General features: G+C 40.2%; 2 protein-coding genes across 9 annotated transcripts; one reads left to right on the forward strand and one right to left on the reverse strand.

Annotated features, from left to right (window-relative positions):
• The first annotated feature begins 11,711 nt into the window (after positions 1 to 11,711).
• DPT (dermatopontin) lies at positions 11,712 to 43,406 on the forward strand. Its single transcript, NM_001444437.1, is given in 4 exon segments — positions 11,712 to 12,116; positions 28,529 to 28,654; positions 38,200 to 38,307; positions 42,258 to 43,406. Coding segments are annotated over 4 exon segments (606 nt in total). The 5' UTR covers positions 11,712 to 11,811; the 3' UTR covers positions 42,325 to 43,406.
• Positions 15,370 to 110,262, reverse strand: LOC106510102 (uncharacterized). 8 transcript variants are annotated; one of them, XR_002343354.2, is made up of 9 exons: positions 110,076 to 110,262; positions 87,239 to 87,359; positions 86,096 to 86,160; positions 82,475 to 82,577; positions 69,407 to 69,609; positions 38,491 to 38,722; positions 27,363 to 27,516; positions 16,792 to 18,241; positions 15,370 to 15,679 (listed from the first exon to the last, which is right to left on the reverse strand). XR_002343354.2 is itself a non-coding variant. In XM_085021232.1 (7 exons), exons 4-7 carry the CDS (start codon positions 82,515 to 82,517, stop codon positions 15,669 to 15,671), a joined length of 489 nt encoding a protein of 162 aa, XP_084877358.1. In that variant the 5' UTR covers positions 82,518 to 82,577; positions 86,096 to 86,160; positions 87,239 to 87,359; positions 110,076 to 110,262; the 3' UTR covers positions 15,370 to 15,668. The 8 variants fall into 8 exon arrangements, 2 of the variants coding, with proteins under 2 accessions (XP_084877358.1, XP_084877359.1); XR_014843110.1 differs by lacking the exon at positions 16,792 to 18,241; XR_014843113.1 differs by lacking the exons at positions 15,370 to 15,679; positions 16,792 to 18,241; positions 27,363 to 27,516 and adding exons at positions 28,062 to 28,791; positions 106,256 to 106,409.
• Positions 110,263 to 111,150: the final 888 nt, after the last annotated feature.

Here is a 111,150-nt window from a genome sequence, read left to right on the forward strand (position 1 = left end):
CAATTATATTGAAATGAGTTGATACAACTGCATTATCACAAAAATGGATACTTTGATGTAGAAGCCATATAATTAGGTTATAGGCATATCTATACACACACACACATATGGAGAGAGAGTAGGTTTTACGTGACACTATGGTATTATTATATACATACACCTGAAAAGGCCAGAACTTCTTTGCATTTTTGTACAATTGGAGGCTTTTCTTTTAGTTAATGCCATTGGTTACTTTGGTTTACAAAGTGTGACACTTTGTGCAGATTTGCCTCTTCTCTCCATGTCAGTTTGGACATTTCTGCATGGTATGCTGTTTACTGTTGATCATTTTCTCTGTAATGTCACTAACCAGAGGCCACATTAGCTGAAATCCTGCTTCAGTGATTCCTGGAAGCATTTTGAGGGAGAAAACTATGAATTGAAAAAGGAGGACTGGAGAGTGCCTTTACTTCATTGATGTTGGCCTAATTCAACACATCTGTGCAAAAAAAAAAAAAAAGTTGGTGTTCCTGCTGTTGCTCAGCAGAAGCGAACCTGGCTAGTATCCATGAGGATGTTAGTTCGAGCCCTGGCCTTGCTCAGTGGGTTAAAGATCCATGGTAGCCGTGGGCTGTGATGTAGGTCACCGATGCTCCTCAGATCCTGTGTTGCTATGGCTGCGGCATAGATTGGCATCTGTAGCTTCGATTTGATCCCTAGCCTGGGAACTTCACCTGCAGCCCTTCCTAAAAAAAAAAAGAAAAGAAAAAAAATGTTAATTCAACTTCTACAATCAATGCACCAGTCAGTCCCTGGGATACTCTCTGAGGATCCAGTGGTGAACACAAAGGCATGTCCCCTGTTTTTAGATGGCAAATTTTCCAGCTCACCAGACAGCAGCTTCTTGGATATACCAGGGTCATGTCAAGCAATACAGTAAGTCAGAAAAACCAAAACCATACTTTCTAAGCTGCTTCTTCATCTAAAGTTGATGCCTTATTAAGACAGAGAAATAAATAGGTTTTTATAAAGTCAAAGGCTTAAAAAGGTCTCCATGGATCATTTGGTCCAATATCTTAATTTTAGTTAATACACCTCTGATAAACATTTATTGAATGTCAAGGATGTACCAGGCATAGTGCTATGCCCTGAAAAAATAACAGAGACAAAAATATGGCATAGAACTTGCCATGACAGAATGTATAGTCTAATGGGGGATGTCAGATGTTATCAAATAATTTCACAATAAATACAAAATCGTGATTGTAATAAAAGCTATGAAGAAGGTATATGCAGCATCATGAGACTGTGAGATCGGAATTTGTCTGAGTCAAGGAGGTCAAGAAGTTTTTCCCAGGAATCAGACTTAAGCTGAGATCTAAAAGAAAAGTTTTGCAGGGGCAAGGAGGAGGGACCAAGCAAGTTCACTGAGGGTTCTCATTCCAGGTCCTTCTCCAGACACAACAGGCTCTGAACAGGGAACCAGAAATCTCCTTCTTTTTTTTTTTTTCCCAAGTTCTCTAGGTGATTCTGTTGCAATCCTGAGAGATCCCTCATTTTGAGAGCACTAACTTTGTGTTCTACCATATTTTAAAAGAGATTATCTGCACAGGCTGGGTGACCTTGAGAAAGTTTCTCTGTCGGCATCAATCTCCTTTAGAAGACTGGGATCAGGTGTCCTTTAAAGAGTACAAAGATGGAGTTCCCTTCGAGGCTCGGTGATTAACGAATCTGTCTAGGAACCATGAGGTTGCAGGTTTGATCCCTGGCCTTGCTCAGTGGGTTAAGGATCCGGCATTGCCATGAGCTGTGGTGTAGATCACAGACAAGGCTCAGATCTGGCATTGCTGTGGCTCTGGCATAGGCCAGTGGCTGCAGCTCCTATTCGACCCCTAGCTTGGGAATCTCCATATACTGCGAGTGCAGCCCTGGAAAAGACAAAAATAAGTAAATAAATAAATAAATAAAGAGTACAAAGATGACATTCAATATCATGAGTATAAAAGTGTGTGCCACAGTTAGACATACCAATGTTAGTAGGCAGATAGAAGCCTGACTCACACACATCAGGACACATCAAAGGGATCTCTCATCTATTTCCTAGACAAGATTTGCCTTTGACTTCCTGAAGGGAACTGGTTGCAAAGATGGGGTGGGCATTTGGATGGAGTAGTATGAGAGTTTAGGATAGAAGCTTGGTGAGTAAAAGTGGGGCTGACTTCACACTGAAGAAGGAACCATACTGATGCTTCCCAACATCACACAAGTGAGGAGAACATTTTTCTCCCTCTGGGTAGCTAACAGCCACAAGCAGCTGGAGACAGATGTCCAGTGCTAGGGACAGTCACTGTGTTCCAGAATTGTCCTATTGCTGAATCCAGCCAGTCATCATTTATATCAGTCAGGTCCCAGCTACACTAGAAACAGCTGAAATGCTGCTCCCAAGCCTGAAGTGGCAGGGTGAAGGGTGGTGCTACTGGAACCAGCGTTAGAAGAGGGGACTGCCAACAGAAGCCAAAGTTTCATGGAGAGAAACCCAGCCACTGCCTACAAGAGGTTGGAAGGCAGGGAAATTAATATTTTGACCCTTTTCTCTCATCCTTTAATATTCCTCTGGTGCCTCCTATTGGCAAAGCCCAAGGGACTCAAGGGCAGGAAGGCACATTAATGCAGGGCATAAAACTTCACATGGCACCATGCAGGAAAGAGAAATGATCCAGAAGGTAAAATGGAGATTATCCACTGCAACACCTTGCAAAACCATAACTCACTTTTTTTTATTACCAAGCTCTCTTCAAGCACTTTCCACACATTGTCTTATTTAATTTCATGTGGATTAATACACACATGCATGTGTGTATGAGTGCATGAATGTGTGCACATGTGTGCATGCACACACAGACACAGACACACGAGCACACACACACACACACACACACACACACACACACACACACACAAACCCTGCACTGCTTTGGCAATACAGCAGAAATGCTGCAGCCTCTATCAGTACTTCTGCTTAGGTAAAGCACTCCCACTGCTGAAGAGAGTGGAATTATTTCAGTAGATGTTAATATCACAGCATTTTTAAAAAACTAAGACAGAAAATAGAAGTCAGTGTGCATCGTGCTCAGCTCCAGGCTTTTAACAGGGAGGGGGAAGCCTGGGCTGCAGCTTTGTTGCAGTTCTCAGTTCTACTCTGTCACTGTCTGCGTGGGCAGTGTGTGAGCAGGAGGCCGAAGTGAGCTCCATGAAAACAGGATTATAGTGTAAAACCCTCACCACAACCCCCATGCTGTGTTACCAAGGACACACCTGGACCTGAACCAGCAGGAGGAGAAGTGCCTGGTTCTACCTCACTTGGGGAAGAATATGAAATCAGACATGTTCTCAGGGGATGAATGTGCACCTTAACCTATGGTTTTAGACTTTATTAAGCATGAAAGTCATGGGGTGACAGTGGTGGGGAACTCATTAAAAGTGTAAGGTTCCAGGGCCCTATCTTCAGGGATTGCACTTCAGTGGGGCTGATGGAGCCCTAGGAATCTGCCTTATCACACTTTTCCATGATTGTGGTGCAGGTGATCTGCAGACCTCATTTTGAGAAATAACTGATTGGGAGTGAGCATGTGTTTTTTTAGAGTTGGAAGAGAAAATGACAATGGGCTTCCTAGGTGACCAAGTCCTGCATCTGAAGCCCACTGAGGTTAAGTGATTATACAATGCCAAAAGAAGTACAAATGTGAAGCTACAGGAATAGGAGCAAGCTTGTGAATCTTAAAGTAGTCAGGCATGATCAGAGGAAGCAGCAGACAGACAGTACTGAAGTAGAAACTGGCAGAGACAGTGGAAAGCAGTATCCCTAGAGAGGAAAGTCACTTTCGGGAAGGTTTCACCTCCTGCTAAAACTCTGCCCCTGCCCCCTGCAGAATGGCAAGAGGGAAGGGGTGGTAAATATGCATGAACTACATCTTCTAAAACACTCTGGGATCAGTCACCTTGCTTGCCTACCAGACACATTTGCCAAGGCTCAAGATGCTGCCAAATCCTCCAGCCCCCTGAGAGTCTGGCAGGCCCCCGGGGCTGATGGTCAGAGCAGTATGAGGTGTTTCAGGATCCTTAATTTGGAACTGGGAGACATCGGTTTATATCCAGACCCTGTTACCCAATATATCTGAAACTTTAGACTTTACTTCTCAAAGCCTCCATTTCCAAATTGATAAATGGAAATAATAGAGCCAGTGTTATCACCTCCATCAATGTAAAGATGAACCAAATCATGTTAAAGTCCTGCAAATGGAAGAGACTAAATATTTACTGAGTGCCTACTCCCTGCTAGATTGTGTGTTTTATATATATCTCTAAGTATTTAAAAGGCCAATTTAATATTAGGAAATGTGGCTTGGAATGACATCACTTAAGTGTTTTCTAATTGAATTTTTTTCTTGTTCCCTCATCTGTATCCATATTTTCCCAATGGGACATTCCTGGTTTCTGATTAAATTGTTTTCTTTTTCCCTTATCTGGATCCACATCTTCCCAGTGGGACTTTCTTTCAGTATGTTCTCTAGAAGATCATAAGCTCCTGACTACATGTATTCTGATTTCTGTTGTTTCACAAAGCACATAATGTATATACTAAAGTAGAAGGTCCAGCAGCCTACACATCTCTGTGCTTCATTTCTCCTCACAGAGCCCGAAGAGTAATTAGGCTCTTAGACCTGCAAGCTTCCTTCCATGAGTGTCTCAGAGCTAACCTGGCTTCGCTTCCCTTTCACAGTCTTGGATCCAGTGCATGTGAAAACCTCCTTCTCCACCATGAATTTTCCTCTTTCTGCTTGCTGCTTCTGCATATCCTAATTTCTCCTCCCTCACTCTTCACCTGTCTTCCTGACATCTCTACCCACAAACTCCCTCCCAGGGACCTCTGCTATCCACATTCATCACATGGATTAATGAAGCCCTTGAGAATGGTGAGATGACATCCTCCCAGTTTTGCTCATTCCCAAGCTAATTCTGCGAGTTATATATCTGCACGAATATGCCTGCAGAGCCCTGGGCTGCTCATCACACTGATTTGCCTAATGTCTGCTCCAGTGTCTAGTGTATCTCTGAGGTGATAGTGACAACCTATCTTTGTGTCAAGCATTACAATTTGCAAAGGCTTTGCAAGACCATGATCTGGTATGATTCTCCCAAAAATCTCATGGTAGTTATTCTCTATTGCTTTACAGATAATAAAGCAGGTGCGGTTCTCAACCAGAGATGACTTTGCCCCCCAGAAAATGTGTGGCACTGTCTGGAGGCATTTTTGGCTGTCACACCGTGGGAAGGGGAGATCTACTGGCACCTAGTGGATAGATGCCAGGGATGAGGCTCAACATCCTATGATGTACGGGACAGTCTCCATCCACAACAAAGAAGTATCTGGCTCAAAGTATCAGGACTGCCAAGATCAAGAAACTCTTGTCTAATGTTGTTTCATTTACTTGTAGAACCAACATTCTAACCCAGCTATCTTGATTCCATGAGCCTCTGCTCTTTTTCAGGATTGTGTGCCACTGCTCTGAGGTCCTCCTCCACCTAGGATAAAATAATCTCCTCATTAAGGAAAACAAATTGATGAATTCGATGAAATCCCCATTGTGCCTTGTGCTGGCTATGGAAATTAGGGCAAGTTACTAATTCTTTCTGAATCTCGTTTTCCTCAACCATAAAATGGTCATCCTAGAGCTGTTGGAAGAATACCTGGTCTGCACATGTAAAGCACACAGAGTATCTAGCACACAATAGGGACACTTTATTCTACCTCTCCCTATCCTCTCTATTCTTTCTCCTTGACCTTGCTGCTTACTCTTTCTCTTCAGCCTCAAATATTTAACCTCACTGGTAGTTCTCAGGGCTAACTTCAAACGGCACAAATGTTTCCATCTTAGGAAAGCAAAGTATCATGCAAGGAATGGCAAGCTTGAGGAAGAAGAGGGCATGTTGGACCTATTCAAGGCCTTCCTTAGCTAAACTGTGGAAGTGGTAAATGATCTTTTAGGAGGGAAAACACGAATGGTTTAGCAGACACTTGCTGTCTTTCCTAAGAGTATATAGACAAAGACCCCATACTTCGGCCACATAGAGTTGCAAACAAATCCTAATTATACACAGAAGTTGAAAGAGGGAAAGTGTGTGGAAATTGAATCCTCCAGTAATTTCCAGTCAATATTTTAGATTAAGCACCTGTTCATCTGGAGCTACCACCTTCTTCCAGACACTAGGGTGAGCCATGAACTCTGCCGTTTCAATAGCTTGTCCATGGAGCCAACAGGTCATACCCATTTCTCTAGGATTTGGTCTGCTCTAGAGTGACGCTGTAAGTATGTCCTTTTTATTTTATTTTATTTTTTTATTGTTATTTTTATTTTTTTATTACTAAAATGAATTTATCACATCTGTAGTTGTATAATGATCGTAACAATCTGATTTCACAGGATTTCCATCCCACAGCCCGAGTATATATTTTTAATTGGCAATGTACAACAGGATCTGCCTGAATCCTAAAAGTCTAAGTCATTCCAAGGAATGCATTGATTCAAACGCCATGCTGGGGGCTCCCCATGGAGATCAGGCCAAACAGCATATTAAGAATTTCTCAAGAAGGGATTATATCTCTGAGGAAGCTTCCAGGTAGGAGTGAATTCAGGATTCAAAAAAAATCTTATCATAGTGGCTGTGGCTTTCCATACTTTTCAGAAGAACTCAGGTGTAATAACAAGCATTGGTGAGGATGTAAAAAATTGAAACACTCAAATACTGCTGGTAGAAGTGTAAAATGGTAAAGATGCTTTGAAAACAGCCTAGAATTTCCTCAAAAACTTAAAAGTAAAGTAACCATACAGCCCAGTGAGTCCACTCTTAGATACACATTCAAGGGAAATGAAAACATGTGGCCCCATGAAAACTTGGATGTGAATGTTCATAACAACATTGTTCAGAGTCAAAAGGTGGAAATAATTCAAAGGTCTATCAACTTATGATGGATAAATATCATGCGGTAGACCCGTACGGTGGACTATTGTTTGGGAATAGAAAGAGATGCAGTACCAACACATGCTGTAACATGGAATAACCATGAAAATAGTAGACTAAGTAAAAGACCACTCTTAAAAGACCACATATTGAATGACTCCATTTATGTGAAATATCCAGATTAGACAAACCCACAGAAACAGAAAGTAAATTAGTGGTTACCTAGGGCTAAAGGACTGAGGAAAAAAATGGAGTGCGATTGCTAATGGGTACAGAATTTCCTGTTGTATGTTGTTCTAACATTGATTGTGGTGATAGTGGTACAACTCTGTGACCATACTAATAGCCAGCCATTGAATTATATACCTGAAATGGTGAATTGTATGACGTGTGAATTACATCTCAATATAGCTAGAAGAAGGAAGAGAAGAAGAAAGAGGAGAAGAAAAAAAAGTTATCCAGGCTTTGGAAAGCTCATTGGCAGAGTCTCTCCAAAGCATCTCAAGTCCATTACTACTAGGAAGTGAGAGAGCACAGTGGTTACGCTGTGGGCTCTGGAATAAATATGAATGAATTGGGTCAGATAGGCTTTAGTATCGATATATTACTCCTTTCCAAGTGAATCCGGAATTTGGGTAGAGTTTTCCAAGTTATCTTGTATGTAATAGTTCCAAGACATGCATTGTATCACCTGGAGGGTTTGTGAAAGTGAATATCGTTTGGCCCCACCCCAGAGGGTCCAATTCAGTAGGTGTGGAGTAGGGCCGGAGAATTTGTGTTTCTACAAGTTCCCAGGGGATGATGATGCTTCAGGTTGTAGAACTACACCTGGAAAACTACTGATCTAAAACTTAGTTCTTGAAGTTCCCCAGGACCTACTGAGCACACTTTGCCAAGAACAGCAGAAATTCTTAGTGCAAATTAGTGTGTGTGTGTGTGTGCGCACGTGTGCATGTGTGTGTGTTAATATGAATAACCTTATAAACATTTACTTTGGTAATTGTTTCTAAATGTCGATGTATAATTAGTGGACTGCACTTTTGATAAAAATAAGGAAAGGAATCACGGAATAAGAATCAGAAGACCCGGAGCTCATGCCCCTCCAGCTCTAGGAATCTGAACCAAAAGACTTCCTGAGCGCAGTTTCCTCATCTGTAGGAAACCAATCCTATAATTCCTCACAAATATATAAGGCTGTGAGAAAGATAATATAACCTAGTTGAAAATGCATAGTAAACTGTACAGAGGGTAAACTTAGGCATTCTTTTTTGGGGGGGCTGCACCTGCAGCATATGGAAGTTCCCGAGCTAGGGGTCAAATCAGAGCTGCGGCTGCCAGCCTATGCCACAGCCATGGTGGCAACACTAGATCCTTAACCCCCTAAGCAAGGCCAGAGATCAAACCTGCAACCTCATGGACACTATGTCAAGTTCTTAACCCATTAAGCCACAGTGGGAACTCTAACTTAAATATTCTTAATTTTTTTTTTTTTTTTTTTTGTCTTTTTGCTATTTCTTGGGCCGCTCCGCGGCATATGGAGATTCCCAGGCTAGGGGTCCAATCAGAGCTGTAGCCACCGGCCTACACCAGGGCCACAGCAACACAGGATCCGAGCCGTGTCTGCAACTACACCACAGCTCACAGCAACGCCAGATCGTTAACCCACTGAGCAAGGCCAGGAACCGAACCCGCAACCTCATGGTTCCTAGTCGGATTCGCCAACCACTGCGCCACAACGGGAACTCCTTAAATATTCTTAATGTCTGCTCAGGGGAACCATTCTCTGTGAGGCCTCTAGCAATTGGCTCCAAGTTCTCAGCAGTTTATGGAATCTCAGACATTTCATGAGTTAGGATGTTTTCGACTGTAAGTAATAGGAATCTATACCTAATCTAACCTAATCTATAAAGATGTTTACTCATGTACGTTACAGGGAGTCTGTAATCTATGGTAGCTGTAATCTGTAAAATAAGAGAGGTCTGCAGAGAACAGGGAACAGGCAGGGCCTGGAAATTGTTGGGAAATGAATGCATGATAAAGATGAGTGCTTACGATGACTTGTTTCTTGGAGCTCTTTAAGGTTTAAGATTACTGGTAAATCCTACCCAGAATGCAGGATATAACTCATGAGCATTAGGATGACACATTTTAAAACCTCTAGGAGTTCCCCAGTAGCCTAGCAGTTAAGGATTCAGTGTTGTAATTGCTGTGGCTAGCGTTCAAACCCTGGCCCTGGTAACTTCTGCATGCCAAGGGTGCAGCCAAAAAAATACCCAAAACTCTCTATAGCAGTGGTTATCAATCTTGACCGTACATGCAAATCATACAGGAAAGTTTTCAAGGCTACTATTTTCTGGACTCAGCTCAAAAGCTTCTTATGGGTCTGGGGTGAGGCTCAGACACTGGCATTTTTCAAAAGTTTCCCCAGGTAATTTTTAAGTGCTGACAGGACTAAACTCATTACATATTTGAAAGCCAAGCACTGTGTCTAGGTATAGTTCCAGCATATCATAAATCCAAGTGGTCACCCTGAACTTGGAGCACTCCAGTTGCCAACACTAGGGAGTTACTTGTGGATAGAAGTGATAGGAGAAGGTGGTACTAAAACAAAACTGGGATTCATATGCCTATTCAGTCCCGAGTTTCTTCCCCTCCCTTTGATAACTACATCACCAGAGCTAATTACATGCCCAGTGCGTGCACACACACCACACACACACACCACACCACTTATTTGCTTTCCTCCTATGTGTAACTTTCTCCTTCAAGGTTACCTTAATCTAACCTGAATGCCATCTGTTAAATGTGCTATACATTGGGCAAGGAGTAGGACTTAGAGTGTGATTCACCCCTCTTCCCTGGTCCCATATTCCTTTAAGAAAGTGGATCTTAAACTTTGATATGAATAAGAATCACCTTGAAGAATTTTTAATGCAGATACCTGGGTACCAGGTTATGATTTTAGTAGGACTGGAGTAAAGTTCAGGAATCTGCATTTTAATCATCCTCACAAGTGCTTAAGAGATAATTGGTCTTCAACCATCAATTTTAAGAAACTTTCTTAAGGACGGCCCTGGTGAAAAATGGTAAATACTATCCACTAAGGAGATGCCCAGAGGGCTCAAGAGATTTAAACAGTTAAATCTCCAAAGAAGACAGATGGAGGGCCAATAAACACATGAAAAGATGCTGAAAATCATTAGTCATTAGGGGAATGCAAATCAAAACCTCACTGAAATACCGCTGGGAATCTATTAACCTATTAAAATGGCTACAATAAAAGTAACAGCAATTTTCTGGGAGGGATCCACAATGGTTCGGCATTTTAGATATCAGGTAATTTCTTACAAGATTAAAAATACACTTACCTTAAGATCTGGCACCCTCACTCCTAAGTATTTGACCAAATGAAATAAAAATTTGTTTGTACAAAAACTTGTTCATGGATATTTATAGCAGTTTTATTCATAATTCCTAAAAACTGGAGAAAAATCAAATGTCTTTCAAAGGTATAAGCTGCCTGTAGGACAGCCATACCATAGAAGACCACTCAAAAGTGAAAAGGAATAAACTACTGACACACAGTGATATGCATGGATCTCGGAAGCATTATTCCTAGTGAAAGTAGACAAAAAACTGCATATTGTGTGATTCCACCTACTTGACATCCTGAAAAAAGGCATAGTGATAGTGACAGAAAGGAGATTGAAGGTTATCAGGGGCGGGGTCTTGGGGAGGATTTGACTACCAAAACATAACGGGGTTGGAGGCTTTCTGGAACTGTTCTATGTCTTGATAATGGTGCTGGCTAAATAACTGTATGCTGAACATTGGAAAAGATGCATTTATTATATGTAAATTATATGTCATTCCAAAGAAAACTTAACCTGGAGGGGGAAAAAAACCAAAGGATAAAAAGTGGCTTTATTCAGTTCTCTTGCAGCACAGGGGTTAAGGGTCCAGCGTTGTCACTGCAGTGGCATGGGGCCCTTCTGTGGCACAGATTGGATCCCTGGCCAGGGAACTTCCACATGCCTCAGGCATGGCCAAAAAAAGAAAAGAAAAAAAAAAAAAGGCAGCTTTATTCAGATTAAACTCATTACATATTTGAGAGCCAAGCACAGTTTCTAGGTATAGCTAGGTCTAATTTCAGCAGCTCAGAAGGATGCTTAAGTGTAGAGATAATGCCCAACTTGTCTCCCCATGGACTCTCACATAGTACTTCCATATGTGACTGAATACTCAGAGTAGCCTACAAATGTGGCTTTAACTGGTAGTTAAAAGATGTGAGGCTAAGAACTTAAAAGAAATCAGGCATCCAGCCTTGCAGTACTTTAAATGATTCTGTCCCTTCATCCTATTATTTTGGTGTTTTGAAATCACTTTAATCACGTTCTGCATGTGTGTGGTCCTTCAAAGCTGGTTTGGAGAATAAATGCAGGGGGTTGATAGCAGCAATAGAGTGGAGCATAAAGAGGTAAGGTACTGAGAGATGAGGAATAAATACACTGCTTTTTTTTCAGGTGAATAGTTCTAAGGAGTGTGAAGCCATTTGCTTTTAAAATCTATCTGCTGAGTTGTTCCTTCTCTAGAGAGTTTCTCCCATTTACAGCTTTCCTAGAATTCCACCTTAAAACAAACTGAATGTACTTATGGCCAGGATCTCTGCGCCGAAAACTTTTGCTTAAACGATGACACACTGCAGTTGGAGCCTGCTCACCCACATCTGGAAGCCACATGTCAGCAGCAGCTGTATAAAACAGGCAGCCCAGCAGACATAGGGTCATATTTTTTGCCAGAATTCCAGGCAGCATGGACCTCACTCTTCTGTGGGTGCTTCTGCCACTGGTCACCGTGGCCTGGGGACAGTACGGTGACTACGGGTACCCATACCAGCAGTACCACGACTATAGCGACGACGGGTGGGTGAATCTGAACCGGCAGGGCTTCAGCTACCAGTGTCCCCATGGGCAGGTGGTGGTGGCTGTGAGGAGCATCTTCAACAAGAAGGAAGGATCTGACAGACAGTGGAACTACGCCTGCATGCCCACGCCGCAGAGCCTCGGGGAGCCTTCGGAGTGCTGGTGGGAGGAGATCAACAGGGCTGGAATGGAATGGTAAGAGCCAGAGGGCGGCAGACGGCTGGGAACATGACAGCCCTCCTCCTGGGGGCTGCTTGACCCTCAGGGAAGAGCGCGCACTAAGGATTGGGCAAGTCCTACCAGGAACCTTCCCCTTGCGTGCTCTGGGTGAGGCAGGACTGCGATTGAGCTGATGGCCCTACAAGACAAAAACCCAGGATGGGGAGTGTCCATGGCAGACAGACTCCCCTGTGGTTCTGTCCCTTCTAGAAGCAGCCCCACTCTCAATTCGGTCCACGGACTACTGTGGGTCTGGGAAATGTTCTCCCAGTCTGCCAAAAGATAAGTGTAGAAATGGAAAGTATTTAAGAAACTTTGAAGCAACTTAACATTGCTGTGATGTCCAAATGGCATTTAAGTTTGGTAGTCATTTATTTTGACTCTTTAACAAAAGTATCAGTACCCAACTGTTTGGGGATAGTAAACAATGAGACCCTTACCACAGACAGTTTGAGAAGTCCTGATTTAGAGCAAGTAAATTGGGGCAGAGGGGTCAAAGAAATGTAGGCAAAGAGAAATGAAATTAAATGTTTCTCTGCTGCCTGATTAAATGTGCTCTCTCAGTTTTAAGTACCATGGTCCTTCTCTCTGTCTGAATTTGTAATGGGCTTTATTTCTAGGAAATAGTTTATTTACTAAAGTCTTTGGGGAGAGAAGTACTAATCTTACCTGACTAGGTTCTGCTGTGGTTAATGACATAGGAATGGCCTGAGTCTGTGTCTTTGCTGTGGGGTATCACTGGCTCACCCTTGATCTTGATCAGAACTCATCCCAGGAGGTATGGACTTTGAGGCCAGTTAGTCACTGCAGCCTAGATGGAGGCAGGACTGCTGGGTGAGTTGGCAGAGAGGGTGGAGGCAAATACTGGGGGAGCCTGGCTGGGGGAGGAGAAAGCTGGGCTTGCAGGCTGCCACTGTGGTAATTGTTGAGAGAAGACTGAGGAGTCCCATCAGTGGTACAGTGGTACAGTGGGGGTCAGAGCACAAAATTCTGTGGGTCACAGAGCAATGATGGAAATCAAGACAAAAAGACTGATGGGTGGGAGAGCCAGGCAACAGAGTAATAAAAACAGCTGCCATTGATTGAGTGCTTACCCTGAGCAAGCACTGTGCTGAATGCTTTATATGGATTATCTCATTTAATGATCAAAACAAATCTGTAAGTCATTTTATAGGTAGACAGGCTACAGTCTAGAGACCAGGGCTTTCCTCTTCTGGAAAGTAGTAGAGCCAGGATTTGGATTCAGCGAGCCTCAATACCAAAGCATTTCAGTTCTTAGTCATGGTAACAGGCTACTTGAGAGTTTGCTGCCTCTGCGCAGTGGGGGCTTGGTCAGCATAGCCAGGGCCACACTTCTGGACTCAGGGAAGTTCTTCATACTGGGGAGGGCAGGAATCTGCAAGATCAGAACAGGAGCTAGGTCTGGAGGGATGGAACCAGCTTGATTACCACCAAGATTGAGGAGGGGTGCAGCCAGCCTGTACAAGGAATGCAGAGAGGGTCATGGGCAGCTATAGGCAGGGGCCCCTTTGTTGCGCTTTACTCATCCATGCCCACTGCCCCTAAAGAGCAGATTTAATTATCCCAAACCCCTTCTGACGGATGGCTGACTCACAGCCCAGCCTCCCGTCAATGACTGACAGTTTCCAGTGGCTCCCCATAGTCAGGCCCACTGCCTGGCACAGAGCATGGGAATGACCTAATTACAATGGTCTGTCTAGTCCTCCCATTTAGGGCACGATTATATGGGTGGGGCCCCTTTCTGATGCCCCCTTTTGAGCCACAGCAAAATAGTACCCAGATGATTTCTTAGACCCAAGGGAAGAGCCCTGGGCTCTGAGTCAGGAAGCCTGAATTTAGATCCTAGTTCTAAAAGACAACTTGCCGGGTGACCTTGGACCATGGGTTCAGCTCTCTAGTCTCCTGCCACATTCGGGAAAATGAATGGTCAGACTGCATGATCCTGGAAGGCTCCAGGGCTCCAATACTCTATGCTTTGTTTGGCCCTGAAAATACAGCTGGATTTTTCTTGTATTCTGTTGATGCTTGTGTTTATCTCTGCTAGGCAGAGAAGGCAAATTATGTTTCATTGAAAACTTGCCAACGTGTGACTGGTTTGTCATTAACTCTCAAACTATTTGAAGGGAAGCAAGAGAGGGAGTGGAAATTATATGATTTTATCTGGCCATTGGGAGTCAAACAAGAAGCTGACAGGCAAGATCTCTCTCTTTTCCACCTCTTCTTCCTCCACATTTTTGAGTATGAAGAGTCAAATGATTTTTTTACTTTCACCTTTCCACCCTCTGTTGCCTCCTTCTCCTGCTCCATTAATCACAGAGTAAAAAATGTACAAACGTGAAAAACAGTAGGACTCAGCTGCCCCAGGACTGAAACCAATTACCCCAGAGGTTTTTTTTTTTTTTTTTAGATGATTATTGCTTTGAGTTTAGACTCCAGTCTCAGTGAAAAATCTGGAAGGAGAGAAATTGCTCATAAACTAGGGAGCAATTAAACCTCCCCTTTGGCTTCAGGCATTTAGTCTGTTACAGGAGAAGAGTAGATAATTTTGTGCAGTTTGACTGCCTTGTGTAAGTACATTAGTTTGCAAGTTTATTTTATTTATTTATTTATCTGTTTTGGGGGGCACACCCAAGGCAGATGGAGGTTCCCAGGCTAGGGGTCAAATCGGAGCTGTAGCTGCTGGCCAACACCACGGCCACAGTAACACCAGATTCGAGCTGCATCTGTGACCTACACCACAGCTCATGGCAATGCCGGATCCTTAACCCACTGAGCAAGGCCAGGGATCAAACCTTCGTCCTCATGGATGCTAGTACGATTTGTTTCCGCTGAGCCTCCTTGGGAATTCCTGCAGGTTTCTTTTAAAAGGGGGGAGGAGTCTTGAACACAGATTGACAATAGCGCATAGGATCTGCTAAAGACACTTGCTAATTGAAGCGCAGTCTTTTTTCTTTCTTTCCTTTTTTTATTTCCCAATACATTTTTTTTTTCTACTGTACAGCATGGTGACCCAATTACACATACATATATACATTCTTTTTTCTTACATTATCATGCTCCATTATAAGTGACTAGACATAGTTCTGAGTACTGCACAGCAGGATCTCATTGCTAATCCATTCCAAAAGCAATAGTCTGCAACTGTTAACCCCAAACTCCCAATCCATCCCATTCCCTCCCCACCCCACCCCACCCCCAAGCAACCACAAGTCTCTTCTCCAAGTCCATGATTTTCTTTTCTGTGGAAAGCTTCATTTGTGCCATATATTAGATTCCAGATGCTTTCATCATGGCTGATTGACTTGTAACACTACTGTTTTGTAAAGTTTCTCTGCTGAAAATCACTTCTTCAGATGCCAGATTCTAAACTGTGCATGCTGCTCCCTGCATACAACTGCCTGGAGGCTTAACTTGGGTCCTGTGAGTGGTATTTTGCCATCTCAGAGTGTGCATGCTTCAACTGTTCTTGGAGAATCTTCTCAAACTCGGGTTGGCACAGGCTGTAGGTCATGTGGGTCCTGTGTGGAACAAAATGAAGCTGGGATTTTTCTAGTGAGTTTGAGATGGAGTGTGGTGGAAGGAGCTCTGGTCTTAGAATCAGGAAACTTTTATTCACAGCTCCTGTTTCTCTCATCTCTGAACTCTATGGTCTTAGGCATTCAGTTTTTCATTCTGGTGACAACAAAAAATGTATGAACCCACTTCACAAGCTGTTAGGGGATGTTACTCTGATGCTTATAGGAGGAAGTGTAGAAGAACTCTAAAAAAAATCTATATCTAAAACAAAGTCCTGGCATGTCATGGGCAGTCAGTAAAGATTTTTGTGAATCTGAAATTTGATGAAGCTGATTTGAGGCAAGCCAGCTTTGCATGGAGTCTGAATTCAGAGGAAGAGTGTTCAGTCTACTGGCACCTGTATTTTTTTCTTTTTTTTTTTTTTTTCCTGAGCTTCAAAGAATCCCGAAAAAACATTTTAAAATGACAGCTTGTATTAAAGCTAACTATTTGAATTTACAAATTCACCAAAGATAAGCCATGTGATAAGAGAGGAGGAAACCAGCATTCCAAAATCATGAGCTACTCTGAAAGCATATCCACTCTTAGTGCAAATTTTGGCAGTTTTATTTTTGGTTAAAGAATGAGTCTGAGTAAGAGCATATAACTCAACCTGCTAGGCTGAAGGAGCCATAGATTAAGGTACCATGTAACCAATATAAAAAGGAGTTGCAGGAGTTCCCGTCATGGCGCAGTGGTTAACGAATCCGAGTAGGAACTGTGAGGTTTCGGGTTCAATCCCTGGCCTTGCTCAGTGGGTTAAGGATCCGGCGTTGCTGAGAGCTGTGGTGTAGGTTGCAGACACGGCTCAAATCCCATGTTGCTGTGGCTCTGGTGTAGGCCAGTAGCTACAGCTCTGATTACACCCCTAGCCTGGGAACCTCCATAGGCTGTGGGCACGGCCCTAGAAAGGACAATAAATAAATAAATAAATAAATAATAAAATAAAATAAAAAGGAGTTGCCATAGCATAAAATACGCAGCACAATAATCACCATTGTTATCTTTTAATTGGGTACCAGCAGTGAATATAAATATAAATATAAATATAAATATAAATATAAATATAAATTACCCAAAGAAATTTCCTGCAGATCATCACAGAGAGTCAGGATGTGACCCATCAGTGTTAAGCAGTCATGAGAAACTTTATCAGTAGCAGCAGGGAGAAGAGTAACAGAGTTAAGGTTATGCAAAGTAAAAGAATTATGTGAAAAGACATTAACAACAGGACTTCTTAGGAAGTAAGGTAGCTGGCTGTTGAGATTAAGGAGGGCTTCTACAGCATGAGGTACAAAAATAGTTAAAGGGGATCCCACAATGATTTTCTCAGTAGACCTAACAAAAAAAGTAGTGTCTGTAATAGTTGTAACCTAAGAGTTATATTCTCGAGCTACAGGGTTAGGTTACTAGGTATAATACCCTATGGGTTGATGGTGGTCTCTGTGTTTTTGAGTGAGTGCCCCAGTGGCATTTCCTTCTTTTTCATACACATAAAGGAAAAAGGGAATCTGATAATTAGGACGTAAAATGCAGGTAGGTTCGTCAAACTCTCCTTTAAGGTCTCCAAGGCTATATCATTCAGTTTCTGCCAAAAAATTGGGTAAGGATTGTTGTTCTTTAACAATGCATACAAAGGTCTGGCTATAAAAGAAAAATTTGGAATCCAATTTTGGCAATAACTAACTAGCCCAAGAAAACCTTGCAGTTGGCATTTAGTTTGGGGTTTGGGGAACTTAGGAAACCATGAAGACTATTTGCATCTAGATGTAGCCCTAGTTTCAATATCAAGGGCCCTAAATGTTGAACTGGGTTTGGGAAAACTGTATTTTTTCCTTAAATAATGTTATGTCCCTTTAACATCAAAAGCTTTAGGAAGTGGATACTGTATTCCAGTGAAGAGTCTGGAGAAGGAGAGCAAAGAAGCAAATCATCTACATATTGCAATGAAGTAGAACTCCTAGGGAACTTTATATCATCCAGATGGGCCTTCAGGATTTGTGATAAATGAAAACTCTCAGTAAAACCCTGATGCATTACTGTACAGGTGAATTCTTTCTTCCCAGGAAAAGAAAAGGGTATTAGCTAGCTTCATCACCTGAACACTAAAGAATATACTTCATAAATCAATTACGGTAAAAAAAAAATTCTTCCAGTGGGAATGGATGTTAGTAACATGAGATCAAGGGATAACAATACTCTTTTTTGCTCAGATGTCCTGGACAAAACTCCATTCTCAGCTCTTAGATTTTCTCACCAGTAAAATAGAAGCATTACAGGAACTAGTTAGTATACAAGACAATGAGGTCTTGAGCCTTGTAATCTTCTAATATGGCCTTTGTGCCTTGAAGTTCTTCTTATATTGATTGATTCTAGAAAGATATTTTAAGGGATCTATCTGAGTTTTAATGGGTGGTAGGCTGTGGATTTTGCCATTATCAGTTGGCGATTTTTCCCATAAGGAGGGGGTGGTAGTTGATTCCATATGGGCAGATGATCAGTGTTTCCAGAATCAACTCTAGTACCTTTAAAAACAAAGAAAAAAAAAAAAGGCAAAGTTATTTAATTCATCTGGTTGGCTGCTTTGATGACTATTGCCAAATTCTAGAATTACTTTCCGTTTTTGGGAGTAAGAAGTTCCTGCATGATGCTTCTCTAAGTCTTGACCTCATAAATGGATGGGCTGAGAAACTGAGGAGAAGGTGGTAAGTTTCAAAGTGTCAACGGGCCTAAGCCAAAGAAAATAAATTCAGACAGTAACCTCTTGAAGTTTAGTAAAGATCCCCACTAACTGAAGTGTTCTAGAACTTCATGTCAGGGGCTTTCTCTGGAACACAGAGAACTGGCTCTGGTGTCAGTTAAAGCTGGAAGTGATTCATCCCAAATCTCGAGAAACTTTCTTCATGTCAGTCAAGAGGGAGGATTGGAAAGCACTCCTGCAGTTCCTTGGAGCCTGGTCATTGAAAAGTGGGAGGATGTTGGAAAGGCTAGTTAGAGGGTGCCTAAAGCACTTAAATTTGTAGCAACTTCTTTTCCAATATTCTGGCTTTTTGCAATAATAGCAGAAACTTGGGGAGGGGGAGTTGGTTTCATTCATGGGCCTTAATCTGCTAGAGTTGAAGATTAAGAATTTTGGTGGTCTTCCTTTTCAGTGACTCATCTAGAGTATGAGAGAGCTGGTTTATCAGATTATCTAATTTGGGGTGGACATGGTTTTCATTCCATCCTGGTCCTTTTTACTAGAAGGGAGAGGTCCTTGCCCAGCCCATTAATAAAGTTAAAAGCTACCTGAGTGGAATCAACATCTAAAAAAAGACCAGAATTTTCTTTATTAATAACCTGAAGTCAGTTTTGTAATAATCATGAACAGGTTCATAAGATTTCTGTATGTGCAAGCCTAAATTTTGTTCTAATCAACTAGCTTTGGAAAAGCCCTAAGAATTGTTCAATGAAGTCTCCTGGTGATTGTCCAAGCCTGAGCATATGATAAGTTAATGAGCTGTAAATTCTAGAGACCTTTCAGGATTTTCCCCATTAGTGGTTTTCATCCAGTTCTGGGCATGGACTTCACCAACAAGCCTATGAACTAGCTGATGCAAGTTGAAGAAATCAGGTTGATGAATTTGAATGATGATATTAAATTTTGAGGCAAATCTGTGAGGATCTCCAGTTACTTTGGAAACTCTTTGACTGTAGCTCTCAGCTCAGCTTTATTCCAGGAAGTATGAGAAATTAAAAGGTTAGGCTCTGGACCCTCAGATCTCTTAATTTTAAAAGTGACAATTTCTGATAGGTTTGGAAGAAAAGAGAGTGGGGAGAGTTTCAGAGAAAAGGGGAGGTTTGGCAAGAGATTTGGTATGGGGAAACTGGGTATACAGAGGAGATGTAGGCGGCAAAGAAGGAAGGAGGAGGATGGCACTGGATTTGGGGCCTGAGCAGGAGGAGCTGAAGGTGAGAGATAAGATAGTGCCAGAGGTGGAGCCTGAGTCAGAGAAGCCAAGAAAGAAGAGCCTGAGCCTTCCAGAACTATTTATCTTTTTTTAAATGTTTACCTCAGTTAATCTTAAAGTCCTATTGTACAGAGCTGCAATTTTAAGCTCCTGATAATGCTTGAAAACCTCAAAATACCAATCAAAATAGGCATTCCACTTAGTTTAGGAAATTTTAAAGCCATAGTTGTCCAATTTGGGTTTTTGTTTTTGGCTCTGTTTTTTTGTTTGTTTTTTTTGTTTTTGTTTTTGTTTTTTGTCTTTTTGCCATTTCTTGGGCTGCTCCTGCAGCATATGGAGGTTCCTAGGCTAGGGGTCTAATTGGAGCTGTAGCCGATGGCCTACGCCAGAGCCACAGCAACGTGGGATCCGAGCCGAGTCTACAACCTACACCACAGCTCATGGCAACATCGCATCCTTAACCCACTGAGCAAGGCCAGGGATCGAACCCCCAACCTCATGGTTCCTAGTCGGATTCGTTAACCACTGAGCCATGACGGGAACTTCTCCAATTTGGGTTCTAAGAAAAGTGAGTTTAGGGATTTTTAAAAGTTCTTCATAATGGCCATTGTACTCATTTAATTAGAAATGCTCATGAAAAATGACCTTGGTTTTCAAACATAAAATGAACCAAGATCCCTGTAGGAAAGTGGTGCCTTCAAAATATTTATTTATTTATTTATTTATTTATTTATTTATTTATTTATTTTATCTTTTATTTACATATTTTTTCTACTGCACAGCATGGAGACCCAGTTACACTTACTTGTATACATTCTTTTTCCTCACATTACATGTTCCATCATAAGTGACTAGACAGAGTTCCCAGTGCTACACGGCAGGATCCCATTGCTAATCCATCCCGAAGGCAACATTCTGCATCTATTTACCCCAAGCTCCCAGTCCCTCCCATTCCCTCCCCTTCCCCCTTGGCAACCACAAGTCTATTCTCCAAGTCCATGATTTTCTTTTCTGTGGAAAGGTTCTTTTGTGCCTTATATTATATTCCAGATATAAGTGACATCACATGGTATTTGTCTTTCTCTTTCTGACTTATTTCACTCAGTATGAGAGTCTATTTAGTTACCCGGGATCCCATTTCTCAGAGCTTTTTCTCTAGAGTAAAAGAATAATTTTCAAACAACTTAAACTGCTCAAATAGCTTAAGCAACATGCAGGCTTAATAACAGCCAGTTCTAAGGGAACAGTCTATTACAAAAGAGCCAAGCAGAAACCTGCTCAGCACAGTTGCAATAGAATAGCCTCTGTCCCCAAAGGAATGGGCTGATGGCCAGTCCTTTCCAGCTGGATCAGACTGATTTCAAAAACTGGGCTGAAGTAAGGAGTACTCACATACAGAACAAAGGCTTAACCCAAAATAGATGAAACTTTAAAAGAGATCTCTTAGAAACTTTAAAACATGGATAGCTTCAAAACACGGAGAGGCTTAAGCTCAAATCCAGGATACAGACTTACCCTCAAACCCCAAGAGTCAGTTAGAAAAGCAACAAGCAACAGCGTAGGTACCACACCTATTTGCTCACAAGCTTCAGAGTAATGGGGATGGGGGTGGGGGTTCTTTACTGTGTTCTCATCTGGAACAACAAAATGTTGACCTAAAACAAATAGACTGTCAGCTATGTCTCCGGAAAAATAAATAAATAAATAAATAAAAAGGGTTCATTTGGGATGAGCAAGAATGGCAATTTGGAGTCTGCAACCATGGTGAGCCATGTGCAAGTTCCCCACAGGATGGAGAGGAGAACTCTTTTACAGGGGGAAAGGAAGGTGGGAAAGGGCTGTAGTAAACAAGGAGCCCATGGCTTTTCATTGGCCGTGTTATAATACTCTCATTGGCTGAGCTCTTGCCAGGCAAGAGGAAATCTCTCATTTTCCTGTTGTGATCCACTATCATCCCAGGATCTGAGAGCTCCCCCTTCTGGTCTCCTGACTCTATTTTATTGAGGTTTCTGTTGATTAATTTTTTTACAGTGGGAACTCAGTTTTCCATAATCTGATTCTAATTTGAGACCAAGATTCTGTATAACACAAAAAAAGCTGTCTGATTCATTATTCTGACCATTCAGTACACACCGTGATCGCCTCCTCCGAGAAGTTTTCCCAGACCACCTCCTCTAAAACATCTCCCACCCTCTAGTCTCCAGACGCTTTGTCTTTTCTGTGGTGCACTTGTCATCACCTGACTTGTATTTGTATATTGTTTGTCTCCTTCAAAATATAAGCTTGACGAATGTGGGAACTGTCTCATTCACCACTGCATAGAGTATTTCCCAGCACTAGAATAATGCTAGTACATAGTGGCTCCATTAAATATGTAGTGGGAGACCACATAAGACCAATTAGTGCATGGAGCAGCCGAAACCCCAGCCATTGTCCCAGTGCCCTCAAAAAAGAAGCCTGAAGAGCTTCCTGTAAGAGAAACCATTTTGCTTACATTTATGATTCTCAGTATTCCAATGTCTATAATTTGGGGTTCCACTTGATTGTCTACATCTCATTTTGGCCTGTTGCATTTACCACCATAAGGGATGCCTTTTTTCGACTCCCTGAAGTCTCCAAACTATGCACAGAGAATGCTAACATGCTTGTTATCTCAGGATAAATTCTTTATTAGATTTCCATTATCCCAAAAAATGTAATGTCCCTATAAGCTTTTAAAGATAAAATAGAAAAACTCTTGGAGTTCCTTTGTGGTACAGCAGGTTAAGGATCTGGCATTGTTACTGCAGCAGCCTGGGTCGTTCATTGCTGTAGCACAGGTTCGATCTCTGGCCTGGGAACTTGCATATATCACGGATAAAAAGAAAAAAAAGAAAGAAAATAGCAAAACTCTTAATTGCAAAAGCCATACAATTTAAATGCTCCATGATACCCTGGTTTGGATTGTGTAATATAAAAAGGGCATTAATGGAAAAACTGATAAAAACTAAAGTCTGAAATTTGAAATATTAATTTCTTAATGTTCATAAAGCTACCAGAGTTGTGAAAGATAACTTTAGTGGAAGCCTGGTGAAGGGCCTACATCAATCCTGTTTATTATCTTTACAACTCTTCTGTATCTCAAAAATCATTTCAAAATTAAAAGATTAAAAAGTAAGGATGTGGGCTGATAAGAGTACACATTGGGAGTTTAAAAGGCAAACAGAGCATAACAGAATCAAAGAATCTCAGCACTGTGAGTGATCTCATGTATAATCTAGATCAACCTCCCTACATCAGAGATTAGGAATTAAAGCCCAGAGAGTAAAGTAATTGAAAAAGCAATGAAAGAGGAACATAAAGTTTAAGCACTATTATCCTCATACTAATTGATATAGTGTTTTATAATTTATAAAGTATTCCTCATTCATACATTCATTTGCTTATTCATTCAAAATGCTTATTATCACAGACTTTGCCAGACTCCATAAATATGAAGATGAATAGCATACAGTCTATACCCTTGAGTTACTCATGGTCTAATCTTGTCTGATTTTCACAATGGTACTGCAAGGCAGCATTACCATTTTTCCCACTTGATGCATGAAGGAGAGTGTCTCAGAAGCACTAGGAGACTTACCCTCTCATAGTTAGTGCAGAGGTGGAGCCTATGCCACAACACTGATGCCACAGTGTTATGGGTGAATGTTAGACATCGATGGTATTTTCAGTCTTAAATAAAGCCATAATGACTTCAGGGCCATCACATCCCATGTAAGAGTGACTTCTAAGGGCAAGAAGGTGACTGTGGGAGAATAGACTTATGGCAGATCTAGGACTCACGCTAATTTTCCATCTAGGTCAGTCTCCTGAGTACCAGGAATCAATTGTCTGAGGGAATTGGGCTTTGCAAAAATGGCTCTTGGCTGTGCTTTATAACGATGGCAAAGATTCACTCCTCTTAGTAGGGGATTTCTTTTTGCCTGGGTACTTGTCAGATATAATCTTCCCAATAAATAAGAGATTTTCACAGAGTTAGGATACCTTTGTGTGTGTGTGTTTCTTTAAGGTGTCTTGAAGTAATAGAAAGATTATGAACTTTGGAATCAAACAGAACAATTCTCAAAATTCAGCCCCATTACCATCTTTAGGCTAGTCATTTTCAATAAATAAAATTTATAAGCCTGTTTCTACTTCTACAAAGGCAACCCCCTAGAATTGCTGTGAGAATTAAATGAGATAACATATATGTGTTGGAGTTCCCATCATGGTGCAGTGGTTGACAAATCCGACTAGGAACCATGAGGTTATGGGTTCAATCCTTGCCCTTGTTCAGTGGATTAACGATCCGGCATTGCTGTGATCTGTGGTGTAGGTCACGGATGTGGCTCAGATCCCGCGTTGCTGTGGCTCTGGCGTAGGCTGGCGGCTACAGCTCCGATTGGACCCCTAGCCTGGGAATCTCCATATGCTGCAGAAGCGGCCCAAGAAATGGCAAAAAGACAAATGTGTGTGTGTGTGTGTGTGTGTGTGTGTGTTTGTGTGTGTGTTATCGGCTCTCTGTCTTTTGGAGAATTACATAATTTCTTTAAATCTGAGTTTCCTTGCACATCAAACTCTTTCCTGGGGACTATTCAGGAGTAACAATCAGGTTCTGGAGAGTGAAGCAGAGCCTCAGGAATGTCTTTTCACCATCAGACTTTTTTAAAGATTGAATTTGAATCACTTTAGTAATGGAGGCCCTATCCAACTTCCTCAGCCCCTCCCATTAACAGGCTGCCCTCACCCCACTTGTCACCTGCCTGGCTCCTGTATTTGCAATCCTCCAGTTTGTGGCCAAATGTTTAGGTGAGTCTTATTAAATAAAGAGCTTTTTTTTAAAAAAAGGTGATTGAAAGGGAGGGGAGTGGAGGAGAGAAATGCCCCAAACTATGTCCATTTTTCACCTTCATCCTTGGGCAGGCTTTGTTTCTGGAGGAGAAGGAAGTGGGGAGATGGATTGCTCATCTGAGTTCCTGGAGGGAGTTTCAGGGCCCTTCCCGGATTTGGGTGATGGGCTCTTAAAAGGCCCTTCTGCCTCTGATAATGTAAGATGTCCTGATCATTCACTCATTCATTCATTCATTGTTCTATTAAATATTTCCTGGACCAAGTGTCAGGTCCTCTGGGGAATTCAAATTGAAGATTAAGTGGTCTTTTTTTTCCAAGGACTTTAACATCTACTGGGGGGCAATAAGTCATACTCAATATCTATTCTGCAAAGTGGGTATATCAGCAACTAAGACATCCAAACTCCATAATCTTTGTTTTAAGGAAGCAGCAGCTCAAGGAATACATTTGAATCTACCAGCTTTCCATTGAAGGAGACTGGGAAGCTAAGGGCAGATTTTGTAGAGTATACTCACAAGTGCTGTGTGGACTGAATGCAAGTACAATGACAATAATAAGTAATTTACTAAGCATTAAAAGACGCCATCACCCAAGCTACAAAATGGTACAGCAAAATTGTATATATATTGCCTTATTTGGTCCTCACTTTAACTTCAATTGGTGCATATTGTTATTATGCCCATTTTACAGATTAGGAAACTGAGACCATTAGAGGGTAGGAAACCTGTCAAGGTGACACAGTCAGGAGTTGTTGGAACACCAGCAACATATTATGTTCTTAACCACTGTGCAGTATTGCTCCCACATGAGCAAGAAAATGTACCCTTACAAAGATCCAATTCTAGAAGAAATATTTTCATTGTGTTGGCCATACATACTACCAAACTCCAGTGCCAGCTCACTCTAGCAAAATGTGAAGGAAATGAGACAGAATCTACAGGAGGTGTGTTCTGATTGGTTATCCAACTTTTAGCATGTGTGTGTGTGTGTGTGTTGCTAGGCCCTGGTCCTGTAGTGTTCAATAATCTCCACAGGGCAACGTTATCTAAGGTGGTATATAAGAAAGTGACACACATACTTCCCATACAGGACTATAGGGTCAGCTGCCAGCCAGCACAGAATTCGTGGGACTTGGATGGCCTACAGAACTGGTATCCCATGAAACATTTATTTTTGTTACAGGAACTTACCACCATGGGAATGCTATCCCTGTGGTAGCCTGAGAGATCAAGACAAACCAAGGCAATGGAGCAACAGCTCCCAGGAAACCACAGCCCAGCTAAGTTCCTAAAGGGCTATTTCAGAGGAAGGCAAAATTTTAGTTATGGTGAGAAAGAAGATCACAGAGAACACAAGTTTGCTGCACCATCTCTGTTTGGACACATATGAGCTTTGTTTACAACTCTTAGAGCTTTCTTTTGAGGTTGCCTCTTACTCACACTGCTAGAATTAGGATAGGCTAGACCATACTGGAAATCAGCTCCCAAAACTACCCTTCAGATCACAGTTATCCATTCCAACCATGTGGCTTCCTGAAATGTGCCAGGTGTTTTCCACAGTGGTAATACTCCTGATGAAAGGTGAGCAATGGTACAGCAAAGAAGGCTGGATCATTAAAGGGCATACTTCTCAATTTACATCTTAATTTGCATTATTGATCTCCCATAGCTGAGTTCTCTAAGGTCTGTAAGAATTCTTACAAGTCCTGGGAACCGGGAATTCATGCTAATTTGCATGATGACCAAGTAGCAAGCCCCACTCTCAATTCTTCTCTCAATGCAGAAGCACAATGACTGATACAGAATAGTGAGAGAGTACAAGTTTGTTGAATGGATGAGTGAATAAACATATATTTGAATATATATATAAGCATAAATGAATGAATGAATGATAAATGAATGAAAAGTATATATGCTTTCTGACCAAACACAAAATACTTTAATATCTGGTTTTGTCAGATCCAGAAGATCATTTATAGTAGTTAAAAACAAAATGTAATCCGGTCATTGATGGTTTTATCGTTTATGTCTTGGCAAGTTCCCTCTCGCCTATCAGCACAAGATAATTATTCTTACTTTATCTATTATATTTCCTGGAAACTTATCTTTACTCGGAAAGCAGGGTTGTATTCCAGCAGCTGTCAGGTCATGCCACAGGGAGAACTGCCTGCTCTGCTCACTCATAAGAGGGAACATGATCAGTGGCCAGGTGGGTAAAAAAACACAAAGAAATGGAGGTAGCTTAAGACCTATTTTGAATTTTTTTTTCTTTATATGTCATATGAACTTTTTTACTTTTTTGCATATCCATATATCCATTTTTTCCCACATAAGTTATTACAGTAGATTTCCCTACGCTATCCAGAAGGTGTTTGTTAATTATCTATTTTATATACAGTAGTGTGTATATGTTATATTCATATCCTCCTAATTTATTCCTCTCCAACACAGTCTCCCTTATGATAATCATAAGTTTGATTTTGAAATCTGTGAGCTTGTTTCTGTTTTTTTGTTTTTGTCTTTTTAGGGCCAAACCCAAGTCATATGGAAGTTCCCAGACTTGGGGTCCAATCAGAACTGTAGCCACAGGCCTATGCCACAGCCACAGCAACTCAGGATCTTAGCCTTGTCTGCAACCTACACCACAGCTCACAGCTATGCCAGATCCTTAACCCACTGAGGAGGGTCAGGGATCGAACCTGCATCATCCTGGACACTAGTCAGGTTTGTTACCAATGAGCCACAATGGGAACTCCAGTTTGTTTCTGTTTTGTAAATAAGTTATTTTGTACAATTTTAATAGATTCCACATGTAAGTGATATCATACCATATTTGTCTTTGGAAGGGCCTATGAAAGCTCTCACATCACATAAGTTGGGAATCCACTGTGGCCAGGTGGAGCACATCCTTTTTATCACCGCAAAAAGTAGCAAGCCTTGAGGCACTGGTGGAATGTGAGGCAAGAGTGGGAGAATATAGCACTGGAGATGGAACAAAAGAAGAAATGGTTATCACTGTTCTAAACCAACACTTGCTTAGGTAGGTGCTGTGAAGACGAAAGGGACAGATTCCTAGACGAGCCTCAGCCCAGATGGAATGAGAGAGTGAAAATTCATGTGACCACGGAGAGGTTCTGTGGATTAGAAGAATAAGAACTGAGCAGCTAAGACAGGAAATGGACCCTTAGACGGTGTTTGAGTTCAGGTGGCCGGTCACCACTCTGTAAGGAGGGCCTCCATTTGCCAGGACCCACGGTGGGCATTGTATAGAATTTTGACCACAACACTCCCTGACCATGTAGAGCTTGCAATCTGTGAGTGATAGAAAAATTCCTGGATAGGTAGTGAAATGTGAGCAATGGTGGAGAAAAGAAGGCTGGATCGTGCAAAGGGCATAGGTCTCAATTTACATCTTGTGGTTGTGGTCCCAGCTACCTTGCTGATTCACCCTTTATAAATCACTGTGCCCATCTGGGCTTTGCCTACTGTTTAGGGGTAGAATGAAGAGTATCCTTGTGCTCAATCTCCAGGGTTCTATTCTTAAGCAGAAGAAAAGTTGGAATTTCATCAATCCATTGCGTTTCTCTTTGTCTTCTTTTTATTTTAATTCAAGTAAAATAAATTGTATGATCTCTTATTTTAAATGGCATAAATAATACAATCTTGCTTTTGGTAAGATACAGATGCCTCTATATCCATCTATTTATGCATCCTTCCATCTAACAATATATTCATAAAGGTCTAACAAGAGCAGAGTTCCTCGATTCTCCTTCAGTTGAGAGATTCTGAATCATTTGAATTTTAATGGTAAGTATATGTCATTGATACTAATAAAGTATTATTTGCATAAAAATGGAAAAAAAAATGTTAGGAATCTAGGTCAATTAAAGAGTGGCCCGACTCAGTAACTGTGGGAGCTGTGATCTCAATCTCAGGAAGGGGATCTGTTCGTATGTCATTGTGGTTAGTTAATTTTGAGTTCTCTTCTCTTCAGGTACCAGACATGCTCCAACAATGGACTGGTGGCAGGGTTCCAGAGCCGCTACTTCGAATCAGTGCTGGACCGTGAGTGGCAGTTTTACTGCTGTCGCTACAGCAAAAGATGCCCATATTCCTGCTGGTGAGCTTAATAGCCAAACTCAACCTCTCACTACCACCGAGGCTGGAGAGCAACTTAGGGGAGGGTGCTCTGATCCATGTTTCAGGTTTCAGATAAACCTGGGTTGTCACAAAGAAGTTTTAAATACAGCAGCTAGCCTATAAAAGAGAAGAAATGAAGGAATGAAGGAACGAAGGAATGAAATGAAAGGCTAGAATTATATTCACACTGAGAATGACCTTACAAGCTATCAACCCAATGCTCCTACATCTCTCTTTTGGCAGAAAAGGAATGAAATACAATAGAGCAAGGTGGCAACTGGCCCCAAACCACCTAGCTATTTCATGGGGACTCATCTCCAAGCTGAGGTTTACCAACACCTGTTCAGTGCTCTTTCCCCTCTATCACACTAACTTCTCATCACATCCAAGGCTGCTGGACCTATTCAAGAACCTGTGTTTTGCTACAAGACTTCTTCGGAAGAAGCCACCCCTCTTTCATGTCAGAGTGGCAAATGCAGCATATCATTATAGACTGAAAAAAGAGGTTGGTGCTCTCTAAATCACAATTGTAATTTCAGTCTATAAAATTTTGTACCTTTCCTGCTCCCTGAGCTGATGCCAAATATCCTTTGACCTAGTCTTTGAGTTGACTAGGAGAATGTGTATGTATTTATTTACCCTTATAACTTACACTGGGTTGACAACACAATTGGTCCCAAGTTCTTCAGCATGGAAACAACCAGGCACTTCTTCTTTGGACAAAGGGATCCAAAAGTGTCAACATTTGAAGTTTGGATAGCTCAAGTGATATATCTCTCTATAGTGTGATGCTGGGGAGGGCAGCCTTTGTGAGTTATGCTTATTCTCTATAACCAGACAGCATTACTCTGCAGATGCCCAAGTAGGGCACAATGTCTCTAGGGATAGACAGCTCTAAAAGCTATCTAATGTTTTTCTGTCTGAGGCAATGATAAATGGTAAATTCAAGCTCAAAGTGAGCCAATATTAGTAGCTATTTGATAGGTCAGGGACCTCATCCAATCCTCCAAAATATCTCCATAAAGCCATTCCATCCCACCACAGCAGGTGAACAGGCACAGTTAGGGTATAGGATATAACTGAGACAGGTCATGAATGAAAGACCTAAAGGTCTCACATTCTGGGGTAGAGTGGAAGGAGCCCACCAACTGCTAAGATGCTAAGAATTCAATGAACATGGAGCTATGTGTGTAGGAACAAGTCTTGAGGTCCAAGACTGACCAATGGAGATGAGCAACTTTTCTTAAGTTGCCCAAGACATTTAAATCTCAGGTATCAAAATTCACCCTTGGCTTTGATCTGCAAAGGTCTGCCCACCCTCCCTCACCATCACACCCTTACCCTTCCTCACCTTCCATCACCCAGACGTGTCACCAATGGATGGTTGAACCAAAGGGTAGGGGGAAAGACACAGCAAGTCAACTTTGAAGTGGTCCCTCTAAGGAAAGCTTCACTTGGCTGCACCTCTTTCTTGTTTTGTGATGATAGAGCTGAGAGCTACCTCAGTTGTCAAGAAAATAGTACATTTTCAAAGGAATACTTGGAGCAGCAGCAGAATAGATTGTCTTGTGCACCATGGTAAGCAGTGCATGACTCACTCTCCCACTGGTGTGTCTAGACATTTTAGTGGCATCTTTAACTTTCCTTAGTCATGACGTTATATGTTTTTCTAAATTGACTGAAGCCTCTTGGGCAGGAATTAGGTCTTATTTCTTCAGCATCTCAGTATATTGTCTGGCACAAAGTAGGCCCTTAATAAATTTCCTGAATGAACAACAAAATGTTGCAGGCCCCTAGGAACAGTAACAGTGGTAAAACCTTATATTGATATGATGACGTTTTACAGTGGAAAAAGACTTCATTTACATGTATTGTTTTATTTGATCATTTTAACTACCCTTCGGAGTGAGAACTGTTTTCCCACACCCTCTTCCCATGGTGAAAATTCCTGATAAACTTCTTATTTGAAACCTTCCCTTTCATCACTTTAACAAGCTTGAATCCCTTCCCAGGGAAGTGGACACGTTTTTCTCTTCCCACTTTGAAGGCTATTATGCAGCACAGAGCCTGCCACTGAACTAGCAAAGTGAGCATCTATCCTCTCTGTGCTTGCAAGCTTTTAGGGATTCAAGAACAGCACCATTCCACACAGGAATAAAACAAATCAGCCAACTGGCTCCTGCATGAGTGAGGGATTTATTTGTTTGGTAGGAACCAAGGTGCTGCTCCCATTTCAATCTCTGCAGTTTCTCATGAGATATGATTGCATCACTGAACTCTGGCAAGAAAAGGAATTCTTGATAGATGCAGACATTCCGTCACTAACCGGTCCCCCTGGAATTGGATACATTTGTAAATTTTACACATATTTATTTATATATGAGAATACGAGTTCTTAGTCCCATTCGTCTGCAAACCACAAACACATGTCACTGGGGAAGCCACAACCTTTCAGAGACTGTTTGAAATAATTCCCCAGTCCCCAAACAGCTCCAGCAGCTGCATGTTGTACCCCAAGTTGTCCCCTGTCAGCATGCTGAGGCTGTCCAGGCACAGAATGTGGGTTCCAGGAACCAATAGTTTTGAATTGAGCATATGTTTCCTTTCCTAAATGGTTCTCCTCCAGATTCATGGTTTTTTAGCAGTTTCCCTAGATAACATGTTTTGGCCAAAAACAACAACAACAACAACAAAACAGTGCCCTTCCTCAGAATCAACATAGATGAACTTGGAGTTTTCCTTCAGTCTTGAGATTCTATGTCTCAGATATTAGATTCTTTTCTCCATTGCCTATCCCCTCACTCCCTTCTGCTCAAGTCATAAGCCAGAGAATGGTTTTTCTTAATAGCTAGATAGCTCCAGCTAACAATAGCAACAAAATCAGTTCATCAGAATCATCTTCCAGTCTTTCTACCCCAAAGCATCCCATCAAAGATAATCTTTAACTCCTACTCTCCTTTTTCAGATTTCAGTACAAGATGAGTAGTGTTTGCATGACCATTCCCCATGAAATCGTGGCAAAGAATGATGTCAGGCACCTCCACTATGGCATCTGTCAGTCACCCCCATCTCTGCTCGGCAGCAGCATGTTTCCTAGAGGCCTGGTGAAAAGGGCAGCTTCTATGCTGGTTCTTCTGAGCAGGTTGGAGCTGTGATTATAGAGATGGAGACACCTACACCTTGGGAAAATAGGACTGGATGTTACATTTAAAAGCAGCTTGCATGGGGTTTAGATGCTTCTGTGCCCTAGAACAACCATTGTCTGGCATTGCATGATGCACCCCTCTGAGCCTGAGCAAAATCAATCATATTCCCATCAATTGGGGTAGCTATCATAACTATTGTGCCATATTTATCATTTAGAAATATATTTGCTGCCTGCATGTCAGTGTTTCTTCCCTCACTGTGTTCAAACTCCAAGAGTAGAAATTTCAGAGGTATGCCTGGTTGTCCAGTAAGTACTGGGTAACCCAAGGCTATGCTCTACTTGCTACTCAGAAAAAAGTAAACCTCCTAATTCCAAATTTGTGGCTTTGTTCTCTTTAGTCTGCCTCCCTTTACTGTATTCTAGAAGTAATCATTCATTCCTCCATTCATTAATTCACTTAATCAGACTGAATATAAATGGATATAAAATAAGTACAATTCATAGACTTTGATTCAGTTCCTAATGATGATGATAAACTTTTATTTATTGTTATTTTATTTAACCTACCATGTTAGCTCATTTACTTCTTATGCACGGACATTATGACACTATTACACAGATGAGGGAATTGAGGTGCAGACGTTGTAACTTGTTCAAAGTTCTGAATTCAATTCCAACAGGTCAATCTGCCTCTAAATCCCCTGTTCTCTGCACAATAGTGAGCTCCCTTGATTTCAGTGAGGAAGTAAGACCTGGACAGATGAAGTATTAGGTAACAACACAGTAAGCATCCACTAGGGAAGACAGAGAGGAAAGTGATTGTTTTCACTAGAGGGGAGATGTTGCAGGTGGAGTTGTACCCACCAAATGCAGGGAAAGGGCAACCATGATGTAATGTGGCCAATGAAAGCCAACATGAGTCAAAACAAGTGTGCTTGCTGACCAGCCCTGGGCTTGGCCAGGGAGCTAGAGACTCGGTTCCAAGAGATCAATTTGGAAAATTATAAGAGGGACTTTCTTTCCTTTTCTAATTTAAGCCAATTTAATATCTAATTTAAGATATCTCTGAAACTGTGTTCCCATGTTGTGATACCTATTTGAACTGTTTGATGCAGAGACTGTCAAAATACCAAAAGAAGACATGAACAAACTACATTCTTTCTCATACCCCCAGGGTTCAGTGTCTCTGCAGAGAGAGGCACTTTGGTGACTGCAGAGTCATTTAGTCCCACTTGACCACTTTTCACAGCTCTTTGCAGGAGAAGTCAGGGTGGCCTTTGAGGATGCCTTCCTTTAAGCATAATTGCAATTTCTCATCTTTGCAAAAATAATTCAAACAGGTTCTATCAGAGATGCCAAGCTATTGGCAAATTAGTATAACCTAAAATATTCTCATGCCCTGTAACCTACCTGGAAAAGCATTTATTATGCAAGAGGATTGACTATGAACAGATTCCGTTTGTTTAAGACACTTCTCAATGATTTGTCTGTCAGAAAGGGGCATCCTCTTTTTAGCTGGATGTAGAACACATCAAGTCTACAAATGTTGAATTCCTCCTCCAAGCCCACTGCTGAATTATATCACAAAGGTATATATGCCTGCTTTTGTACCAGTGTCCCCTTAAGGCGCTCACCATGAAGCAAGATGCTATAAGGTATTCTGTTTTTTAATCAGATACTAAATATATGATGTTGACTAGTTAATAGAACATTAAAATATGATATTTTAAATAAAGTGCTAAAAAAATTGGGAAGTAGAGAAAATAGGAGCAAAACAAAATCAGAGATTGGGCTGACCAGAAGAAGCTACTCTAAAATGTTATTTGAGCATGGGCTGAGCTCTAAAGAATGGATTGGAAAACATTATTTATTCTCATTTTGAAAAAGCTGAAATATGGCTTCCTCAGGTATCTTTTCTGGTTTGTTAACTTGTAAGTTCTGGGTTTTCTTCCAAATTTTAAGATATCTGTGGTGTGTGCTTCTCTGATATGCCACAAATTGGGATAAGGCTGAGGATGCAACACTAACTGACTGGGGTCATTTGTGGATGTGCACACAAGTTGGAAACATCCTTCTAGGATGACCCCAAATAAACCAGGTGTCCTACTGGCCAGCAGGTCAGACACATACGTAACCAATAGGTGCTGATGCTATGAACTCTGATTTGTGTTCAAGTCTCAGTAGTCAGTAATATAGGTGGCATTTGATAAAATTTTATCCTGGGTCACTTTCTGTTGAGGAATAGATTCAAAACCCTTTCCTTTAACTATTAAAAATTGAATACTTTCTTAAGCAAACCCCTGACAATAAGTAAAACTGTCCTCTTTATCTAACCAAATTCTATCTCTTCTTCAGTTTTTAAGATGAATGTGATAACATATATCTGGGCTAAGCTCTGTGATGTGTCCTATTCTCACAACGAAGGAGGATGCTATCCATCACTTCAGCTCAGTCTGTTGTAATGTACTGGCCAGCAATGATTTATTGGTTCTAGTTGGATCCATGGATAATTTTGGAGCCTTACTAATCTTAGATGAGAAAATCCTATATCAGTCTTAAAAATCCCTCCAGTTCCATGAGTTCTCTTCAGTTCATAACAAAGACTGAAGGGAATAATTTCTTTCTATCTCCTTCCATCTCATCTAATACAAAAAGTTGTACAAGTGGTTCTGTGTTGTCAAATTCTTGCTTTAGCTTTGGAACATCTTTCTGTCTCTCTTGTATTATCTGTAGATGGCAGAAAAAGTGGTATGAAGCAAGAAATGGTGCCCTGGTAGTCATTCATCCAAAAGTGATAAAATGAACACACACACATACGCATGTAGTTCTTTGCAAGGGGGTATATAAGACTCCTAATAGAAGAGCATCAGTAATAGACTCATTTCAGTAAATTGAATAAAGGCATTTTTCTGACTGGCCCTCCCTTCATCTTGCCAAACTAAAGCCTTGTTTGATTGTTGTAATTGGTCTAGGAATGTTTGGCAAGACTCAGTATGAAGTATGCTTTGCCAGAAAGCCGTCTGAAGTGACCTGGTAATTCACAAAGAATCTGGAACTACACAGAACTCTTCCCCACCCTCAGGAAGTTCAGTGCCATAGCTTATGAAACCCTAATCTTCTGCTTCCTTGTAGTCGCTTTTAATTTCCTGGCAAGTCCCTATGCCTTTGTCCCAGTGTCTAGTTCTAAAAGTTTAAATTCATTTTTTTTTCCTCTGAGAAGCTATTACCAGGACTTTCGTTTATTAGAATTTTTTTTCACTTCTCTTATCTTCTTTTTTAGGGCCGTACCTTCGGCATATGGAAGTTTCCAGGCTAGGAGTCAAATCAGAGCTACAATTGCCGGCCTACACCACAGCCACAGCAACGCTCCATCCAAGCTGCATCTATAACCTACATCACAGTTCATGGCAACACCAAATCCCTGACCCACTGAGTGAGGTTAAGGATCAAACCCTCATCCTCATGGATACTAGTCAGTTTCATTTCCACTGTGCCACAATGGGAACTCCCGTATTAGAATATTTTGTGCCTGCATGATGTCATCAAGAACTAAATAAAGACATATCTATCTGGTTCTAAAACTCAGAATCCTGGATGATATTGAAACAGCAGTTCCCTCTAAGAGTGGTGTTTGGAAGGTTCACTGATTGGGGCTTTTTTCTAACTGTATTTTTAGTTTCATAAAGTAGGGGTAATTTCTATCAGTATCCAAACTCCTTCCTTACCTCCTTTAACTTAGGGTCCTATGAGATAGTCTAGACTTCATCCTATGATTTTTATAACAAAAATGAAACAACAATAAACTCCCCAAATCAAGTAAAACAAAAACCTGTCTGGGACCAAGATGGAAATATACAAATAAGCATGTGCAACACGTTCTCCAGGGCATTCCAGAAATTCACTGAATAGCACTCCCCAGAGAGGCTTTCCAGACAAACTGTCCAGTTGAACAGGAGGCCTTGGGTCTGGTCACTACCAAAAATGAAACAGTTGAAAACACTAAAGGAAGCATTGATGATTTTGTCCCCCCTTTGAAGTTTAAAACTTCATGATTTTATAAAAGTGCAAACCTCTCTTTCCCACTTTATTCCAAATGTACGTAACTATCCAATCAACCTGAGGATAGGTCAATAAGAACTTAAAAAAAATAAAAATCTAGCCTAATTATTCTGAAATAGTTTTGGCAACCAAATTTAGCCTAATGCATTATGGCCTTTTGTAGATTCTGCCTCATGTTTAATATTTGGCAATTAACTTTTGTACATTGTATCTAAAGAGTGCTTTAAAATTTCTGGAAAATATTTTGTCCTCCCTGATTCAAGAAGAACACCTCGCACTCCATCTCTTGTAATCCTAATTGGCATTATCCATATTCTCAACAAATCCCCCTTTCTTTGGGTAAACTTGAATCTAGCATTTGTTAGAATCCTCAGGGATCATAAATCAATGGAACTCAAATGAGACCCTATTAGGTCCATTTATGAGTCATTTAATATTATTAGAAAGATAAAGTCCTTGTTCTACATCTCTTTAGAAGCACAAAATAGACTTGGTATTAGCAGAGCCTTATTTCCTTTCATGAACATTAAGGAGAAACACATGGATCTCACTCTGGGTTGGGTTTGTCATCCAGATAGAGCATAATTATGTCTTGAAAAGAGAAAAATCAGAGAACGAGGACAACTGCATAATGTGGGGGAAAGAATGGTTATGAATGAGGAGAGAAGTTTTAGGGCTCTGACTAATGCAGGTTATCTTGACCTAACCATTGATCTTGATGCATCTAAGCATTGAGACCCTTCTAGGAGACCTTCTGGTTTATAAATCAGTCTTTCAGGATATCATGATAATACCTGTAGTATTAAGTCTACATAGGGTGAGATCTTTCTATCAATGTATAATGACCTGGTGACCTCAAAGCAGCTTAAATTATTGACACTCACTATTTGTTTCCCAAGCAAACTTGGAGGTGCAGAAAAAGACTTGTGGGATCCCATATCATACTGAAAGGACTATTTTGATCCTTAAGATCCCCAATGGTGAAGCCTTAAGACAATCAAGAAATTCTAGATTTATTTAAGGGTGGAACACAACAAACCTACTCAGAGGGAGGCCCAGAATTCACTTAATCTTGGAGGAGAGAGAAGGATAGGAGTAGGAGGAAAAATAAACAGAATTTCTCCTGGGAGTTCCCTGGTGGTCTAGGTGTTAGGATCTGGCATTTTTTCACTGCTGTGGCTGAGATTCAGTCATTGCTCTGGGAACTGAGAGCCCACATCAAGCTGCTGCACACTGCAGCAAATATATATATATATTCTAATGACTCAACTTCTTCCATGTTCTTGAGTATTATTTGTACTAGTCCCAATGACAAGCTTATATGGTAGATTTCATTCTTCTATAGATCATGAAACTGAGGTTAAGTGACTCTCCAAGGCCCTTTATTTGTTTGGCAAATACCTAATATGTACCAGGAGCTGTTTTAAGTGCCAAAGAAACAAAGGCAGACAAGGTAAAGACTACATTTGTACAGCTTAAATTCTACTTTAATATTTTTCAAATACTTTTTTATCATGATTCACAGCAAAAAAAAAAATATTAAACTATCACACAATACACACACCATGTAACCACATACACATGTATGTATTTGAAAGTTTCCACACACATACATAAGAACTTATTATTAGTGTATACAATGAAGTCTCATTTTTTTTTATTTCTTCCTCCTATTTATTTATTTATTTATTTAATTTTTTGTCTTTTTAGGCTTGTACCCATGGCATACGGAGGTTCCCAGGCTAGGGATCGAATTGGAGCTGCAGCTGCCGGCCTACTCCACAGCCACAGCAATGTGGGGTCCGAGCCACATCTGCAATCTACACCACAGCTCACAGCAACATCAGATCCTTAACCCACTGAGCAAGGCCAGGGATTAAACCTGCATCCTCATGGGTACTAGTTGGGTTTGTTAACTGCTGGGTCATGATGGAAACTCCTCTTCTTCCTTTTTAAATTTCACCTAGTAATAACCAATTCAACTGATTTCATAATCTACTAATAAGTCACAATCCACAATTTAAAAACTTGATTCAAGTGGACTTGAATGGAAAAGACTAATGTTGATATTAATCAATATCTCCTCAAGGCCTGAGGAGTCATCTCCATTTTTTTAGGGTATGGTGTAATGGGAGGAAGTGGGAGGAAGCTGCCCATCTTTTCACAGCCTTCAGGGACTTAGTGGAGGCCATTCAACTCTGGTTTGGGTCTCCCATGTTGTCCCAACTCCATCTCTCCTTTAGAGCATGTCTCCTCTTTGCTCCCAGCAATGATAGCTTTATTTTTTTCTTCTAACCTTTTTTTTTCTTCCTACATAGGATGACGACAGAATATCCAGGCCACTATGGTGAGGAAATGGACATGATTTCCTACAATTATGATTACTATATGCGAGGAGCAACAACCACTTTCTCTGCAGTAGAAAGGTGAGCCTTTCCCCATGGGTTAGAGAGGTCAGAGAGTAGCTCCATGCAAGGATCATGTCTGCAGGAATTTTGATCTGAGGTTTTCCCTACTTTAGTTTCCCCGTTGGTGTAGGATTAACTGGGAAATCTACATAGGACAATGGAAAGCCCTGGAAATTGAACTCATTTCATGGAGCAGCTTACCCTTGGAGATAAGGATGAGTTCCAGCTTGCTCAGAGCAGGAAATCCACAACTTGGTATTCCATGACATTCTAAGCTCTTCTTTTTACTCAAAGGGCATTTTTTCTTACCAAACATCAGGAAGAGAGGGCAAACATGATTGAAAGAGTGAGGACTCACTGGCCAAATAAACCCTCTCCACTGCCGTTTCTCTCCATGGTTGGGTTGTGGGAAGGGAAAGAGAAGCAAAGGGCACTGGAAAGGAGAAACAAAACTTAGCAGGCATATCTAGAAATTAACATGGGGAATTTAAATAACAGAAAAGAAAAACAATGGTAATTGTTTTTATCCTTTTCTCTTCCAATTGCTCCCAATTGCATCACAAACACATCAGAACAAAACAATAAGGAAATAAAAACTGTTCTCCCTACTAATAAAGAAAGAGATGTGAATACATCCAGATGTTAAAAGGTTGATTTGACCTACTTTTAATCAGGTTATCATCACTTTACACAGAAAACAAAGTCCTAAAAATGTTAGCAATAAATGTTTGCAAACAGAACAAAACTTAACTCGTTAAATTTAACTTATTAAATAATGGACTGGTAAATTTGAGTATGCCATCTTTTGGGTATATTTATGTTTTTACGTGCAATTATATTTCCCCAAACTGAATTTAACTTATTTAATATGACCAATAATTTAAAAAAACAAAAATAAGACAAAAAATGAACATGAAGTAGCTCTAAAAAGACACAATACATGTTGCAGTATCCGTGAATAAAACCCCTTACATTTACTATAGAAGAACCCTTCGGTTCTCATACATTAATTATTTATATACTTTTTCTTCTTTTTCTTTTCTTTCTTTTAGGGCCGCACCCATGGCATGTGGAGGTTCCCAGGCTAGGGGTGGTGCCTCCGGCCTACACCACGGCCACAGCAGGATCAAAGCCGTGTCTGCAACCTACACCACAGCTCATGGCAATGCCGATGCTTAACCCACTGAGCAAGGATTCATTTCTGCTGAGCCATAACAGGAACTCCAATTATTTATATTTTAGATACATTTTTTAACTAACTTGGTTATTATTTTCTAGAAGTGGCAAATTAAAAAAATAACAGGGAAGATACAACTTAAAATGATATTCACTTCACCAGTGAGAAGGAATAGCTGAATGACATGACACACACAAAAATATATTTAAGAATAGAACTGGGAGTTATGTCTAGTCACTTATGATGAAGCATGATCATGTGAGAAAAAAGAATGTGTACATGTATGTGTAGCTGGGTCACCAGGCTGTACAGTAGAAAAAAAAATGTATTGGGGAAATAACAATTAAAAAATAAAATAAAATAAAATCTGACCAAAAAAAAAAAAAAACCTAAAAACTCAAAAGACCATGGAAGACCAGTGACATTAAGCAGCAGTGCATAGCCCCAAAGGGCAGCATCAGATAATAGTACAGCAGGATATTCAATTTTCTTAGTGCTGTCTCCAAGTCAACAAGAAAATTAGTTCTGCATTTCCTGTTTAAGAAGGTAATTAATACCAAATATATATATTCGGACAGTTAAAACATCCAATTGCTATTGGCATGAAAGTTTTCAGTTGCATGGTTTAACCTAGAATCTTGGAAAACTGAGATATTATAACTTGCCTTTGTTTAAAATGAAATTACCCATGCAATTTTGCTCCTGTCACTGATAATCAGTGGCTTAAAGAACCGCAACTTGGATTTCTTCCACTTTGTTGAAAGACGCTGCGGCCACTGCTTTAGAGAAATATTGTCAGTGCAATACTCACTGGGCAGGAGCTTTTCTTCCACATGCAAATCATAGTGGTTTCTTCCTGGAATGGATTTGCCCGCTTTGGGCACTATTGACATCTGGGGCCAGACAATTCTTTGTTGCAGGAGCCTTTCCTATACATTCTAGGTGTGCAGCAGCATCCTAGCCCCTACCCATGAGATGGCAGAAGCAACTTCCCTTCACCCACAGTTGTGCCCGCAGCAACAACAAAAGCCTGAGGAATAAAATTTCCCCTGATTGAGAACCTCTGTTCTGGAGGGAAATCAGCAACTAAGCCTCATTCGAGTATCTTGGTTTTTACCACCAAGTCTAAATTTTGCTTTGCATTAGTGAACAACCTCTTATAAGAGTAGTGTGAATGCCTGGCTTAAGAGCTCATCTATTTGTGTCTGTTGGCACAGAGATAAATAAGACTTGTCTACAGTTATGAAATTCATTTGTTAAACATACACGCCACCAGTTTTCTGACCTCCTTCTGAAACAAGTCATGTCCTCTGTTGACAATGGCAGGAATAAATACTAACAAATATTCAGGTATCCAGGCTCTCGAAGGTTTGTACTGGAGCTCCTATGCCCAGTCACTCTAAACAAGCAACCTTGAGCAGCAGACTCTAAATTTAAAGTTGTCTTATACTGCTGGAGCAGCATGTTCCATAGCTGCTGACAAGAGTTATCTCCTAGGACAGAGAGTGGTCAGTTTCCCTTCCAGATCCAAGGCTGGATAGAGATCTTGTCAGTGTTAGTGTTTAAGAGAAACTGAACCGTGAAGGGGACTCACAGATTGAAAAGGAAGAAGGCTTTTGTAAGGTTAAATAACCTCACTATGCTTTGGAATGATTTGCAAAATCGTATATAGAATGACTCTTAATTTTGCCCTTTATCAAACCTTTGCTAAGAATGGGACAGCCGTGTGCTCGATGGGATTATAGACATCCAGTTATGGAAGTGTTGTGGTCTAAGAGAAAGAGCAAGATTTGAGTTCAACAACTTGGAACTTGAAATTGTCAGCTAATTAGGTTAATAAAGGTCATTTCTCTGAGCCAGCTTCTTCACCGAAGCAATGACTTATCATGAGCGTTAAATGAGAAACTAGATAAAGCACCTAGTGCAATGCTGCATATGTTGGAGGACTCTGCAAAAGTACTTACGGTTATCATTACCATCACCAATATCACTGTTAAAAGATGTTAGACCAGAGAGCACTGTGCAGATTAGGCTTTTGATAAGTTTTTGTTAAATGGGTGAACAAAGAATTTAGGCTAGCTCTTAGCAAAGAACATTCCTTGAAATGTATTCACACCACGTTTTTCAAACTCGAGCAGTTCTATGTCCTCTCATACCCCTGCCTGATCATTTAAACAAATATGCAACTTAATTTCTGTTATCTAAGAATGGCAGGCATTTTCTCTTTCACTTCACAGGTTTTAGATGTTTTCTCTCTCTTCATTTCCCTGTAATAGTGCTTTCTGAAAGGAAACACATAGGGTACAGCATGGAGCCTAACACATGATAAGTATTTAGGAAAAGAAGGAATGAGCAGATGGATGGCCTATGTAAATGAAGATTTTTTAGGATGAAAATGGAGACCATATTAAATAAATACTTTTATTCCAAGCTGTAAACCTCTATGTCCAAGATGTACCTTTGGGGCAGAGCAGTGGTGAGCTGATCACTGGTGATGAACAGGACCTCCACACACAGGCAACCTACTTAGACCCCTCCAAGGTGCAACCTGGGCTGGAGAAGGAAGTGTCCAGGACTCCTGACCTCGCAGACAATAACCTGTAGGTTTTCTAGAGGCTTCGTAGAGGTGTCTTCTGAGAGGAAAGTGAGATTATGTATCCCTTCAGTTTTTAAATTTTCCAAAGGTTGCTTTGGAGAATTGCATTTTCCACAGCAATGGGAAAAGCTGCTTCCTTTTCTTCCTAAGATGTCTTGTCTCACTGACATTACTTTTCTGACTCTCTCCCCACAGGGATCGCCAGTGGAAATTCATAATGTGCCGGATGACTGACTACGACTGTGAATTTGCAAATGTTTAGATTTGCAACCTACCAATCTGGGTGAAGGGAAGAGGGCCAGGAGACCAGAGGATGTCCATATAAGTGAACATCAGTTGGGACTCCTAAGTGATTTCTGCTGCTCTCTTTTCTTCTCCCCGAGCTGGTGGGTAGTTGCAATGCCAGCTTTCTGGGCCTTTCTGACTGGTATCACACTTATAATAAAATCTACAATTTCTCACTTTCAACATGTTCCATAGCAACCATTTTATATGAGTGACAATGGCTCTCTTGCACACCATATAGTCTGTGTGCCTGCTCATAGCCTGAAAAAACCCTGGTTCTTGGAACACCTGTCACAGCCTTTCTGCTGCTTTTACTACCAAATGAGCTGCCTGATGCTTAGCAATGTCTGTGAAGAAGTTCAGTGGAGTGAAGTGAAGGGGCAGCAGTTGAGAAGGTGGCAGTTAAGGTTCTCTCAGCTACATCTGTTTGAGTGACATCTGGGGTCCCCCCAGAGAGCAGACCTTCTGCCTCAAGGGGACATGCTTCCATTCTGTCTTTCCACATAAGCCACATTTGCCTGTAAGTTTAAGTGCAGAGCTCTGCACTCCACGAGGGAGAAGACAGGGAGGTTGAGAGATGGAAAGTTTTGGGGATTGAAAGACTGAGGATCAGAAGAATTTCCAAATTGGAAGATTATTAGCATACCTAGTAATGAAAATGAGCACAGGAACCAGAAAAGCCTCCTGTCTCAAGTAAGACAAAAACAAGAAGGAGAGAGGTCAGAGAATGGGACTCAAATTAGGAACTTGGAAGGGAAAGGGAGAAGGGTCAGGTTGCATTGGGAAATCGAAAAAGTGCTTTGATTCACTGGCACCTGGGAACACTGGCACATGCCCTGTTGATGTGAGAGCTGCTGGCAGACTTACTTGGATTGGCCTCAATGTTCTGTATGGGAAATCTGCCGTGGGGGCATCTACTTCTCTTCTCTGTGTAGTTGAAGGGCATCTTTCTCAGAGGTGGCACTGTCTCTCCTCTTCCTGTGATGTCTCTCTCTCTAGCCCCTTGTACTCACTTCATCATAAAAGGAATAAAAATATTAACATTCACTATGCTGCAAATGTTAAGGGTCAGTTTTTGCTTGTTATTCCTCCTCTTTCTAATTGTTTGTCCATCAATTCAGAAAATATAGCTCAGCCTTGTGATTTGTGCCAAGCACCATGCAGAGCACCAGGAATGTAATACCGATAAAGACAGAGTATGGCTGAGAAACCCAATAAGTAAAACGAAGTGCTAAGGGCTTTCATTAAAATTGGACAAAGAGCAGAACCACATTTCCTCAGTTTTTAAATCTAGGCTGATTTGTCCTCAGCAACCTACAAACCTCCTAGCACTGATCTGTCACATGATTTTTAACCAAAGGGAGCCCCTATTTCTTTTATACACACTGTTTGCCTTTTCCTTTCAGATCTAGGCTGCCCTTCCCTTCTCTTCTCTCCTAGGAGACCCAGAAGAGCAGGCACCCAGGCAAAACCACAGGGGTCACCACCTTGTTATGCACCCCATGAAGGTGGCCAAGAAAACGAATCTCAGGTAGTGGTGTTGCATTTCCCGTAGTGAGGTCCCAATATTAAGAAGAGGACAGTAGAGGACTCCTTTGCCCTAATGCTGAGGCCCTTTTTTGTACAGTGGTTTTGCTTTATTTCCTCCCTTTGATTGTTTCTACCTCTCTGGCAATTTTAACTTACAATGAGCTTCACAGGATTATTTTTCACAAAGGGCACCATTAATATTTTAGCAACTGCAACACTGGGTCAGGATGGCGGCCAGGAAATGGCCTTAGTTGAGTGTTTGGAGCACAGCTGGAAAGGAGGCAAGCAACGTGGACTGACTGACTTGGCACCATGATGAAAACAAAATGGTGGGGAGGGGAGGGGGGCACCAGGGAGTGGGTGCTGGGAGTGGAGGGATGCAGCTGGGAGGAGCAGTCCAGGAGACGCCAGAGAGCACAAATCAAGACAGAAACTGATAATGCGGTCCAATAAGTGTTTGTGCCAAGCGGAATAAATGAAGAGATAAAAGAGAAGAACTCTTTTTGCATCTAGGCCAAGGACAGTAACAGTAAAGACATGATCAATGTGGTTCAGATCTGAATAATTTATACTTTCCACCATATGTCAATCAGTAAGAACTACCAGACTGGGGCTAAATCCCAGATCTTCTGACTGCAAGTTCTCACTCTCCATGCTCTCATTACTCCAATATTTCTACTAACTTGCTCACAGCCTTCATTAAAACCTCTCCACTCTGTGAAGACATTTATCTGGGGAATTATCGTGGTTCCTTGCAATTCTAGAACTTCATGAATGTGATCATCTGACCCAAATTGTTTACAAAGGGCTTTGCTAAGGCATTTTCTTCCAGAGAAGAAGCTCGGGATGAGAACTGAGAACCTGGGTCCTACTCCTGGCTCTGATAGAGTGTGGTTGTGTAAAAAAAACAAATATCTAAGCCCAAACATTTTTTCATCTTCTTGGTACGAACAGGAACCCCTTTTCCAATAATTTCACAAGATGATGGTCACGTAAAATGGGAAAAAAAGAGACAGATTCTTGCCTCACAGAGCCCACAGTCTAGGAGTGAAAGATGAGAAAATAGACAATGAAGACAAGAAAGTTGCCTGAGGAAGCTAGATCTATGGTTGGCCCTGAAGGACCAGAAGAACTTGTGAAATGAGTAGAAAAGAGTGTGGTCTCAGATTCCAAAAATTTATGGGCACAACTCCTGGTTCTGTCAATTTTCAGCTGCATGAACTTGGCTCAGTCCTCTACCTTCCCTGAGACTCTATTTCCTCACCAATAAAAATAAAAATAGTACCCACATCATGGGGTTGTTGTAAGGATTAAATGAGATCTCATAGTGTCTTGTACATAATAAGTTTCCAATAAATGTTGTCAGAGGAATGGAATATTATTAGTATATATTAGAAATAACATTTCTCAGGTAAGCTGGATATTGGTGTAGATAAAGAATAAGAAAATTTATAAAAGAGGAGGGACTTGAGTTCTGCACTCATTCATTTTGTTATTCATTTATTCTTGATTTGATCGTTGAATCAATAAATTATTAAGTGCTTATTATATACAAATCCCTGCACTAGGCACAGTTCTTGCATTCCAGAGAATTATAAACTAAGAGAGTCAGGCAAGCAAACAAGCCTTTACAGTCCAGTTCGATAATTCAAGAATTGGTAGCATTTCAATAGAGAGTGGTGAAGGGTTAGGGTCGCAAAGAGGAATGTGGCATCTCAGGCAAGGGAAAAATATAGTGCTGAAAAGATGCATAGGCTTAGCAAAGCTTCCCCAGGAAACACTGATGTCATCAAGGTGTCCAGGAGGCCAATCATGTAGTCATAATGCCTTAAGGATGGATGGGTAGCTGACATCAGCACCATAAGGCATTCTTCTATTTGTGCACCCTAATTACAATTCATGTATCTATCTACAACTCAGATTTCAGCTGAGACCTCCTAGAAACTTAGGAAAAAGGAATTTATCAACTCCTCTCTCCACTCCCCCAGGTTCCCTCCCCTCTGTCTGGGAAGTTTTCTCTCTATCCTGGATCTTTATTCACATACATTATCTTTATAATCAACTGCTTTGACCCAGATATGGAGCGCCACATACTTTTAGTCCCTTCAGAGGACTGTATTCTCACAAAAGCATTAATGAATGTACAAACTCAAATTTTTAAAAAAATTTATTTAGACATTTCCTTCTTCCCTGTTTTTTTTTTTTTTTCCCCTGTTGTTCACCATGTAGTTATGGGTTTTCCGTCTCTGTAGGTGGTCCTCCATCTAGCTTCCAACCTACTTGGTTCTCTTCTTACCCTTCCAGATTCTTCTTCTCCTATTCATAAAGAAGAAGGTTGCTCAGTGCAGCCGATATCCAAATAGGCATGCACATCAAGGTGGCCCACACAAGCAAAGGCCATAGAATCAATAGCATCCACTCTCCTTACACACTTTCAAATTAATTTTAATCAAACCACTTCTATTCTGGTCTCTCAAACCATTCTGTTAAAAAGTAGTACCCGAGCCTGTTTACCATTCTGATATCCAGAGTCGTTGAGGTAAGTGAAACCCTTGGCAAAATGGGTTTATTATGTTACCCATTAACTTGTTGCATTTATTTTGTCAATTTATTCCTTTGTAAAGCAAAGATAAGAAAACACGCCTACCTCAAAAGTCATTTTTAACAACAATAGTAATAGTAATATATTCATATATATCTCAGATTTTCATGGGATTTAAAACTTTTCACAGAATGGGATAACCATTATCTCCTAAAAACTAAAAACCAACCAAAACTACCTATGTATTTTAAAACCTATTTATTAGACCCACTGTGCCTTGCTAAGCACAGAAAATGTACCATTAGTGAACTCTTTCTCCTCCTCTTCCCAGTGCTCCCAGAAGGGGCCCAGTGAATAGAAATATCTTTTAAAAAGGTGAATGATGACATTCCCTGAATTTTCTGAATTGTAGCATTACCGTTTATTTCTTTGTTCTTTTTTATACTTTTCCATCTTTCCCAACATTAAAAACAATTACCAGAGTTCCTGTTGTGGCTCAGTGGTAACAAATCTGAACAGTATCCATGAGGATGTGGGTTCGATGCAAGGCCTCACTCAGTGGGTTAAGGATCCGATGTTGCTGTGAGCTGGAGTGTAAGTCTCAGTTGTGGCTTGGATCTGGTGTTGCTGCGGCTGTGGCATAGGCCAGACACGATAGCTCCAGTTTTACCCTCTAGCCTGAAATTTCCATATGCTGCAGGTGTGGTCCTTAAGAAAACAAAACAAAAAAAAATTTAATTCAAAAAATAAAAACAATTTCCATAGTTGTGTTTATAATGTTTTTATAATCTTATGGAACAAAAATGGTCACAAAGTGCTGCCAAGCAATTCAGCAGTATCCCGTGTTCCAGCTGAAAGGTGAGCATATGGTGACTTCATAGAAAGAAAGAGATTATAAAACCAGACTCTTTCATCTAACTGGCTGCCTAGTGGGTTATAATTTAATATGTGGAATTACCTGCTCTTTCCAACATCTCTCATCATCCCCAGAGACAATGGAACAGATGTTCATTCTGTCATATGGCTAATGTGAAACTAATGTTTAAAAGTCCTCCACTCACTAGAAGTCCTACTTGTCCTTCAGGGCCAAGCATAGACTCAGCATCCCAGAAAACTTCCTATTGCTTCTTAAGATTGGTTGTGGTTCCTTCCCTTTCTCCTTCAGAACTCTGTGTCTTGTTTTCACTCCCCTGAGGGCAGTTTCTAGTGCCTGGCAAGATGTTTTACGCATAGTTGGCATCCAAGACATTCGTTTTAAAATTAATCTGGATTTCTAATTTTTTCAGTTTTTATTGGGAAGACCTATCAAAGCTCTAAGCAATCAATAATTGAAAATATGTGTAAAGGCACTTTGAAAATTGCATGGTTTTATGAAGGGATGTGGTATTATGATGATGCTGTGGTTTTGAGGGGGGTTGATGCCATCTTTTGCTCTCTTTCTCCAGCATCATTAGACAATCATTGATTCCAACCTTTTAAGAGTTGGAAAACACACCGGTTAATCACAATCACCACTTACATGTTTAGAAAGTGGGTCACAGTACTAAGGACCAGATTGTGAATTCTGGTGTTTTATGACTTTTGAGCTATACAGGGCTAGGTACTTGCTGGACATGAAATAGAGCCTTGTTAACTAACCCCTGAAGAGACTGGGGGACTGAGGAGCAAAGGGGCTCAGGTTGATAAATTGGTGTAACTCTGTGTTAATTTGGATAATTTTTTGAGTCTTACAACAGCATATGAATGCCAAGGGTGTGGGAGGGCAGTGATTTTTGTTGGATGCATTCCCTACACAACAAATATTTGATGAATAAATAAAAGTAGAGCCCTGAAACAAATGCTAAACAAGATTATAATTTCATGGATATAGACTTTATGACCCTTGTTACTTGTTACTCTCACTAAAAGTCTACTTCTGGAATTAGCTGGTGATTAGCTGGATTGAAGCAGTGAAGCCAGTTTCTCGTTCCTGTTTATATGGTTGTCTGGCAGGCATTGATAAACCATGCTGGTGTCCCACATCTTCCCTCTCTGTGACTGGTGAATTTCAGTTGACCTGGGTATCTCCCTGGGCCTCTTTTGTTGGCAGACTCAAAGGTGAGCTCATTAACCATTATCCCTTGGAAAGATGTTCTTGGAAATCAAACAAAGTCTGAGTTACACCTGCCTGTCCCCTATGGAGACAGTAAAATCTCATGCAGATTTGTTCTGCCCATCAGCTTTCAGGAGAAAGAAACTTAAAAATCTCTCACAGTGTAAAACAGTACAGCTCAAACTGAAGGACTTCACAGAAATTCAAAGAGAAGGCAAGCTTAGTTCTCTACATGCATAGGTAAGCCTTAATAAAACTCACCCCACTCTGCAGAGGGAGAGAAAAAACTGAAAATATGTGGATGAGTGGATTATTGGGGCCAAGCATCAGATTTAGCCCTTCCCAGAATGGCACCATCGCTTGTTCTAAACCCACAATCTCTCACTTCTGTGCTTTTGTACATTTAAAGTTGACTGTTCTTCAACAAGATATAATCAATCACCTGCTTTGTTCCTGTAACAAACTGAAAGAAGCCCCGAAGCATAAAATATACTCCTTTCCTCAGGGAGAATTTTGTTCTAGATAGGGGGAAAAAAGACATAAAAATCTAGAAAGATTAATAACTGAAAGAAAGCTGCTTACCATCAAGTGCCCAGTGAGTGACAATCAAGGACATAGTGAGTGATAGGCACAGGAAGTCTTACACGATTGTAGCATTAGGAGGATCACCGTGGGCCAATGAAATAGAAGACGTTAGGACGAGGAAAGGGACAGTAAGGGTTATGGCAGGAGTGGAGACAGCCTAGGAAAACCTATAGAAATGAGGGCTTCTCAAAGAGATGAGGAAAACCTTGGGGCCCTTGAGTCCAGTTCTTACATTCGTCCACTAAAAAGTATGCACAACATAAAAGCTGAGAGTTATGTTTTATTTGGTGGTCAAAACTGAGGATTTAAGCCTGGGAGGCAGCATCTCAAGTAACCCTGACAAAACTGCTCTGAGGAGGTGAAGGGGGAGTTGGATAAATAGGAGTTTTGCAACAAAGGGCAGGTAGTAGGAACAAAAGATTATTGTTAATAAAGGAAAATCAGATATCTCAAGTTAAAGAATTTGGGGCTTCTCTCTATATGGGAAAATGCAAGAGTCTTGGCTCACTGAAAACATTCCTTTGATATGCGCCTCAGCCATCTGCAGCCAGGACCTTGCGTTTTCACATCACAAATTTCCTCAGGGCTCATGCTTGGGAGCAGCTGCAGGCTAATGGCTGCTAGGTGGCAGGTATTCTTTGTTTCCTGAGTTCTTTCTGGGCTCACCAACTCAACCTATGAGGTAGCTACAATCACTGATGACTATGACATCCTTTGTTTAGTGATATGGCGCCAATATTTTATTTCTCAACAGGATGGCTTGCTGCTATTTCATAGGTGGGCTCAAAGTTTTCTGAAATAGAAGGTAATTTGCCCAAGGTCACACAGCTGGTGGATATGGACTTTGAACTCTAGTCTGGCTATTTGCAAAGCCCAGTTTCTCTCTGCTACATTAACCCAGAGTCAAGGGTTTTCTTTTAGAAACCAACTATAATGGAAAAAATGAAAATCATTAAAAAGAACATTAAAAAAAATGGTTTCCTTTTAGAGTAAGGAGAGAAGAAATTTTTAGACTGCTTTTTATTGTTCCATAGCTAAGTGTTATACAATATACAGAGAAGATCTACAGATTTATTCCAATATTTTACATATTACCATTGGAGAGAGAGAGATTTTGGGTTTTTTTTTGGGGGGGGGGGTGTTCATTTGTTTTGCTGCACTTACAGCCTATGGAATTTCCTCAGCCAGGAATCAACCTGTGCCTAAGCAGCAATCCAAGCCATTGTAGGTATCCTTAACCTGCTGTACCACAAGTGAACTCCTAAGGAGATTTATGTTGCTGGAGGTTTAAAACCAGATAAGTGGTCTGAAAATCGTAACATTAATACTCTGCTTTTTCATATGATTGTAGACTTTATCCATTGTAACAAAACAAGGAACAGATTCAATATCTCCTATAGGAGTTAACGTTGCCAAAACTCAGCTTCTGTCCACTGGTGCCAAACAGAAATGCTGAGACAGAGTTTTGGGTGAAATAGAAAGGAGTAGTTTTTATTGTTTGTCAGTAAAGGAGGGCACAGTGGGCTGATGCCCTAAAGACTGTGCCCTCCTTTTGGAGAGAATAGGACGTGGTCTTATAGTTTGGGAATATAAAATAGGGCCACAGATAAGTCTCAGGGTAGATGCAAACTTGCATTCTTCTTTAAAGCTGGGCTGGTTCTGGTGGTGTTTAGTATCGTCTTTCTGGAATGAAGAATACTTCATCAAGTAGTTAACAATTTCCATTTGTTGGGGGGTTTCGTTCTGTGAAGAACTCAAACATATTGCTAAATATATACTCCTTGAGGAGGAATCAGGAGCCTACCACAAGGCTGCACTATTTTTTCTTGACTGTTCCTCCCTTCCCTGGTTAGCAACCATTTGAACCTACCCTTTGAAACGTAGCGAAGCTCAGGGAGGCTGAATGAAGCCTATTTCCTATAAATAAGAAATGGGGGACACAGAAAGTGTTGTTTTGTCCCCAGGATCCCCATAGGGTCCTGCTCAGTTTCATTTACGATAACTCTTTGTTGCTTGTCTTCTAAAAGGATTCTTACGTAATAAATCCTCAATTCCATAAACTCAGTCTAACCTAAGTAAGCAGAATTACTCTGACAACTGAGATAATAATTATCTTTGCTTGGTCCCCCAGCCTCCACAACTGTTTAAGCACCCCACAGAGTCACAGCCTCATTTCTCTTTGCTGTGTGTGCCCTGGGAAGATTTCTATCTAGAGAATCATCACACTTAATAAGCACCACTGTTCTCTTCAGTTGATTAAGCCCCAGGATACCCAGTCTGTGAGCAGAAATGTGTTGGGCTGGTATCAAAGCTCTAGCGCACCTCATCTCATGAGGCTCTTTTCCAATGTTATCTTGAAGGATGAAGGTTACCTACATCGTTAATCAAATGTATCACTGGAGTTTGGTAGTTACAGTCAATTCAATAGATACATAAATTATTTTTTCTTAGCTTTGATTCACAGTGAAGGAATCTGAACATCTCATCCAAGGAAGTAGAATAATGTGTCCCAGCTCCAATCAAACATTGTAAAAGATCACACTTGTTAAAAGAAAAGTAGGAAAATAAAATTTATAGTAGTGGCAATTTTGAGGTCCTTCCACATGAAACCAATCATCATTAAAGAAGCTACTATTAACCTTATGTGCAGCTTCAGTCCATGCACTCCACAGTAAATTCAAAGTCCATCTCCATGTTATGAGGTAATCAGTTCTTTGATTTACCTGTGGCTCTAAATATAGGTATCAAATCATGATGATAGCAATTGTATTTGTATGTACTCTGAGCCAAGAACCCTACTTAGCCCTTCAGTGCACCTCATTTGATACTTATAGCAGACTTACAAGGTGGCTACCATTATTCTTATTTTACCAATAAGAAAAACTACTCAGAAATTGAGTTACTTTTTCAAGGCCCCACACCCTACCAGCAGAGCTAACTCAGACCTGGCTGAGTCCAGTGTATCCAATGTAGACTGTGTAGACAATGCTCTGGAAGACTAATCTCATCCTTTCCCTGCCTGAGACCTCAGCCAGCAGGAGCACCAAATCAAATCAACATCTGAAATCATGAAGTCAGTCAGTCATGCCCTGGTATCACATGGTCCATTACTGTATTCCCAACACCTGGCTGAGTACCTAGTACTAACACAGTGATCTTTCATTCTAATGTTCTCGTCTTCCATGTGCCCTATAGTGCATGCTTCTTAAATTCTGCTTCTTAACAACATATCCCATCTTCCATGGGATCGTCCTCTGGTCCATGATTCCCTATCCTCACCTACCTTGATTTCTCCATGCTGGTTAGGAGGCCTTCATGGAGGATCTCACAATGCTGTGTGTAGAACACCATCACTACCTTTGCCACAACACTTTATGGTAACTATTTAAAATGATGTTCCCACCCCCAGAAAGCAAATTCCTTGAGGACAGGGACTGTGTCATATTTATCTCTAAATCCCTAGTAGTTACTACAGTTTCTGACCCATAGCAGGTGCTCATCAATAAATACTGAATTAATAGTATCTGTCAAAAGACACAGTAGTTACTTGGCAGGAAAAGTGCTGCAAAGGAAAGCCAACTTTTGGACAAAGATTAGACTTTCCAGGAGACTTTAAATTTAATATATCTCAGAATGTTAGGGAACTTATATTTCTCACCAAAGGTTTTCAGCTAAAGACAATGCTCTTTAGTACAAACTGAAATTTGATTATACCATCAAAGGTAGGTAGAAAATAAAAATGCAGATAATCTTCATAAAATGCAATGAATTTTATAAAGCAAGAAGTTTTTAATATGTGTTTTCAAATCTAACAATACCTAATCATTATCATCATTACATTTATTGGTTAGTTTACACAGCAGCTAAATGCATTCCAAAACATGCTCTGTCTCACTGTTTGCTACTGCATAATGCTTCTCATCATCAGGAGAGGTTTCAGTTGATTGGCCAACAAGTGTTTATTAAAAACATCTTGTGGGGACAGCACCACATTGTTTGCAATGGGAAAAATAATGAAATAATAGCACTCAAGTATCTCATAATTTATTTAGGTAGAAAAGAGACACCCAAGAGCAATAAGAGGTAAAATATAAATACAAAACTCAGAAGCTAACCACTGCAGATCTGAAGAGATGAGACAATCCCTGTAGGCTTAATGGAGGAAGCAGAGATGATTTGGATAGTTGGAAATAAAAATAAAAGGCTCCTACAGGATTTGTGGGTCAACATAAGATTCATTTGTTTGTCTCTTCAATTCATTTACCAAGTATGCATTGGAGCTAAGGGTCCAGTGCAAATTCATTTCCATCTCCAAGGGCTAGTTCTGTCCCAGTCTTGTGTGTTCTGTTACCAATAAATACAAACATAACGAATAACCTGGACAGCAACATGCAAATCAATTAAATTAGAATATTCTCTCACAACATATACAAAAATAAATTCAAAATGATTTAAGGACCTAAATAAAAGAAATGATACCGTAAAACTCCTAGAAGAAAGCATAGGCAAAATATTCTCTAACATAAACCATACTAATATTTACTTAGGTCAGTATACCAAGGCAAAAGAAATAAAAGCAAAAATTAACAAATGAGACCGAATAAAATTTAAAAACTTTTGCACAGCAAAGGAAACTATCAACAAAGCAAAAAGACAACCTATGGAATGGGAGAAAATATTTGCAAATTATGCAACCAATTAAGGATTAATATCCAAAATATACAAACAGGTCATACAAATCAATATTGAAAAAAATAAACAATCCAATCAAGAAATGGACAGAAGACCTAAATACACATTTTCCCAAAGAAGACATATAGATGGCCAACATGCATGTGAAAAGATGCTCAATGTCACTAATCAGAGAAATGCAAATCAAAACCACCATGAAGCATCACCTCATACCTGTCAGGATGCCTATCATCAAAAAGTCTACAAATAAATGCTAGGAAGGGTGTGGAGAAAAGGGAACCCTCCTATACTGTTGATGGGCATGTAAATTTGTATAGCCACTATGGAAAATGGAGATTACTTAAAAAACTAAAAGTAGAGCTACCATATGACTTAGCAATTCCATTCCTGGGTGTATATCAGAAAAAAATTTAGATTCTTATTAGAAAAGCACAAGCACCCTAATATGCATAGCAGTACTGTTTACAATAGCCAAGACATGGAAACAACCTAAGCACCCATTGACAGACTTAAGATGTGGTTTATGTGTGTATATTTATCTATATGGTTTGTGTGTGCATATATATACACACACACACAAACACACACACATATATACATATATATGTATGTATGTATATACACAGACATATGGATTCCATTATATATATATATATAATGGAATATTCATGGATGGACTTAGGAATATTTTACTCAGTGAAATAAGTCAGAGAAAGACAATTACTAAATGATATTCTTTATATGTGGAATATAAAAAAAATAATACTAATGTAAAAAGAATAGCAAATAACCATATACCTCTTTTGCAGACGTGAATGGTAGGTATTGTTGCCCCTAATTTACTAATGAGGAAGTAGACACTCAGGTATTGTGACTTGACCAGGTTTACATAGTTATATGAGACAAGGCTCAGACTTGAACTGAAGTCTTCTAACCCCAAAGCCCAAACTCTTTCCAGTAATGTGAAAGAGGCAAATGTCAAATTTTGCCAAAATTTATCATTCATTCTTCCAAATTCCTTCCAACATGAAATTTTATAAGTGAGATTGATAAAAGCAGGTTTAGCTGTAAGTATTGGAAAAAGAAATCTACACTATGTCATTGAATCTAAAAAGTACATAATCATTCCTACACTCTATCTATGGGAACCAATTCTGCCATTATTCAGACATTTTGACTGAATTGTTCCATCAGGCAACAAATCAGGGCAGTGAAGAAATAAACAACATATCTAACTTATTTAACTGGGTGATTGAAGCGTAACAGATGAAACATTTAAGAGTGAAACAACCATAGTCTTGGCCAACTTTAATGTTACCTTATTTCTTCAGTGTTATGATATATAATATGCCAGATTCCTATTTGTAAACAGTATCATGCTCTCATTAAAACTGCATTTTGGCTATCAGAGGTTCTAAAAAAATTCAAGTTGGCTATTCAAAAATATTCATATTAGTCTCATCTCTTCTGGTTTCTTTCATACCTCTACACTCATATAATATCCTATTATTCATTTGTTTAGTTTTAACAAATTGCTGAATGTATTATTATTGCTTTGATTTGAGCATTACATGATTACTAAATGATCATAGATACTGGTCAGATTTATTACCACTGAGCTACAATGGGAACTCCATCCATATTTTTTTTAATTGTGAATATTTTTTGAGTCTGTAACATGTGTAAGATACGAAGGTCTTTACACATATTAGCTAATATATATTATCTTATTTATTTATTTAGGCTGCACCCAAGGTATGTGGAGGTCTCTGGGCCAGAGATCGAACCCACACCACAGCAACAACCCGAGGCACTTCAGTGGCAACCCCAGATCCTTAACACACTTCACCGCAGGATACTCCTCTAAATTATTATAACCACCCAGTGAGCTAACTTTTATATCCCCATTTTCCTGATGATTGAACAGTGAATTAACTTGCTCACATTAGTGGCGGAATAAGAATTCTAAAAGACATCTTTTTGATTATCTTAGCAAACATTTATTTTTCTCTTTTATTTTCATGACTTACTTATTCATTTAGATGTTGAAAAGTCGCAAAAACATTTATGAGAGAGCCAGCTAAAAATCTATTAGCTATTCCATAATTTTGTTTTCTCTGTGAATTGGGATGTAACATCCATTTTTCTATTTTAGTGACAGAAAACTGCAGCACTAAACATTTTAGTCATGGAACATGGAATGTTCTCTGTAGGAGACTGGTTTGAAAACCAGAGCTAAGCAAATTAAAATTCTGAGGAAAGCAGAAGCAGGGATCCTTGCCTGGCACCAAGAACACTCCTGGCAGAAAATTAATTGATTTTCTTTAGCATTTTTGCAATGCCAAGGGCTGGGATTCTAGGCAGCACCAAGAAAATCTCTGTTGGGCTTTGTGAGATCCAGTCCCATTAATGACAGCTGGGTAAAATATGGTTTTAACAACCCTAAGTTTTTTTTTCAACATTGCCCTGAGTTCTACTTGGCAACTCTGGATATTTCCACCTCTGTTTCCGCCACCAAACTGAAAATCTCTCGATATGAAAGGAAAACCTTCCACCCAGCCATAGCAGCTCTTCATCTCCCTGAAAGTTTCATGCAGGCTGCATTAGCCTGAGGAGCCCTATAAAATGGGGATGAGGGAGAACACAACATTTGAGTCTTGCTAGACAACATCTTCTCTTTCCATTTGACCCAGACTCCATTTGTCATCCCTGGAGGTATTTTTGTGTTTCAGAAACATGCACATAAGTCATGGTGCAATTCAGTGTGGTTAAAATATTATTCAGGAAATAAATGCTTTTTTTGTTGTTTTAGATTGCTTTGTTTTATTTTAGTAGAAGTATTCAAAGTTCTGCAGAAACTTTATAGAGTTCCCTGGACGCCTAGCAGGTTAAGGGTTCAGCATTGTCACTGCAGGGGCTTGGGCCACTGCTGTGGTACAGGTTTAATCCTTCACCTGGGAACTTCCACATGTCATGGACATAGCAAAAAAAAAAAAAAAAGACAACAAAACAAAACAAAATGAAAGTTTGCAGAAACTCCCTAATTTTGCTAATACGCACCTTTATAAAAGGACCTTTATAAATGAACAACATAGAAAAAGGGGGAAATTTGGACAGCAGGTCATTAAAGGAAAGTCTTCTTCCCCCAGGACAAGATCAGAGGAGTCAGTAAAATTTTTAAATCCTCAGAAGCTCTCATTTAGGCTTTTCGTTTTTTGTTTTGTTTCATTTTTTGGCAATGTAAGTAAGGTCTCCGAGTCATAGGCACCCTTAGGAAAATGGACCTACTGGGCAAAATTTAAACCCTCACTCAACTTGGATGGAAAGATTCTCAGAGGTCCAAATGCCTCCTTAGACTGTGTACCTGCAGTAAGGGTACAAGCTGGGCAGTGAAGAAGGATATGTAATCACCACAAATAAAAATAAGCAGAAACAGAGGAGGAAAAACATGAACAGAGACAGTAAAAGGAATATAACAGCATCTAGGCAAACCATGCCCCAAATTCAAATAGCCAATCAGATGTCACATAACACACTCCATCCTGACTCTGGCCTCTGAGTGGAGGGAGAGGTTTTGGAACTCATCAATAATAAGATAAGAGGAAGTTCATTTCCCGAGTAGGCAGCCTCTTGGGAAATAAATAATTCCTTAAAAGGTGCAGGGAAGTGATGAACAAAGATGATTCTTGGAGCTCTAACCAGAACTTCATACATTTAATGACACTTCTGAGGGAGAGAGCCTGTTTTCCTTGTTAGCCTCGACTGGAGCATTTTACAGATGGCTCTGGCTCAGAAGGACAAGCCCTTCCTTTGCATGTATCCAACTATATGGAAGAGGGCAAGGATCAGATTATTCATGGCTCATACTCACCTCTGCCTAGTTTCCAATTACCAACAGGAATAAACCTCTTTGTCTAAATTGTCCAGACAGCTACCTCAATTGCTCCTTTCTGTTATGAAGCTCACTGTCACACATTTACTTGGCCTCTAAGCAAATGGTCAACTTAATGTGCTGAGAGGGAGAGGGAGAAATAGAGTGGGAGAGAAAGGTATTCCTTGGGATACCATAGCAAAGCCTTGGTGAGCAGAGATGGTTATGCCAAATCAGAAGAGAGGTCTCATAATGTGTATTTATCTACCCAGAAATGACTTTTTTGGAGTATAGGGACTTCATTCTAATGCAGGATGACAAACCACCCCACTCTGCCCAGGATGACCCCAGTTTTAGTGCTGAGTTATCCCTTGTCTGGGGGAACTCTTCCCTGGTATGCAGAAAGTCCCAGTGGTGATGGGGATGAAAGGCTAGGTAAAAAGTACAAAACCACACAGAGGACCAAAAAGTAGGTGCTGAAAGCAATACTATTTTGGGTGCCAATGAATGCAACACAGATTATCTGCCTTCTATAATGGTCGTTGCTTTTTCCCATGACTTCTGTTTTAGTCTATGCCACTATAACAAAAAAAAAAAAAAAACATACTCTGGGCAGCTTATAAACAACAGAAATTAATTTCACATGGTTCTTGAGGCTAGACGTCTAAGACCAAGGCATGAGAAGATTCAGTTTCTGGTAAGAGCCCACTTCTTGGTTCATAGATGGCACCTCAGGGCTTCATTCTTACATAGCAGAAAGGGCAAGGGAGCTCTACTGGCCATCTTGTATAAGGGCACTAGTCTCTTCCGTGAGGGCTCCACCCTAATGTCCTAATCACCTGTCAATGGCCCCACCCTCTAGTACCATCGTCTTCAGGGTTAGGTTTCTGTATATGAACTTGGGATGGACACAAACATTCAGACCATGGCAACTGCTGATTTCAGCAACAATTACATATTGGCATTTCACAATAATGAAATGTAGCATTACCCCTAGTGATAGGATTTAAGTGTTCAACTTAATATCATGGTAATCATGAACATTAACAATCTATTTTAAACTTTTTTTAACTAAAAAAATTATTTTTAGGACTATGCCCATGGCATGTGGAAGTTCCCAGGCCAGGAATTGAACCTGCACCAAAGCAGTGATCCAAGCCACTGCAGTGACATTGCCAGATCTTTAATCCACTGTGCCACAAGAGAGTTACAATAGTCCATTTTTTATTTTGTCTGTGGACCAATAATTGAGCTTCGTAGTAATACAGAGGTAGTGAATTTTTTTTTCACTATATTTCCTAAGAGTTCAGATAATGAAAATGAGAATGATTACAATATCTACAGCGGCATGACTCAGACATTATCAAAAGACAAAGCTAACTGTGCTGTTTTAGTGATGGATAGAAGGACAGTTACAACTGGATGGTTGAGGGGAGGTAAGTAATCAAAACAGTAAGTAACCAAAACAGAGCATAGTGCACAATCTTCAGAAAAGAATTTGGAGTTAGCATTTATGGTGAAAGCACTAAGTTAAAGACAGAATCTCATAAGTCCAAGGTGAAACAGAAAAAATATTTATTTCAATTAAAGAATTCTTTATTTTTTATTTTTTTAATGGCCACACCTGCAGCACATGGAAGTTCCCAGGCTAGAGGTCAAATCGGAGCTGCAGTTGCTGGCCTCCACCACAGCCACAGCAACACCAGATCTGAGCCACATCTGCAACATACACAACAGCTCATGGTAACACTGGATCCTTAACCCACAGAGTAAGGCCAGGGATGGAACATTCATCCTCAAAGAGACATCATCGGGTCCTTAACCCACTGGGCCACAACAGGAACTCTGAGTTTTTTGGGGGTTTTTTGGCTGTTGCTGCTTTTTAGTGCCACACTGGCAGCATATGGACATTCCTAGGCTACGGGTCTAATTGGAGCTACAGCCACCAGCCTACACCACAGCCGCAGCAACGCAGGACCCAAGCCATGTGTGCATCCTACTCCACAGCTCACGGCAACACCGAATCCTTAACCACCTGAAAGAGGTTAGGGATTGAACCTGCAACCTCATGCTTCATAGTCACATTCTTTTCCCCTGTGCCGCAAAGGGAACTCCATGAGTTTTTTATTTTTATGTTTGTTTTGTCTTCTAAAAAGACACCAATTCTTGTCGAAAATCAGCATAAGAAAATCACAGCAATGAACATACGTTATCCTATATTTGCCTTTATTTCTCTAAGGAACTAAGTAAAGCCACATTTTCTGATTTATAAATTAGAAGCAAAATGCTTATTGTTGCTTAAAATAGAAAATTTTAGTAATAAATACTAGTATAGAATTGATTCTGTCAAATCTTACCAATAGCCGTGCTTTCTACAGTTTATTAGGGATGAGTTGAATCGAGGCAACAAAAAATGTTCCCTCTACCTCTTCAGTAATTCAGCTTGAAAATGGATTTTCCAATCATTTCTTGAATTTTGGTTGAGGGGTAAGCTCATATTTTGTCCTTTGGTTCCTTGAAATGGCACTTAAGATGAAATGTTGTGATCCTTTGTATTATTGTCGAAAACACTACAGCTAAAGCATTCTTTAAATTTTAATGTACCACATAGAGCAAGCACTTCCATATTTCTCTAATTATGGTTGAAAGTACTACAAAATAATAATTATTATTAATAATTAATAATAATAAAGCATTGTCTTCAAATATTTCCTGTGTTGCTTTGGGAAGAAGTCTTAAAGAATTTCTTGGCATTTTGTATGTACTTTTATTAAGGTCATTTTTGTCTAAGACCTTTCCTATAAATTCTTTGATTTTCATTTGGTTATCAATTTAAAATATATGGGCTACATATGTATTCCTTATATATAACATTTTTTATTAATGTATAGTTGATTTACAATGTTTCTTCAATTTCTGTTGTACAGAAAAGTAACCCCCTCACACAGAGTTTCCTGTGCTGTAGAGTAGGACCCCATTGCCCATCCATTCCAAATGTAATAGTGTGCATCCACCAGCCCCAAACCCCCTGTCCATCCCACTCCCTCCCTCTCCCTTCCCCCCTCTGGCAACCACAAGTCTGCTCGCCATGTCCATGATCTGTTTCTGCTTTGTAGATAGGATCATCAGTGCCATATTTTAGATTGCACATATAAGTGATATCATATGGTATTTGTCTTTCTCTTTCTGACTTACTTCACTTAGTATGAGAATCTCTAGTTCCATCCATGTTGTTGCAAATGGCATTATTTTGTCCTTTTTATGGCTGAATAGTATTCCATTATATATATGTAACACATCTTCTTCTTAATCCATTCATCTGTGTGCATACATACATTTTGTTTTCACATTCACAGCATTTAGAAAATTTATTCAAGCTAAGTTCACGAGAAAATAATTTACAAAACTGTAGTATCAATGGCTTTCCTTCTTTGTAGAAAAGCCTCCTGGAAAGTCTAATTCTTAAGACATTTCTTGGTGATCATAAAATGAGACCAAGGAAAACCAAAATAATCAAATATTGAGTGAACATCAGGCTTTGCCAATGAATGCTTCCATTTCTACAGTAAGGATTTACCTGTCAGAATAACTAGATACTTGTTACTGTCTATCTAGACCACTCTTTTTCAGAAAGAGTGTGAATGGAACATTGCCAATATCTAAATCTATGACTTTATTTCTATGTTACTAAGGCAGATGACCTTCATGTACAATATAATTGAAATTTTGTTCAAACATGTTAACTTTTGAAACCTGGTTACAGTCGATAGTCCTGATGGCCTGTGAGCCAATCACTTCCTTTAAGATTTGATAACAGTCATTGTAATGAGACCTTCTGTGAATCTAGACATCATAACCTCCACTTGACTGTGACCAATATTTTTCAAGCAAAGGAGTATATGTCACTTCTACACTGAAACATTGCAAAATTCTCCTTAGTTCTCTGTATCTGCCAAGATAACCAACAACAGCCAATTCTCCAGACAGGGTTTAGTCTGGGTCCCAAGGGCAAGAAAACATGGAACATAGGCCTCTAGATATTTTGTGAAGGACACATGTTATGAATAAGAAATAAACCTTAATGTTTTTTAACCATGGAGATCTTGGGGTTGTTTTTCACTATAATAAAATCTTGCCTATTCTAAGTAGTAAATGCATTATATAGTTTATCTGCGGTGTTAGGTTATTTCTGGTGGCAATTTCACTTCCCTTTTGCAAAGTTTTTGGCAAACACTCACTGTTGCTTATCTCCACATACCACCTATGAAGCCATAAACAAATAAATTCTATATATGAAGTATTTATGAACCTGATGGATACTTAGCCATTCAACCCTAGCTCTGTATGCATACCTTGAACTGCCTCAAAAGACCCATTACTTCAAACATTTTTATCCAATTATGATTGCCAAATAATTTGAAATTTTCAAATAGAATTTTCTCCTATCAAAATAACTAAGAAGCGACTGTGACTATGGCCAAATAGTATTTTATGTTTGTCTGGTTTGGGGTTAAAGAGATCTAGAAGGATGTTAGGTTAGTTCTTCCTATCTTTTAAATAACACAGTCCACCTTCTCCTCTTCCAACCACTAGACTTGACCATCAACCCTGATGGTTTTCACAAATGCTAGGAAAGTTTTCCCAAATGCTGATCAAATCAAGATTCTCCATGAAAGATAGCTCTGTGTACATGAAAATAACAAATAACTACATCTCCTTTGTCCTTCCCTTCCCCTGATGGCAGCTTCAGCATCGCCATCTTTCTCTCTTCTGTCTTTTTGTGGAAAAAAGGGAATAAGAAAGATACCTTGAAGGAAATTTTCCAAATTACCATCTATTGAGTTATTATCAGTCTGCTACAATTGAATCTAGCTTTTCTCTGACCCTTTTTTAAAAAGCAAACTTCAGCTCTGTAAGATACAGAAGGAAAATATGCAGGACTTTTGGATAAAGGACTTAAGACCAGTTGAGTACTACATAAATGCTATTTCTTATTTTTAGGGACTGACAATTCACAAGTTAAAAATGTAATGAAGTTATACATAATTTTCAATGTGATTATATTCAAAGTCATAATTATACAAGGAAAATTAACTTATCCTTGTAGCTTCTTACTTTCTTTGATAAGTTCCTTTGAGGCGACTTGCTTAGATGCTCCAGAAATTAAGGCTATCAATAACAATCACTGCAGAAGAAAGGAACACTGGGCTGAAAGTCTTGGGAATGTTGCCACCAAGTCACCCAATCCTTCACCTCTGTGTCTCTGGTCATCATCCAGCAAGTGTTGGCAGCATGCAGAAGGCTCATCCCCTTTCCCATTATTATGTTGTGACCATTAAGGGATGGGTCAATAATTATTTTAACCAATCCCCAGCGATTTATATACTAAGCTCTACGCTTTCATAATTATAATACAAATTTAAGGTCAGAATGGATCAAAGATGCAGGAGAATATTTAGTGAGTAATGAATTAAAAATAATTTGGAGTAGTCCCCTAGCCAGTGAGAAATGTGTTCCACAGAAATTTGTTTAAGTAATTGTTAGAGGTGTTGTGTCTTATATGCAATAGTTAATAGCTATGATGGTTACCATCTATTGAGTTATTATAAACTAGGGGATGGGTCCTCACTGAAATCCTATGAGACAAGTAACTTTAGTGCCTTCATTTTATAAGTGAAGACCTTGAGGTTGAGTAGAACTAAAGAATTTCCGCAAGAGCTCATATTATATGAAGCCAATTCTGACGGTTTCTAAATTTCATGATTATAACCTAATTTACATTGCATCTATCAGTTAATCATTAAAGACTTTGAAGGCTTTTTTTTTAAGATGATTTTAACAGCATAGAAATAGGAAAAAAAAAGTTTAAAAAAGTCAGAGGAAATCTTAATGTCAAAAAGGGAGAGGAAAGAAAACAAATGCACCCTATTAATGTCTGGGTAAGAAATTAACTGGAAAATAAAATTTGCACAAAATCTTGAGATTTTTAACAAAAGGAGTTTGACAATGGGTAAAAGGAGATCTAGCTAAAACATATATAATTGATTTTTGTAATTCATATGCTTTTATATTTCCTATTGACCTCAATTTCCTTACTTGATATTATTCTTTTTCCTCACCATAAACTCAATGTTTGGCATACACTCAAGTGAGATAGATAGTAAAAGTTCATTAGCTGACAAATGATTCAGAGTGTCATTTGGTTCTCTACTATTCTTTAGTTGCTTGATTTTATTTTAACCATCCTTCCACTTGCTTCAAGTGACCCTATATTGAAGCTTTACTCTGACTAAATATTACCCTCACATTTTTAATGACATTTATTATATTTTAATCTCATAAATGCCAAAACTGCTATGTTAAAGATATGTTTTTAAATTCATATTTAATCCCTACTTACTAATGACAATGAATAAGCTAGGAACATTTATAGAGAAAAGGAGACACCAAAACTTTCATCCATGCCCTTGGGCAATCTTAGATCATCTAAGATCCCAGGGTCCTTCAAGAACTTGACTCTATTCCTCCAAAGCAATTGTTATCCCTCAAACTCTAAAAGGTTAAACAAGGCAGACTCTAAAGGGTTGTTGCATATATCTCTAAATATATACGTACACATATATATATACACACACACACGTATATATATTTTTACATATCAAAACAAAATAGGCAATAGTAATAGCTCTGATCACAGAAATCATTGAGAAACAAATAATAAAATTCAAGGCATATTCATTTTGGCAATAGGTAGATATTGTCATCTCAGTTTCAGAAAAGGAGACATGGTAGGCATAATTCTACCCTATGATGCAAAATGCATGTCCTATGAAGAGTGAGCCAGCATTACCTTTATTAATGAGGTATGCAATGGTTTTTCATGGTGTTAGCATCTACTTTTTGGAAAGAAAGATTGGATAAATGCAGACTCCCAAGAAAGAAGTTAACCAACACTTCTGGAATCACTGTTAAGTGTGAGTCACTCAGTTCACTTCTAAGTAATAGTCTTGATGTTGCAGACTGCTTAATACCAGAGAGAAGAATGGAAAATTACTCCTTGGCTGGGACATAAAATATTAAGAGACACCAAAATTCAATATGGTAACTGATGCCTTTTGAGACACTTAATGCCCTAAGAAATTTTTTTAAAAACTGCCTCTCCAACTCTCTTTCCACTGATGGATCAAGTGTATAAAAATCTTTTTAAAACTATGTTAGTTCAGCTAGAAAATATATGACCTTGTCCTAATGAATTGTTTGTTCTGTTATCATAGTCTTATTTTCTCATCAGGGGAAGGGAAGGAAGAATTTATTAAAAGTTATTTAAGGAGTTCCCGTCATGGCACAGTGGTTAACGAATCTGACTGGGAACCATGAGGTTGGGGGTTCAATCCATGGCCTTGCTCAGTGGGTTAAGGATCCAGCATTGCCGTGAGCTATGGTGTAGGTCACAGACACGGTTCAGATCTGGCATTGCTGTGGCTCTGGTGTAGGCCAGCAGCTGTAGCTCCGATTAGATCCCTAGCCTGGGAACCTCCATATGCTGTGGGTGAGGCCCTAAAAAGAAAAGAAAAAAAAAAAAAAAAGCAGAAGGCCATCACAGAGGAAGACTTCAGAATTGGACAGATCAGTGACTGAGGATTCTCACATCTTCTCACTTCAAATCAAACTGTTGGAGTTCTCTTGTGGTGCAACAGTTTAGGGATCCAGTGTTGCCACTGCAGCAGTTTAGATTGCTGCTCTGGCATGGTTCAGTCCCTGGATGGGGAACTTCCACATGCCGTGGACATGGCCAAAAAAAGAAAACTATTTATTTCAGATTTCCTGTCTCATCCAGTGTTGCATATAGAGAATGGAGATGGTAATGTGAAGTGGAGTGAATGGTGGCCCCCCCTCAAAAGCATATGTACACATTCTAGCCACCAGAAGCTGTGAACATGACCTTAGTTGAAAAAAAGTGGGGGTGTCTTTGCAGATATAATTAATGGTCACTACCAGCTTAGACTGAAAGGAACAGAGACAGGAAAAAAATGAAAGAGGGCTATTGGCCCTCTAAATTCTATAGTCAGGAAATAGACAGATGGAGCTACTCAGCTGCAGACATGTGCTACTCTTCAAGAAAAGAAGGATGACTCCAAGGGCAGAGCAGGTGACACAGAGGCCAGCGGAGCCATCATGGGACCTAAGGGTGTAGCCTAGAGCCAAAAAGTATTGCTCTCAGACTTGTAAACCTACTGAAATTGCTCTGCTGGGCTTAGAATTTTCTTGGGACCACCTTGAAATTTGGAATTGATATCAATCTTACATCTTGCAATCAGAAGGGAACTCCAAGTAGCACAGTTCAAGTGGTTAGAGTTCTAATATTATTATCATTTTTTTTATTTTCCCACTGTACAGCAAGGGGATCAGGTTATCCTTACATGTATACATTACATTTACATTTTTCCCCCACCCTTTGTTCTGTTGCAACATGAGTATCTAGACAAAGTTCTCAATGCTATTCAGCAGGATCTCCTTATAAATCTATTCTAAGTTGTGTCTGATAAGTCCAAGCTCCTGATCCCTCCCACTCCCTCCCCCTCCCATCAAGCAGCCACAAGTCTATTCTCCAAGTCCATGATTTTCTTTTCTGAGATGTTCATTTGTGCTGGATACTAGATTCCAGTTATAAGTGATATCATATGGTATTTGCCTTTGTCTTTCTGGCTCATTTCACTCAGTATGAGATTCTCTAGTTCCATCCATGTTGCTGCAAATGGCATTATGTCATTCTTTTTTATGGCTGAGTAGTATTCCATTGTGTATATATACCACTTCTTCCGAATCCAATCTATCTGTCGATGGACATTTGGGTTGTTTCCATGTCCTGGCTATTGTGAATAGTGCTGCAATGAACATGTGGGTGCGTTTGTCTCTTTTAAGTAGAGTTTTGTCTGGATATATGCCCAAGAGTGGGATTGCGGGATCATATGGAAGTTCTATGTATAGCTTTCTAAGGTATCTCCAAACTGTTCTCCATAGTGGCTGTACCAATTTACATTCCCACCAGCAGTGCAGGAGGGTTCCCTTTTCTCCACAGCCTCTCCAGCACAGTCAGAATGGCCATCATTAATAAACCCACAAAGTTCTAATATTATTATTCCATTGATGAGGCATTTGAAGACTGTGCTAGGCTGAAAAATGGGTCCCCCAAAGATTCTATATCCTAATTCCCAGAAGTTACGAATGTCACCCACATGGCAGCAAAAAAAAAAAAGAGTTAAGGATTTTGAGATGGGGATACTATCGTGGATTTTCCAGATAGGCCCCAAAGGCAGTCACATATATCCTTACCAGAGAGGCAGAGATTTTACACGTGGACATACAGTGAAGAAAGTGATGTGAGACAGTAGAGATAGATTTGAAGATACTGGTCTTGAATATTTGAGTGACATGGTCATACACCAAGGAAAGCTAGCAGCTACCAGCAGTAGGTAGAGGCAAGGAAAGATTCTCCCTAGTACTTCTGAAGGTACCATGCCCCGCCAACATCTTTGTTTCAGCAAAGCAATACTGATTTCATATTTCTGTCCTCAAGAATTGTGAGATAATAAATTTATGTTGTTCTAAGCTACTGTATTTGTAGCCATCTGTTATAGCCTCCCCGGGAAACTAATACGAAGCCCAAGAAGACTTAACAGCTTGGCAAAGGACTTATAACTAAAGAATTGACAGAAAATTAAAATGCCTACATGTTTGCAGTATTCTTTCCACTACAACATTTAGACTGAAGGGATTTTTATTAGAACTTCAAGGGCTAGATACGGAAATGAGGGTGAGCAGGAATAAGAGGTGAGCACACTCAAAATTATGATTCCAATCTTTCCCAGCTCTCTGGCATAAACATTTCAGGACACGAATTTTGCAAGAGGAGAGCAGGGTTTCTAGGGCACCAAACTGGCACTCACTTCTCCAGCCAAGAACATGAGTCAGCCCATGGTCATGAGCATCACTGGCCAAGTCTGCCCAATGAGCCAGCTGTTTGGGTCTTCTCTTTTCCTCTGCTCCACGTTTGCAGGTGGATCAGTAGAAGAAAGATTCTGGAATTTGACAAGCAACATCTATAGAGATTAATGACCCTTTTAGGCTGGGACCTCATTAATTGACTTGAATGATGAATGTGGCTAAGAGTTGCAGTTTGCTGCTCTAGAGCTCATTGAGCACACCCACATCAAGTAATTGTCACCAAGTCACTGACTCCCCAGCCAGCAGAAAGTGTGTTGCCCTTGCTCTTTCCAATTCACCAGGATAGTAAGATATATTTCATTAAAAAGTTTGGAATCTAAGAAGAGCCTCTGACTGGAATTCTGAACTTCGCATGTCTAGGGGAGTCTGAGGAGATGGGAAATCATCAGCCTGACCCAGGGGTCACATGGTACAGATCAGTAAGTAAACTGCCAGAATATCTGTGCCCCAAATCGCCTTGCATACTTATACATAAGACTCAGGTACATCAAGTGACTCTTTGAAGGTGAAAAGCCCTTCTCTAGCAGTCAGAGGAATTTATTTAAGTCCCAGATCTTCTAAATTTGGTTTGGCAGTCCATGTGACACGCTAGAACCTCAATTTTCTTAGCTGTAAAATGGTAAAATGAAGGCCTACAAAGTTCTTCTTGGGAAACTCTTGTGCACTGTTGGTGAGAATGTAAATTGGTTTGGCCTCTATAAAAGAAACAATATGAGTATTTCCCCAACCACCCTAAAATTAGCTACAGATTCAGCAAGTCCACTTCTGGGTGTATACCCAAAAGAAATGAAAACAGGATATCAAAAATGTATCTATACTCCTATCCCTGTTTACTACAGCATTATACACAACAGCCAAGATAATGGAAACAACCTAAGTGTCTGTCAGTAGATGAATGGATAAAGATATGCTATAGGCACACACACACACACACACACACACACAATTTTCACATGATATGCAGGGACCTCGAGGGCATTATGCTAAGTGAACTAAAAGAGAGAAAGATAAATATCACAGGGTATTATATATATATGTGAAATTTAAAAAAAATTCAACCTACAGAAAGGTAGAGTAGGAAAGTGGTTGCAAGGGGTTGGGGAAGGGGTAGAGAGGAAGGTAGGGTGAGATTGGTAAAGAGCACAGAATTAGCTATAAGATGAATGAGGTCGAGGATCTAAAGCAAAACATGGTGACTATAATAATAACATTGTGTTGCATAATTGAAATGTGTTAAGGGTATAGAACTTAAATTCATTCCCACCAATAAAAGGAAAGAAAGAGAAAGAAGGAAGGAAGGGAGGGAGGAAGGAAAGGGAAGAAGAAAGAAGATACATATGTAAGGTGATGGATGCATTAATTACTTACATAAGGTGAATCCTTTAACAATGTATACATATATCAGACCACCATGATGTACCCTTTAAATATCTTATAATTTTATTTGCCCATTATATCTCAATAAAGATGAATTTAAAAAATAAAAGAAATGCAAAGTTTTTTTAAAAAAGTTCTTCCTGGTGTTCTCCTGTGCACAGAGGATTAAGGATCCAGAGTTGTCACTTCTGTGACTTTGATCACTGCTATGGCCAAGGTTTTATCTCTAGCCCGAGAACTTCTACATGCCACAAGTGTGTCAAAAACAAACAAACAAACAAACAAACAAAAAAACCCACCTGGACAGATGCAAACACCTATTCCCCTTCCTACATTCTTCAGTACTACATCCTACATCCGCTTACCACATCCCAATGGGCATTAGGTAGACAGGTTCTGCAGACTCTCAAATATGTGACTGGATACATTGACACAGTGTTCTCTTCTTTGCAGGTGTTTGAAAATAGCATTCTGAATCTCATAAATGCATATTTATCTCTTACTTTCCAGCAGAACTTGACTGCAGTGTGAATCATCAGTCTATTGATTTTAGAAGTGTCTGTCTGCTCTGATGGAAGAGAGAAGAGACATCGGCATTAAGTGAAAGATTGAAGGTTTATACAGATAAAAAGAATTACCATCAAGAAGGTCTTCTTTTCCTAAAATTATAAAATTCTAAATTTTCTACTCCTCCCCCATAGTTAATATAAGGAAATTCTCAGGAAAATTAGCTTGGTATAATAAAAACAAATAATCTGAGTTCCCATGGAGGCTCAGTAGTAATGAACCCAACTGGTATTCATGAGGAGGTGAGTTCAATCTCTGGCCTTTCTTTGGGGGTTAAGGATCCTGTGTTGCTGTGGCTGTGGCATAATCTGGCAGCTGCAGCTCCAATTTGACCCCTAGCCTGGAAATTTCCATATGCCAAGGGTGCAGTCCTAAAAAGACTAAATAAATAAATAGAAATATGAATAAACAAGAAAGCATACAGCCCCATACAATTAATAGGCAAATGAAAACTTGTGTTCAAATTCCAAATTTTCACTTTACTGAGTCGACAAATGAACCTTACTTTGTGGAAGGGAAACATTATAGCTATTAATGGGAAATGGAGGATATTCTCAATTTGAACCCCAGTTCTTCCATGTACTAAGTATGACAATGGGCAAATGAATTTTGTCAGACTCAAGTATTTATTTATGATATGGGAGTAATAATGATTTTCTCACAGTGTTATCGGGCTTCAAAGGAGAAAAGCATTGTACTAGACATTCTGTAGAGGCAAGAGCTGATTTTGCCAAAGATAGAGGACAGCTTGGGTAATGAATACAAATGAAAAGGTATTTAAATAACTATTTTAAGTAGTTTGGCCAAAGGGGGAAGAGGAAAGAAGAGGTAGAGGAGATACAGGGATGTGTGGATATAGACTATGGCTGATACTATTTTTTTTTTTTTTTTTGGTCTGATGGTTTGAGGGTTACTGTGTTGTCATTGATGGAAGAAGGTCCCAGGTATCAGAATGGATTCAATCCAGTAAATTTAGTAGGAAAAGGGACACCACTTCCACCGATGTGGATGGACAAGAGGGAAGCAGAAGAAGATGGAGAGAAAGAAATTGGGATGCTGGGGGAAGACTGTAGGAAGGGGAAGGAGCCCTGGCATAAAGCTACAATACACCAAAGCAGGTGAGGATGGAGGTTCTCTGTGGGAAACGATGGCTGGATGCATAAGGAGAGTAAAAGATGACCAAAAAGTTCTTAGGAGAACAACTCATAACAACAAAAAGACAAGTTTGTTCATTTATCTTAAGGGTTCACCCAGGACACACCCAGGTAAGACTGAAGACTCAGTAGAGACTGAAAACTGAATTTGCAAGACACATATCTGTAATGTGAAACTTTTCTCCAGCAGAGAAAGAAAAATAGTCTTAGCACCCAAATTTAGGAATACAGAATATGGGTCATCTGAGTGCTTCAGGAATAGAGCTTTGCTGAATGATTGGAGTAAAATGACAGTTATGCTGCTAATAATATTGCAATGTGCTTCTACTCTGCCAGGGGAAATTTTGGTTTGGATGGGGTTCAGAACATACAAGTTTAGGAATTCATAATATGAGAATAATAGTGTCAATAACAGGACAGTTTTTGTTCATCATTATTACTGTCCTGATGCACAAAATGATTAAAACTTTCCATATGGGGTTTGTCTTAAAGAGCTGTTCACACAGGTTTAAAAATGGGATTTTTAATTTTCCTATCTCAAAACTTTTCTACCCTGGCCTAAATCACAGCCACAGCAACTCAGGATCCAAGCCATGTGTGCAACCTACACCAGAGCTCCCGGCAACTTAACCCACTGAGCGAGGCCAGGGATCGAACCCACATCCTCATGAATGTTAGTCAGGTTTGTTTCTGTTGAGCCATGATGGGAACTCCCCTTCAGTCTTTTTCCATCTCTGTGAATTGTGTCACCATTTACTAATTTGCTCCAGTCAACCCATATTCATCCTCTCCTTCACTCTCACTCCCACCTCCACATCCAAATCAACAGCCAGTGCTGTTACCCCCACATCTGAAATATTTTCTGAATTCAACTACTTCATGCAGTATCCTAGTCCAAGGGTTGCAAACTTTTTATCTAAGGGCCAGATTTTTTCCCTGGGTTAGCCTAAGTCTAAGCCTTTATAATTTTATATCCTTATTTATGCACTCCCCTTTGGACTATTTTTTTTAATAATTTTTTTTATTTTCCCACTGTACAGGAAGGGGGTCAGGTTATCCTTACATGTATACATTACAATTACATTTTTTCCCCCACCCTTTCTTCTGTTGCAACATGAGTATCTAGACAAAGTTCTCAATGCTATTCAGCAGGATCTCCTTGTAAATCTATTTTAAGTTGTGTGGACTATTTTTGTAGTAGCTACCATGACCCTTTTGAAACAAAAATCAAATTATTTTACTTAAAATTCTACAATGACTCCTCATTATAATTAGACCAAAGCAAACCTCTGGCCTCCAAAGCACTCCACGATCTGGCCCCTGCTTTCCACTCCTGTTCTCCATTTTCCTAAGCATGCTCTGCTTACACTGTCCATTTTTCTATTCTTTGAACTCTCCAAGTTTTCCTTAACACAAACACTAGTCCCTGAAGCTCCTTCTGCTTGAAATGGCCGTCTCTGGGCTGATTCCTCTTTCTCATTTATACCAACTATCTCCTCCTCAGAAAAGCCTTTTCCAATCCACCTGGCAGAAATACTCCTTTGCACCACACCACCACTACCCTATGACCCATTCTCTGGGTTAGTTTCTTCATAGTACAACAATCTGAAATCATTTCATTTATGTTTTATTTGCATCATCGACATGTCTTTCATGGCTGTAAACTTCATGAAGGAAAGGATTTTTGTCTCATTTCTTGGCGTGTCTATAATCCCTATAACAGACCTGGCAGATAGCAGGCAATCAAAAAATATTTATTGAATGAACAGAAGAATGAACAAATGCATGAATGATCAATATTACATGGTTTGGAGATGAAATTCAATGCCAAAATCCTCCTCTCCTTGTCTTCCCATCATCCCTCTCTTCCCTCATTGTCAACAGATATTTGATAACTTTTTAAGGTTTGTGGAGCTACACTGAACACTGTGATGTTTTAACCAGGAAAAGAATCCATGCTAATAACTTACCTGTCTTATTAATGCTTATCTTCCCAGTGTCATCATTATCATATCTTAACTCAGGTGGTGATGCTAATTTGGACAAGGTCAAACACTGGGGACAATGGAATAAAACACTGGGGTTTTATTGGTTCTATGGACCTTTGAAGGTTATTCACAATCAACAGAGACTATGGTAACAAAACAGCAGGATCTAGAACCAGAAGACCTGAGGTTAAGCCCTTCTCACTATTCACTGGATATGGGGCCATAGACAAAGGGCTGAAGCTCTCACACTCCATTTCATTATTTATAAACTGGAGTAAATTTGAGATGACTCCATGGATGTTCTGTAAAGATTAATTCAACTCTACATGTAATAGGGCTCTGGAATGCTGTCAAATCTTTGTCATTGTTAAAAATGTTGTCTCTTGGGAGTTCCCATCATGGTGCAGAGGAAACGAATCCAACTAGGAACCATGAAGTTGTGGGTTTGATCCCTGGCCTCACTTAGTGGGTTAAGGAACGCCGGGAGCTGTGGTGTAGGTCACAGACTCGGCTTGGGTCTGGCATTGCTGTGGCTGTGGTGTGGACCGGCAGCTGTAGCTCTGATTAGACCCCTAGCCTGGGAATTTCCATATGCCATGGGTGCAGCCCTGAAAAGACAAAAGACAAAAAAAAAGAAAAAAAAAAATGTTGTCTCTGCCTAAATGGTCTGTGCTGTGCAGATGCCATATAAGATCTGACCTATTTTGTCTTCTGAACAGAATGAGACCTTTATGGATTTTAATGTGCTACTGATTTAGGACCCATTTGAGTTTTAACAGAAGCCTTCAATTTACAGGAAGCCTAACAAAAGAGTCAATGCTAATATGAAAATTTTAAGTGAAAGAGGGCAGGAGAAGAGGCTTTTGTACAGAGCACAGTCTCTGGAGTTAGGCCTGCTTCTAAATCCTGTTCCTGACATTTATTAGTTTAATGACCTTGGAGAAGTTCTTTAACTCTGAGTTTTGGGTAACTAACCTGTACATGGAAGATAATAAGTCTTATTCTAGGGATGTGTTAAAAAGACAAAAAGAAAATACGTGTAAAAATGCCTGGCTCCATGCCCAGTTCATAAGAGAAACAGAGACATTGTAGTCTCTTTGCCATAATTCATAGTGGGCAGCATAGCAACTGACTCTTCTCTTCTAGAGGAAAAGAGCCCAAAAGAGAGGGCACTTCAAAGAGCATTTGAGTTCAAGTGGGACAAGAGAGGATTGGGAGGGAAAGACCAGAGCCATGGGTTGATGCCTAGAATGGGAAAATTCCACTTCTAATTAGGGGGATCCCAAGTAAGGATCTGGAATCTAATGTTAGAAAGGAAATGGACCTGTTTTCAACCTTTCTCTCCAAGGTTGTGGTTTTTATAAGTGACTTTCCCACCTTAACCAGAATAATTTGGGAGATCTCCAGTCCAACCTCCAAATTTAACATGTGCTGACTTACTCCTATCTCTGGAGCCAGAGAGAGGGCCTTCAAAATCCAGGCCCCATTTAGGCATTAACTTTACTTAAATACGTGGGACAGGAAAAGTGCTGAGTGAGGTGTATACATTGCATGGGAAGTTAAAGGTCGTACCAGATCTGGTATTCCAAATTTGTTCAGAGCATTGCTTTTGTTCAGCTAGAGGCTGCTAATGAGTGGTGAAATTCATTTCCAGTTGAGAGAAAGCTTTCTTTTTGTTTCTCTGTGCTTTTTCTTCCAAAAGGAGGCTAATTGTTCTTTCTGATTAATTTCTAACTGTATATGCTTAGTAGAATTAAAAACAGGCAGGCATGTCATATAAGGAGATATTAAATGAGCTATATCCTAAAATAACATTCTTTTTTTTTTTTTTTTCTTTTTTCTAAAGGCAGAGTATAGTTGCCTAAGCAAGTCTCACCTGAGACCATAATAGGGTAAAGGGAAAGCAATAAAATCTTCACTGGCCTTCAAGAGGTTCTATAACGTATTGTCATTCCCAGTGATGTGTCAGTGGGGCCCCTTTCATGACACTGAAAGTGGAATTTCCTGCTTAGTCTTACTACCAGTAAACCTGGTGAAACAGCAAAGCTTCTCATTAAGAACCAAGGACGAAGGCTTGCTAGTCTTAGGTTAGAGATGAGGAATGTCTGATTTGAGCTAGGTGAACAATGTACTCAGGGAGTCATGTCACAAATTGTTCCAAGCCATGAGTAAAATTGCCTCTGGAAGGACTTTTGGGTGTTTAAAGGCAGCACCCTCATGTGAGGTGCTTATAAGAAATATCTCTCCAGGAGTTCCCGTCATGGCGCAGTGGTTAACGAATCCGACTAGGAACCATGAGGTTGCGGGTTCAGTCCCTGCCCTTGCTCAGTGGGTTGACGATCTGGCGTTGCAGTGAGCTGTGGTGTAGCTCGCAGATGCGGCTCGGATCCCGCGTTGCTGTGGCTCTGGCGTAGGCTGGTGGCTACAGCTCTGATTCGACCCCTAGCCTTGGAACCTCCATATGCCGAGGGAGCAGCCCAAGAAATAGCTAAAAAGACAAAAAAAAAAGAAAAAGAAAGAAATATCTCTCCAGGAGTTCCCATCATGGCTCAGCAGTAACAAACCCAAATATTACCCGTGAAGACTTGGGTTCAATCCCTGGCCTTACTCAGTGGGTTAGGGATCCAGTGTTGCCATGAGCTGTGGTGTAGGTTGCAGATGCAGCTCAGGTCTGGCATTGCTGTGGCTGTGGTGTAGGCTGGCAGCTACAGCTCCAATTCTACCCTTAGGCTGGGAGCTTCCATAAGCTGTGGTTGTGGCCCTAAAAAAAAAGACTGGAAAAAAAAAAAAATACCTCCACCAGGTGATTTCCTTTCTTTATACCTCTATAGAGCTAAGAAGAATGTTGAATGAATCATCCCCATGGCTGCCTCACATCTTCGGGAAGAGGGACCAGAGTGTTTGGTTTTGAAGTATCTGCTGTTCTCATTACTTTGATGAGATACTGAGATAAGAACTACTAGGAGGAATGGTCTTTCCTTCATCATAAACAAGCCCTGTTTTCATGCTAAAATAAGACCCTAAAAATCTCATGGTATGAACCTCCTTTTTGGTGGTATTTATGAGTCAGGTAAAACTCCTGTCCTACACAGACCTTTGGGCTCTCGGTTGGCAGCCTCAGAGTCATGACCTGGCCATTTCCTCTGATAGGATTGAGTTGGCTGAAGTGGTCTACTGTTTATCTTCAAGGCATTGACCTATTAGCCATGCATACAGAAGTCTAAATCTTATTTTCTCTTAAATCTTTAAACTACTGCTCCAGATATGATTCAAAGGTGGAAGTAAACAGGCATGGAGGAACAATGAATTTATTTATTCTATTCATATGATAATGATTCATACTCATGATAGCAGAATTCAAACAATGCAAAAATCAGTCTCCCTCATGCTCCAATCCCCCAGTTGTTTATTATTTTTTTCCTCTGAGAAAACCTAAAATATTACCAGTTTCTTTTTTGTGTTCTTTCTTCAAGAGAGAGCTTAGGCATATAAAAGTATCCTTTAAAATTGCAAGTGGCAATAGATATATTCATACACTCATATATATTTTGCTTTTTACCATTTACTAATCTATATTGGAGATCATTTTATATCAGTAGATCTACTTTATTCTTTGTAACGGATGGTCTATTGTACAGGTACATCTGTTTTGAGATGTACCTTAATTTATTTAACTAGTCCAATATTGATGAACATTTAAGTTGTTTATAGTATTTTGCCATTTGTGTATTGGAGCAAGTATAATTTTGAGCAAAGATGAATGTGGTCAGGATCGCAGACCTTAAATCACCAGTCAATTGCCTATCTTCGCAGTCTGTGCCAAAGAGGGCATCAGAAGCACAAGGGATTAGGTATTCTTACTCCCTACCACACACACATAACAAAATAATAATGATGATGATGATAACAACAACAATAATAATAAAGGGGTGAAAGGAAACTTTGGGAGGTGATAGATCAAATGCCTTGATGGTGATAGTTTCATGCTGGTATAGTTATTTGCAAACTCATCTTTCAATATGTCCAGCTTTTTTACATTGTCGATCATATCTCAACAAAATGTTTTTTTAGAAAAATGAAGCACAAAAGATTCTCTGACCAAATGCATGGCTGTATTACTATGTAGTAAATCGCTTGCAAAGATAACTGCACTACTTCCACCCATCCCTACATGCTTGCTCCTTTGCAGTGCACTTTGCCATTCCTTGCATCAGGAGGGACAGTCCATTTGTCTAGACCTTCTATCTGACCTCACCTTATGATTGTTTTCTACAATAGATTGTAGCAAAAAAAAGTCCCAGTCTACTGATAGTGAATGCCTGGAGCACTCGCTTGACCATATTTACACCTAGCAAGGTCACTACCACTGGGGCCAGTGTTGATGGCAGAATTGGCCCTTTTGGTCCTTTTTATGACTACAGGACTCACCTCAACAAAACCATCAGGAGACTTTGAAGAACTAGACATTTCTCTCAGGTTCTGGAGGGTACAGAGCCTGCGGAGACCACACAGCAAGGTCTTGGTAGAGAGAGATGCATGAGTGTTAGACCTGGGACTCTGCCTTTATTAGGGTCCAAGCTGTAAGTTGGAGTTTCATGAGTTTACTCTTTATTGGTGAATTTAAAGCAAATGAATGGGAATTAGAGTGTGCGCAGGGAGAAGGCTTCCATATCTACTTTCCTCAGGTCTTTCTAAAAAGGAAAACTATCTGGGGGGTGGAAGAGGAGTAACCTAGTTTCTTATCCAGTTGTTTTGCTAGCAACTACACCACACAGTTGGCAATCTCTTTTTGAGATGGATGTCTACTATTTACCTTTAAATGGATGCCTCACCACTCAAAAGGCTTAATGTCAGGCAATTACATTACAATCAAAAGCGTAATGTCATGCAGTTAGACTGTAGAAGCCTTGCATCTTCTCCTGCAGCCCTCTTTAAATGTTGCCTGACACCAAGCAAAGAACCTCAGTGAGGCCTGAAGGTGAGAGGAAGTCATGCTGATGGTGGAACCCAGTTGTGAACAAGGCCACCTTAGACCATCAAGACCAGTCATGCAGCTAGATGACTGTAGCTGTACCAGCTGATTCTAGCCCACATTGCAGACCCATAAAAATCATAACAAGAAAGTGGTTGCTACTTAATTATTTGTTTTTGGCTGCAGGATTGTTTATTTTTTTAATTTAATTTTTGCTTTATATTGGAATACAGTTGATTTACGATGTGTTAATTTCAAGTGTATAACAAAGTGATTCAGTTATATACATATATGTATATCTATTCTTTTTCAGATTCTTTTCCCATATAGGTTATTACTGAACATTGAGTAGAATTCCCTGTATTATAAGTAGGTCCTTGTTGATTATTTTATATATAGTAGTGTATATGTTAATCTCAAACTTTTAAGTTATCCCTCCCCCCACCTCCATTAACTTGAAAAAATTGCACAATGTGAGAGTCGTGAGTTGTTTTATTTGAGGCAAATAAGGACTATAAGCCTGTAAGATAAAATTTCAGATAGCTCTGTGATACTCCTCCAGAGGAGGTGAATGGTATGCTAGGATATATAGGAGTTTTGCAACAAAGGGCAGGTAGTAGGAAAAAAAAGATTACTGTTAATAAAAGAAAACCAGATACTCAAGTTAAGGAATTTAGCACTTTTCTATGTTTAGGAACATGCAAATATCTGGGATCACTGAACTCATTCCCTGATATGCACGTCAGCTGTCTGGAGCCATATCCTGCGTTTCCATATCTAGAGGGCTCACCTTTGGGAGTGGCTGCAGGCTGATGGCTGCTAGGCAGCGGGTGTTCTTTATTTCCTTCCTGAGTTCCTCAGGGCTCACAGGCTTACCCTTGAAGGTAGTTGCAATCCCTAATGACTATGATATTATTTATTTACCCATATGGCAGGCAATATTTTAATTTCTCAGTCCTATAAGTGGTTGCTATTTAAGTCTTCGAGTTTGTTAAGTAGCAATACATAACTGATTTCACTTGCTAGGGATCTGGCCAAACCTCTCTCTCAGAACATTCTACAGGATGGACCTAGGAATTCACATTTTAGCAGGTTCTCCAGAAGGTTCTTTTTCCTTTTTTTTGACCTCACATGCAGCATGCAGAAGTCCCCTGACCAGGGCTTGAACCCACGCCACAGAAGTGACCCATGCCACCACAGCAGTGACAACCCTGGATCTGCAATCTGTTGAGCCACCAGGAACACTCAGGTGGTCCCTTTTTTTTTAACATAATAGTTGAGGCATAACTTAAATGCTACATTTATGTGTTATATAAAGTTGTGAAGCAAAATAATAAACAACCATAAATCCATTACTACCTTAAGAACTACAAAATTATCAACATCATAATATCTATCTATACTCTCCTTCCATGACTCATTCCACTATGTCCACAAGAGAGAGGTAATAACATCCCGAATTGGGAGTTCATCATTCTTTTGCATATACATATATGATATATATACATATAGTGTAGACTAAATATGCATATATGTGTATATGTGTGTGTGTGTGTATATACATTTACACACTGTATATTTGGTTTTGCTTATTTTTAAACTTTATTTAAAAATTGTATCATACTACATAGTAAAGCAGAAAAGTAGAATGTTAAGGGCATAGTTTCATTTTAAGTCACCTATGTACAAATTCTAGATCTGCCACTCAGTATCTGTGGGACCTCAGGCAATTTACTTAACCCCTGTAGGATGTAGTTTCCACTTCTACAAAATAGGGATGATAATAATAATATCTACGTTTTAGGGTCTTGGTAGAGACATATCTAAAATAGCATATCTAACATATTTTAACATATCTAAAATAATTAGAATAACGCCTACACAGAGTAAGTGCTCTGCATTATGACTTTTATTTTGAATTTACTTATTACACTCAGTGTTATATGTATACGATTCATGCATGCTGTGTGTACCACTGGGATTCATTCATGTTTTACTGATATATACACTCCAATACAGAACTATACCATAATTTATTTGGCCATTCTTTAGTTGATGAGTATTGTCATTGTGCCCAATTCTTTTCTTTCACAATAATACTACTATGAACATTCTTTTACACATCTCCAAGGAGATATATGCAGGATTTTCTCTGGGGTGTATGTCTTGGAATAGAGTTGCTGGATTGTAAATGATGAGAATGTTCAGCTTTACAAGATGAGGCCAAGTCCACAGTGGTGATACTAGGAGACAGTCCTATGTTCTTATTCTTTCAGATCTTCACCAGGATTTGATTTTCTCAGACTTCTGAATTTTAATGTATTTATTTTTGAACTTTAGAGAAAATTTTTTGCTCAAGGTTTTGGTGAAAGTATGATGTGCCTTTAAAAAAAAAAGTTTAATAATCTTGACTTTGTTGACTTACCACTTGAAGAAACCTAAAGGTCTTTCTTCAAGACTTCTTAGAAGCCCTACAGCCCCTAGCTCTCCTTAACACCTCTTTCCCATTGCAGTTCTCCTTTGCCTCCCTACTGCTGCCCTTTTTAGCCACTCTTTCCTTTTACCTCTGTCTTTGTTGATCTTGCTTACTCTCTGCCACCCCTTAAGGTTGCCTTGGTTTTGAATCCTGACACTTCCACTTATTGCAACTGTGGACACATTTCTTGATTTTCCTGTGCCTCAATTTCCTCAGCTCTAAATTGGCCGTGAATGATAACAGTATCTACCTCACCTGGTATAGTGAGAATTAAAGTAAAACACTCAGAAAATGATCTGACACATACTAAGTGCTCACATTATTCCCTCCATCTCAAGTCAAATTTCCTGGAAAGGGGACACCGATATTTGCATGAAGACTTATTGGGGAGTGTTCTCTGCATCAACACTTTTGAAAGGTTGTAGGAAGCAGAGATGGGTAGAGAACCATGCAGCAGTAACAACAAAATTCTCAGCCAATCCTACAAGAGTTAGGGAGCTGGATAGCCTTTGAGAGCTTCCCCAGACTTGGCTGGAGGCTGAGTATTTATTCACAGACATTCACCTGTCACTGGATACTGCCTGACCTGAGGAAGGTACAGTTTGCTGAAGACACATTCCAGAGATAGCCCCAACTCAAGGCAGTTGGCTACTGACTCCCAGTGGGTGGGGAAACAGGGGCTCATCCTCAAGGGCAGGAAGGGGTTAAGCTGGGTAGTACACTGCAACATTCACTACGCTTCCTTCCATATTTTCTCCCATGGAAACTACTCAGGTTATTTCTTGTTTTAAAATTATATTTAACGTTTTCCTCCTTTGTCAGAAGTTGCCATATGATGTCAAAAACAACTGATGCAAGTAATTTTTTTAATGGCTACACTCATGGCATATGGAAGTTTCTAGGCCAGGGATTGAGCCCGAGCCATAGCTGTGTCAAAGCCATATGGTTTAACCCACTGAACTGGGCCCAGGGATTGAAACTGCACCTCTGCAGTGACCTGAGCTGCTGCAGCTGGAGTTTTAACCCACTGCACCACAGAAGGAACACCAGATACAAGTAGTTTTAAAGACCAAAAGAACACAATATTCTTGGCATTTTATGAACTAAGTCCCGTTGCAGATTGACTTTTCTACATTTCTGTCACAGTGGTATTGGGTGGAATTAGACAGTCTCTCTGTGCTATGTATATATGTTATATTAGTTAACAATAAAATTGTAGAAATATACAGGGCTTCAGAAAAATTGCCATTCACTGAGGCTGAGCTACCCCAGTCTATTTCATATCTTCCTTGTCAAATTCCACAGATATCGTAGTGCAAAGGAAAGTTACTTAACATTACTGAGCTTTGGTTTTCTTCCTCTGTAAAACAGCTAAAATTTACCTATCTCAAAGGATTCATTGGGGGGAAAAAAGTTTAATAATAGGTCCAAGTAAGGAAATGTTCCCATCAATATAAGGTGTTAGTCATCACAGCATGTGACAATAGCACCTTAATCACACATATATAAAATGGAATTCAAAAATCTAAGCAACTTAAAACCACAGCAACCGCCAGCATATATGGTGACAGCAGAGGCCACTCAATGTTGAGAACTTTCAACAACTGACTAATTTATTCACCTTCATTCATGAAGGGAACATTTATCTGAATCATAACTCTTTAAAAAAAATTCTTCAGACAAATATCAGGTTGCTAGTAATAACTAAAACCTGATTAAATATTGAGTGCCTATAATCCAATTTGGAGTGTTTGCTCATTTTTGGTGCTTTCTAAAAGCTGATCAATAAAAACAGACTTTGAGTTTGATGTGTGATCACAACTGATGTCAATACATACTCTAATCGCAGGTGTGCCAGACATACTCTGGCATTTATTGATCTACCTTATACTGAACACCTAGCATGAAAACAGCACTAGGCAAAGAATAAGGCCTCCTTACATAGGAAAATAGCAAGGATAGTTTAGAACCATCTATACTTTAAAAGAGGAAGGCCACGAAGATGGAACTATAGGTCTTTCTAAGGCTTTCTTTCTACAAATCTACAATTAGGAAGGGCTACAAACAACCATGGAACATTTTCCCTATCTCCAACTACAATTTTTCATACATCAGCAAGGTTTCTTTATGTAATTTTTCCCCTGTAATTTTTCCTCTTTTCCCATTTTCTCTTGATACAGAAGAAAAATCAATTAATTCTTTTCAACAAAATATAGCACCATGAATGAACTGAGAAGAGCACTCCACCTAAGAGCCCAGGAAATTCCCTTACTTACCCCTGGAGATTATACCTTCTTCTTGGACCACCTCTTGCTTCATATAACAATCATATCATTTTGTTCTCAACAGTGATCCGGTCAAGCTATCTCAGCTGAATCACTAGAGGATATAACCAAGAAACTGCAATCAATACAATCAGGCTTCTGAAGTACAGGCACCTTTAAAAAATAGTAGTTTCTGACTTGCCATATTCCAGCAATACAACAACTAGTACCACTTTTAAAGAACTATATTGAATTATTCTCTATTTCCTGCCCGCTGCCCATGGCATTACTTCATTCTTTTTTATGGCTGAGTAATATCCATTGGATATATATACCACATCTTCTTTATTCAATCCTCTGTTGATGGTCATTTAGGTTGCTTCTGTGTCTTGGCTATTGTAAATTGTGCTGCAATGAATATTGGGGTGCATGTATCTTTTCGAATTAGGCAGAAACAGATATTCTTAGTTATTTGTTGACTATTACTTGTTTTGAATGGGTGGATTCAGTCAGTACCTTATCTTCAAGGTTAGGTTTAGTCATATTATTAATGATAATAATTATAATAATTAACTTTGTTGAGCATTTATTACAAGCCAGCTACTGTTTGAGATATTTTACATACTTCATCCATTTAACCTTTTTTAAAAAATCCTATGAGCTTGGTTGTACTATCTCTATTTTACATAGGTAAACATTAAGAGTCTCTAAAAATAAGTATCTTGACCAAGATCATAGGACTGGCAGCTAGCTAAAGTTGAATCAGAACCCAGTATGCCTGACTCCAAAGCCTTTGTTTTTTATATGTTCTTCATTTTACATTTATTTACAGACATATTTGTGAGTACATATTGAGCGCCACACATTTGGCTAGGCTTCCAGAACACCATGCTGAACAAGACAAGAAGAATCCTGGCCCTCATGGGTTCTTCAGTCATGTAAGAATACCAGTAAGACAGACACTCCTGCATGCAAAGTAATACCAAAGGGGCATGTGGAATGTTATGGGAACACACAAGGCTATCTAACCTGGTTTAGAGAGTCAGTGAAAATTGTACTGTGAAAGCAATATTTAATTTGAAGCTTGAAGGATGAGTAAGAGACCGCCAGATGAAGGAGAATAAAGGAGTATCAGGGACAGAAACAATCTCATGTGTGAAGGCCTGAAAGCAAGACGATGATAAGCCTGGGAGCTCACTGGAGGAACCATGTGATCCAACAAAATGCAAGCATAGAGTGGTTCTATTACAGGCAGTTTTGAGGAAGGCAATCCTCGCTTATCAGGAGGCCAATGACACTGAATGAAAGGTAGAAAAGGGCTAAATCCTGCTGTGTGTGTGAACCACTTTAAGAACTTTGGTACCATCTAAAGGCTTTATGGGAAGATCGGATTTATGCTTGGAGGAGAGCAAGTGTAGATGGAGGAAGCCACGGTCTGCCTTAGATATTTTTACAAAGTCACAGTAGAAGAGAAGACATTTTTCTTCTCAAGGGATATAAACTCTAAAGAGGGGATATAACTATGGGTAGCACTTATTAAGAACCATGTGCCAGAGTTCCTGTCGTGGCGCAGTGGTTAACGAATCCGACCAGGAACCATGAGGTTGCGGGTTCAGTCCCTACCCTTGCTCAGTGGGTTAAGGATCTGGCGTTGCCGTGAGCTGTGGTGTAGGTTGCAGACGTGGCTCAGATCCCGCGTTGCTGTGGCTCTGGTGTAGGCTGGTGGCTACAGCTCCAATTGGACCCCTAGCCTGGGAACCTCCATATGCCACTGGAGCGGCCCAAGAAATAGCAAAGAGACAAAAAAAAAAAAAAAAAAAAAAAAAAAAAAAAAAAGAACCATGTGCCATCTGTTCATTCACAGGTATTTATTGAATACCTACTTTGTACCTGGCACTGTTTTATGTGCTGAGGAGGCAGCAGGGAACAAAAAATGCACAAAATGCCTGTAGTCATGGAACTTACATTTGACATTTGACAATTTGACCGTCAGACCTTAAGTACTTTACAGATAGTAACTAGTTAACCCTCCCCACAGTGTATCAGATTATTTCACTTCAAAAAGAAACTGAGGGGCAAAGTGGTCAATGACTCCCCAAGATTTGCCTACGGATCTGTCTGGCTCCAGAGCCAATGCCTCCCCAGGGGGTAAACATGAGGGAAAGGCAGGAAAACTCAGGGAGGAAAGCCTAAAAGCACAGCACCTATAGTTATAGTGACTGCAGCAGTGGGAGCAAAACCGGGTCCTGCAAAGGTGGGATCCACAAGCCTTAATTTCCGTCTTGTAAATGTTGCTTTTAAATCTCTCTATGAACTTCTATTTTGTTTTGCAATGAAACCACTATTGCCCTTTAATTATAGTATTTCTATTGGGTAAATTTCATTCTCTGCTTGGCAGAGAAATTAGCTATGCTCTCTGGAGGCACCATAACCCATAAACCCATAAATCAGAGCCCGGCTCTGGTGAATCAGTTTGGGATGTCGGACAGGGAGGCAACACCTATAGCTCATCCATCGATCTTCCTTTCATCCCATGCTCCCTTCTCCTCACTGAGTCTTTAAGACAACTTGGCTTGGCTTTCATCAGGAACCTGATCCCCTGTTTGCTCTCCCTATAAGGTCATGTCTTCTTAGCTTGGTCACAGCTTGTGGAAATGTCAGATCCTTAACCCCCTGAGCAAACCAGGGATCAAACCCACATCCCCACAGAGAAAATGTCAGATCCTTAACCCACCGAGCCACAGAGGAACTCCATCATTTCGTTTTAAATTGTTTTCAGGAATCCTGTGCATGCTGTTTGGCCAAACGTGTGTGTTTTTGCAAGTTCCTATGAAGTAAACATGGCCTCAATTCAGAAATAAATCTCATCTTGGAGAGTGATATGGGTGATCCTTAGGCAGGCTGAAGAGGAAAAATTGAGGGAAGGGAAAATTTCCCAGAGGCCCTCAATCAGAAATTCATCATCTATTTCATCATAGTCATTCTCTTCTGTATGCTCTGTATAGTATGTTCTTATATCAAGAATAGGTGAGGTATTTGTGACATTTATGACAACTAGAAGCTGTAGAGACAGGGACTAAAGAAAGAGAGGTTGTGGGAAGCAAAAAGTCTCATTTTCTTAAATGCTTCAGCTGAATTTGTTGAATGGTTTGGCTCCTCCTATAGGATAGCATGTGACATTAGGAGCACACACTTGGAAGGTACCATTCTGTTAACATTCTGGTCCTTCATTTTCCCAGCATTATGCACTATCATGTAAGAGCACACAGTCATGGGCCTTCCTATACCAGAAACTTATTCCTGGCCTTCCTTAACCCTTGCAAATAAACTGGAATATCTGGAAGTACTTTTTTTTTTCAAACTCAAAAAATGAACTACATCAAACCCAAGTGGGAAATTGAACTGAAAAACGTCCAATGTCTCCTTCCCACTCTGAAATACCATTCATTGTCCTTCCTGCAAGACTACAAGCCATTCATGTAAGTTGGCACTAACCTTATCTCACATATGACCTATAAAAACTTTAGCCCTCTTTGATTAGATAGAAAAAGAACTGCTGAATCTGGGACATAGGATAAAAGATGCGTTTGTCACTCTGGAAACAGTCAGACCACCCAGAATAGTGATTCTCACCTGTTTATTCTAGGAAAAATGTCAGCAAAGTGCGTGTCTGTTGGGGCGGCGGCGGGGGGAGGTGGCTGGTAGGCATATCAGATGGAAAGAGCAGGGGGGAGAAAGAGAGAGAAGATAAAATTCTTCATTTTATGTTGTATTATATTGCACTTACAGAAAATACGAGCAACACAGAGCTGAATTTCATATTCCAGAACCCTCATTCATTACAGTCAGACAAACTGGTAGTAATTGGGCAGCTGGCAATTATACTATAGCACCATCTAGCTCTCACTACCAGAGCCTGACATCCTAAATCCAAGCCTGGCTGAGAACTTTAGGGCTAGTTACTTGATGATGAAAGCAAGCAAAATCCCAAAGCAAGTTTATGTTTAATAGTAACATATTAAATTATTTTTTTCTCTATTCCAAACTAGTTTTCCACTGAAAATATCAAGACTTAGATTTTACCTGCTGCACATAATTTAAATGTTACCCTGGTTTGTTTGTGCTCATCAAAATTCCACAGAGTTTGCCTTGATTACCCACTATCTTCTTTGGAAAGCTATCAGTAAGGCAGTATCACAGACATAGAGCTAAAGTCAACAGATTACTGATTTTGCAAATTCCCAGGACATTAGCAAAAATTTCTAGTGGGAAAAATTGATAACATTTTATTTTAATTCACTTATATTGAAAATTATTTACTAAAGTAACCAATTGTGGTGAATTGTGCCTGCTCACCATCACTAGAGGTGGCTAGTGAGGAGGGAGGACACTAAATGTCAAAGGGACCAGAATTGGATTTCTTCCCTCTAATAAACAGTGTCATGGTGGAAACAGCACGGCCTTTGACTTTACAGACTAGGATTCGAATATTCAAACAGGCTCTTTCTAGACGTTTGAGGAGATTGACCTCCCTGAGCTATTCAGGGTTATTGCAAAAAACAGTGGCGATAACATCTATAGAATATCTAAAACTCTTTTTTGGAAAGTAGTTCTTTAGAATTCTATGTAAATACTGCTAAAACATCAAAGAGGAACATAACGGTGTGCTGGCATCTTTATGAACGTCATTAGACAGTACATATTTAGATCCTTGGTAATCTGGTGGTGATTTGCGTTGGTGATTTAAAAGGGTCTAAAGGTTCTCTATCACATTACCTTTCTTCTGCGTCAGCCGGCTTCCAAAAATAGGGACAGTGCATCCTCTAGCAGGAATAGATGTCTGAAATAGCTGTTAAGCTGTTTGATTGTCAAAGTTATAAGTATGAGGTAAATTAACCTGAAATAGAGGTAATAGTAGAGAAGAATCAAAATGTGTGACTTTATTCAGCGATGGAGACTGTGCTTGTGTACAGGATTCCTTCTGGCTTTCGGGGGGACAATTCTCTAGGGAAATAAGCAACAGACCCGCTGCATCTAGAAGCCCAAGTTTCCCACTCAGACTTTCCATTTACTAACTGTGTGGATAGAAACAAATCTACCCTCTCAGAGGCTTAATTATCTTGTCTGTGAAACAGAGATTATATTTTTACTACCTCTCAAGGCTTGTTGTAAAAACAAGAGATAATATAGCTGACAGTCCTTTGCAAATCATAAAGTTTCAGGCAAATGTTGTTCCTCTTCTCAGTGATCAATTCACTCCTATGCAGCGATGGCTGAAGCCAAAACCCAGCAGCTTCTCTGAGCCTGTCTCTCATCCAATTGCCCACTTCCTCTATCCATCAGCAAGTCCATTCACCTCTACTCCCTAAAGCACCCTGCATCTTCTTTCCATCTCTGCTGGTATCCCATCCCCATGAGAGGCACTATATCTCTTATCCCAGCTACCCAAGAGCCTCCTTTCTGAGTCCCTGTTCACACACTGACCTCACTAAGAATCATTCCCAAAAAAAGACCTTTAAAAAGGTCAGAGTGACCTTTTTAAACATAAATCAAGAGGCTACCAAACATTACATACCTCTTTATGGAAGTATTTGATGACCTTATCATATATTTTTTTTTCTTTTTAGTCCACACCTACAGCACATGGAAGTTCCTAGGCCAGGGGTGGAATCAGAGCTGCAGCTGCCGGCCTCCACCACAGTCACAGCAATGCCAGATCCTAGCCCCATCTGTGACCTACACCACAGCTCACAGCAACACCAGATCTTTAACCCACTGGGTAAGGGGAGACCAGGGATCAAACCTACATCCTCACAGACACTATGTCAGGTTCTTAACCCACTGAGCCACAACGGGAACTCCTTGTGAAATATTCTTGATAAATAAACCTGAACATGCTCAGCTCTGCCCACTTCTCCATTGGTACCCAATTCCTCAATACCCCCACCTACTGAGCTCCAGACTCCCTGGCCTTAACCAAGGGAACTCCTCATTGACTCATTTTAACTCCTGTTAACACTCTAACTATTTTCAATTGTTTATCATTCTGTCTCTTCCCAGTAGAATATAAGCTTTATAAGGGGGGGGGGATTTTCTATTGTTTCTCTTTTTTTCCACTGTATCTCAAGCTCCTTGAATAATGGCTTTCACATAAGAGCTTTCGATAAATATTTGTTAAATAAATGAATTCATTAGTCTGATGAGTCTAATTCTGCTCTGCCACTAACTAGGAGTGTGACCTTGGGAAAGAAAGTCACTTAACCTCTTCAGAGCTCTTTTTTTTTTTTAAACATGTAGTTTGGGGATCATAATTGTATCTACCTACATGTGCATTGTGACAATTCAATGAGATAAGATGTGAAGTATTTGGTACATTTTCAGTCATATAACAAGTGATAAATATTATTGCTATCATTGTTTAAGGATGACATCATCAGAAGCCGCTTTGGGTTTGTTTCAGAATAGACTGCAAGCTAAGGGGAAAAGAAAACAAAAGAGGGAAAAAATGAAAAATAAATAGCAGAAACATTTCCAGGGGTAGGAATTAGGGAATTATTGGTAACTCTGGGCCCAGCTGCCCTGGATTTAACTTTGCACTTCCTGGTCTGTGACGAAACCTCTCAGCTCTCCCACTCCTCGTTCGAAAATCTTTCCTCACTGACAAGCCTCCTTTCCAGGAGTAGGAATCAGATCTTCACCAACAAATCTTCTCATTCCCAAATGCCTTCTGCATTTTGCCCAAACTTCTTTTCATGCCATGACTCCAGGACCTGGATCCCTAAATGTCAAAGACATATATCAAACCAACAATTCATTCAGGTATGTACACCTTAGTTCTTTAGAAATCAGGCTAGGTAAAGTTGTTGTTCTTCCTTGTTAATGTCTTTACATGCTAGAAACAAGAGAAGAAAGGAAGGGAGAAAGGAAGTTTAGAAGATGCTGATTGAGGATAGAGCCTGCTTTATGTGTAAGGGTGTTTTGGGGTTTTTTTTTTGCAATCTTTCATACAATTTTATTTTTTCCCCTTAATCATTATAATATGATACCCAAATTTTGTCATAACTGGAGTGTCTGTAAAAACAGGTTTATCCAGCACACCTACAGGAACAGTGAATTCTGCTTCTTGAAATGATCACACTATGAACACTCTGGTCATCCAACCCCAGTTGTCCCCTTGCCTGGATTTATCTTCACCATATTGTGTGTTCACATCATTGAATTTCATTCCAGACTTTAAATTTTCCATGGCTTCCAAGAGTTATCCACATTTTTACACAGATGTGGTTGTTCAGGTATGTGTATGCGTGTGTACCAGAGACAGAGAGAGAGAGAGAAATGACAAGGGAAAACACTTGCATGGGCAGTGGTTGTAACTGGAGAGGACACCTGTGCCATCTCTTGCTTTAAGGACTACATCAGGGGCTCAAATCTTCCTCCATCTGTTCAGAATGAGGTTGGAACCCAAAGCAGCAGACTGTGGGGAAACAGCAGCTCTACACCACCGTTGGGATGGGGCAGACACAGGACTAGCTAAATTTGTCCATTCCTTGGCTGAAGCATTGGCCTCAGTTAGGTGTATACACAGCACAGGGCTGGGAAAGGGGGTGGCAGGGAGGGTTTGGCCAACTGAAAGGCATTCAAGTGACTAACGTGGGAACAGAGACTATCTCTGCCATGCTGAATGATCTACTTTGACCCTCATTATTTGAAGGTCCCAAATAGGAGATGGGACTGTCCGTCTTTCCCAAAACTGGAGGATTGAGAGAGTAGACACACAGCCCCATTATAACAGAGCTTCAAAGCAATTCAAAGAAACGATGGTTCTTGCTGCTAAGCACTGATAAATAGCAGGTCAGGTGAACAGACTTACCTGAACCTAGAGAATAGGCAGTTGTGAGAAGAGGTGGGTCTTGGTCATTAGCATGCAAGTAGCTGCAACAAACTGCCCTGGCACAGGCTTCAGGAACATTGAGCGCCACCTGGGTGGGGCCGGGGGGTGGGGGGGGAGTTCACAGGTCACTCCCCATGGAGAACACAGGAGATGCAGGACATGGCTAAGAACAGTCTCAGTTTCCTCCACTGTGGATCTCACATTAAAACCCAGACAGACTACAAACACATTTTGAGTGTTTTTTTCCTGACAGGGAGGGGTTGGGTCAGCTTCTTTGCCTCCCACTTGCCAAACATTTGTCCAACAGAGTCTCCTGCTTGCTTTCTCTGACAGAGCAGTATGCTAGATACACAGGAAAGGGGCACCCAGGAAAGAGGAGGCACAAGGACCTAACAAAATCTTGTTACCACCTTCAGATGACTGGAAAGTAAATGTCCTTAGGGAACAGTACACAATGCTCCAGATATCATACTTTTCAAAACTGAAAATAGCAAGGGCCAGGGAGTTCCCTATGTGGCGCAGCAGTTTACAAACCAGACAAGGATCCATTAGAATGTGGGTTCTATCCCTGGCCTCACTCATTGGGTTAAGGATCCAGTGTTGCCATGAGCTGTGGTGCAGGTCGAAGATGCTCAAATCCCACATTGCTGCAGCTGCAGGGTAGGCCAGCAGCTGTAGCTCTGATTCAATCACTAGCCTGGGAACTTCCATATGAAAAACAAGTAAGAAAGAAAATAATAAGGCCCAGAAGAACATCCTGTTGTTGTAGCACTCTGAGGTTGCAAAGTAATTTTAAGCATCAGAGCCCAAACCATATAGCCGGCTTCTCCTGGCTCCATTCTAGCTCCCACAAACAGAAAACAGCAGTTATCTCCAATGTACCTGAACAAAAAGGTAGGGAAAATAAGACAAAGAGAAGAAGCTTAGAAGCCCTGAGGCCCTCCTCTGCCAGGACAGGAGTCCCACCAACCAATCTGTAGGTGCCCGTCCCATTTCTGTTTAAACACACCTGGTGATGGGAGTTTGCCTCAGGAAGCCCACTGGAATATTGGCAGCAATCCTGATAGAATGATTTCTCATACTGTGCCAACATCTGTCCCCTGCAACTGCCGCAAACATGGCAAGCGTCCCTTTCTCAGCCTTCAGAGCAATGAATAATTACTCTTGCTCTTCTATACTATGGCCCCTCAAATATTTGGATATGAGTATTAGCCTGCATGAATGCATCCTCAGCCAGTGTAGCCTCTCCTTCAATCAGTCCACATGTGATGGGCCTTTTAACCCTCAGCATCTTAACTGCCTTGATTTTCCCAGGTCAGCACAGCCCCTGGGCATCAGCCTGAGGCAAGAAGGGACCACTGTCCTCCTTCTTGCACCTGACAGGCAACAAGTCTGAACTCACCGATGAGAGCTGGGAGAAAGGAAACCGACCCCTCTGTCAAGTAGTGTAATTTCTAAGCCTGGTATAGAACCATCTCCGCTGACTGAGAAAGCAGAGGAAGAAATACTTTGACCTTTTCTATGGTATTATACAGAGAGAATCCAGACAGAAGCTGCCTTAGATTGTTGTGGACAGGCATTGGAATAAAGGTTAATAACTCATTTTTCAAATTTAGAAGCAGATTTTCCCTGTCACTCTTATGTTTGACGATGGAGGCAGGGCAGCAGTCCACTCACCACCCCCTGTGCCCACACACACACACACACACAATATAAATACTCTAAAGACTCAATATGCTTGCCATCCATCTGAGGCCACTCAGGAGCTGGCCCAAGATGCACCTGAAAAAGAATCTGTCTCTGTAAAATACAGACATCTGACACCCAAAGTGAACAGTTGATCTGAGAGCTTTCCTTTGCTTCATACCAAAAGTAAGTGGAATTTCCCCAAGAGAGAACAGGTTTCTACCTTGATTCAGTTTTCTGAGTACAGCTAAAAAGAAAATGCAGATAACATAGCTAAGAAGCTAAATAAAGGTAAATGACCTTTCTGAGAGTGCCTTTCTGCAAAAGTTCTAAAACACTATCAAAGAGCCAATTCTATACCATCAGGAACATGCTGCTGGCTCCCCCCAACTATTATCATCATCATTGGTTATCTCTGTCTCCAACACCCACTTCGGCCATCTCTGTTCTTTCTCTAGGTTTAGAGAGGATCCAGATAAGAGCCTATTTTCAGCAAATGCCTACTCCTCTACTGCCCTCCTTCCCATGAATTTCTCCCTCCTCACTGGACCTGTTCAGATTTCTTTGGGGTATTTGAGCATTAAGGCTTGTGTTTGCCATGGTGTCTTTCATCTGACTGTCTTCTACATTTGATCCTTTATGTGGATTAGGAATAAAGGACCTGAATCAAATAGATTGTAATGTAGTTAAATCAAAATAAAATACCAAGAACAGGACAAACAGTAGAGAGACTATTAACTAGGAAAACATACTATAACAAAAATTTCCTAGATTGGTGGCTTAGAATTCTCAGTACATTTTCTCATAGTAATCATGTTATACACAGCATGAAATGTAGTTAAAATAGTATAATTACTGTCCTACTTAGAAAAAATGAAGTCTTGGGAACTAGTTTGAGTACCTTATCATCATTTATAATAATATCTATGGGAAGATACCCTTCTGTTCTTAATCACTATGACCCTTTCCTGCAATGTGAGGCAAGATTAGATTTTACTTGTTTTGGTAGGACAAGAGAATAAATAAATAAGTGCTTTCGCTCATCCCTCAAATATTCATTAAATACTCACCATAGTCAGGTGCCCTGCTAGGTACATACAGAGCCAGTCTTTGCCATTAAGGAGCTCACAGTTGAGAGAGCGACAGATAGATTTTCAGAGTACTGTGTGATGGGGCAGAGTGGTGGTTAAGACATGCAGAGTGAGGACAGTATGATAAATACAGAAAAAAAGACCCTGTGAAATACCATTAAAAGTGCTGATGGGGGAAGAGGAGTCTACCAGGTAAACTGGGATGATCCAAGAGATGTTGAAAGATAGAATAGCATCACAGATGCCAAATAAGAAGAGCACTTCAAGGAGTGAGTAATCATGTTTCATCTATTTAGTCACCTACTTCCTCTCTTTGGAGCCCAGCCCAGACCTCTCCCCTAAACTTAGAGCATTCACCTCCATATGGAAATCTAAAAGTTATCCCATCAAAACAGCCAACAATTAGGGAAACAATTAGGGAAAAAAATCAGACAAGTATAAGATAAGAGATGTTAAAACCCTTATTGATTATACTTGGACCAAAACCTTAAGGCATGGAGAATGTCAAAAAGGCTTCATGGGGAAGATGAGCTATAAGATTTGCCTTAGAGAAACTGGAAAAGGTGAGAAAAGAGTTTTGGAAAGAACAATGTGGAGGTTTCCATCGTGGCTCAGTGAGAACAAACCCAACTAATATCCATGAGGAGGAGGGTTTGATTCCCTGGCCTCACTCAGTGAGTTAAGGATCAGTGTTGCCATGAGCTTCGGTATAGGTCACAGATATGGCTTGGGTCGGGTGTTGCTGTGGCTGTGGCATAGGCCAGCAGCTGTAGCTCCAATTCAACTCGTAGCCTGCAAACTTCCATATGCTGTACCTGTGGCCCAGAAAGAAGGAAAGAAAGAGAGAGAAAGAGAGAAAGAGAGAAAGAGAGAGAGAAAGAAAGAAAGAAAGAAAGAAAGAAAGAAAGAAAGAAAGAAAGAAAGAAAGAAAGAAAGAAAGAAAGAAAGAAAGAAAGAAAGGAAGAAAGGAAGAAAGGGAAGGAGGGAGGGAGGGAGGAAGGAAGAAAGAAAGAAAGAAAGAAAGAAAGGGAAGGAGGGAGGGAGGGAGGAAGGAAGGAAGGAAGGGAAGGAGGGAGGGAGGGAGGAAGGAAGGAAAGAAAGAGAGAGAGAGAAAGAAAGAAAGAAAGAAAGAAAGAAAGAAAGAAAGAAAGAAAGAAAGAAAGAAAGAAAGAAAGAAAGAAAGAAAGAAAGAAAGGAGGGAGGGAGGGAGGAAAGAAGGAAGAAAGAAAAAAAAAAAGAAGAAGGAAAGAAAGAAAGAAAGAAAAGGCAGACTTGGATCCTTGTACAGTTTGTCCATTAACCAAAACTTGATCAGTCAGATGACACATAAATTATTCAGGGCAAGACTTTAAACGGATAAACATTTATTCTGCCTTCCTGAGCATTAATTATCCAGTCTAAGAGAAGACCTTCCCTTATCAGATGCTCAATTGATAGACAATTTCATCAAGCGTGAATTAGACAAACCGCCTAGGACAAAAAATTAGGACAACAGGAATAATTTGATTCCTGTTTGAACCCCTTATTTTTACTTGAAAGTTTAAAATCTAAAGAAGCCTAAGAATCCCCCACGTTCCATGCATTGTTTCATAGGATAACCTGAAAACTAACAAAAACATCATTGAACCAGATGGTTCTTCCCACAAAGGGTCAGAGTCTACATTTTTTAATTGAGAAAATTGAGGTATAGCAGGTGCTGCTGACATTTCAAGCAGTAAGCATCTTGCTTCTTTGCAAATGCACTTAATAGGTAGAGAATTAAAAGAGAAGTGGATCTCAAAACTTCCTGTTAGCAGATGTTCAGCAAATCTTTTCTAATGTGAGGGATTCCAGTGTTAACTTTTTAATTTGGTTTAATTGCTTCTCGGAGGTTCATATTAATAACATTTTATGTGATGAGAAGTCATGGAAAACTTCATAGAAAAAAAATTATTTTCAATCAACGGGTTCTTGATTTAGTCTATTCTAGAAGAAAAGGTCTATATAATCTGCCCACCAGTATCCTTGCTCAAGGGTCTGTGATCTTATACACCTTGGAGGTTGCCTTGGAAACTTGGCTAAAATTGCTTGATTTCCTCTGGAAATCTGTGAAGAAGCTGTCTGGAATATTCAATCTCTCTTCCCTGGGTATAATTCAGGAGGCGATGACTTCTGGTTTGAGTGTCAAAGAGTTAAGTTTTTCAAAAGCATTTAGATAAATCCTTTTTAATTATAATTTTATTATTATCATTGATTTACAATGTTGTGCCAATTTCTACTGTAAAGGAAAGTGACCCAGTCATACATAAATATACATACTTATTCTCATACTATCTTCCATCATGTCCTATTCCAAAAGATTGGATATAGTTCCCTGTTCTATACAGCAGGATCTCATTGCTTATCCATTCTAAATGTAATAGTTTGCGTCTACCAACCCCAAACTCCCAGTCCATCCCATGACACTCCCTTGACACTAAATTGACATTTCTATGAAAGATCAGATTCTCTATTACTATCAATCACTATATCTAAATGCATATCTTCTGAAAACTCTAATTCATAATATGTGACAGTTGATACCTGGGATCCATAATTCAAACACCTCCCTGGGTGACCCTCATACCTACTAAACTTTGAGAACCCCTCATAGACAGCTCATGAGAGTAAGTACCATAGAGAAGCCCCCTGCTGTCCTCCTTTTGATGAGAAGAGTAGCCGTTGATGTAACAATTTCTAATACCAGCGTCTGAGTCAGACAGATGCATTATGTTTATGAATCCACAGAATAAAAGAAAGAAGAATGTATGAAAAGGAGTAAGAGAAACATGCAGCATTTAAATCCTCCAAACGACCTTGAGAAAGTCAAGGAATCTTAAGCACTAAGAGTCAGGGCAGGAGTGACTCAGCTTGCACAGGCACATTTCTAAAGGGCAGGAGAAGAGGGAAGATTTGCAGCACAAGGGACCTGCTCTAGGTCCTTCTGGACATGATGTTGTTGTAGCCTTTACCCTCTTCCTTTGACATCACTGATCTTGATCAAGGATCAAATGGCCACAGGTGAAAGAGTACATGTCCTGGTGCCTATGGACTGAACCTGAAGAACTCATTGTCCCTGCCCTCTGTTCCACTCTACGCTTGTCCTCCTTGCCATTTCCCAGTGAGGTTTTCTGCAAATATGCTTTAAACTATTTATCTTCTGAGGGTTTTTTTTTTTTTTTTTTTTTGCTCCTCTTTATGACAATTATAGTTTCTCTAATTAAGAGGGAAAGTAATTTGATAAATTATTTCACATAAAGTATTAGGAATTTGATGTTCTGATGTCTCTCAAAGACATTCCATTTCAAAGAGATTGACCTGAAAAGCTATTAAGGCATTTTAGCACCGTGCAGGCTGGAAAGGAAATTTGGAGCTTCCAAAGAGAAGGTTTTCAAGTCATAATCAACACTGAACATACAAGGCAGAATCTCCTAGAAGGAGAACCCACAGGTTGGCTTTAGGGAATCTATGCACTCTATGAAACTGTATACAACATTTGCAATTTATATGCTTTGTTTCTGTCCATGGATATCATCAAATTCTCATAAACCACGGACTTAAATGTTCCTAAAAACCTCTTCCTAGGAACACTTTGACCTCTGTATATATTTTACAACTTTAATCTTCTTTTATCATCCATCTCCATAGCTTGATCCTTTCAATTCTAGGTAAAAAATAACACTCCTTTTCTACCTTCTTATCCGGCTACTTTTTCCTCTCTTTCTGCTTTCTACCTTCTTTAATAATTTCTCCCCTTTGCCTTTTCTAACTCCCTCTTCAATGTCCCTCTCTCTTGCCTTTCATGTGACTTCCAAGTTTCTTTTCTCTCAAAGCTAAAGAGAGTGCTACTTCCCCATTTAAAATATTTCACCTAAGTCTCAGTCCCTCTCCTCCCTTCTAATTTACATAGATCTCTCCCCACCCTTCCCCTCCAGCAAGTGCCTGGAAAGCCACACAGTGTGAGTCACTGTGATATTAATAATGTCCTTTGTGTAGGAAGGTGACATCACTAACCCATCATCAGTGGGGCATGTGCCCTTGAGCAATCCCTTTATAGTAGGAACAGTGGGCATTGATGTCTTCCCACCCCCTTGCTCAGTGCCCCTAAGAATAATTTCAAGAATTTTCTAAGCTGAGATTTAGGGTATAGAATTGGACCCAGAATAGAAAGACAGTATTAAAAAAAAAAAAAAAAAAAAAAGAGTGTACATACACATGATGACTGGGTCACTTTGCTGTACAAGAAAAATTGAAGGAACATTGCAAATCAACTATACTTTAATAAAATTTTTTTTAATTTTTTAAAAAAGAAAGAAGCCAACTTACTGTCTCCTGAGGTTTTGATCCAGGACAAGAAGAGTCATTGGAGGCCCATACTCAAAACTCAAGTCAGAGCATTTTAACTGAAATTGTTTTTGTGTATGGTTAGTTTCGATTATTATTCTCTAATTTGAAAATTTTTAGTTGCTTTTCAATGATAGAGTCCTCAATGGTGAAGTTGCCAGTTAGTAAGCATGGGAATGTTACACAATCTTGAATCCTCCCAACAGTCCTCAGGAAACTGAAATTCACTGAGATTAAGTCATTTATAAAAGCCACTGAGCTGGTAAGTATTCAATCCTGGACAGAATCTCTTTTTCTTTCTATTACATCCTATGCCCACATGTGTTACAGATTCAGTTCCTCTCTTCTTGGATGTTAACAGGATGAACTTCAATTATGGCAAAGAGCCCATTGGCAGCTTACAGGACTGAAAGGTCCTCCTTTGGCCGACCTTCCTTTTCACAGTCACTTTTCTACAACAGTTCTGAGACTCTCAGTCACTGGAGATCTGACAGCTAATGCCTGTCTTCAGAGTTCTATACATACACTTTTATAACATGCTATCTTATCCCTAGCACAGAAATAGGATTCTTTTTTTTTTTTTCCTGCCTTTACTGGGCACTTATCTGCTCTAGTTACTTTGATCAGCTGGCGCAGGAAGCAGTGTAAACTACCTAGAAACAGTTTGTTTCCTTTCTATCATGCCTGGAGCGTGATCCTTTTGCTTTTTTCCTTCAGTGTGCAGAAGTTCCAGGGCCAGGGATAGAACCTGAGCCACAACAGTAACCAGAGCCAAAGCAGTGATAATGCCAGATCCTTAACCTGATGAACCAAAGGGGAACTCCAGAGTGAACTTTTCGTGAGTGGAGCCAGCTACACTATTTTTGTGCTCCAAGGTCAAGTGAAGGCTAGTAAATATCAGTCTTGTACTATGCTCTGGTCACATTTCATATGTGCTTTCCTTCCCTATTTAGATTATAAGCAGGATAGACATTGTCTCTGTGTTGATAATGATGACAATGTCTTCAATGACAATAATAATAATAGAGAACATAATATTAGCTACTTATGATATACCAGGAAATACAGGATGTGATTGCTGAAATGAGATTCCAGGAGAGGTCTACTGACTTCAGACACCATACATTTACTCACGACTCTATATTGTTTCCAAAATTCTGATGGGGAAATTTAGGAAGAGAAAGGAGCCCCTTCTAAAAGTATATAAGTTTCTCAGGTTTGAAGATTAGCGAGAATTCTCAATGAATTCTACAAACATTTGTTACATGCCTCCTACATCTGAGCCTTTCTACTAAATGATGAGAAAATTCAGAGATAAGTAAAAAATTTAAATCTAGGTTAGAGACAGACTGCAAAGAAAAATACTTCTGAGATTAATTGGGGCAGGGAAGGGGCAAAGATGCAAAAGGTGATAAGAGCCCAGAGGGAAAAAAGATTAAATCTGACTAAGAGAATCTGTACTAGGATTTTTGTGGAGGCTGGCATCAAGTTGGTCCTGAAAAGGTTAAAAAAGAGATTCCTGTACATGGAGAAAAGGAAGGATTTTCCCACTGAAGGATCCACCAAAAAACTAATAATCACAGGTACCATTGTTGGATACATGCTATATACACAACACTGTTCACAATACATTTACATTTATTGATTATTAAACTCTGAACACAATATCAAGAATGAGTTGTTACTATCTCCATTTCATACATCAGAAAAGTAAGGTTCTTGGAGGCTGAGTTGCTTGGCTAAGTGCAGGCAGCTAAGGCATCTCTCTCTCAAAACCTTGTGATTTCCCACTACTCAATTTTATCTTCACATCACATTTGTGTTGTATTTCTGAGATGGGGATGTCACCCTTTTATAAGAGCCACATTAATCTATCTATTAGTTTTTTGCTGCTTAGTTAAATAAAGTGTTCTTCATGATCCAGAAAAAGACACAGAAGCAAGAAGCACCTTAGCCTTAGTCAAGACATAATGATAAAATAATAGTATTGTGTGTCCTTATTATTATTATGTTTTCTAATACATATTGAGCTTTTATTATCTACCAGGTATTGTTCTGAGTACTTTATGGAGATTAGTGAAGTGACCAGCTTACAGAGATGAGGGCGTCAATATATATCTACAAATCTAGATTAAGGACAAAGCTTATGTCTCATTTACTTTGTGCAGATTTTAGGGAGCTGGAGGTCAGAGGAAGAACATTTTCTTTGAAATCTATTTTATTTAAATTATATCCAAACTTTACTCTTTTCCAGCTACCTCCTTCCCTGACACCCCTATTCCTTTTAATGAAAATTCCAACTCTGTCTACCTCTGAATCTAGTTTATTAGCGTTCCTGAGCAAATGGATTCCATTGCAATTCAGACAAGGCTCTGCTGACTGAGGATTCCCAAGGTTCCTAAGTCCCCTCTGGTGTAAAGGTCAGTGACGTGGATTGCATAGAATGGCTGCCAGGCTGGCTTAGAACACATTTGGATGCTTAAAATACCAGTGCAGTCAAAGGCTGGCCTGCCAGATGAATGCTGACTGGCAGGAAGAACATACATTCCAGAGAAAGCTCTGCCTCTCTTTAACCCCCAGCTCCCATCTGGAATTCACCTCAGAGTTTGGAGTAAATAGCCAAGAGCTTCAAAAGCTTTATGCACTGCAAGGAAAAAAAAAAAAAAAAAAAAAGGAAAGGAAGAGAGCTGAGGATGCACGCTCTTCTCTCTGAAACTTCAGCCTGGCTGGAGAAAACCCACAACCCTGCTCACTGGTGTCGCTTTAAATAGGTGGTCACTAACCTACATGAGGCTCTTTGTAATGCCGTTGCATCCTATTATCCTTAGTTCATTCAGTCTTCCTCTCTCCTAGACAAGAATTCCACAGCTTCTCCTCCCACTTTTAATCTCCAACAATCCTTCTCCTTCTCAACTGATGACATGGCTTCTTATTTCCTACAGAAGTTAGAAATTATCAGAAAAGAACTCCCACTTGCTCCCGCCCACCAATCTACTGGAAGTTCTTACTAGGAAGTGTCTTACCTCCTGTTGCCATGTATGAACTATCCATGGTCCTGGCTGAGATTAACACTTATATTGTGTTCTCAGGCCCATCCTCTGGCACCTTCTCAAGGATTTTGCCTCCTTCAATGTTTCATCGCTTTCTCACATAATAAATTTTCTTATCTTCATACAAACACACTGTTGCCTACCTCACTTTGAGCCCGTCTCTCAACCTCATTTCTGCCTTCAGCTACTCCCTGGTTCTCTGCTCCCTTTCATAGCGACAGTCAACAGGAGTCATCTCTATGCAGTGTCTTCCCTTCCAGTCTTCTTGTTCTCTCTTGAACTCACACCAATCAGTCTTTCCTTCCCAGCATGCCTTAAAAACTGCTTGCTAAGAACTTCAATTCCTTACACACACACACACACACACAGCTAATCCTGGGGTTAATTCTCTTAATTTATCCACTAGACTAACAGCAGCATTTGACCCTAAGGATCATGGTTTCCTTCCTGAAATATTTTTTTCTTGAATATCGTTTTTGGTTCTTTATGTTCTTCATTCACTGCTCCACCTCAATCTCCTGCATTGTTTCCTACCTATATCTTCAGCATCCAAATGTACACCAGGCCAGAGCTTAGCCTTCAGAAACCTTCAGCATCTATACTCATTCCACTGGTGATCTCCTCCAGTCGCACATAATTAAATACCATGTCTGTACTGATGATTCTCTATTTCATAACTCTAACCTAATCTCTCCTTTGAACACCATCTTTATGACTACAACTGCCACTTAATATTTAATAGGCTTTTCAACTTTATCATTCCAAAAAAATAAACTTAATTTTCAACTTAATTTTTCATCCCATTCCCAAGCCTACTTCTCCTGTAGTCTTTCCCACTTCAATAAATGGTGGTAACTCCATTTGGCAGTTGCTCAGGCCAAAATCTTAAAGCAATCCTTGGCTCCTCCTTTCATCCCTCATATCAACAAACAGTCAATTCTTCTCTCAATTTGTAGCCAGAATCTAACCACATCTCACTACTCCCACTGTTACCACCTTGGTTCCATCCAAAATTATCTCTTTCCTGCACTATTGCAAAACTGTTTGATGAATCTTCTCTCTACCATCCTTTTTTTTTTTCAAATTTTTTGTTTATTAATGAATTTATTACATTTATCCTTGTTCACTTACAATCTATTCTCTAATTAGCAGAGTGACCTTCTAAAACATGTCAGGTTGTGTATGTCACTCCTCTGCTCAAAAACCTCCATGCTTCTCATGTCACTCAGTAAAATCCAAAGTCCTTCCTGTTTTCTGTGGGACTGCAGGATAGTCGGAATCTGTTTGTTTTTTTCCTGGGTGATAGCTCAATTTGAAAGAGTAGAACTGACTGGTATTCTCCCAGTTGTTCAAGTCAAAACCTTGAAATTGCTCCTGACTCCTTTTTTCTCACACTCGATCTCCATCTCATCTGCAAATTCGATTAACTCTGCCTTGAAAATATTTCCAGAATCTGACCATTTTTCACTATTTATATTGCTACCATATTGGTATTTAAGCCACCATTATATCTAATAAATACTATTTTACTAGCATTCTAACTGGCCTTTCTGCCCTCGCACTTACACCTTTCAGAGTGACCTTAATAAAGTATAAGTAACGTGATGTCATTATTCTGTTCATAACTCTCCAAAGGCTTCCAACTTTAGGGGAAAAAAAAAAACTAAGCTCAAGTGACGTGTAGACTTAGTGATACAGAGATAAACATGATACGAGGAATTTCAAGGAAGTAGTGAGAATAGAAAGCTTATGAGTTGAAGAGTTAATTAGAGGTGATAAAATGGAAACATTCAGAATAAACTGCTATTTCAAGAAATGAGGCTGTGAACAGAAGGAAAATAAAACAGGGGAGTAGAGGCAGGTGGCTAAGGCTTGAGTGGGAATAATTCCATTAGATATAATAGATGTAAGCATATTTTCATATTAAAGATAGTTACTAGAAAGAAAGAGGTAAGCTATAATAGAAAGTTTTAGAGTATAGAGGAAGCAGAAGGGTATAGAACCTGGAGGTTCAGTTGAAAGAGACAGCTTCTGATAGGAGGGAGAACACACATGGTAATGAGGCAGAAAACAAAGAAAGGATTGGTTCAAGACAGGCAAGCTTACTGCAGGCAGGAGTAGAAATCGAAGGTAATAAACTGACCCATGTGATTTGAAAGTTTCACAAATATTGATCATACTCATTGAGAAAGCTAATATTTTTAAAATCAATTTCAAATTCTTAGCAAATAAGTATATTACATTAAAACAGAATTCAATTCTGGATGAATTTTCTTTAAAAAAAAAACAGTTTTCAGTATTGGAGCTCTGGAGCACATATTCTTTTTTTTTTATATATAGAAGATTTTTATTTATTTTCCATTATAGCTGGTTTACAGTGTTCTGTCAATTTTCTACTGTACAGCATGGTGACCCAGTTACATACATGTACACGTTCTTTTTTCTTACATTATCTTTCTCCATCATAAGTGACTAGACATAGTTCCCAGTGCTACACGGCTCTTTCATATTGAGTGAAATAAGTCAGAAAGAGAAAGACAAACATCATATAGAGCACATATCTAAATTGATGTCACATTTCTATTATAATGAAGAATATCAAAGTTTCCAAAATGGTGGTTTGCAAAACCCAAAAGTTCAACAATAGATACCAGTGAGTTAAATTCTTTTTTCGGTCACACTCACAGCACACAGAAGTTCTAAGGCAGGGGATCAAACCCATGCCACAGCAGTAGCCAAAGCCATAGCAGAGACAATGCCAGATCCTTAACCTGCCAAACCACAAGGGAACTCCTCAGTTGACAATTAAGAAAGCACAAGAGATCACATAATATAATCACAAGATAGTAGATGTTCAAAAATATATTTTAACAGAATTCTCTGGATAATAAAATGGCACACAAGTACTGTATCTATGCCACAAATTTCCTGGGACAATTCTTCTGTCCCTCTTTAAAATGAAAATAGAAATTTTTGTTCAGACCTTGACTTACAACAATGCTTAATTTATTTCTATTTCAACTCTGGATACTTAGTTTAGGAATGTAAGTCCTTTTCCTTTTTTTTTTTTTTTTAGGTCTGCACCTGAGGCATATGGAGTTTCCCAGGCTAGGGGTCGAATTGGAGCTGCAGCTGCCAGCCTAAATCATAGCCACAGAAATGTAGATCCTAGCTGCGGCTGCAAACTACACCAAAGTTCACAGCAACATCAGATCCTTAACCCTCTGAGCAAGACCAGGGATAGAACTCAACGTCCTCATGGATACTGGTCAGGTTCATCACTGCTGAGCTGCCATAGGAACTCCAGGATTGAAGTCTTAACTCTGTTTTTTGGCAATGACTTGCAAAGGAGAAATATAAGATGCTTCTTTTCCCACGTTCTAAGGTCTATTTCACATTCTACCTCTTTCACAGGCTCTTCTGGGAGGTGGGATGCTGACAAATGTGTAACAGCCAGCTCTCTAGATGAGTGGGCAGAGGATGCCAATTTTCGTGGTATAAATACTCCTACCCTGGTCAATTTCAAACTGCCAATGACTTAACAACCAGTTCATAATATTGTGTATTTAACAATTAGCTCTTGAGAGGAGGTTGGGGCCAGCTCAACAGTATCACTGCTTCTAGGCAACATTAGTCCAGGGATCTCTTGTTTATCTGAGCTCTGATGCAGTCATGGCCTGACCCTATCCTGCAGCAATCCTCCCTCCACATTTAACAGGCACCACCTTAGACTCTGATAGGGTTTAAACTGACTTGAGTCCCATGCTCCCATAAAACTTCAAGATTAATGAATTCTTCCATTCTTTTGTTCTCAGAAATCCATGACCCTTTTGGATTCTAAAATCAATTGGACCACAATCTCTTCTAATATTCTGAATATTATGAAATAAGACCCTTCCTTGAGACTCTCACTTTTCTTCCCCTATAATGCCAAGTCCCCTTCCATCATTTTCTTTTAGACATTACTTATTAATGAATGTTCTTCCCATTGCAGGAATTAAACCATCCCCCTAACTGTCTGCTGTATTTTGTCTTTTGGCACTCTTTGATTTACTAATATCTTGAAACTTCCCCCCAACTCCCAGTTGGATTATACTATGAGAGCAGTTAACCATCTATCTCTTGGGGAGCCCCTCAGGAGCAACAAAACTCATGCCCCTCCACACCAGCTCCCAGCTGTGTTTTGATGTCCCCCATTGAGGCATGCCTGCAGCATTGCTTGTTTTGATGAAAGAGAGGTCTCCAGATGGGAGAGTAGGAGCAGCTCAGAGCCTGAACTGAAACCCATAGACACAGACCCTGTTTTCCATGTACTAGAAGCTCTCCATCACTTTAGAGCAATTTCACTAGACTGCAATCACAGTGGTAACTGTGGTGTGGTAGTGGTGGGTAAATGAAGACTTGCTACTTTCTTCTCTTCCCAATACCTCTCCTATAATAAAGGTACAAGCGCAGATCCTAAGGCAATATTTAGATTTACTACCAGCGGGTCAGGCCCTGGTATCACCTTTGCCAAAGAGCAACCCCTCCTTTGCCCTACCAGTATTCTGCCCTGCAAGCTCAATAAAAATGCAAGATCTCCGACCCCAGATATACCAAATGGGAACCTGCATTTTAACAACACCCCAGATGATTTATTTGCACATCAATATTTGAGGGGGTAGCTGTTGTAGAGTTTGCAGAGGAAATTCTGTGTGCAGAGGAGGGACTCCTAAATCACTTTGAGGGGTCTCAAGGCCAGTTCCCCTCAGGAAGTGACATCCATCCCTAGTTGCCTGCAATTTCAACAGGGACAGAATGAGTGCACAGGGCCTGCTAGCCATTCTCTGCTTCCTTCCCTTTTCCCCTTGCCCTTCTGCTCTCTAGAGCCAAGTTCCACTCGCTGGATCCATGCCTGGTACTCTCAGGAGATCCTCACACCATCCCGGTGAGGAGAAAACCCCTTTGGCTCAGTGATTTCCCCATTCTTAGAATGGCTTCCACGCCTGGTAGAGAGCAAGGGCTTCTTTTGGAAGGATTTTTTTTCCCCACACCTCGCTTGGATGGAGGGATGACTGATAACTTGATGAACTGTACACTGAACTCTGACTTTTAGGTATTAAATATAGACTACCCACATGCTGGGAGAGCTAAATTTAGCAAAGCTGGCATGGGAGGGGCTGGGGGCGGGGGATCTCCCAGGACTGGATGGAAACAGCTCTGAGTGATGCCCCAGCAGCTGCTGCAGCCCAGGATTAATTTATTATTCCTGTCAGGGAAGGAGGTGCACTGGAAATTTTATCCTAGGTTCGTTCATTTGTAAGAGGCATTCACAGAGTCATTTTTCAGTTGTTTTTTTTTTTTTAACAATAACAACAACAAGTGCAGATTGAGGAGGCTTCTGTATGCCTCCATCTGATTTGTTTTCTTCCATTTAGGTTACAGTCAGGTGCTATCCTCAGGCTGAGTTCTCATCTCCTGGTGGGTTATTTCTAATTATGTCGCAGGCTGCCCCAGATCTTCTTTGTTTAGTTAGATAAGAAGCCTCTAATTATTTAGATTGAAGGTCAGAAGGAGAGTGAATCTCTAATGCTGCCAAATTGCAATGCCCCGATGTGCCCTTTCTGGTGAAAAATCCCCATGGTCTGGCATACTTCAGGGAAAGCCACTTAGCTGTTCATCTTTGTTTAGGTTGGGGTGAGGAGAGAATGAAACAAGATCCTTTGGTCCTCACCTCTCTTCCAGTAGTGTGAGAAGAGAACATTAGTGCGGCACTTAGAGGCTCCGGGCAGAAAGTAGACAGTCAATACAGGGTGGCATCCGTTCAGGACACAAAATGTGTCTCTTGGCTCTCTACTCCCCACCCTACCTCCACCCCAATTGGCCACCTGTAGATGGAGAAGCCACAATAAACATCCATTTGCCATTTCTCCTTCATTAACATGAATCCATATGCCTCTCCTATAGTAAGACAGAGATAACCTATCTGTCTGTTGATTGCCATCTTTGGGTAGTAGCAACTGAAAATACATTCTGAACAACCTCTCCAATCACTTTCCATTAATTAGACTTAGACTTGTGGCCTGAGGAAAAGAAAGAGGAAGAGAAACCATTTCCTTGACTATGGATGAGTAGGTCATATACAATTGACTCCACTGTGTTTTCTTTCACTTCTCCCTGAGAGCCGCTGGGACAGGTGGACCATATCACCAAGTGTCACAAACCAAGAGCCACTTACTCTATGCCATTTCTTTCTCACTTTTCTCTTCCCAGTGCTGATTCTGAGGAACTGGCTAATCTCACCTCTAAAAAAGGGATATGAGACTGAGTCTGGCCTACTGATTGTCTACATGACTCCATGCCCAGCAGTTTGGGGACAACACAAGTGATTATAATTTAGGGGGATCCCAGACCATGCTTTGAGAGACATGGCTGACTCCCTTGGAAGTAAGAGCAAACTCAGCATTGAGTTCTTTGGGAAAACTTTCCAAGGAGTCTTTTTGTTTTGTTTTGTTTTTTAGGGCCACCCCTGAGGCATATGGAAGTTCCCAGGCTAGGGGTTGAATCAGAACTGCAGCTGCTGACCTATGCCACAGCCATAGTAACTCCTGATCCAAGACTCATCTGCTACCTACACCACAGCTCACAGCAACACTGGATAATTAACCCACTGAGCAAGGCCAGGAATTGACCCTTCATCCTCATGGATACTGGTCAGGTTCGTTACTACTGAGCCACAATGGGAACTCCCTCCAAGGAGTCTTAATTGTGCTAATTCTCAGCAAATTTAGTAGCCCATGATTAGCTGGAAAAAACTCTCCTACTTCATGGAGACTGAATGTGTTAATACAAGTAGGGTTCATGAATTTAAGACAGTGCTGGAGGAGCCAAGAAGTCAGAGAAAAGGACTATCCTACTTTTCGTCCCAGTGGTTTAGCCTTGATCAAACCACAGGGGCCTACAGCCTCCCATTCTCCTCCCCCACCCCAACTTCAGGTTTTCTATCCCACTCTCTTGGAGACCTGTGGCATAACTTCTCGCTCAAGACTGCGTTGCCTCTGAAACGGGAGTTTTCAAGCCATAGAATCTTTTTGAGAAGTCTGTTGGCAAAAAGTCCCCTCTGCAGTTAGTGATCCTGGTAAGAGTTCTCGCCTCTAAACTCTCACATCTGAAGAAGGATGGTCCTAGGAACCCAAGGTGTTTGATAAAGTAATGTTACAAATATAGATCCAATGTATACGGTCCATTAACAAGTGTAAATCCTTCTCACAAATAAATATCCCCTCTTTATTTTCTCAGAAATTCCCATTGTGGCTCAGTGGTAGCAAGTCCAACTGGTATCCATGAGGATGTGGGTTCAATCCTTGGCTTTGTTCAGCAGATTAAGGAACTGGCCTTGCCCTAGGCTGCAGCATAGGTTGCAGATGGAGCTCAAGTACTGCATGGCTGTGGTTGTGATGTGGGCCAGCAGCTGCAAGCTCCAATTCAACTCCTAGCCTGGGTATTTCTATATGACGCAGGGGCAGCCCCAAAAAGCAAAAAAAAAAAAAAAAAAAAAAAATTTAAATTTAAAAAAAAGATATTTTCTCTTTTGATTTATCTGTAATTACTAGGGACTTTACTAGGTGCATTTTTTCAGTGACAATCTGAACATCAGGTAGCAGGCTCTATAGGGTGTACATCTTCAGCTGTTTTCATAAACTAGGCAATTTTACAGCTCTACAGAAATTGAAGCCAACCTGTAAAAAACTGAGAGTAAAGAAAATTATCTGGTCTATAGAAATGCAAATGAATTTTGTTGGTAGAGATTTGATTAATTTCCAAAAAGTTCATCCCAAGTATTATATTTTATGGCATTATAAGCTTAACCAGTTTTGTATCTACTACAGAATTCATCTCAGCATTCCTGATCCTGTGTGTTTGTGCGTGTGTTCTTCAAATTTTCCTTCAAACAGATTTTAGCATCTTACTCATCCTCTAATTAATTAATGGGTTAAATAAATGTTTGAAATTTATTCATTATATATATGTATATGAGTCATGATTTTTACCTTTTTGAAAATTGTACTTTAGCATGTCTTTTGTATTTAATGTTAAGAGCTATTATATCATATTAATAGTCACTCCCTATATCAACTTTGGTATCCATTTTCTTAAAAGGAAAGTAGCAAAGAATAAGAAATTATCTACGCATATCCGACTTAATTATGTTGTTCAGAGTGTTAGTACAGAAAGGCGTTTCTGTTGTTTCCTAACTTGTCATAAGAGACAATTATGTGTACTCATATTTATTTTCCAGGTACTTTTATGTAAGGTTTCTAATTTATACCTCACAACAACCTTGTGATGAAATTATTGTTATCACCATTATTATATAAAACACTTAGTCTTTATTAGCCACTATTTTAAGCTATATTCATATATTAACATATTTAATCACCATAGCAACCCTGTGAGGTAGATGCTATTATTGTCCCCATATTCCAGATGAAGAAACTGAGGCACTGGGAGGTTCAGCAACTTACCTAAGACCACAGTTACTAAGTAGTGGACTGTGTATTCAAGCCTAGGCAGTTTAACTTCAGAATCTGTGCTCTTAACCACTTTTTACTTAAGCCCCACTTAACAGATAAGTAAACTGACAGTGAAGGTACTTGCCTAAAAACACAAAGCAAGTAAATGACAGTGCCAAGATCTTTGCCCAGGTCTGATTTTAAAGGCCAGCTTTCTCCAGGAGGGCAAAAATAGAGTGAATACTGAAGTTGAATAGAAGCTGAAATGTACCTATAGATCTGCCCTATTGACAAGTTGATGAGTTTTTGCAGAAATATACAAAACAACCACACCTTGGTGGTCCAAAGCAGAAAATCAGCTAGTGGGAAAGAGGTGTTAGGTATTTGAACCTATAGAAAACAAACAAACAGACAAAAACATGTAGCACCTTGTACCTCCCTCACAGATTTCAGGTACCATGTTCAACTGTATGCTTTATTTATTTAGCCCTCCTCTGTTTCTTATCATCATCCTTTAAGACCCAGAGCACAGGAAAATGCCCTGAAAAGCCTTGCCTGGTACCTTGTACAGACTAAACTCAAATTTTCTGGGACTGCAAACACCTGACTGATGAAACATGGAGGTGCCTACTCCCCCGAGATGCTATTGGGTAATCCCAAACATGATGACTCCAGCAAAGCTTCTGCTAGTAAGGAGGAGCTAGGTGGGCGGCTATGCGCCACAGTTTAAGAGAGTCAAAGATGGGGAGGAATCAGGCTGAGATCACTGGGAAGAAAGAATCTTGTGGCTTTAACTCCTCCTCCTACAAAGCTGCTCCTAGGCCTCTGGCCTTTCCCCCTCCTTCTTTCTCCCTCACTGCCCGCCCCTACCTATTGTCACAAACAAGCCCCAATAAGGCAGCTTTCCCACCTTCTCCAGCCCACCCGCCCTGAGCATTGCCAAATTAGGGCTTTGCATCCCAGCACCACCACTAGAAGCTCGTAAACACTCCTCCGCCCCTGAAGCTGTCTCCGCATTGCAGCAGTACCGTCCTGCCGCACCTCCACGCGCAGCTTTCAGAGCTGGTTTCTGCACTGCGGGGCCTGCCTCGCCAAATCTCCCTGCCCCCGCCTGTCTTCACGTTCTCCACTCTGCGCTGCCGCCTGCAGCTTACATAAGGCCCGCGCACACATGCAGTGAATTCATCTTCTCCTTTAAGGAGGCTCCAGGCAGCAAGGCAAGCGAAATGCTACTAGAGGTCCTCCCCACACCCTTCCCCCGACCCCAGCTGTCAAATAGTCACGCCCTAAAACAAATCCAGCAGCAACAAATACCCTGTGACAAGTCGGAAAGGCGGCCAGATCTAAGCCTGCACAGAGAACTCCGTCCTAAGAAATTAAGAACACGTGGGAAGGGGGCACCTGAGCAAGTGCTTTAACCTCTCTGCTAGCGCCAACGCTTCATCTAATCTGCTGGGACAACCTGCCAGCCACAGTGAGCCGGCTAAAGCCAGCCAAAGTCATCAGACCTACTTTGCCAAGAGAAATGAAGGACAAACTGATTTGTGCTGAATCTTCCCAATTACTACCTAGACTGATTGACAATGTAGGTAATTGCTCCCTGCTTGGCTTGATTAGAATGTTCTATTCTGAAAACATTAAAAAAAATTTTCCCTGGGGCCATGGATAGTCCTAATTTCCTGCTGGCAAGAGCCAGTAGCACCAACATCTCCTCATCTCATCTCCAACAAGCCACAGCTACTCTCTTCTACTCCTAGGAGTCCCTCAAGTCTCACACCAGGAAGCCCAGGACCTAAAAAAGCCTGTCCTCTACCTTCACAGGGACTCTCCTTGTCCCATAGAGTGAAAGGCCATCAAGCCCAGTTCACCAATCCATCTGCTGTGGTTAGAGGTAGACAGAGCCATAGAATATCTTTCTCGTGAGAACAAAGCATTTTGCAGGGTGTGATTTATCACCCTCAGAAGCAGGAAGAGGGAACTCCTTCCCATCAACATCATCTTGCCTGAGCTGGGCAATCCATGAAAGCCCCCTCTCCCTCTGTCCCCAATTATCACATGGGACTCCTATTGGCTATTAACAACTGTGCTCACAGGATCAACTTTGCAAAAATTAGTC

This window comes from Sus scrofa, chromosome 4, assembly GCF_054392235.1.
Source record: "Sus scrofa isolate SSC_HxYL_T2T_F1_AM1 chromosome 4, Sscrofa_HxYL_maternal_Yorkshire_Landrace_v2.0, whole genome shotgun sequence".
Lineage (NCBI taxonomy): Eukaryota > Metazoa > Chordata > Mammalia > Artiodactyla > Suidae > Sus > Sus scrofa.

Excerpts from the sequence above, each read along its gene's own strand:
- LOC106510102 (XM_085021232.1), bottom strand. The coding sequence starts at position 82,517 with ATGAAGCAAGAGGTGGTCCAAGAAGAAGGTATAATCTCCAGGG. Across the intron at positions 69,610-82,474 it reads AGAAGGTATAATCTCCAGGG|AGCAGACAGACACTTCTAAA; the intron begins GTAAGTAAGGGA and ends CTCTTCCATCAG. Across the intron at positions 38,723-69,406 it reads CTAATGCCCATTGGGATGTG|TGCCCTTTGCTTCTCTTTCC; the intron begins GTAAGCGGATGT and ends TCTCCTTTCCAG.